General features: G+C 52.1%; 10 protein-coding genes, 3 long non-coding RNA genes and 1 other non-coding gene across 31 annotated transcripts in view; 8 read left to right on the top strand and 6 right to left on the bottom strand.

The window, feature by feature from the left end:
* LOC105417164 (uncharacterized) overlaps positions 1–905 on the bottom strand; it is a 1,711-nt gene extending 806 nt beyond the window's left edge. The window contains exons 1-2 of the long non-coding RNA XR_964945.2: positions 746–905; positions 173–356 (exon numbers count right to left, since the gene is read on the bottom strand). This is a non-coding gene — a long non-coding RNA (uncharacterized lncRNA). The remainder of the gene's footprint in view (positions 1–172; positions 357–745) is intronic.
* LOC115251879 (small nucleolar RNA SNORA16B/SNORA16A family) lies at positions 9–143 on the bottom strand. The gene has a single exon (XR_003890393.1). It is a non-coding gene; the product is annotated as a small nucleolar RNA SNORA16B/SNORA16A family (small nucleolar RNA).
* A 149-nt stretch (positions 906–1,054) lies between the features above and the next one.
* Positions 1,055–4,850, top strand: rab42a (RAB42, member RAS oncogene family a). The gene is made up of 2 exons (XM_003969106.3): positions 1,055–1,622; positions 2,326–4,850. Exons 1-2 carry the CDS (start codon positions 1,408–1,410, stop codon positions 2,765–2,767), a joined length of 657 nt encoding a protein of 218 aa, XP_003969155.1. The 5' UTR covers positions 1,055–1,407; the 3' UTR covers positions 2,768–4,850.
* A 679-nt stretch (positions 4,851–5,529) lies between these two features.
* On the top strand, positions 5,530–9,335 carry zdhhc18b (zDHHC palmitoyltransferase 18b). Of its 5 annotated transcripts, XM_029845376.1 has the most exons (9): positions 5,535–6,202; positions 6,384–6,544; positions 6,618–6,767; positions 6,844–6,981; positions 7,080–7,131; positions 7,237–7,339; positions 7,413–7,522; positions 7,585–7,663; positions 8,065–9,335. In XM_029845376.1, the coding sequence occupies exons 1-9, from the start codon at positions 5,967–5,969 to the stop codon at positions 8,131–8,133; spliced, it is 1,098 nt and encodes a 365-aa protein (XP_029701236.1). In that variant the 5' UTR covers positions 5,535–5,966; the 3' UTR covers positions 8,134–9,335. The 5 variants fall into 5 exon arrangements, with proteins under 5 accessions (XP_029701233.1, XP_029701232.1, XP_029701236.1 ...); XM_029845373.1 differs by having other exon boundaries at positions 5,530–6,202; positions 6,618–6,981; XM_029845375.1 differs by having other exon boundaries at positions 6,844–6,985; positions 7,585–9,335.
* Positions 9,336–17,872: 8,537 nt separating this feature from the next.
* Positions 17,873–22,778, top strand: tent5bb (terminal nucleotidyltransferase 5Bb). The gene is made up of 2 exons (XM_003969072.3): positions 17,873–18,301; positions 21,252–22,778. Exons 1-2 carry the CDS (start codon positions 18,146–18,148, stop codon positions 22,269–22,271), a joined length of 1,176 nt encoding a protein of 391 aa, XP_003969121.1. The 5' UTR covers positions 17,873–18,145; the 3' UTR covers positions 22,272–22,778.
* Positions 22,779–42,739: 19,961 nt separating this feature from the next.
* LOC115251782 (uncharacterized) lies at positions 42,740–43,593 on the top strand. The gene is made up of 3 exons (XR_003890313.1): positions 42,740–43,047; positions 43,152–43,264; positions 43,366–43,593. It is a non-coding gene; the product is annotated as an uncharacterized lncRNA (long non-coding RNA).
* A 5,607-nt stretch (positions 43,594–49,200) lies between these two features.
* On the top strand, positions 49,201–53,867 carry oprd1a (opioid receptor, delta 1a). Its single transcript, XM_003969108.3, has 4 exons — positions 49,201–49,276; positions 49,403–49,916; positions 51,484–51,839; positions 52,111–53,867. The coding sequence occupies exons 2-4, from the start codon at positions 49,648–49,650 to the stop codon at positions 52,638–52,640; spliced, it is 1,155 nt and encodes a 384-aa protein (XP_003969157.1). The 5' UTR covers positions 49,201–49,276; positions 49,403–49,647; the 3' UTR covers positions 52,641–53,867.
* Positions 53,868–59,749: 5,882 nt separating this feature from the next.
* Positions 59,750–72,956, bottom strand: phactr4a (phosphatase and actin regulator 4a). Of its 8 annotated transcripts, XM_029845370.1 has the most exons (17): positions 72,595–72,956; positions 71,950–72,425; positions 70,125–70,196; positions 69,386–69,430; positions 65,534–65,704; positions 65,378–65,458; positions 64,185–65,294; positions 63,647–63,985; positions 63,013–63,138; positions 61,976–62,528; positions 61,686–61,906; positions 61,446–61,608; positions 61,298–61,353; positions 60,958–61,019; positions 60,750–60,887; positions 60,537–60,613; positions 59,750–60,437 (listed from the first exon to the last, which is right to left on the bottom strand). In XM_029845370.1, the coding sequence occupies exons 4-17, from the start codon at positions 69,396–69,398 to the stop codon at positions 60,422–60,424; spliced, it is 3,126 nt and encodes a 1,041-aa protein (XP_029701230.1). In that variant the 5' UTR covers positions 69,399–69,430; positions 70,125–70,196; positions 71,950–72,425; positions 72,595–72,956; the 3' UTR covers positions 59,750–60,421. The 8 variants fall into 8 exon arrangements, with proteins under 8 accessions (XP_029701230.1, XP_029701228.1, XP_029701229.1 ...); XM_029845368.1 differs by lacking the exon at positions 69,386–69,430; XM_029845369.1 differs by lacking the exon at positions 71,950–72,425.
* A 7,327-nt stretch (positions 72,957–80,283) lies between these two features.
* edn2 (endothelin 2) lies at positions 80,284–82,296 on the bottom strand. The gene is made up of 5 exons (XM_003969110.3): positions 82,082–82,296; positions 81,788–81,941; positions 81,595–81,708; positions 81,182–81,250; positions 80,284–81,099 (listed from the first exon to the last, which is right to left on the bottom strand). The coding sequence occupies exons 1-5, from the start codon at positions 82,146–82,148 to the stop codon at positions 81,033–81,035; spliced, it is 471 nt and encodes a 156-aa protein (XP_003969159.2). The 5' UTR covers positions 82,149–82,296; the 3' UTR covers positions 80,284–81,032.
* Positions 82,297–85,636: 3,340 nt separating this feature from the next.
* hivep3a (HIVEP zinc finger 3a) lies at positions 85,637–103,277 on the bottom strand. 6 transcript variants are annotated; one of them, XM_029845202.1, is made up of 7 exons: positions 96,162–96,301; positions 90,616–93,859; positions 89,726–90,528; positions 89,272–89,405; positions 88,440–88,576; positions 87,554–88,035; positions 85,637–86,825 (listed from the first exon to the last, which is right to left on the bottom strand). In XM_029845202.1, exons 2-7 carry the CDS (start codon positions 93,515–93,517, stop codon positions 86,484–86,486), a joined length of 4,800 nt encoding a protein of 1,599 aa, XP_029701062.1. In that variant the 5' UTR covers positions 93,518–93,859; positions 96,162–96,301; the 3' UTR covers positions 85,637–86,483. The 6 variants fall into 6 exon arrangements, with proteins under 6 accessions (XP_029701062.1, XP_011607468.2, XP_011607469.2 ...); XM_011609166.2 differs by lacking the exon at positions 96,162–96,301 and adding an exon at positions 102,565–103,277 and having other exon boundaries at positions 89,726–93,859; XM_011609167.2 differs by lacking the exon at positions 96,162–96,301 and adding an exon at positions 102,658–103,277 and having other exon boundaries at positions 89,726–93,859.
* LOC115251748 (uncharacterized) lies at positions 96,331–99,862 on the top strand. The gene is made up of 3 exons (XR_003890270.1): positions 96,331–96,462; positions 98,876–99,040; positions 99,126–99,862. It is a non-coding gene; the product is annotated as an uncharacterized lncRNA (long non-coding RNA).
* Positions 103,278–104,072: 795 nt separating the features above from the next.
* Positions 104,073–107,499, bottom strand: serinc2 (serine incorporator 2). Its single transcript, XM_003969073.3, has 10 exons — positions 107,345–107,499; positions 106,322–106,483; positions 106,022–106,209; positions 105,857–105,936; positions 105,640–105,777; positions 105,396–105,565; positions 105,229–105,319; positions 104,995–105,154; positions 104,690–104,902; positions 104,073–104,608 (listed from the first exon to the last, which is right to left on the bottom strand). Exons 1-10 carry the CDS (start codon positions 107,381–107,383, stop codon positions 104,473–104,475), a joined length of 1,377 nt encoding a protein of 458 aa, XP_003969122.1. The 5' UTR covers positions 107,384–107,499; the 3' UTR covers positions 104,073–104,472.
* Positions 107,500–108,561: 1,062 nt separating this feature from the next.
* On the top strand, positions 108,562–116,437 carry pkib (protein kinase (cAMP-dependent, catalytic) inhibitor beta). Its single transcript, XM_011609170.2, has 3 exons — positions 108,562–108,804; positions 114,834–114,985; positions 115,169–116,437. Exons 2-3 carry the CDS (start codon positions 114,844–114,846, stop codon positions 115,249–115,251), a joined length of 225 nt encoding a protein of 74 aa, XP_011607472.1. The 5' UTR covers positions 108,562–108,804; positions 114,834–114,843; the 3' UTR covers positions 115,252–116,437.
* Positions 116,438–122,879: 6,442 nt separating this feature from the next.
* On the top strand, positions 122,880–125,397 carry LOC101071216 (stathmin-like). 2 transcript variants are annotated; one of them, XM_003969074.3, is made up of 5 exons: positions 122,880–122,969; positions 124,045–124,085; positions 124,160–124,326; positions 124,402–124,593; positions 124,666–125,397. In XM_003969074.3, the coding sequence occupies exons 2-5, from the start codon at positions 124,070–124,072 to the stop codon at positions 124,726–124,728; spliced, it is 438 nt and encodes a 145-aa protein (XP_003969123.1). In that variant the 5' UTR covers positions 122,880–122,969; positions 124,045–124,069; the 3' UTR covers positions 124,729–125,397. The 2 variants fall into 2 exon arrangements, with proteins under 2 accessions (XP_003969123.1, XP_011607473.1); XM_011609171.2 differs by having other exon boundaries at positions 122,893–123,017.
* Positions 125,398–135,544: the final 10,147 nt, after the last annotated feature.

The raw sequence follows: 135,544 nt of genomic DNA, 5'->3' as shown, positions 1-135,544 counted from the left end.
CCAAGAGCAGGTGTCCTTCCCCTAAATGTTGCTGGAGCAGTTACTTTAAACTGAACAGCGACCGTCGGTGAAAGGTTTCATCTCGGCTTCCGTTTGACCGCCCGCTGCTACAGAGTGCACGGGCGGCTTCGATAGGAGCCATCAGGGGCAGGCTCCCAGGGGAGGAGCTCACCTCTGGAGTGGTGGATGGAGCTCCTGCTCGCCCCAGTCAGCCATGATTCTGTCAGTAGGCCTCAACCTTCTGGGCTCATGTGATGATCCGCTCCCTGGTGGAGGGCCACAGCCGCCCATGAGGAGGAGCCCAATACGGCTTTCAGGCGCGTGGGCGTCTCGTTGGACATTTCGGTGACTTCCATCTGCGGGGAAGGAGACCGTACCTTTAGAAATGTTCACCCCATTACACTAATCTAGAAGAATCTGGAGTTGATGTTAAACGCCAAAGAATCTAAAGGCGTCGTGGGCCAACCACGTGGTTCATGAAAGCATTGAAAGCTCAGGTTTAAAAAGAAAAGCTGAAGGAGGTGGGAAACCATGTGACCAGAACACGAAAGTAGCAAAAGTTGCGGGTTTTTAAAAGCAAGACGACATGATGAAGTAAGACTTTTGGCCTACGTTCGCTACATGTGCTAAAGCTAACTATACAAACGTTTGATGTATCCAGTTCAAATAACTGGAATATGTGCAAGCAAATATTCTTAACAGATACTAATGTGGAAAAACTAATAACAGTAACTTTAAAACTCACCAAAGCACTAAGTTGCTCCTACATTTCACCCTCGTGGAGTTGTGGAAGAGAGGGCGGAAGAGCGTCGGTCTCGCGCTTTAATATGCGCTCTGCAGCGCCGCCCGCTGCTGATTGGTCTATCCGGCCCACGTGCCCCCCAGGTGCACGATGGGATATGAAGTTTCTAGCGTTTGAAACAAACGCTCCCACCGTTCGGTTTATTGTTACTTCAACTCACAAATACACGCGCCAAAAGCCGTTTTAACGTTTATTCGGCCACACATTTGTTTAAAAAAAAAAGTAATATCGCTTAATCACTGACGTCATTGGATATCGTGGCGGGTTGACGGACTTCAGAACCACGGACAGCAGCCAGACCTCCCCCCGCGAGCCCGTCCGTCTTTTATGTAACGCGGACGATTTATTTTTTTGAGGGGGTTTGGCTTTAACAGGTTCCGATCAAAGGCAGCTGCCCCGTGACTTCAAAACACAACCGTGTCTTTGAGTGCGGAGCAGAGGTGAAGCCGTCACATGACTGCGGTCTCTTCCTGAGCAGGAGCACCAGGAGCACCAGGAGCACCGGGAGCACCGGGTGCACCGGGAGGCGGCGGGACCGTAAACACGCCGCGCTCACGGCTTTGTTTCCCCACATTCGCCCCGCTGCCCCCCCCGAGAGTCATGCCATGGATATTTTGTGGCAATACCAGTTCCGAATCATTCTGCTCGGGGATTCGACGGTGGGCAAGTCGTCGCTGTTGAAGCGCTTCACGGACGGGATCTACAGCGACGTGGCGGACCCGACGGTCGGGGTGGATTTCTACGCCCGCTCGCTGGACATCGAGCCCGGCGTGAAGATCAAGCTGCAGCTGTGGGACACTGCGGGACAGGAGCGGTTCAGGTAGGGGAGCAGGGCTAAAGATGGCAGCGGGGCCCTCCCCGCTGTCTGGCCGGGCTTCACCCTTAAATCTCCAGGCCTCGGTTAGATGACGCGATTGGCTGCTATTATCGAATTAAACCCTTTAATTTCAATTAAAGGATTTTCCTCTTTGTTGCGACGTAATGAAGCGAGTGCGGACCGTCGCGGAGGGGGTCGGGGGAGGGTTCGAACCGTCCCCAGGAGGGTGCCGCCTTCACGGGTGATGGACAGCCTGCATATCCAGGCCTCTGCTCCGTCGCCTGGGCAACGGCCCGAACCCGGAGCCGCCTCCGCGTCATCCTGTTGCGTGTTCTGCTGAGCCCGTTTGAAGCGTCTGTTAGCGGAGCAGCAGCTCTCACATCTGCTTGTTCTTTTGAAGCTCATCCTTCCGACGGAGGTTTCCTCCACGCGCCGCCACACCGGCCCTTTAAAGAGTTTGAAGCCCCCCCCCCTCCTGAAATAACACGTTTACCTGCCTGTTGCAGTTTTGTTACCTGGAGGGGAACCTCGTGTTGCGTTCAGGAACCTCCGGAAGTATCTGCCTCACTTCCTGTTACCCGCTAATAGAATTCCTGTTTTAGCTGAATATGTTCAGACTTTTAGACATGAAACACGCTACGAATCAAAGCAGATCAAAGCAGTTTCGGGGGGTAAATCTGAACGCTCTCCCTCTTTCCACCTTTAGATCCATCACCACGTCGTACTACCGGAACTCTGTGGGCGGGCTTCTCGTCTTCGATCTGACCAACCGCAAGACCTTCGACCATGTGAGGGAGTGGCACAAGGAGGTGAGTGAGCACATCCTGCCTCACCACATGGTTTACATCCTCATCGGCCACAAGAGCGACCTCAACAAGGACCGCAAGGTGAGCAGGGACGAGGCGGAGCAGCTGGCGGCCGACCTGGGCGTCCGCTACGTGGAGACGTCGGCCAAGTGCAACAGCAACGTGGACCGGGCCTTCGAGCTGCTGACCAGAGACATCTACGAGCTGATGAAGATGGGGGAGATCGTGACGCGCGACGGCTGGGACGGGGTGAAGAGCGGCCTCACCGCCAAGGTCCTCTACCCGGCCGAGGACGAAGAGGAAGTCGCCATGGCGACGGCCGAGAAGGGCTGCCACTGCTGATCCCGGACCACGGTCCTGTCCCAGGATCCCACCTCCTCCCACACGTCCATCACTCAGGCTCACGCCATCCATCACTCCCTCACCTCGTGCTTCGTGGGGGGGGGGGGGGTCACCGCGTCTCCATGTGTACCCGGAGGGTCGTGTCCGTAAATGTCGTGTAGCATGAGCCAGCGCATCGCCGGGCCCGGAAGGCCGAAGGTGCCGACGAACCCGACGCCGGCGGTCCGACATCCGTCCTCCGTGTCTTCGCGTTTGCCCGCAGTCTCGTGTGAACTGTGATATTGTAAATATTAGCGAGATCTATAGGGACAAAAGCTAAAATGTCAATGGGAGCTGAATCAGATCGCTAGTATGACGTCATCGTGCTCTTCCTGCTACTGTTAGCCGTGTGCACACTCACGCTAAAACTGATTTAAGTCTTTCCTGTGAATAGTTATGTTTTTATAAAGAATTATATGTAGAGAGGGACTAACGGGACGCTAACGATAGCAGTTTGGGCGGATTCTGCTCAAATCAAGCTGGAGAGTGTGGAAACCTTCCTTCAGTGACGCTTGGCCCGTGTTAGCATTTAGGCTTCAGCTGGTAGGCCCTTACCGTGTAGCATGTTTCAGATTTAACCAATAGCTTCTTCCAACGAAGACCCGTAGAAGCTAAAATATCATGACGCTAAACTGCAAATGTCGCCGGTGATGGTGAACCCACGTTAGCGTGGCAGCAGACACAACAAACAGCAGAACGCAGCGTTCACGTTGGCTCGAGGTCTTTTGTCAGGCGACAGCTCGGCTGCTCCCTCAATTTTACTTCCCCTTTCTTTTTTCCAAAGAAAAAGGCTACAAAATTTGGGGAAGTGAGCCTCGTGCGCGGCCTTTCTGACAGTTTTCGTTCAGTAAACAACAAACCTGTGAGGAGACGCTAGCGTAGCAGCAGGAGCCCGGTTCCTTGTATAGACCTCAGCCAGTTTTACACAACCTGCTGGTTCCAAGAGGCGACTCTAATCTTGAAGCTAAACTAGCCTAGCACGGTCCTCTAATGCGCCGTTTCCAACTCTCCTCAGAGCTGCCGAAGGACTCATGAGTACCTGCGTGAAACATCTGCTTACAGACAGAACCACAGTTATATTTGTGTGGCTGGAGTTTGTACATAAAAGCATTTTTACATCCACATCGCGTTGACGTGACGCTAACGTTAGCGAGATGTACCGGAGCCACGTGCGCCATCAACAGCTGCTCATCACCTTCAACGCGCCAGTGAGAAGCTTCATCAGGGAGCGTTTAAAGTCTCCAGAGAGGTTTTAGCTGCAGACGGTATCGATCTGCTGTCCACAGGTCTGGAGCAGACAATAAAACCCCTTAGTCGGTCCCTGAGTCCTCACTTCCTCTCCTCCATCACTCACCAGCATCTCACCACAAAACCCCCTGATGTCTGTCCATCTCTCTCTCTCTCTCTCTCACACACACACACACACACACACACACACACACACACACACCAGTGTGTTCACATGACTCCACCAACAGCAGCAGGTTCTTCGATCAGGTGTTAGCATGTCGTGTTCTGAGGCAGACAAAGTCCCTCCTCGACCCCGTGGCCCGTCTGTGTCGCTGCTTTCCTCACAACCAGTCTTCGCCCCTCTCTGAACGTTTAAATGTCCCCATAAAATCTATGCTAACAAACATTACATGTTAACAAATGGTGCTGCTAGCAGCGTGTTCTCGGGTCCTGATGGACACATGATGGATGTTTTGGATGAAATCTGCTTATTTCCATATTTGCAACACTTCCCTTCATCTGCTGGTGTAAAATAGTTTCAGATTGCAGTCTCAAGTCACTTTGATGACTATATGACAAGCTTTAGCGCAAACAAGGAGAAATGACATCTAGATTTGATAGTAAAGTCAAATGGGAGCAACACTGAAGACTCCTCACTAGTTCCAGACCTCATCAGCCTCTTCTACAGCACAGATCCACGTGATTTCACAGCTTCAGTCAATAAATGTCTATTATTTTGTAAATGCTGTATTTCTTTCGATGTGATTTTATTGATTGGATTAAGAATAAAAATAAATAGATGTTCAGTCAATAATATGGAGTCCATTTTTCAACGAGCAATTTGGCGACATCTGCTGGCTGACGGGGAGAACTCACGATGACCCACATTTCTTCCTCTATAACACACGACAATTTCCAGTTTGTGCTATTTTGTTTCATTTTATTTTTACTAGATTATATTTTATAGAGGTATCATATTACATTAGATGTTTATCAGCTCTATATATACGTATATATATGCTTATTTTGTTGATTTCGGTTGGTGCGCGTGCGTACAAGAGCGGAACTATGAAAGAAAATCATATTTAAATGCGTCTTTTTTTAATTTCTCTTTTTTAATCATCAAGAAAATATCATACCAGATTTTTTTTTTGCGTGTTTTGGGGATTTTGACAACAACGCATTTAATTCAGCGCAATCTGTGAATAACATGAAAAGTGAAAATGGATATTTCGTAATGAAATAGATAAGAAAACATAGTTAAACATACTACAACATGCGAAACACACTATTTATATCGCATTAACTGTTTAATGTAGCGTCATATTACCGACAAACCGGAAGTTGAATATCTTGTTATTTGTGGTCAATTTTATCCATAATATTTGAATTGAACGTCACAGGGATAACATTTCGAAGTAAATTTGGTTTGTTTTGCGTTATTAAGATTTAATAATCGGCAATAGTTCCACATATTTCTTTTTAAACGACACTAATTTTGGCGGGATGCCACCGGAAACGCCTGTTTCTGCTGCGTCAGCTTGACGTCAACCAGTTTAACCGGCGGTCTGTTTTTTCAGCCCAGTCACGAACTGGTGGGAGAAGAACAGATAGATGAAATTAAGTTTCACTTCTCGCTCAATTAATGGGGGTTTCCGTAAAAACGTGCAAATGTTGCGTTAACAGGCTAGCAGCGGTGGTTTTTAGGCTCCCTGGACCGCTGGATGCTAACGGCTGCCGAGTCCTCACGGAACCAGGCGTGCGGAGGAACCGACAGATAATCTAGTTTCTGGAAGGGTTTATTTACATGTGGCCCCCCTCTGTCAAAAGGTTCTTTCGCGGGATGGCGACGGCGGCGCTGTGACGCGGGGGGGTGGGATGCTGGGCAGATGCCCCGGAGGTCCGAACCGGGACAGAGCCGAACTCCAGCATGGACAGCTGCGAGTATGAGCAGATCGAACCGCGGGCGCGACCCACGCCGGCGCCGACCCCCCCGACCCGGGACGGCAGAGAGGAGCGGAGGAGGCCGAGGAGACGGTGGGAAGTTTTCCCGGGGAAGAACCGCTTCTGCTGCGGCGGCCGGGTCATCATGGCCCGGCAGAGCGGGGTCTTCCCCCTCACCCTGGGGCTCATCCTGCTCACCTGCGGCCTCTTCTTTATATTCGAGTGAGTTGATATCGAACAGGAAGTTTGGGTTCTCTGCATTAGATACGTCTCCCAGGGTCACCCGGATGGCCCCGACCGGCCACGTGACCTTTGCAGCCCCTCACCAGAACCTTATAATCTATCAATAACCTGCTTATTACTCTCTGCTCAGTCATAATGTTCCTGCTTGCGTCTGTCCCAGCTGTCCCTTCCTGGTCCAACACCTGACCAGCTGCATACCCGCCATCGGGGGGGTCCTCTTCCTGTTTGTGCTGCTCACCCTGCTCCGGACCAGCTTCAGCGACCCGGGGATCCTGCCCCGAGCCACGCCGGACGAGGCCGCCGAGGTGGAGAAGCAGATCGGTGAGGTCCAGTGTGACGACGGGGTCTTTCCGAAGCGGGAGAGTCTGACATGGGGTGATCTCCTCCTCCACAGACGGCTCCGGGAACGCCAGCTACCGCCCGCCGCCACGAACCCTGGAGGTGGCCATCAACCAGCAGCCGGTGAAGCTCAAGTACTGCTTCACCTGCAGGATGTTCCGGCCCCCGCGGACCTCCCACTGCAGCCTGTGTGACAACTGCGTGGGTGAGCCGTGCACACACACACACACACACACACGCGTGCGTGCCGAGGCTCAGGTGGTTCTGGTTCTCTCTTCCAGAGCGCTTCGATCACCACTGCCCCTGGGTGGGCAACTGCGTGGGGAAGCGCAACTACCGTTTCTTCTACGCCTTCATCGTGTCGCTGTCCTTCCTGACGGCGTTCATCTTCGGCTGCGTCGCCACGCATCTGGCGCTGAGTAGGTCCGAGCGGCGTTCCGCCCGGAAGCGGCTCCATCTGCCGGAAGAGCCGGAACATCCGGAGCTCCGTGTCACTCTCCCTCTTCTCCTCTTTCAGGGGCCCAGGGGGGCCGAGGCCTGGTGTTCGCCCTGCAGGAGAGCCCTGGCAGATATCCTTGAGATTAAAATGTCGGAACCAAAACGGTGCGGACAAACCCGATCAGCCCGGCTGGTGGCCGTAGCGTCTCCCGCTTATGTTCCTTGACGCCGCCCACTGCCGTCGAGCTGGCGATCTGTTTCTTCTCAGTCTGGTCCATTCTGGGCCTGTCGGGCTTCCATACGTACCTGGTGGCCTCCAACGTGACCACCAACGAAGACGTGAGGGAACTTTTTCTGCTTTGGGTGAAAGGCGGCCGGATAACGAGACGCTTCTCCGTCCCCCCTGTGACAGATCAAAGGCTCGTGGTCGGGGAAGAGCGGGGAGGGCGTCGCCAACCCGTACAGCCACCGCAGCGCCGTCCTCAACTGCTGCGCCACCCTCTGCGGACCCATGCCCCCCAGGTGCGTCCCCGGCACATGTGGCTGACAGATGCAGAGTGATCAGCACTTTCTTCTCTGTCCAGTTTGATCGACAGACGAGGTTTCCTGCCCCAGGACGAGTCGGTCCAGGCCGGGGACACGCAGCCGCCCGCCGCCGCCCCTGTAAGTCAGATAAATGTGGTGGGAGGAGCTTCTCGGCCGACTCTCGCGTTGCAGGAACCCCTGAACTCTTCGTCTGCTGACGCCTCCTGATGCCGTCGGCGCTACGTTGTTCAGACGACCCCCCGGGGCTGTTAGCGGTCTGTCCCTGTAGCCATTAGCAGCAGTCAATTCGGGAGCTTCTGATTCCGTTCAGCGGCTTTGAGAACCAAAGATCTCGTCTTTCCTTTGAAGGCTGGAGACCGTCAGTTTTCCGGCCTCTTGCAGTCTGGACTCTCACCACTGGATGGCGCCAGAGCCGTCACGCTGGATCGGGAGTCCCTGTCTTTCATCTCCTTTCACCTTTTGAAACAAAACAAAGCATCCTTTTGTCCCTAACGTCTCCCATCTGTCCTGTCTTCCAGCCGTGTCCTGTGTCCTGTTGCAGGAGGACACATGTCTGGACTTTGCTGCGTCCTGCACCGGCTGATTAAACACAGGTGGTCCTCTGTTTGCGTGTCCTGCCGCGCGTCTTTAGCTCCTGCTGCCGCGTCGACGGTCACCTGTGCACGTGCACAGTTGATCAGCGCACGGGTCCTGAGTATAAACGACATGTTCACGTTCTTATGGGACCTGTTTGCGGCATAAATCAGCCCAGAAGATCAACCAGAACTGTCACAGCTCAAAACTCCAGTCTGAACAGGCTAACAGCTGTTAGCTGTTAGCTGCTGTTAGCAGCTGTTAGCTACCTGTTAGCAGCTGTTAGCTGTTAGCAGGTCTCCAGACGTGATTGGAGGGCTTTGATCCTTTCCACCGCCTGCTCAAACTCCCAGCTGCTGTCCATCATCTTGAGCGGGTGAAGTGATCTAATCCGCCCTTCAACCTCGCAGGCTGTTCTAATCAGTCCTTCTCATCTTCTCGTGGGGCCACGACGGACCCCGGGGGGACCCTCAGAACCCACCTGCCCCGGCAGGAGCAACACGGTGGCGCACAGTTCAGTGGAATGAAGCAACCTAAAGGTATCTCTTCACGTGACCCTCTTGACCCTCCCCACCCACGCGGTTGGAAGCGAGTCCCGGAGAGTGAGCTGACATCTGTCACACGGGGACCCTTAGCAGGTCAAAGGTCGACGCTCACTCATGATTCAACACAAACAAGCCCCACAGGGTGATGTCATCAGTGTTGGCTAGCATGACCTGGCATGTCTGAGGGACCTAGCCACAGGTTCCACCCTGCCACCTTCTGTCGCGGCGTCCGGCCAGACCCGCCACCGTCTGCCCACCAAAATATTCCCCCTCTAACTCTGAATTAGCATCACATTTGTGCGGACGTCGCTGTAAACTAGCCGTAGCTGCCTAAACACCAGTGGCTGTGGTGCATGACGGCGACGACAGACGCAGCTTATGATTCACTCTCCCCCCTCGCCCACCTTTACCGGACCTGCCCCCCTTCCTGTGGCCAGCCCAGAAGGTGTCCGTTAACGGTGGTTGTGTGTTCTATTCTCAGGCACTAACCTGGTCAATATGCAACGTCTGTGATGTAACTGAAGGATTCTCCACCAGAACATGTAAATAGTTGCACCAAAACGCACTCCTGCACAGGCATGCACACGCTGCACGTGGCAAGCGATGTATATTGCGCAACATGGAGGAAATTAAAAGTGAAGCGAAACCAAAAAGGCTCCGTTGTCTTCAGTTCCGCGGGCGACCGCCAGGTGGCGGTACGAAGCCGCGGGGAAGTCTCTCTTCTCCAGTTTGGGAATAAAACTCGCATCAACTCTTTGCTAAACTTCCTGACGCAGGTAAAAGGTGAGTTCAGAGCGCTGCTGGCTGCACTAACTACCCAGAGATTCTTAAATCGCCTCTTTTCTGTAACAACTTCCATCTCATGACGCAGCTCAGAATTCCTGCTTGGCAACTTTGCTCCTGAGACTCAGTGAACCCTGACGAATGCAGCGTGTTTGTGTTTCTTCATTGTCATAAAGTTTAACGTGGGTGAGTCACGACCTTCCAGGTTCGTCTGTGCTGCAGGGCGACAGCAGCGGTTCCAGTCCCCCCCCCCACCGTGAACCCTCCCCCCCCGGGCGGCGTGGCTGCAGTTGTGCGTTCCTGACGGCGCTTCCGAAGACCAACGCATTTGCTTTTATGATCCGAGGGCTTTTCCAGACCTTCGTGTGTTCGTCTTTGTTACACAGAATTACAAAAATGTCCTAGCGCCCGGGAAGGGGGGGGGCGAATAGTTGAGATCTGGTTGATAAAAGTGCTGAAAGAAACGTCGGTTACGTAAATAAACACCCTCCCGGTTTCCGTGATTCCACGTTGTAGCCGCCTCCGCCCCGTCACTCTTCCGTGGACACCAACACATCGTCTGCATCCCGATCCATCCCGCGTAAATCGTCCCCGTCCTCCGAGGCTGCGTGTTTGCCTTCACGCCACACGTCTGCGGGGGGGGGGGCCGAGACACCTTAACGAGCTCTCGTTTAGCTGACATGTGTGCAGCTTACGAGGGAAGCGGGGTTCCCCCTCTCGCCATATGCTCCGAGGAATGCCGGGACAAATTAGGCTGCTGTGGGCCACGAAAAGGTTTAACGAGTCCCTCGGAAGGACAAATAAATGTTTACGGAGAGCAGACGCTGGACTGCTGCCCCCTGCACTCGCGTCTCTGTGGACGCTCGGCTCCCGTTGCCGTGTTTAAATATTTGCCCCAGTTTAAAGTTGCCTCAAACCAAGTTTGGATCGTCTATAAACGAAGGGGACACAACCTTTCCAAACAATAAACCGTTTCATGCTTCGGAAGTTTGTGCCCGAGGCTTTAAGTCGGATTCCAGGATCCGCGTCCATCACATGCGCCACATGCGCTAATGCAACTATGCTAACTGTTGCCGTCTGTGCACGTCCACCTTTTCAACCCTCTGAAGGTCCCCTCACGTGCACGTTCCCGTTTTCTCTCTGCCCTGACATTTATTTTCGTTCCCCGTTTGGATATTTTCTTTCGTAATTTCTTTCGTGCTAAACGCTGCTGGGGAAAGGTTAAAGAAAGGTCTTTGGGAGGGGTCGCTAACCCCGGAGACCCCCCCACCTCTCAAATTTTGGGTCAGTGTTGACTTTTTCTGAGCCGAGCCTGCAGATGATCACTAACCAGAACCAAGTGGGGCTGATGTGACCCCTCTGTGACCCCCCCACCTCCACCATCAAACTCTAAAAACAAAGTATCTCAGACACATGCAGGCACCAGAGGCCGTGACTCCTGGGGGGGGAAGGTCCCCTAATGAAGAAGAGACGTCACCAGGATGATGATGAACACGTGGACGGGCTGAAGTGACAGAGGGAAGCAGAAATGGATCTGGACCAGGGGGTTCTCTGACCCGTCCATCAGGAGGGGAGGGGGCAGTCATCATGGTTCTGGGCTGGACTGCAGATGCAGTTTTGATCTGTCCACCGGAGGTTCTTGACCTCAGTGGGTCTCACGTTAAAAACGTTTTTGACGTAAACTCAGCTGAGAAGGTTTTTGGAATCTCTGTTTCCAGCACAGACTGAATCTTGTCGGCCCCCCAGCGGTGACAGAGCTGCCTGGAATCCCACAGATGGTTCCCCACCTCCACCTGAGCCTCTAGTCACATCAGGATGGACTAAAGCAAAGCCTGGAACCTGGAGGGCACACTTGGACTGCAGATCTGAGGCTGGTGAGGACTCTTTTCTCTGGTCTCTCAGATCCAGGTGCTTCTGCTCAACAGCCTCCCTTTCAGCCCCCCCCCCCCTCCTCCCACAAAAGAACAACAACAAAAAATCAAAGTCAGGTTTTTTGTGGTCTCATTAGCATAAAGTCCAGCGCCTCAGCCTCCATCTTAACCACCGAGCGCTCAGCCTCTGGCGCCGTGTGGGGTCCGCCAGCGGGAGAGCGAGCTGCCTGAATGTGCAGAGGGGGACCTTCTCGTCGTTAGCGGAGGCAGCGGCGTCATTAGACGTTAGCTTTACAGGCGAGATGTGGGCAATTGTGGAGTTTCCTGGAACCGCAAAAGCAAAGCTGCGCCGCGTCATCAACTTTGCTTCCTTAAAAACACCTCTGTTCAAATTAGGGGGCCACAGCACAGGAAGCCGTTAAAGGAATCGGGACTATTTTTATGGAAACGGCTGCTAATTTTATTAAGCTAAGTTGCGTTATCGTGCAAGTGCAATGAAGGCAAAAAGGGTTTGTAATTTAGGGTGTTTCAGGCAGATGGGAGGCAGCAACATGGCCGGGTGACTGCTAGCTAGACGGGCTAAAATGCTACATGGAACTAAGAACGAGAAGAACTGAAACGTTCCCGTGCGTCGTAGCACACAAAAAAAGCCCAAATTTCCATCCAATTAGAACTTTAAACCTTCATAATGAAGCGAGATGATGTGACTCGAGCTATTTTTCCCCAGGCAGAGGATGTTGGGAGGATTTCTGGCCATCAAAGGCTACAAAATTAAGTTCTGGCCGGCTGTGACAGCTAAGAGCCAGAAAATAAGGAGCCTGAAATAGAGCAAAGGACTGCAATTCTATCAATGAGCCGTGGTGGGAGGGTAAAAATAATCCAGTGGGAAAATAATGGCTCTCCTGCCCCTCCCCCGGTACTGTTTGGAAGGTCTGAAGAAAATCAGGTGAAGAGGTTTTAGCTCAGAAAAAGGCGAAACTGAAGAAATAAAACAGCTGAAACCAGCGTCTGATTAGCGAAACCAAAGCTTCGGCCGACAGCTCATTTCCAAACGAGCTGTCGAAAGAAATGCGACTTTTCTTTGCTTAAGAGACAATGTGAGAGTAAATACAGCAGAGAAATAGCAGGTCGGGAGTACAGTAAGGCTGTTGTGGTCCCGCGGTGGTCGCGTGGCCTTTAATTCAGGACAGAGAGCCCAGAACGCTCCGTGAGTCAACTTTTAACGTCTAGCTAAATCTATGGCCCCATAACCGAAGCCAGAAATGTTTCGGTTGCCTAAGCGTAACCATAGCCTCACCCAAGCCATAAATACAACCAGTGTGCTTGCCCAACCTTAACCCGAACGGTTGCACGAGCTCATTTACGTGTCTGCGCTGGAACTGGTCGACCAAGCTGGCGGTCCAGTTTGGACCATGTTGGAGGACTCTGGTTTCTTTGAAAAAAAAAAAAAAAAAAAAAAAAAAACTCTCCACCCAAAAAAGGCAACTGAACGTTAGTGAACCTGGATATTAAGGAACTACATTTCCCACAATGCACTGATTAGATCAGTAGATTAGTGCACATTTATCTTTACTGTAATATTTATACCAGCTTTTAGTCATTTTTGAAAATAATAGTTTCATGTAGTCCACCACCATATATCGCCATGGTTACGAGACGTCACCGTGCCAGATGGAACAGGAAGTACATAGTGTCTCAGCTCAGAATGGAACAAAAGGCGACCTGACACCAGATTATCGGTCTTTCCATCTTATGCAACAGAGCAGGGTCTGACGTGAGCGCCTCTGAAGGTGCAACACGCCCACGTAAACAACCGCCCGGCTCAGCACCAGGCCGAGGCTTTCCGATGACGCCTTCTGTTTTAGCCGGCGAGCAACCGTAAACGCGGTGCCGTGGTGCGTTTGTGCCCGGAGCTTTGACGGTGAGGACCACCCCCGGAGGACGCCGTAAAAATAAAAACTAGGAAACACCCCCGATGTTGCCTGCACACGATTCTCTAATCTGCTACAGGACGCTATCGCTAACGAGGCGAAGCGACAGAGACCTGATAAAGGTGGATCTGCCGTCTCTAAATACCCAGATTATCGGCGTGAGCCTCCAAAGGCCGGCGTGCTGTTGATCGGTGACGTGCGCCGCGCTCGGCTGACATCAAACGCGCTCTGCTGAATTTATGTGGCCGTAAAACCGTTTCTGGTGCAAGCATAAACAGCCTCACATCTGTGCCCAATCTCCAGCGCGGCGCGTTACGAGGATCACAGGGCCTTTGTTCTGGGGGCCCGGCAGAGACCCAGGTAGGGGGGCTGGAGGGGCAGGTAAGGCGGCTCGGACCGCAGCTGATGGAAAACACCAGGGGAGGATCAGCGTTCAGAATCTCCCGCAGGCCGGCTCCGTTCCAGTCGCTCCCGCTCTCACCTTTGACCTTTTCACGGCCGAAACTGCAGCGTGCTGCAAGGGGGAGGTCGGCAGGTCAGCCTGGGGTCCTCACATCCACCACAAACACACCTGAGGACACACTTTTGCATGCTGAAGACAACATATTTATAAAAACTGCCTTCCAGTCCTCTAAACTGGAAATACCAGTTTGATGGAGCACAACAACCCCGGGCTAAACTAGCTAGCGTCCGCGGCGGCTATAGCCACGTTGTGTGGGTGCATCTCTGTACGCTGGCAGCTCCGATAAAGTTGTGTATTGACGCGCACCTTTACGGGGTTTGCTATATTTTGCATTTGAAGCATTTTTAGCACCTACGCATTCCTGCACATCCTGAAATAACCCGTCTGTCCTCTGTCCACGCTCCTTAATAGCAACACTTGTTCAGCGTGCTAAAAATACCAGAGCGGGGTTTTATTTATCGGGGAACCGAGCTGGCAATAAAACGGATTGTGATTGTGGAGGCGCTGAATGCAGCCGCTCACGGCCGCGAGGCCCTTTAAAGCGGGGGGCGCTGCGCACGTGGGTGGCTGTCGGTTGGCGGTCTGGACGGCGGGAGACTCTGAATCAGCTCTGTGTCCGTGCGTCTTCTCCAAGGAATCACTGCTGGAGGCCAGAGGGAGCTGAATAGAGGCGGAGCTCCAGTCAGAGGGCTGCAGTCAAACAACAGCTTGGCTTAAGTCCAGGCGGAAGCGGCGTTCCAGAAGTTCGGTTTTCGCTTTTGTTTATTCTTTAATCTTCACAGAAACGAAACCTCAAGCTGGGAGGTTTGAGCTTCCAACCATGCTGGGATTCATCTCCACCATTAAAACAGACAAAAGTTTAGGTTTGTGGGGTTTTTGATGCGTTTTGTTCCTCGACCGTCACTCTGTAGCTGCACTGGGGTCAGTTTAGGGTCTGCAGGCCGCTATAGGTACCAGGCTGAGGCTGAGCCACAGACCAGCCACAGACCAGCCACAGACCAGCCACAGACCAGCCACGGGGCCTGCAGGCATCGACCTACTTCCTTATTCCCGCACTCGCTCAGGTTCCCGTAAATTGATGCGTCAGCAATGCAGAAAATCTCGTTAGCAACAAAGGTCAAAGCAGAGAAGCCCCCAAACGGGGTCCCGTTGGTCCGGTGAGCAGAACGGCGCCGGCTCGGTTGGCGGGGGGCCGATGGCCTGGTGCCGTCGCTCAGGGGGCTGATCTTCATTTTAGAATCGCTTTAACTTCTCAGGTGTGTTTTGACAACATGTTTCCAGTAAGAAGGTGGAGCCTGGGAGACTTTCGTTGACGGGAACTCATGAAAGGCTCCTTCTGTGGCTCTATTGACGACTTCCTCCTTGGCAGCGGGACAGACGCAGCCACGGGGGCTCGTGTGAGGAGCTCAGACATTGTTGTCGTGGAGACGTGTCACCTGCTGCACGGTAGAGGAACCAGTATTGTCCTGGGCTGGGTGTGCTGGGCGCCTCCGCGGCACCAGGGGTGAGAGCTGAACTCCCCCTGACAACAGCCCTGAATGGGGCAGTAATCTGAGAAGGTCCACAAGAGCGAGAACTCCTCAAAACTCACATGTTGACAGTTTCATCCCCTCCGGAAATCCCGAATTTGGGCAGCTACGCTACGTGAAACTGCAGCAGGCTAACGAACAGCTAGCAAAGTCGGCCTGCGTGGGACCGTTTCTTTATTTGGACGACGTGTTTGGACAACAGCGTTTTCCTTTTGTCTTCGTCCTTGATGTTTTTGCCGAAGTCACTGTGATGAAGACAATGAACTGACCCAGTTCGGAGTCTGAGCTGCTGATATTTTGCCTTTTATTTGCCACAAAAGGCAACTGGGGACGATTACGCGTTCAGAGACACCTGAGAAAATCGATATCCAGTTACAGCTAGCGTAAAATGCAACATTCAGAGGGAAGCATGACAAACACTCACTCGGGCACTTGGCAGCGCTTTATTTGGGACATTTGCTACAAAGACCTGGACCTGATCTTGTCCCATTTGAAAATGTCCCGGAAAAATAAATATTTTCATAAGTGCACAAACACCTGAGCGCTGGAAGGCCAAAACTCATTAAAAACAAAATGGCGGCTGGGCCATTTAAACACCGCCGTCCTCTGAGGCTCCGGCATCATCAACCTCGCCGGCGCTGTGAGGCGATGACACTGATCTACGGCCTCTGAGTGGGAGCTCGCAAATCAGGAAACCTCAGGGTGCTCCGGTAGTGGCGGTGAGGCGGCCCTATAGGTTCCACGTTGCCATGGAGACGCACATGAGTCTGTTACGCAACAGAGCCAGTGGATGGATAGCCAGCAGACGCAGGCTAGCTAGCAACAGATTCAATAGTCAGTCAATTAATCACACATTAGCTTGATAGATGGATTTCAGGCCGCTAACATCAATATCGGGAAGGAAATCCTTCCTGTCGGTGCAGGAATTGCTGTTATCCAGCGTGTGCGTTCGGCTCGCCGGAGTCTTTAACACATTCTTTCCCTTCAGCGTGGAGCGTCGCTCCGGGGGCAAGTGGAAAAGAGGCACCAAGGGCCCCTATGGAGTTACGTAAGCAGGAGGAGCCGCCACAAAAGAACAAATACCTGCCGATGGTATGCATTCAATTTCCTGCTTCCACTCTTGGATCGAAAACATCAGAACCTTTAAAATTCTCACCGCGGAAGGAGCGTAGTTTGCTGTGGCTGTTAGCATTTATGCACAAACACAGCATTATGCTAGCAGCATTTTAGCTGTTACAAAATGTTTCTCTTTTATTGTTGAGAGAGACGACTGCTATAAAAGGCCCCGCCCCTCGCGCTGGGCCCCCGTGGCCTGTAGGCCACAGGTGAGTCTTCACGTGTTTTCCGAGAACATCTACACGCACCTGCAGACTGCCGGCGAGCAACGAGGAACTCGCGATTAAGTGGAAAAACATCATTCCGTCTCGTCACGCTCGTGTTTTCTTCGAACCAAACCTGACGGTTAGCCTCACATTTCAGGATGAAAACGTCTCCTTTCTCAACCATTTCTGGTTAAATATAATGACAATTTTCCTTTTGTATCTTGTCAAAGAATTTATTACAACTGGAAAGATGCTAATTCTTGCTAATTCAACATTAAAATAACCTTCTGCCAGCACCATCTCTCCATGCCGCGGCACTTATTTTGCTAAATAACTGCTAACAGCTGAAAGTTTTGTTTGAAAAGTCAATCCTCCCCCAACTTTTGTCCAGTTTCACCTGCGAACTAGCTCAACAGCTGCTTTGTTCCCACTCTGATGGCTTCTGCAGATGGAAAACTATCATCTCCACCTTCATCAAACACTGAGTCTTCCAAATGACACGCCTTAGCCACAGCAGTGGCTAGCACACGTCTGCAAGCCAAGATGGCGCCGCCTTTATTGCTTTCGCTTTACCGTTTGTATTTGTTTCATCAAAATTCTTGTTGTGAGGGTGAAGTGCACCTCCTGTGTGAGCAAATCTCAATACCAAGTAAATATCACGTCTTGTTTGCATTGTTGGCTGATATTTTTTCCAGGGTTATGGGTTAAAGTGGTCATTTTTAGGCTAAATATGCAGGTTTAGTGGATGCGTTTCTGATATTTAGGGGCATTGTGTGTGTGTGTGTGTGTGTCCTAAAAACTGACCCTGACTCCAAAATTAGAAAAAAAAAAAAAAACCCAAAAACTAATAAAGTCTGTGTTGATAGAACAAATAACAGAAAAACGCGTCTGAGGATCAAAATGGCGCCACGCAAATTTTCACAATTAAAGATTTAATTTTGGTACCACAGCGTCACTGTCGTCATGGTAAATTTGGAAGAAAAAAAAAACCAAACTCTGTTTAAAGACTCAAAAATACCAGTAATCTGCTGACTTCCAGGTTTTATCACGTTTCAGTCCGACGGTAAATTGTTTCTTTATAGTTGTGCTAACATGCTAATGTCTGGCACGTTAGCAAAAACAGCCGAAGGTGTGAGGGCGGCAACGGTGTTCTGAGATTTCCCACAGTCTTTGAACCTGTCACGCATGGAAAGTAAGCGTAGCTCTGTGTGTGTATGTGTGTGTGTGTATGTGTGTGTGCGTGTGTGTGTGTGTGTGTGTGTGTGTGTGTGTGTGCGCGCGCGTGCCTGTCCAGCCAATCAGGAGGCTCCGGTTAATCCCTGCCGGGTAGAAAGCGGGTGTAGTCCAGCTGCAGCCCAGTTCTGGGTCCAGAGTGACGGAGGGAGGAACCGGAGCGCGGCTGGGAGTTTTTGCTCAGGACATGTCTGATATTCCTCACCGGGTCCCCGTCCTGTAGGAGCCTTCTCAAACTTTGTCCCAGCAGAGGACCGTCTCTCTCCGCCTCCTGCGCGCTTGTCCCGGAGGTCGTGTTGCGCCCCGCCGCTCTTCTCTGCGGACGCGTGTCCAGTCGGGTCCGCTCGTCATGTCCTCCGGAGATGCCCCGGACCACAGCCGGCGGGTCAGCGTGCTGTGTTGGGACCAAGTGCGGCGTTTAGACTCCATCCTGGGCGAGAGTGTCCCGATCCACGGCCGCGGAAACTTCCCCACACTGTCCGTGCAGCCCCGGCAGATCGTCCAGGTGAGACCCCCGAACCTCCCGGCCCAAAGGCGCCAAAACGGGTTCACACTAAAGGACTGAAATCTGTCCGTTTTCAACCTTTTAACGCTGCAAGTTTAATTTAACCAACCACAACTAAAAACCTCTGTGAGTTATTTGACGTTTTAACATAATCGAATCTAAAATATGCAAAAAAAAAAAAAAAAAAAAAGTGAATGAAAAAAGGAAATCCCGTGTTAATGACAGATGGGGGGGGGGGGGGGGGTAAAATCACCTGTAGGGAGTTGCGGATTAGCAGATTTAGTTCCATTTTTTTTGTTTTTCGTTTATGTCGAAATGAAACTGGGATTAGTTTCCCAGTTTTCCGACAGTTTAAATCCCGGTTCGGATTTCATGAGAGTGATTCGCATTTTCTGTGGTGAGCGAGCGCGTGCGGGGGGGGGGGGCCCTCAGATGGACACAGCATGCTAAAGGGTCCCTGTAAACTAGCCGCCCCGCCCCCCCGCCATACTTCACTTTCCTCTTCTGTCGGAAACTTTCCGAATATTTGCATGTGTGCTTTGTCAACAGCCCGGAGATTCTTTGCTCCCTATTTTTGTTTTATCAACTTAACATCAGAGTAAATATTCCATGTGCAAACACGGGAGGCCTCCGCTGGTTCAAAGGGTCCTCGCAGCCTCACGCCTGCGTTGGCTGATTTTCCAACCGTACGGATGCGAGCGGAAACTAGCGGCGGCCTGGAAGGAAGGAAAAACACTGGAAACCGCCGAGAGGTGTTTTGGAAAAGGAGTTGACAGTAATGTGAGGTGTCCGTGATTCATGGTTAACGGCCGACGGACATGTAAAAACCGCGGCGGTGCTGCTGACTGACGTTTATTTTTAGCCCACCTGAAGCTGGCGGATCCGTTTACCTGAGACGGCGGTAAATCCTGATGGCGCTTCGGCCAGGGCGACCCCGGGGATCGCGCTCGCGGCTCAATGGGGGGCTTTGTGCGAGCGCCGCATTCAAAAAACACACGTCTGCGGTCAGCTGCTACGTGAGCCGCGGGGCTAGTTAAATTTCACTGGTGCGGAGCCCCCCCCCCCCCCCCCGCCGTCTGTTCAACCTCATCCTGACAAACATCAGCCATCGCTCCCGTTACGGAAGCATCGGGTGACCACCATCGTCGGGATGTAAATAATTCCGCACTTAAAAACGCATCCGAAGTTTTGACGTAACTCCACTTTTCCAGATGTTGGAAGCGGAGAAAAGTCCCGGGTTAACGACGTAGACCTGAGGTGGATGAAGAGGAGTCACCTGACTCCACCGCCTAGCATGCAAACCAACTCCTCACCGGGTTATTTTCGAGAAACGGAGGAGGAGGAGGAGGTGTAGCGCTCAACTTCCTGTGTGGGCTAGAGTGCTAACAGGCCACATGGTCTCTCATGGTGATTTTGTTGGGATTAATAACCACAAACAACAGATGACTTCACCTTAGCCTTTAGCATTTTATGGGTTGTACAAAGAACTCGTGCGAATGAATAAATGCTATATTTGTATTGGAAAGCTGCCCCCTGGTGGTCGATTATGAAGGTTGAAACTCTTTAACAGGAGGTGAAGGTGCAACAACCACGTAGCGGACAGCTGTTCCTTCATCCTGAGCGCCCATCGGGGGGGGGGTAATAGCGTCGTGCAGGTGAACCGTCGGAAGTCTGGTCAAACCATCATCATCCTGTTTGCCTGCCAAGCTACTGTACGGAGCGCCAGCTGGGTTAGCTCAGAAGCTAACACGACAGTCAGGGACTCATAACTCTTCACTAGCGCGCCGCCACTGAGTAAAACAGCTACGCTGGAACGCTGCAGCCAGCCTGCAGAAGTGGAAACTGTGACGGGTCACCGGGGCGTCAACACAGACCGTCTGCTGCGTTTGTGGCTATTTTTACAAGGCTCATTAGCTCAGACGTTGGCGGAAGTGTCTCCCTTCAGCTCGGCTCTCCGGGTGCTTCTGCGTCATCGGGGAGGAAATTTTACGAGCGCAGAAGGACGGCGTGTCCGGGGGCGGCGGCCGGCGCTTCCTCACATACCTTCCGGGACCCTTAGATAAGGCAGATGATGATGGGTTAGCGATAACTCAGCTTGTGGGTTTCCCTGAAACACGGATTTCCTAGCTGTAGCGTTAGCATCAGGGTTCTCTAAGTGTGATGATCTGTGGTTGGAACGTCACGTGTTTGGTTCCTGTGTTCCATATTTGATCAGCACTTTTACTGTACTTTGTTTGCTCATTAGCACAACAGGTTAGCCGTCCATAGCAAAGTCGGACTTCAATATATGATATGATATTGACACACACTCATATCTTCGTCCACAGACATGATCAATTACACAGCTTAACCCTCAAACAGCCCTTTGAAGTAGTGGAGCCCAGAAAAATGGCCCCATTTTAGGGGGGTGGAGTGAGGATTTTGGTCCTCAGTATGTAGTGAATGTGAGCACACACACACACACACACACACACACACACACACACACACACACACACACAGTAACCTGCACCCAAAACCATGAAAGGAACAAGTAGCAGCAGATCTGGGGCAGAGTCGTACCTGCTACAAAAATGCGCACGAGGAGCCGCGTGTTTGTGTTATTTTGACCGAGAAAAAAAGCGACTAAATACCAGACTGATAAGCAAACGGTCCTGCCCAGTTTATCTCCTGGAAGAAACGGGAAGGAGGTTCGAATCAGATGCCTGAATATCTGATCCGTATCTGGAGGAAAAACCAAATGTCATTTTCTTGGATCCGCCGCTGAGATCTGGAACGAGCGCGGACACGTGCGCGGCAGCTTCAGCTGGAGAACAGGACGACCTGGACGCTAAAACCGTCTGATTACTCCAGGATCAATAAAGCCTCTGAGATGAGGAAATCGTGACTGGAGGAATTTTTTTCGCAAACGTCCATCGCTCAGTTTTTTTCCTATCTTTGTATGTTCCAGGTGGTCAGGGCACGACTGGAGGAGCGGGGCGTGGCGGTACGCGACGTCAAGCTGAACGGCTCGGCGGCCAGCCACGTGCTTCACCAGGACAACGGCCTCGGCTACAAAGACCTGGACCTGATCTTCGGCCTGAGTCTGACCGACGACAGGACCTTCCGCCTGGTGAAGGACGTGGTCCTGGACTGCCTGGTGGACTTCCTGCCCGACGGGGTGTGCAGGGAGCGCATCACCGCCCTCGCCCTGAAGGAGGCGTACGTGCAAAAGATGGTGAAGGTCTGCAACGAGACGGACCGCTGGAGCCTGATCTCGCTCTCCAACAACACCGGCAAGAACGTGGAGCTGAAGTTCGTGGACACGCTGAGGCGGCAGTTCGAGTTCAGCGTCGACTCCTTCCAGATCACCCTGGACTCGCTGCTGCTCTTCGACCGCTGCTCGGAGACGGCCATGTCCGAGGCCTTCCACCCCACGGTGCAGGGCGAGAGCATGTACGGGGACTTCCACGAGGCCCTGGGGCACCTGGTCTCCAGGACTATTGCCACCCGCAGCCCGGAGGAGATCCGCGGGGGCGGTTTGCTCAAGTACTGCCACCTGCTGGTGCGCGGCTTCCGGCCGTCCTCCGAGGCTCAGATGAAGCAGATGCAGCGCTACATGTGCTCGCGCTTCTTTATTGACTTCCCCGACATCGGCGAGCAGCAGAGGAAGCTGGAGGCGTACCTGCAGAACCACTTCGCCGGCATCGAGAACAAGCGCTACGAGTACCTGCTGACCCTGCGGCGGGTGGTGGACGAGAGCACCGTGTGCCTGATGGGACACGAGCGCAGGCAGACGCTGGCGCTCATCTCCACGCTGGCGCTGCGGGTCATGGCCGAGCAGAACGCCATCCCGGCGCTGGCCAACATCACCTGCTACTACCAGCCGGCGCCGTACGTGCGCGACGTCAACTTCAGCAACTACTACGTGGCGCAGGTCCAGTCGCACCTGTGCAGTAACTCTTACCAGACGTGGCTGCCCTGCAGCTGAGCGCCGCCGCTTCAGGTCCAGGGCCGAGCGTCGGTACCGGTTCTGGTTCTGGCGGGTCATTGTTAGTACGAAGACGGACAAAAAGCAACGAGTTTTGATTACCTTAAGTAAGAATGACTCCGCTAAGTTATATCCACCGATACTGCTGTAAAAAGTCGTTTGAGCCAATAAAGCTTTTTTTTTTTTTTTTTTTTTAATTCTCTATTATTTCGTCACCAAAATGACGCATTTGGAAAAAGAAGATTGGTGAGACGGCGGCGGAACGTCGCCAGGTCCGATCCACATCCCGGGGTTAGTCCGGGGCCGCTTGTTCCGTCTGTGGTTTTTCACCTGAGGGACCGGAGAAGGTCTCTGCTGCCCGTCGGTGGGTCCAAGTGCCTGAACCTTTGTACTCGCTCTGTAAAGAACTGCTTCTTGGGTCGTTTCATCCGGGTCACTGTGCATTTCTGTACGCAGGGTCGGGGTATTTGTCTTTAAAACGATTAAAAAAAAGTCCAAAAAACAGAACGCTGTGGTCTGCTGGTCTTTATTTTGCAGACTTTGTGGATCCGTGAGGAGAACAAGTGGCTTTAATCCGCCCCAGTTGAGCCGGTCCGGGGATGGGGGCCATGAAAGCCCTCCGTCTCCGTATCTGTTCCAGACTCTAAACATTTCCCTCTATCTTCCTCCATCACTCCCAAGTGTGTCGTCTACGTCTCTTCAGGCGGACCGACCCGACACAAACACTGGCTTGTTCTGGCTGCGTGCACCCGCAGCCATTTCCTGCCTCCGCGATCCGACAGCGGGTTTCCGCCGACAGCTGTTGCTCGTCCGGAGCTCCGAGAACGACGCTTACCTCACCTCCCAAAAACCAGCCCGGGTCACTCCGAAAGTTCCTCGTCGCACTTTATTACACGGACGAACGGCCTGTTGAGGCTAAACAGGGCGTTAAACCACAGGTAGCGACGTCGGAACGCACCTGCCTGCTGGGCTAAAGGTGTTCGGGACGGTGGAACCCTCGAGTGAATCACTCGGCGATGTTTTAATAAAAGCTCATCTTTAAGGGAGGCATCTGTCAGAGCGATTAAGGCGACGAGCTCCAAATTCCGCGGGGGAATTTCCTCCCCGGAGGGCTGCAAGCTGGCAGACGTCTGCAGAAAACAGCTCTGGAGAGTTCCACCGGAACAGAGGGATGAGACAGAGCTCATCTGGCCTTCAACACACCAGTGAAACGTTTCGAGAAAAAGGCATCGACCTAAACGCTCCAAAAGTGCTAACATTAGCATGCTAATGCTCGAACTAAAGGCTTTTGAGCCTGTGTCCAGGTTCAGACTAGCTAGCTCAGGAGAACAGAAGGTAAGCCCCCCCCCCCCCCCCCCCCGGGGTTAATGCCAGGTAGCCACGGGTCTGTTTTTGCTGGACAAATACCAGAGTTGAATCTGACCCGGGTAGAATCTGCGGTTGCACCGTCTCTCAGCAGCTTGGCCTCCTCAGCCCTCCCTCCTCTACGTGGGTGGTCGCCTCGCTCGGGTCCAGCTGCCACCGCGGCTTTTGGAGCTCAGAACAGTTCCTCTCCCTGTGCGTCGTCCTGCTAAAAAGCCTAATCTCAGCCTGGCTATCGCTTCGTCCGTTGGTGTAGCAAATTTCCTTCAATTAGCTTGTGGGACGCCGTGTTTAGCTGGAGATTGACACCACCGGGGGAACGTTGGGGCGGGTCAGGATGAGGGGCCCCAAAGAACGCCTCAAACGTAACTGAAGAGCCCGTTGGTGTCAGAGCTCAGCTCGCTATCTGGGTTTGTTGGCAGTCAGGGGGGACTGGATGAAGAAAAACAAGTTCATCCCCAAGAGAGCTGCTACATGTGCAGCTGCATCTTCTCAGAAGAGCGCGGTGAACTTTAAATAGCATGCTTTAGCAAAGACGCTATCTCGGGAGTTTAGAGAGAGATTAGAGGGAAAGTCAACAGGACGAAAGGCTCTTTCCCAGTGAAACCAAACTCTCCCAATAAGTCCTAAATGTAAAGAATTATTGGTGAAAATGGAGGCGAAACATTTTAGTTGGTAACAGAATCAGCCTGATGCTAATTTTGGTGTTTATAGTTAAAAATTGACGGAAGAGTCGCTGTACTTCTCCCTCATAAAGTTCTTTTAAGGGACTTGGTGGCACCGCTTCATCATTCCCCACGACTCAGAGGCGTTTATGTTTGTGGGACCTTTGGCTGTTCAGAACCACATCGCCATGGTGATGCTTATTTGTTTCTGCACTTCTGCACAAGAATTTTGACCTCTGAGCCTCACATGCAGTCCTGGTCCTGGCTGAGGTTTCTCCCTGTTCAAGGGAGGTTTTTCTTGCCAGTGCTGCTAGTTACAGTTTTAGGTTTTTGTCTTTATAAATGACAAAACCACAGAGGAACGATGAAAGAACTGTGATCAAAGAGTAGAATGACTTCCAAATCTGCTTTGCTCATCTTAGCATGACGTCTGCTACCATGACAGAGCAAAAAAGTCAGCGCCCAAATAAAATGTCGGAAAAACAACACAAAGACGCATTTTTGTCCTCCATTTCAACGTCAGAACATCCAAAAGGGATTAATAAAGTCGCCCATTTGTCCATCTATCAGTGTCCCTGAAGCTACTGTGTATTAGCCGCCAACCGCTAGCAGCTGTTCGAACACGGCGGTTCAGCAGATTTCCTAATTTCCAGTAAAGTTATGAGAGACATTTTATTGACTATAAATGTCAAACTTTACACGCACCGTAAACACCAACCATCCACTGCGCCTGAGGAGAGGTTGCAGGATGTCTCCGTGGAGACGTGGACCGTCCATGTGATCAGAGCAACACGTCCTGTTAGACAGCGAAGAGTTTGGGCAGAAGGAAAAGTCGGCTCGGTGCCGGATCCCCAAAGCTGAAGTAAGAGATAATTTTCCTGCTGTGCTGTCTGACCGTGTAATCAGGTCAGTGTCTAGGGCAGAAGGCAACTGTTCTCACCCCCCCACCGCCCTGTACGAACAAATTAGCTTGTAAGCAATTACTGGCGGACGACATCAGCGAGCAGAAGCCACCGTTTGTGTTTTCATTACAAAGGAGAGCTGAAAGGCAGCGGCCGAGCGCCGGTGCCGTTGAGTCACTCCCAGACTGAAAATAATGAAGCATATTTTTAAGAGCGTCCCAGACCTCTGTGGGCGCCGCTAGAAACAGAAAGGGACACTGTGTGTACGCACACACAGGTTTGGGGAAGCTTTGCTGAATGGAAATGTCACGTCTTGAGCTGGCAGTCGGCTGGCCCCCGAGGTTCAACTGGAGGTGAAAGTTAGCGCTACGATAGCGACATCGGCTCTAAACCAAACACCAGCGGCCCGGTGGAGGGTGGGAGGGTGTCCGACCGTCTTCCTGACCGTCCGGTGGAGGGTGGGAGGGTGTCCGACCGTCTTCCTGAGGGCCCGGTGGAGGGTGGGAGGGTGTCCGACCGTCTTCCTGAGGGCCCGGTGGAGGGTGGGAGGGTGTCCGACCGTCTTCCTGACGCCGCAGTAAACACTGGCCCCTCTGAAAGGTCACAGTGTTCGTCACCCCTCCGAGGAGTCTCTCGCTCATAAATATTAATGGCCGCTGAATGCTAACGGGTGGGTGTGGAGGTTGGGAAGGGAAGGATGGGTCCGAAGAGGGGCCCTCTATAGGAGACGGACTCCTATGGACCCTCTTATCCCTTCCCTCGCGCCTGCCAGGTGCTCACGTCAGCTTTGAAAGTGAAATCTGTGAGGCGGAGCTAAGATGACAGGGGGCAGGGCTTGTTTATAGGCAAGCCTAATTTAATGGATGTTAGCTGAAACGTCTGTCAGGTTGAAACGGTTCCCTTCTTTTGACTGAATATCCGTCAACTGGTTCAGGCGGCTGAGGTTTGACTTGCACAGGTGAGGACCTCCAGCCCCCCACCTGTCTCAACATGTGGTTTGTGGACCTGGTGGTCTGGCTCAATCAAAACTCTGTCCTCCTGCCACATAAGCTCCATTGTCAGTAGAATCAGCCGAGAAGTGACCCTAAATCAGTGCTGTGAACCTGGCTGACGTGGTCACCAGCACCGTGTCCACGCTAAAGGAGTTCTCACGGCAGACGTTCCCAGCAAAAAGGTTCCTGCGGATCATGAGCTGCGTTCCTACCACCAAGCTAACCCGGCTGCTGTCTCAGGGCGGGTGCTAACGGTCACAACTGGTGATGTAAATGTTCCACTCCCAACAGAATTAGGTTAATCAGCGGCTGCAGCTTTTATAGCCATTTTAACAGAATTATCCACCACCAAAGCTAATTAGCGAGCGGTGGATTTCATTTCATTTCACCTTAAAAAAGGTGACTTATTCTCCGTTGACTCGCTTCTCCCCCACAAACTCTGCACATTCGCCCTCTTTTTCCTTTTCTTAGATTCAAATATTTGCTCTTCTCGGGCTGGCCTGTTTATTTTCGGGAGTGATTTCAGTGCTGGTCGGGCTAGCGCGGCGGCTCAACAGTGCCGTCTCAGACTCGCCGGTGTTTAGCTTAGCGGCTGGGGACGGAGGTTCGGCCTCGTCCGGCTCTCGGAGTACGCCGGTAACTTTGGCTGGTCTCCCTCCGCTGGGCAAACTGGGCCCGTGAGCGTCGCACACTGCGGCCATTCACTCCCAGCACACACAGTACGGATTGTTCGGAAGCCAGTGGCGATGCCAGGAATGCTGAGCCCCAGTTCCTCTCTGGGAAAAAAAAAGAAGGCATTTCATTCCCCGTCACCGTTTTCCTCTCCCTCGCTTCCTTCCAAAAGTTTCAGATGAACCAGATCGCTCGTTGCGTTCGCCGGCCTGTTCCGTTTCCATCCTATTTTTTTTTCAGCAGATTCCAGTCTGACCAGTCAGAACAGGCCTCCCAGCCAGTGGAATCCTTAAGAGGGCTGCTGCCTTCCACGTCGGTATTTCCTGACCCAGACTCACATCCACGTGGCTCCTTTGATCCAGCCAAAGCAGAAAACCACATGTGTACCTCCGGTTTTTAGAGATGTCATCAGATCAAACTAGCTACACTTACTCTATGTTAAATCAGTGTGGAAAACAGAGGCTAGCTAAGAAAACAAGTCAAGCTAACGTTTGAGGGTAGATTATGCAGGTTGCCCCCTAGTGTCGGGCTGCTGTGTGACAAAAATAAGTTCCGCCTTTGAATGTCCGGAGCAGGACGTAACGACTTCGCAGGTCTGGTCATTGTTGCTACCCGCGTGCTAGCAGAAAAGGCTAGCTCACCAGCAGTGCTGTGCTGTAACAGCATATGTAAAGAGCGAACCTCAAAACCCGTAAAGATCTCCCAAATCAAAGCAAATCCGGGTCTTTTTTTCCTTAAAGGATAAATGATCTCTGTAAAAATACTCCTTCCCAAATAAACCTGTCCGCACGCCAACAGAGAGAGCGCCCAGAAGCAGGGAGAGAACAGGCGAGCCGGAGGGGGAACCTTGAACTTAACAGCGTGGAGTCTCTCACCGCCGTATAAAATCCACACGGTTCGTTCGGAAACGCCGTCATTAGACGGGAGACGGAGCGTTGGCTGACCTGGACGCCAGCAGAAGGAATGACACACCGCTCATGGAGTTACTGTACAAATACAGGCAGATCCCCACACACACACACACACACACACACACACACACACACACACCCCAGAATATTTTAGGCCATCAAAGGGAATCTGTGTATTATTCTTTGTGAATGAGCGTGTGTCCTGCTCTCCCTTATGAAAGGAAAGTCAAGATAAACAATCTTAACTCTGGGTTTTGGTTCAGCGCTACGTTTCATAACCCGTAGCATCTCACGTTTATGGTTATTCTGAGTATATTCGGAGTATAAACTTGGCCTGGCCTCCAGCGTGTCCAGGTCTCCTCTCACCGCCAACAACAACCGTCCCCCCGCCGGCAGGAATATTAAAGAAAAGCACCAGTTCACAGAATTCCAGGCAGCATTTTGAGGCCATTTCCTTCTTTCCCGTCTTCTTTTTACCACATTTCCTCCTGCGACATATTCCAACTATGACATTAATATATGATTATTAGTATTTCCTCTTGCACATCAGCTCCTTTTCAAAAACTGCCTTGAGCAAAAATCCAAACTTTCAAGGATAATAGGGGGGGAAAAAAAACAGGTTTTTCTCATTTAAAGCATCAACAATCATCTAAAAACAGACCAGCGAAAACGCAGCGTCTCTGAGTTTTGCGGTCACAGATTGGATCTAAAACTTGGTCGACCTCTTCGCTCTCACAGATGTTGGCTGAGAAAGCTGGCGAACATCTGGACGCCTTCTCTCCCGGGTAATAACAAAAGAAAGAGCCTGAAATGTGGACCGCAGCACCGTCGAGCCCTGATTGATGTCAGCTGAGATCAGAAACACGGACCATCAGTCACAATAAAGGCTCCTCCAGTGCTCTTATGATGAAACTCAGAGTCCGACAGCCTCGGTTCTACAGAACTGGGCCACGCTCCAGTGACCACGGGGTCATTTTTCTGACCAAAACAAATGATTTCTTCTGGAGCTCCTGATGCAAACCTGCAGCCTGTATCAGAATAAAGGCAGAGTTTTCGTAACGCTCGGCTCAGTGGCGCAAACGGCAGGTCCTTGGCAGGAAGTGGACCGGCGGGTTAAGTACGGGTGGCGGCTGGCGCTGCCGCCTGTTCAGCGGGTTTGGACGAAGACCGAGCGGCTTTTTATAGCGCAGCGGCCAGGCGGGGTCACCGAGTGTGTGGCGCTCGCTCAGATGCAGGCAAACACGGCGCTAACCTGCGCTAGCCGGAATCCCCGATGTTAGCGTCACCGCTAAAACACCGAGCTAATCGTCGACCATCAATGGCCATTTCCATCCAACCTGGTGGTTCCACTGCTGCTGAGTAGCGCCCCCTTCTGGTCGGGAGTGCTCGTCATAGCGTGCAGACAGTGTAGCGACATCCATCCAAAAAAGATCTTCTACAGGTGTAAAAACATCTTAAATCCAAAACTCAGACGTTCAGACAGTAAACAGCAAATATGGAACTATTTCTCTCATCAGAAAAGCATATTTAAGGGATATTCCATCCTTTTTCTCCGTCTTGTGCGGCTCTGTCAGGCTCTAACAATGTAGAAAGGAGACCGACTAATTACAGAAAGGATAGCGAGCGATAGCTGGAGCTATGTGCTACGCTAACAGGCAGAAACTGGCACAAGGTGCGCGTGGTTTTTCCATAAGTGAACGCTGGTTATCTTCACACAAGTGGGACCAGGTCGCCGGCGCTGGAGGAAAATCTGGTTGGCAGCGCTGCGAGATAATCCGTCCGTTTCCACGCCAACATAATTAATATCACAGATGACGGAGTGCTCGGAGGGACGGAGCGCCACACAAGTGCTCCTCTGCTCAGCAGATGCAGGACCAGAGCACCAAAGAGGCCCTGTCCTCCAGATGCCAGGGGACCTTCCAGACTGAAGGGAGGCTAACGTTAGCTTGCCTAATCAATGGCCCGGTGGCTACAGCGACCCAGCAGGGGGCATCTAGAGGGTCAAATAATCATCTGTACCTCAACTGTGGGGAATATGCAGCTTCTTGTCCTCTCCGTGGGACAGCCCGTCCACATTATAGGTTAGCGTAAAGACAAAAACACGCTAGTGACCAGGGGAGCAGCTCGCAGCTCTTGAGTTTCCACCAGCAGCCGCCTACTGGGTTTCAGTTCCCAGGCTTCTCCGTTGTCCCGCTCCAGAGCGGCGCGCAGTAACGAGCTCCTTTACGGCGCTGCGGCCCACAGGACACCATTAAAGACAACCTGACCCGCCCAGCGGATACAGTTACAAAACAAGATGTAGGACCACCTGAGAAACAAAGAGGTCGGCTACGTTAGCCGCGGGGGCGCTGGGCTCTGGTCCGGGGCCCAGACGGGCTGGGTTTGTTTGTGAATGGGCCATTTAGCTGGGCGCATTCCTCGGAAGCCTGCAGGGTCAGTCCAGCATTTAGGGACGTTAATCCAAGAGGTCACAGTTATCGTCTATAATCTGAAACGATCATCAATTATGAATGTGAACAGGTACAAACGGCTACGAACGCAGATTTAGCCACATTTTTACTGCAAATCTGAAGAGTAACTTTGAGAAAGTACCACATGCTAGCACCCATGGAGGGGGACCCGCCCCCATTTCTATATTAAAATTGTTGTGCTTTCTAAAAAAGTGTGTCTGAACATTTTAGTCACCAACTGTGTGAACTTTCAACAGTTCTTTGTTTTTAAAACTCTAAAAATCTGGATTTAGGACTTTTTTCTGTGTTTGTCTGGGATGAACTCGGCGGCACTGAAGTCATCACTTCTAAATCATTTTCCTCCCTCGTGTCGGCTTTTCTGTGGGAAAACTGAAGCGATTTCGCTGAGGGGAATCAGGGAACGTCAGCGTCAAAACAATGGACGAGAACACAGATCTAATCAGGTTTGGTTTCCCTGAAACAAACCTGAGGGATGAAGGGAGGCTTCAGCCGACAGCCAGGGAAAACAGGGATTTGAAGCAGCAATCAAGCAGCCGCATTTCCCATCATGCAACAGTAGCACAAGTCCGACATGTTCCCCTTCCTTCTCTCCCTGATGGGATTATCAGGCTAATTCAGCAGCTATGCTAAAGAACCTCGCGGTGGCTAATATGCTAGCTGTTGCTCTCTGGGACCAGGCGCACGTACGTCGATGTGGAAAGTTTGGATTCAGCCTGCAAACATTTCTTATTCCCGACCTTCCGTCAGACCTGGGATGGAAAAAGCAGGTGATTTCCGAACTCTGGCCAGAACAATGGAGCCTTTGTGACTACTTCCTGGTTTCTGTAACTTCACTCCCGACCGACCCCAAAAGTAAATAAAATGAAACTGGGACGACGATTCGCCGCCGCGGGGGCGAAAGTCGCTTCCCCGGCTTCATCCGATCCGAAGGTTGTTTGATCCAAACAGCTGAGGATGAGCTAGCCTTAAAGGTCGGAACCTTCCGAGCGACGCAGACGAAGACGTCCGGCTGACATCAGTTAGGAAAGATTTTCGGCGCAATTAAGGCTGCAGCTTTGGACTGTAATCTGATTACATTACGAGGGCTTAATGGTGGAAACATAAGATGGTTCCACTCTGGGAAACATCGGCAGGAGAATTTTGTCAACGTTCCTACGCCTCCCCGCTGGGCCGACGTTCCCGAGTTCTCAGCACTCACCGGGGGGGGTCGTAAAGCGGCCACATGGAACACTTTGATATATTCTTACACGTTGTTAAACGCCCCCCCCCAAGGCCAGGTAGCAAGAGCCGGGGGCCTCCTGGGGATCCGAGCGCCTCGAGCTCTGCCGGGGAAAGTGAACGTCCAGCTGTGGATCCAGCTGTGGATCATCGTTCCGTGTTGCTTTAATCTGTTTACAGAGCGAAGCGCCGAGAGCGGGACAAGATGTCGGAGGCCCGAGGGAGGAATTCAAACCAGTAATTAGCCAGGACCCTCAGGATCGGACTTCCGGCACCGGAGGCTCCGTTTAAACCTGGAGATAAAGTGGGAGATATAATCCCCGTCATTCCCGCCTCCTCCGTGTTTCTGCATCCAGTCGGCTCTTTAACGGACCACTGACGGCCGGATCGGGTCGTCATCGAGCCAGAACCCTCCACATTCCTTCTGCTGAGATTCCCAGGACTGTGGAGCAGCCCTCCGTGACTCCGCCTTATCGCCGGGCCTTCGGGGAGCTGATGTTTACGCTGGAAAACGGTTCCAGCTTTGAGCTCTTAACCCAACAAGTGGGTTTAATCCAGCTGTCGGAGCAAAACACGACACGCAGAGAAGCCTTTTGTTTGGACACGGCTGCCGCTGTCGGCCTTCGCCGACGTTCCGAAGAAGGAAAACCGCTGTGTTGACACGTGCTCCGCGGCCGATAATCCCGCATAAGTGAGGCGTGCCGTCACGTGGAAGCTCCACCGAGCTAGCAGCGCCGCGCCGTCAGGGCTCGCTCCACAAAATCCATCTCCTGATTCCCCCAAAGCTAATGAATTAGCATTTCTGGGTGACGTCCAGATCTACGGCCAAAAAGGAATCCAACACATGAGTGTTCACTAACGTTCGGGTTCCTCACGCACACGCCGAGCTACGCTAACTGGTCCTGGCGCAGCCCCCGCGCTTGACGTGAAGTCTCACACAAACTGTCAAGTTAACGTTGGGATAATCGTTTAATGCTAGCTGAGGTAACGCAGAGTGGCTCCGGGAGGAATGCTAAGCTACGCTACGCTTCAAAACATCTGTCTGAGGTTAGCGGGGTCTTCTGCTGTACTCTGAGGTAGGCCTGGACAAGTGAGCCAGTCCCCGTTACCACAGCAACCAAACGTGACAGGAGAATGCTAACACCGTTAGCTAACGGATGGTGGGCTGATTCAGCGTCCTGGAGTGAAAGTTTTCCAACATCTGAAGTGTTGTTGGATTCCTCTGAGAGCTGAGGATAAACGATCCGGGCTCATTTTTCTCCCGGGAAAAGCGTCGTAATTGTCTCGGGGTCGTTAGGTTGTTGACGGAGCGTTCGCCTCTTTCCAGCGGAGTCTTTATCTGTGAGTGATTAGCCGCCTTCATGTGCAGCGCAGGGACACGCTAAGTGCTCCCGGCTGTCAGGAAGCCTTCCTCTGGCGGACGATTTTCCACAATCGGAGGGGCTGCGGCATCGATCGGGGCCTCCCGGGAGCGTTAAATTGTGATGCGAGCCTGATTAGCTTCTGGATTTTCTCTCAGAAAGGAGAGCTCCGATGGATGTGGCACTATTTACAGGAGTCTGGGAGGACGGGGGAGATGGAATATTTCATAGAGGAGTCGGGACAGAGCGCTGGTGGGCGGCGGCGTGGATCAGGACTTCCTCCGACACACAAGAAAGAGCGGACCAGCGTTCGCGCCGATTTCTTTCCTAATTCTCGGAACGGCGGCGTCTTGCTCCCTGCTCCCGTCCCCTGACCTCTGACCTCTTGAGCCAAACGCAGCAACTGAGACGGAACCTTCCAGAGAGGAAAATCCTGGCGAGACGCCTTTAAATTCCAGCCTCCTGGGGGAAAGTTGTGCGTACGATCCCTTCGGGCTTCCGCCCCGCCCCTTTGGCACGTCGGCATTGTCTGTAATTTTTGCAGGCAGTATCACGTCTGCCTTCATCTACTTCTAGCAGCTAGCGGCGGCAAACACAAAAGTGCGTGTTTGTCACAAAAAATACGAAGAAATTTTGAGCTGATACAAAGAGCTAGCAAAAACCTCGTAGCTAGCATCCATGGCCGTGTCACAAACCAAAGAAATCCAGAGATTAGCCAGGTTAGTTAACGCATTTACACAGGAGTGTCCCAAGCGGTTAGCGCCTCATGTTAGCATAGCAGCACTTTATTCAGTGGAGCAGATTAGTGGCAGAAAAGGCTACAATGATCAGGAAGCATCCGCAGTCGTTTTTTACACTTTAACAGTGACAGATACAAAAAGGGAGGGGTAAAAAAAACAACCTAGCACGTTAGCATAGCAACAACCGGCTCATATCAGACCAATAGACATTATACGTGCAGATCAAAGATCCCTGGTCTGCGGCTGTCCCGTCATGTATGCACATGACGTTAGCGTCTCAGCGTTTCCATGGCTCCTGCCTCTGTTTGGCCGCCCTTTCATTAACATTCTTCGGATTTCTTGGCGCGAGCCGGCGTTGCCCGGGCAGACGGGAAAACACTCACACGGGCGGCGAAAGGAAAGCAGAAGAGAGGTGATTTCCTGAGGTGAAAACGGTCTCGCCACTCTTATGTCCGTCTCCACTCGCGCCTCCTCCACGCCGTCATGGAGGGGGCATAAAAACGGGCGGTGACTTTACGTGAAAACGTACGTTCAGAAGAAACTTGTAAAGATTTAAGGGCCTGAAACACTGACATGATTCATTACAGATGATGCGTGCAGCAGAACTATGAGGCCTATTTATCGCTCGCCTGTGCTGGCATGCTAGCTACTGCAGGGAGACGTGATTGACGGGCCTCGAAGGCGCACATTTTTACCTGACCTTGCAAATTTAGACGAGTGGAATTCAATAATTTTTCCCCTCAAGAAGAGAAAAGCTGCATTAGCGTCGATACAGGTAGCAGCTAAGCTTAACGCTAATCTGTAGTTACACCAGAATAGTGTAACGACGCAACTCTAAAGAAGAGTCGCAGCTTCAGCGATGGAGGAGTGAAGATGGCGGCTAATAGCTAATAGCTTTGAGACCTATAGGGTGTGTGAGCCCACATAGGGAGAACGTATAGATCGGCCCTCGTTGGCTGCCTTCACGTCAGGAGAACACGTGCAGCAGCAGCGAGCGTCTGGAACTCTCACGTGTGCACGTGTCAAAGGTGCACAGCTACCTGGCCAAGCATGCTAAAATACGGATAACGACCTAGCGGGGCCCGCGGGCCGATAGCGGCGCTCCGAGGCCTGGAACGCTGGTCACCAGAAGACGGAACAAACGCGTCGCAGGCGGAGGATGAATCTATTTATTCCGCTGTAGCTTTAACAGACTCTCCGCTACATGGAATCAGTCGCCATAAATCCCCACAAACAGCCCGGAGACGCCTGAGGACGTCATTTACGGCCCTGGCGCTGCCCGGCTGGGACGCGTCACCGTGGAAAGTCTCTGGTCCCAGTTTTCCGGAGTAAAACAAACCAAATATAAAGTCTCGGCATCCATTTGGCCGTTGAGGCCAAAATGAAAAATGGGTGGATGAGCGCCGCGATTATGCTAGTTAGCATAGCAACTGGCGAAGGTTAAACCGACATGTGACGCTATAAAGTGAACATGGAGATTGGAGGCGTGTCCACCCAACCTTCCCCGTGTGACCTTCTCCCCTCTTTCTCAATGGGTGAGGACGTCCTGCCTGGACGTCCTCCTGCCTGGACGTCCTCCTGCCTGGACGTCCTCCTGCCTGTCCTCTCCCCCTGAGGAGCTCCATCCAGATTCCTTCCCTCTCTAATCGGAGGGATCAGGCCTCTACGATTCCTTGAGCTTCCTCCAGCTCCGAACGTTCCTGCTTCCAAACATTTGCTCTAAATTAGGAGTTATTTGACACGAGCGTCTGGCTGACAGATCCCAGCAGGAGCGCACGTGGACGTCCCCACTGTTTCCACTGAATGATTGCTGGAATTCTGCTCCGATAGAATAATCTCCAAAGAATATCCCAAGAACTGAACATCTGTCTGGACGTCAACACTGGCACATGGACGCCATGATTGGGAGGACTCCCGGGGACTCCTGGTGCTCCGGTCGGTCCTCAGAGTGGCGGACAGTTGTTTCAAACCGCTCTCAGGTTCCAGCTGGTCCAGCCTGGGAGACACCTGCCAGAACTGGTCTGGAACTGGAAGACCCGGTCCCAAAATGGCGTAACACCAACCGGGTTTAACCTTTATTTCACAATGCATTATGGGATATAGGATGCGACCATCCTGAGAGCCCCCAAATGGCCTCTAGTTAGTGCACTATCTAGGGTGTAGGGGTTGGATCACAACCCGCGGCTAGCCCTTCGCTAGCATCCGGTTCCAAACGAAGATTCCAGCCACTTCCCGGAGCAGATCTGCCCGTTACCGAGGAAACGCCCCCTGAGGAACGTGCAGATGTTTACGTTGGCTCTGTTGTGTGTAACGGACGTCCAAACGGGCCGTCTGTCTAGTCTGGAACGCCGTGTGGACGTAGGGAAGGAGCATACGAGGAGCGGAGACACGGGGGTCTGAGGGGGCCTGTTGGGTCCCATCAAGGAGGCGTTTGTCGCCCCAGACGGGAAGCTCGGTTGTCCCAGCTGCCTGTGAACGCCCCACAGCTCCCAGCACGTGTGAGTGTGGAGCGGCCGGTGTGAGGAAAAGGCCCAGCGAAGGTCCAATGGGCGGTTTGGGAAGAACCGCAGAGTTGGTTCACAGAAAAGATTCCACATCAGCGACCGTATGTAATTAGCTCTTTTAGGTAGGTAGCAATAAAACTGCCTCCGTCCCGAATTCCTCCATCGCGCCGCGGAGACTCTGGTCTGTCACGCCGGAGCGGCCCTGCGGTCGCCGCCAGGAAGAGGAGAAGGTGGACGGGGACGAGGTGAAGAGTTCATGCCAGGGAGAAAGTGTGTGTAATTAAAGTTCCAGAGGGCAGAAACGCCGGCCGCAACAGGGGGGTAAACGGGAGCGCCGCCGTATGGAATGTTTACATCCGTGAGAAGGAACTGGATGGTGCGTGACGGTTTCCGGGAGGAGCCCGGGTTCCTCCAGGAGGCCGCGCTGCCCCGCTCTGTCATCGGCCGTCCGGGGAGACGCCGCCATCCGCTGGCGGCTGATGTCACCTCTGCCGCTCGCTGATTGCCCTGTAATCATCCCGGAGCCGCCCTGTGATCGGAGCGGCCGGTCCGGCCCGGGAACGAGGGAGCTGACAGACGAGGGACGACAGACGAGGCGTTCGCCATCTGTCAAAGGTCAGCCGCTCGTTTCTGTAAACAGATGACCTCACAAAGCTGCAGCGCTTCAGGAAATTTGGGGAATAAAACTCCTGTAACCGGGGGCGAAGCTGCACTTCCCATTTGGGAATCGGAATAAAGGAAAGTTGCCGTTTTGCATGGAACAACACGAGCAAACGGGCAAAAGGAACTCGATTAAACAAGAATGAAGCAGAACGTCTAAAATATACAAACGGCACCAATCAGGCTTCAGCGTGAGCAGGAAGTGGGCGGGGCCAAGGTGATTCAGGAAGAAACAGAGGAAGAAACAGGAAGTATAGCGCTAACAGGAAGTAGGCAGCTTTCTTTAGCATTTGTACGTTAAAGTGACCTGAAGAGTTTATTTACAACTTCAGCGTTGGTTTGACAACCTGCCACTGGAATATTCCCGTTTCTGTTCCCGAACAAGTCGCCTCACGCCGCCGCCACGCTGCGCGTTCAGCAGGGACGACGACCCCTCTTTCTCTGCTGGCTCCTGATTGGATGACACCAAACGACCAATCGGCTCCTCCAGAGATGCTGAAGCAGCTTCGGGTTGAATAGAACATTGTACTAGCGGACCGGACCTCCTTCAGAGAGGGTTAGCATGATTGCCTACAATTAGCCCCTCACATATATCCACGGGGGTGCTCAAATAAAACCCGACTCAACGCCATCATTAGGAGCCCTCGCCGGGAGGACGTCGACGCTTGGCAACAGAGACGAGAAGCATTTTGGTCTCGATCTGACCCCAGACCAGCCTGTCCGTTAGCCGTCAGAGCACCGCCGCCACCGCACGCCAGGCTGGGAAACTAAAGTTAATAAGAATGTTCTGCCACAGTTCCACGCTGCTTCCCCCCTCTGGGGCGAGGGGATCATGAAGCGGCGTCATAAATCGCTCCACAGGGAGATCACATGATTGAGGAGCGCCGGAGCCGCACAGATAAATCCCACATGGACGCCAGACGCCGGCGGTGGCGGCCACGGCGGGAGGAGGGGCCGCGATAGTGGGAGCTAACTCAGCTAGCTGAGCGCTAAACCTCCCGACTCTTACGGGAGTCGGCTGTACGCCGTCAGCTCGGACCTCAAACGCTGGGTCAGAAGAGGGAATTCAGCCTGGAGGAGACACAAATTCTCTTCTTCGTGCACTTTTCTAGGAAACAACCGTGTTGTTTGAGGAGGGAAATCTGCCCAGCGCCGCATCTTCACCTTCACTGGATGAAAAAAAAACCCTGCTATTTTCTCCTGCAAGAGCTGACAAGTGTAGCAGGAATGTGATTTTAACACACACTGCGTGACCTTTAACCTCTGGCTGCGCAACATGGTCGACGTGTGGCACTACCGCCCCCTGCTGGCCGTACTGGGTTAGCGTTTATATTTTCCGTTTTACTCCGCACTAAATGCCACAAAGCCTCCGGGACACGTTTAAAAACCAGCGTTCCTTCCTCGTGCGCGTTTTTAGCATGTAGCCGCTCAGCTGCAGCGCTAGATGGCAGCAGACCCGCATCCCTGGTCCTGGTCCGGCTCAGGTTCTGTCCACAAACAGCCCGTCCAGCCCTGATCTGAGACTTACAGGCAGAACATTGTGCTGACAGTGATGGATGAGAACGTGAGCGCGCCGCCTCGGCCGCCATCTCCAAGGCAAACACACTAAATTCCACCGTCAACAGCAGCCCCCAAGATGAAAGACCCCCCCCCACACACACACACACACACACACACACACAGGAAGGCGGCGTGTCGATATGACCTGATCCTTCAAAAACCTATTTGCTGTAATGGAAAAAATACAGATATGAGTGAGCGAAGTGTGCTGGACGGGTGGGAGACGGACTGAAACGTTCTGGGTTACCGTGGAAACGTGGAGGGGGACCTGCAGTGTTGCTTAAAGAAATATCCTCAGTAAACAAAAACAAGCTATCTTGGCCGGACCGCGTAAAAAGTGAACAATAATACATTCTGAAAGCACTAGCCTAGCACATTAGCGACAGCTCGTTACTGGCAGATATTTTATGTGACAAACGCTCAAGAGCTCGAAGCTAACAGAAATTAGCCGCGTGCGATCCGTCGTCCTACTGATGACAAGGAAAAGAAGCACAGCAACCAGGAACCATCCAGGAACCCTCCCTCCATGGACCCTCCAGGGACCCCCCCTCCATGGACCCTCCAGGGACCCCCCATCCATGGACCCTCCAGGGACCCCCCCTCCAGGAACCATCCAGGGACCCCCCCCCTCCAGGAACCCTCCAGGAACTCTCCCTCCAGGGACCCTCCAGGAACCATCCAGGAACCCTCCCTCCATGGACCCTCCAGGGACCCCCCCTCTTCAGGAACTCTCCCCCCAGGGACCCTCCAGGAACCATCCAGGGACCCCCCCCCCCCCTCCAGGAACCATCCAGGAACCCCCCCAACCCCAACTCAACCATCTAACCAGCATCCCGACTTTACCTTCTGCTCTTCTCATTTAAAGCCTCCGGTTTGTTTTTTGCTTCCTGCCTCATTACTGCCATCCCATACTGCCGTGGCAACGATCGCTATAACGACCGAGGCGGCCAATTAAATTTCACATGAAGTATCACCCTGTCTAGCCAGGAACTAGCATATTAACAGAGACTTTACACCTACACTTGCAGTTGCAAGTGGCTAAAAAGACCCAAAGAGATATTAGCAATTAGCTCGTTCTCCGAGACGTGAAACGCGGTTCCGACAGGATCTTTTCTTCTCAAATAGAGATAAATACATTTCCCAGAGCTGGAACGGGAACGCCGCCTCCACATCAGCGACCTCGACCTCCATTACTGGTGTCGGTTCAGACGGGTTCGGGTCATAAAAGCCCGACTGAGGACAGAACTCGTCCACGTGTCAACAGCTGTTCGGCTAACGTGCCGAGACCCACCCACAGGAGGTGGGCGGGGCCGGTTGGTGGTCCCAGCGTCCTCCTGCTGGACAGATGTCTTCTGCTGCTCTGGGAGAGCTGGACGGGATCTGGAAGATCTTCTGCCCCGGAGGAACTGAGCCAATTAGCCGGTTAGCCAGGCTCGCTGGGATCGGCTGGCTCTTCCCGGATCATCTGTCCCTTCACAGGGCTTGTCCCTCCAGATACCGGTGTCCTCAGGGACAGGCTGCCAGAGTCCGGACGAGTCCCCGTTGTCCAGCTGACGGTGTCCATCAGGCGTCTCTCGTCGCTGACACGCTGAGCTTTTGTTGAAGATTGGTCACAGATAACCAGACGCTGCCAAATCAGGTCGGGAGGACTCAGGAGGGGCGGAGCTTGGGGAGCTCATCGGGCCTCGGAATAACGCCGAAGATTTCCTTTGTTTTCCGCTTTTTCCTGGCATCAAAGAGGTTTTTGAGCCGTTTCCAACATCAACGTAAATGTCAAACACACAAACCGACTTTGAACCCTCTTTCAGTCCCTCTACACTGTAAGGAATTAGCATTTGCATGCTAGCTAGTCTGTGCGCTGAGCTTTAGCGTCATCCCGGGAGACGAAGTGCGTGAGAGGCAGCGGTACAAAGGGATCGATCCATCCTCATGGGGGGGGGGGTCTGGGTCTCAGCACCTCATTTTTACCTCAAAACGGATCAATAACGACCTCGAGTCTGATCAACCGATCACACCAGCCAATAGCTGCTGGTGCAGCATGAGGAAATAACCCCGGGGGGGGGGGGGGCGGTCCGAGGGGCCAAGACGACGTCAGGCCAGGTCAGAATGGGGGGGGGGGGGTTGCAGATGATAGAGGAGTGAAGCTAACGCTAGGTTAAACATCCGCAGACATGACATGTTCTGTTGATGTCCCCCATTAAAAGGTCACATGGTACAGGCCTGGCCTTTCAGAGGTCCCAATGCCCCCCCCCCCACACACACACACACAAAAGATCAGAATTGTCCCGGAATTGAAGAGTCAGAATTTAGTCTGATGGATTTCAGTCCAGCAGATACAAAAGCTCACAGCTCCGGATCCATGAATCCAGATCCAGATCCAGGATTACCCCCCCACCACCACCACCAGGGGGCGGCCAAGAGCTCCGCTGCTTCTTTACAACATACGTCAGGTTTTTTAATGGTGTCTTTTAATACAACTCAAGAAAAACTTCTAATCAAGGCCAAAAGAAGAGTCATACCAGCTAGCAGCTAGCCTAGCTGTGCTAACTAGATAATTACCCTCGTCTCCACAACAAAAACAAAAGTTAATCGTGCTGCCGGAGAGTTAACGAGCTCCATCATCAAAGAGCCTTTTGAGAAATTTTCCCGACTTCAGAAACTGGACTTTATGTTCCAGATCAAAGGCAGAAGCTTTAGAAATGCTAAGATGATGCGAACTGAGCGAAACCGCCGCCAAGATTAAATGTCAGAAATAATTAGGGTTTCCCCCCCCCCCCCTCTGAAAGGCAGCAGATGTTGGGGTTCGGGGGTGGACCTGCCTAATTTGAGAGGCTGCGGCTCATTCGTGAGGAAAAGGTCAGCGCTAGCCCGTGTTGACGGAAGGCGTGAATAATGTTAGCGCTTCTGAAGGCGCCGGGACACAAAATACCCCGAACCAAATGTCACCAGTGAAGAAGAGTGAGGAGGAGCGAGCTCGTTACTGACGAAGGGCCTCGCAAGTGTGGTAAACTGACATAAGAGTCGAGTTTGTTGTTCTTTTTAAAGTGAGCAGCTCAGCTAGCTGCTCACTGAGTGCTGTAGCGCGGCGCTAACCTACTGTCGAAGTGAACCAGAACTTTATAAATTGGGAAACTACATTATTTTAAAATAAATGGTTGAAGGGAAGCAGGAAAAGTGGGAGGAGGAAATGAAAGCGCCAAATATTTCGGCTCATGCTAGCAAAGGCCGGCGTCATTAGCTCACCTGAAGTAGGTGTAAAATCAGGATTCTTTCAAATGTTTGGTGGTTTTTGACTTAAAACAGATAATTTCTCGGAAGCTGGCAAACTAGAGGAATAATGTTTACTTTAGCGCTACGTTGCTACGTAGCTCCCCGGCGCCGTCGCCTACAGATTAATTGAAAATCTCTGTAAATTGCAGCACTTTAGGAAGAAATTCTGCAGCTTCAGACAACTCAAAGTTGCGCTCAGTAAATGCTAACACCGGAGGCGCCGCGGCTACGTATCTACAGCCGTCAGAGAGCAATTAATGAGGCGACAAATTCCATTTATGCAAACTCTCAGGGTGACGAGCGTTTTGCTGAGTCACCGCTGCTGCGGCGGAACAGACGACTCTTATTTCCTTAATCAGGAAACCATCTGGAGGCGTCACATGACCTCCCTAAAATGTGAAGGAAATCTCGGATAAGAAGCCGAGCGATAGTTTCATGCACCCAAAGTTCTATTGTACGGAGGATTATGATGTCACGACAGTGGCATTCCGATGTAGCATGCTAAGGAGGGATCGCTAAAGCTCAGGATGTGTGAACAGCATCAATATCTGTTCATTAGCTCGAGCTTTAGCTTTTGATGGATTGCTGCACCGAGACAGTTCAGGCTTTCGTTTCTTGCTAACAGCAGGCGCTCATGCTATCTAAAAGCCCCCCAAAATGCTACAAAGACCCCCTGAACTTCGGTGGCTGCGCGATCACAGAGATGCTAATCATTTATCCAGCCAATTACGAAGCCTACAGGGGCGAATCAGAGGCTCCGGTCAACCTGCAGGAAGTGCCGAAGGACATGAAAGTGACCGGACGAGCTAATCCTCGCGCTAATGGACCGGCACCTTCAACAGGCCGGTGCACTCGGCGTACGGGTGGACTGAAAGGAGGAAGTGTGCTTGAGGAACTGACTGACAGTTAGCAGATAGCACCGATGGGGCGACAACCGTTGGGCCGTTCAGGAGGAGACATGTGACTCCAGCATCAGCGTCGCACCAGGAGGCCTTTGAAGGTCCCCCCCCCCCCCCCCCCCGCTGGATGTTTGCTAGCGCGCGCGTCTCACGGTTGAGATCGCTCGTTCCATAAACGGGGCATTTCTGCCGCCGCAGCGGGCGCCACGGCTGAATATCACGTCCGGTTTGCCGACATGAATTGAAAATGACCTCTTTTCCTTCGGCGGCTCCTCGCAGACGCGGCGCTACTCACAGCTAATGAAGGGCCGACGGGCCGGGACCACGGCGAGGCGGCGCCGGAACGGTCGTGTTTAACGCTCCTGAAACTGGATGATTAATAGAAAAACAGAGGAGTTGTTGACATCAAAGAAACCAAAGCCCCAACATAACCTTTATATTTAGCATATTTACGATTAGCTTAATTCGACACCATTAGCGACACGACTGATCGTTCCCGCGTGGATGCGCAGGAAGAACCAACACTTGGAATTCTGAAGCCCCTGGACAGATGAAACCAGCAGGAACATGAAAGGGACTGTGGGAGAAGGTGTATAAATAATGCTATTCTTCAGAATTCAGACATCAAAGGCACCTTTTCAGGCAAAACTCCATATTTCTTTATTCCTCTTTTTTTTATGCTGTTTCCATCAGCGTCTGTTTTCCTTCCGTTCCCTCCTCACATGATCCTCAGCGGACCGCCGTCCAGCCTGAACATCAGAACCCCCCTCGCAGCGGCGGAGACGCCACATCCATCATCCCAACAGGTGGAACGGGAGACGGAAAACTGGGCTTTGGCTCAAGGGGACCTGAAGAAGGTAAATCATGTTCGCCTGAGCAAAAATCCTTATTTTGCTCCGTTATCCAGGCACAGAACTAGCCTCAAGCTAACGGAGCTGGCGCAGGTGACCCGTGTTCGGTGGCAGGGAGATGAAAAAAGAGGGACTATTGTCGGGCAGGATATTACACACATAAAGCAACGTTCCTGCCCCGGCGGACCAACATCGGCTCCGAATGGATCAATAAAGTCGCACCGGCGGGAGAGGAATGTCGGCGTTAGCGGAAAAGCATTCGTCACAATTAAAACCCGGCACACGCTGATGTGATATCACGTTTCTGTAATTATCGTTACTCCTCCGGAGGAGGTTTCCGATGAGCCGCCGTCCTCGGAGGAACGTTTAGTCGATGGGTGACAAAGCCGGAGTTAACGACCTGAAACCGAGTCGAGTGTTTCGACGATATCGTTGGTTCACATCGAGGCTCGAGGAGAACAAGCTAACAAGCTGGAACTGCGCCCACAACTGCCTCAACCGCCGTTCTGCTGCCTGTTTATCTGTCGTTCATGGAATCTGGGAAAGAAAACACTTTAATTTCAGAAAAACGGCCGCAGTTGCTTTGATGTTCCTGACAACTCCGTTTCCAGGAGAAATGCTGGAATTCGTCCTTTGATGCCCTTTGGTTGAAACATCAGAGACAGAAAAGTTCTGTTATATATTTTACCTCCATAGAACCTCCCTCTTCCTCTAAATCTGAACATTTGGGGTTTTTGAGGAGCCCTGCAGCCTGTTAGCCTGTTAGCGTTCCTTCCCGCTCCGTGTCCGTCTGCAGGCTGAGAACACTGAACTCCAGTTGCCATGGACGCAGAAATCGTTACTTAACCACGTTTGTGCTTGTTTGGAGGCTTTAGTGTCGACACCTGAGAGCTTTCAGCCAAGAATTTAATGTTCTGAAGATAATACGGCAGGAAGAGGGAGACCCTTAGCGTGTAGCAAACACAGAGATGTGTAGCTGAGGAAAACATGCTGCTCAATAAGATGAAGCTAACAGTGAGGCTCCCCAGGGTTCTGGACCGGGTCCTCGACACTACGTTCTACCAAACGTTGCAGATCATCGTTGGTTTATTTGAAGCCTTAATTGACAGAAATCAGCAGGTTCCAGACGGTCAGAAACAGCAAATCAAACCAAAATATATCTCACTTTTCTGTGTTTGACCAAACAAGGAAAACAGAGTAATTGATTCTCTGAAGGCTTCAGACAGCAGCTGAAATAAGCCGGATTCCTCCTGAAGCCCGACGCTGCCGCCAGGTTTGTTCTGCATTTGCTACGTCTGAACAGCCTCATACATATATCACCTCACTATAGGAGGGGAGATGCTGGCAGCTCTGGTCCTCTGAAGCCCCGGGGATGGAGCTCACCTCTCACCTCTCAGGAAATACTGGAAAATAGGAAATCATTTAAAAACTGCACGTTTTTAACAGGTAAACCGAAATGAATGAATTTAAACTCATTGTTTCTGCATCAAAAGGCCAGAATGGGCGAGAACCTTTAGACTTAAAAAGCTAAACTGGTTTCATTTAGTCAGATAAGTGCATAAAAAGGGTCAAAGGATATTTAAATTTCCCCAATTAAGGGTTAAAACAGGATGAATTAGATAAAGATAAAGTGGGCTGAACCGGCAGCCCTGTGGTGCTCCGTGAACGAATCAGGTCAGGTTGATGGACCGGAGCTGCAGACCTCCATCCAACCACGCGCCTCTATTAGCCTTCAGGCTATGCTAACGGCCTGTTAGCGCTGCAGCGGGCTTCGTTCAATCACGTAAAAAGTTATTACGATGCTGAGAAACCCAAGAAATGATCACGTTTATGATTTATTCATGAGCTATGATGACTGATGCTTCTGGAAGCAGCAGAGCCGGAAAAATAACCCTCATGGAGCCGTTTAGGAGGGAAAAAAATAGGGCGGATTAATCAGCAAACAGCAAAATTAAAACGCCAATTAACGTGATTAAAAAAGCCTTTCGACGTTGAAGAGGTTGCCTTGTTGCAACCACAGGTAGCGACGTTAGCATGGTGAGCAGAGACCTGGTCGGGTCCCGGGAATCCAACAGGCTGTCAGAGAGCAGCGGTTCATGTGGATGTCGCCGTGACGACCAGCGACCTTGTGGCTGATTGAATATCGAGTTTGTGCGTGAAGGCTGAATTCAACAGTAATAAGTGACGCTGATTTTTGCATAAACCCGTTTTAGACGGGTCCCATCTCAGACCAGAACCTGCTACATGTCCAGGACGCGGCGATCCGGATGAAAGCGGTTTGAGAGCTGAAACGGGCCGTGTTGCCGTGGTCACCATTGTTGCTCTCTGAGCCTGGATGGACGAAGATGCTAACGATTACGAATATGTGTCCGAAAGTCGACCCGAAACTGGTGAAACTGAGCGACTGATGGTGAAGAACCAGCGGCCGCGGCTTCTCCACCTGCTGAGATCTTCTCCCACGACAGCTTTTACCTGAGAGGTGGATGCGGAGGGTTAGCACGGAGGGCTAACGACGCGCGGCGTGTGTTGGAGCTCAGCCTCACAAGAGCAGCAGCGTGACCTTTACAAGGACTAAAAACACATCTGTGGGTTTTGCCCGACTCTAATCATCTCTTAAAAGGTCCACGCGGCTTCTCAAAGCTTCACATTTGAATAAAATATAATAACTGAAAGGCCGTTTTCTGCTCTTAATGTCAGCTGGGGGAGGATTTGAAGGCTAATGCAGCCGCCTCGGAGGACATAACAAATATTTCATGACCCCGCGCTCCAACCGCTCCCGTATTTATTGAGCCCCGGGATCAGCAGACGCTTTCAGCTGATTTGAAATTAATTTTCTCTTCCACTGGAGCGGCGACGCTAACCCGGGCGGCGTGCGATGAAGTAGCGCCTTCTCATCAATGCCGGGAACACTCGAGACCGCAGGAGCGAAGCCTCTCTGGACGATGCTGCTCTGGCGCTAACGGCGCCACGTGGGCCGGGTCGACGCAGGTCAGCGCTTCGGTTTGTCCGCAGCAGCCGAGACGTAAAAAAGAAGCGAGGAAGAGGAGGAGGAGGAAGAGGACGTCTGGGTGACTCCTGAAACAACACGTCCGACGTAGCGATGAACTAGCGGCGTGCTAGCATCCACGGAGGGGCACCGGCTCGTCTCCTGGAGCTCCCGACTTGATTACAAATCCCGTGAAGGTTCATTACGCTCACAGCTCGACCGTGGCCGCCGCCAGGGGCTCAACGCTCCTCTGATGGTCGCTCGTTAAAAGGCTGCAACCTGATCCAAGGCTCAGTCGGGTTTTTACGCGTCGGCACCATTTCCGCTCTCGATGTCAGAGGATCCGTTACTTTAGATTCTCTCCTTCGCAGTGATTGAACGGTGACGCAACGACACGTTTCGTGAAGGGGTCGGGCTCTCGGCCCTGATGGACGACCTCGGCGCCGGTTCCCTCTCAGCTGCTGCTTCAGAATCATAAACCAGCAGGTTACAGCGTAATAAACTCGCCCGACCCGACGTTAACTCGGAGGATCCGGGTACGTTAGCGTGATTTAACCCGCTGCTCCATCTGTGCTTTCCCGCCTGCCGAGTTGGACTCGATCCTGTTCCAGAACCCTCGTTCAAGGCTTCCCTCCATCCTGCTCCAACCGTTTGGCCTCTTCGTCCCGTTTCTCCTCTTTTCAAAGGCGTTCCTGATGGGGCCGAGAGGCGGATAACGCGCTGGCGGGGAGCGGCGCCAGCTCGGACGTGGAGCGCCCCCCCCACACCCCCGAGGTTCTGGCGAGGACCGCGACACTGCTGCTGTCTGAGGAAGATGAAACAGGCGGCAAGCGGGCGAGCCAGGAGGGTGTCCTGAGGAGTGGACACCCGGTCCAGACCGGGACAGAGTGGGTCAGTAGTCTTTAAAAACTCCGGGGCGGCTGTTTGCTCCGCAGGCGAGAAGCTTCTGTTTACGTCTCCGATCTGCTGCCGGACCAGAACAACCTGCCGAGGCTCGTTAAGGAAGATCGATCCTTCCCGCCTGTTTGTGAATCCAGGCTCCAGCCCACAACTCATCACAAACACGCTGCATCACGACCATCACGTCCCCAACAGGAAGTCCTCCCTTCAGGACGTCTAGCGTTAAAATTCTCCTGGATTCTTCGAACAAAAGGCAGAAACCAGCCGGATAAAAACAGTCGGAAAGAGAAATCGCCTCCTCTGCGCAGAAATTAGCAACTATTGGGAAAAACGTAGCATCCTAGCAACAAGAAAACCGAATCACACTGAAATGAAAACATAGAAGAGTGTTGTTTCGTGTTTTTAAGGACGTCTCAAAGACGTGGACAAACCCCAGGACATTGTTAGCATTAGCTTAGCTCAGCTCAGCTATACAGCCAAAAAGAGAGTAGACGTAGGGACGTCATAAACCATCTGAAGACCCTCAACTGAAGCTATCAGCTAATTGACCCACCCGGTGGTCCAGCGAGGCGATATTGACCGATGCTAACGTTTATACGCATTAAGTGTCGGGCTGGAAAATACTCGAACTGCCGCGAGTGTTTGCCGGCTGCCGTCACGTGGAGATTTATCTGGCCTCTCCGGCCTGAATGAGCTGGCCCACGCTATCGATCTTAGCATAATGAAGAGGAGCCGCGCCGAGCAAGCGTTTAGATGTTCCTTTCAAGAGATGTTGCCATCAATTCTGAGGCCTTTTCAACCATTCAGACCACCAAGAGGAGCCAAAAAACGCAGAAATGTCGGCGTTTAGCTGCTAAATGATGCTAAATTGTGCGTCATATTAAAGCAAAAGTGAGATTTAAAGGGGATGTTTGAGGCTGAGTTGCTTTTTAAGTGAATTATGTCACAGCTGCCCACGATTTTCACGTGTTTTAATCAGCTAATTTACGCGGAGATGAATAAACGACTGCTGGGTCGCGGTGGTCTCGATAAGTCTCCCTCAGAGTCTGCAACAGTTTTGAGCTGGAATGTGGAGGAGGCGTAATTAATCTGACGTTTCTGTGGGGTGATTAAGGACGGAGGTGTTGCTGAACTGGAAGGGAGCTAAACACGACGCTAATTAAATCCCGAAGAGGCTTGGCGGGGCAGGAACCGGTTCCGTTCCATCAGGAGAAGAACGCAGAGGCATCAACGGGTTTGAATAAAGACGGTGGAGCCGGACGGGGCGGAACCGTCCCCGTCAGCTGGTTGGTTAAAGTGAGTGATGGATGTGAAGGAGGCTAATGATCCGTCTAGCTGCCATGCGGGCTTTCATGTCCCAGCGGTGCCATCAGAACCACTGGTGATGGGGGGGGACTGGAACCCTCAACAGCAGCACCTCACCAGCATCTCCTCCGGGCCTAAATTCCCACCTTGTGAGTAACTTAGTGACACTATAAAAGAGGCTGGACTCACCCTGCTGCCTTCAGGCGACGCCACAGAAAACCCGTCCCTCCGGACCACGGCGTCCAGCCACCGTCGCCACCACCTGCGGCGCGGAAAGATGATGTTCCGAGATCGATCACCTCCGCAGCAGGTAAAGGGCAGATGTTTATTGGATGTGGGATTGGAATTGCAGATCACCCCCCCTGGGAACAGGAGGGCAGGGGGAGGTTGGATCACCGCTACGCCCGACATGCTAATGCTAATGAGTGTTTCGGGTTAATTAATCAGCCAGTGAGTGGCCCAGTCAGCAGGTTGGCTCCGTGTTTGACCATGAACCATCGGGAATTCCCAGCATTCATCGGGTGAGAGGCCAGAATACACCCTGGACCCTGGACCGGTCCCCGGTCCGTCACCCGGAACACTGAAGTCCTGCATCTCAGGTGAACATGGAACCCGCGCCCGCGTGTGACGTCAGATGGCCCACCTCCAGCCATCACCTGCAGCAACTTATCAATTAAGGCCAATTATTTGACTTTCCGACTCTTAATTGCCATGACGACCAGGACCAGGTCACGTGCCTTGCGTGAGCCGTTGAGAGCCACCGATCCGCCACGCAGGTAAATCACAATTACGGTTTTTTATTCCCGCCCAGGCAGCAGGTCGCGCGCGCAGCAGCGCCGGACCTCGCAAGGCTCGCGTGCCTGAGACGGTGCAACCCATGTTGCTCGATTCCCTCCTCACAGTGACGCGCCTCGTGCGCAGCCTTGACGTGGCCGCGGACACCCGAGCGCGCGCGGCTATAAGAGGCGGCGCGCCGCGAGGGCGCACAGCCAGACGCCGCTGACCGCCAGCCTCTCCTCCGCCCTCCGCCACCCTCCTCCACCGGGACCCGGACTTTCTCACAGTTCCAGCCGCCTTTTTATTTTTAACAACCCGCTTCACAAGTTCGTCCCGAGTCTCGCGCAGCAGCAGCAGCAGCAGCAGCATCATGGAGCCGGTCACGGTGTCCGGGGCGTCCGGGGCGTCCGGGGTGTCCGGGGCGCAGCTCTCCCTGTCCGACCTGTTCTCCGTCCTCCCCCTGAACGTCTCCCTCCCGGACGAAGCGGCGGCGGAGCGGCTGCAGAACTCCAGCCGCCAGGAGGTTCCGGGGCGCAGCGCCGCGGGGCTCATCATCGCCGTCTCCATCACGGCTCTGTACTCGCTGATCTGCGTGGTGGGACTGCTGGGCAACATCCTGGTCATGTACGGGGTGGTCAGGTAACCGAGCCTTAAACCTATGACTTAATCACTCTCATCCTTAATTCCACGGGGAAGTGTCCTTTAGAAGAACTGGAATCTGGTTGAGGTCCTCAGGGACCAGCACCTGCAGCCGCAGGGACATTAGTGTGGATCTGGGTGTAGTTTTAATCTGAGACTGCTCAGGATCCAGGGGATCCAGGGGATCCACTGGATCACTCCTGTCCCCGTTATTAGCAGCACGCCTCGTCCTCGCGTCTCCATCCCTTTAATTACTTTCTAATCTGTGGACGTGTCCCTCAAACGTCCCCTGAGCTGTTCACCATCCCAGCAGAGGGACCAGATTCACCATGAAAGAGCACCGATAAACCCAGTTGGACCAGTGGTGTGGAGACGTTCCCCCTCACGGTTCTGCTGGTTCTACTGGGATAAAAAGGGCTGGGCTGGTTCTACTGGGACAGAGCGGATCAATGGTTATCCTCTTTGGTCCAGTAGAAGCAGACTGGTCATACTGGGACAGAACCTGGGTCTGATTCTGTCAGTGCTCGCAGACGCCGGTGGGAACTGGGCCCCGACCCCCGTCAGCTGGGGGGCCCCCAGCCCTTATGAGAGCTGGACGTGTCCTCTGGAGACGTGTCCAAAGCAGCAGGACATTCTCACCTTCACCGTGGCCGAGTCCGAGGTTCTGAGGAGTGATCCAGAGTAAAATCTCACGTTGCAGCTGGGGCTCGTTTGTCGTCTAAACCTTTAAAATCGGACCCGGTCCGTTTCTCCAAATTTGTCGCTGCAGTTTACGATCATCTTGGCTCCGTATCGTCCCGAGTCATTAGCATTTAGTCATTAGCATTTAGTCATTAGCATTTAGATGAACAACAGCTCAAACATTAGCCTTAATCTCTGCAACGAGATGGGGGCCCGTCCCACAGGCTCCGCCCACTGGAACATAATCCTCGCAGCAGAACCAGTCGCCCCGTCTCCTTTAGCAGGACACCAGTTGGAATTCGTCACGTTTCGGGCGCCGGTGGCGGCGTCCAGGCGACCAGCTGGTTCTGTTTCTGGTCCCTGTAATCTCTGGGAACAGCAGATTATGGCGGGAGAATCCATCAGGACGTCCGGGGTGAGCGCTGCGCTACGCCTCGAGGTTAACGAATATTCTAACGAAAAGCCAAAGGGTGGTTCCCCCGTCGTTCCTCCCGCCCTCGGTGGTCAGCCCTCGCTCAGGCTGGAGCGTCGAGCGGGATTATTCAAACGTCGCCATACAAGCGGCTCATTTTGTGAGGATCCTGAGGAGGAAACAGCGTTTCCCCCGAGAGGGATCGTGACCCCAATAAGTCAATATCGCCATAAATAGCTCGGCGCTGAAGATAATGATTTTTTTCCCCCTTCATATTGTCGAGGGACACTGACTCCGTCTCCACGAGCGCCCAGCTCATACAATATATATGAAGACCGACTGCATGTATACTCACAGCTAGCGGGTTCTGCTAGCTCCTGATCAGAAGCTAGCATTACGACAGCCTCGCGAGGCTGTGGGGAAGGAGCTTCAAAGCGCGCTAGCCTCGGGTCTGAACTTCTCTTGTGACCGCAGATACACCAAGATGAAGACGGCCACCAACATCTACATCTTCAACCTGGCCCTGGCCGACGCCCTGGCCACCAGCACGCTGCCGTTCCAGAGCGCCAAGTACCTGATGAGCACGTGGCCCTTCGGCGAGGTGCTGTGCAAGCTCATCATCGCCATCGACTACTACAACATGTTCACCAGCATCTTCACCCTCACCATGATGAGCGTGGACCGCTACATCGCCGTGTGCCACCCGGTCCGGGCCCTCGGGTTCCGGACGCCGGTCAAGGCCAAGCTGATCAACGTCCTCATCTGGGTGGTGTCCTCTGCTATCGGGGTGCCCATCATCGTCATGGCTGTGACCAAAGTGGGGAACAACGGTGAGGATTGTGTTCCAGCTCTTGGGGTCTGGTGGTGGTAGAAATGTGGAGATACCCGCTCCCATGCTATGCTACGCTAAAGGTTTAGCATCTAGGCACTTTTGTGGTCCCTGGGTGCTCTGAAGGAACCCAAGTTTGACCCTCGAACCCACAACAGTGGCAGGAAAACCCAGTAACAGGCAGAAACCCTGAGCAGGACCAGCCTCGTCCGTGATAAGATGGTTTATATCATTCCAGACGTCATCATGTCAGAGTGTCTGTTGTGTTGCAGGAAAAATCATGTGCATGCTGAAGTTCCCGGACCCCGACTGGTACTGGGACACCGTGACGAAGATCTGCGTCTTCATCTTCGCCTTCGTGGTTCCGGTCCTGGTGATCACCATCTGCTACGGGCTGATGATCCTGCGCCTGAAGAGCGTCCGCCTGCTCTCCGGCTCCAAGGAGAAGGACCGGAACATGCGGCGCATCACCCGCATGGTCCTGGTGGTGGTGGCGGCCTTCATCGTCTGCTGGACCCCCATCCACATCTTCATCATCGTGAAGACCATGGTGGAGATCGACACCAGGAACCCGTTTGTGATCGCCAGCTGGCACCTGTGCATCGCTCTGGGCTACACCAACAGCAGCCTGAACCCCGTCCTCTACGCCTTCCTGGACGAGAACTTCAAGAGGTGCTTCAGGGACTTCTGCCTCCCCTGTCGCACCCGGATGGAGCAGAACCATCTGGCCCGCGGCCGCAACGCCGCCAGGGAGCCGGTGTCCGTCTGCTCCCCGACGGAAACGGGGAGGAAGCCGGCATGACTAGGCCTGGACCGGGTCCCCCCGGGCTCCCGCTCCGGGAGGATCCAGCAGGATCTGCAGTCGGAGGTCACTCAGATCTCCACAACAGAGTTTTAGTTCTTCAAGAGAGAAGAAGAGTTCCGCCCAATTGGACTGACAGGCTCAGAAAAGTAAAACCCAATAAACTCGTTTCCATCCCAGAATAAGAAGACGGTGAAAAGTAGGAAAAAAAACCATCTTTTATCCGAGCTTAAAGACTCAATTTAGTCTCCAGATTCCCAATTTAAAGTTTGGCGAGGCGGCGCCTTCAGACGGAGGTTTGGACTCTGCTGATTAGGGATTAAGCTGAAGGTCTGACAGTCGCAGGAGGAAAACGGTTCCGCCGCCGTCGTCCGGAATCCAAGAACCCGGTCGGGCTCAGTTCTAAAGGAAAAACGACGTCTCCGAACCCACAAGAAGAATTCCTTGTTTGAACTAAAGGAAAGAAAAACTGATGTCAACAGAACTATTGATCCGCCCGAATGAGGGAGGTGGGGCGGCCGTCCATCACCCGGGTTTAACCGACAGGACCAACAGAACCGGAGGTGTCATTTATCCGGACATCGACGTGGAGGCATCGACCAGCCGCTGGTGAAATTAGCAACTACATCAGCTTTGCTTCGTTAATGAGGCGGAGCCTCAGTGACCAATGTCACATTAGAGGCGTTCGTGCACGTGGGGGAACGTTGGTGCACGTTGGGGAACACCGACGCACGTTCCCAGTTCTGAAGAGGACCGGCTCCACCGGAACCTCAAGACCCAGAACCTGACTTTTGATTGTTGCGTCTTGTTTTGGAAACAGGGTGGCAGTAGCGTCCTGCTGGGGGGGGGGGGCGCGTCTCCCCCCGACCACGGAACTGAAGGACGCACGAGTGGATCCAGGGTACGTTCACGTGCACGAGGACGCTAAAATGCTACCGTCGTTGCACGTTGATCACGTTGTTTATTAAAGTCAAAGATAGTGGTCGTTACTCTGTTATTACACATCCTGCTGATGTAACTTTTTTTCATGTAACTTTTCTGTGTCGTTTCATTGGGTACAGGTGAACGGTTAGCACGCTTTTAGCTAATCCCCACCGCAGGTGTGTCACGAATTCATTGTGTTGCCAAACAAATAAAAAGAAGCTGAATAAACCAGAACGAGCTGGTGTTCCACCTGTCTGACGACGTCTCGCTGCTTCCAGCAGAGGCGCTCAGGTGACCCACGCGAGTCAGCACCTGACCGCATCATCTGACCGCAGCACCTGACCGCAGCACCTGAACGCAGCACCTGACCGCATCATCTGACCGCATCATCTGACCGCAGCACCTGACCGCATCATCTGACCGCAGCACCTGAACGCATCATCTGACCGCAGCACCTGACCGCATCATCTGACCGCAGCACCTGAACGCATCATCTGACCGCAGCACCGCGTCATCTCAAAATAGTTTAGGATCATCGGAGTCTGTGAAGGTGCTGCAGTTGCCCCCTCTGGCCGCTGGTTGGCGCTGTTCTGCGGCGCAGAGACACGTTTCAGGTGCAACAGGAATCTGCTGTTGAGCCTCGTGGGAGAATCCGAGCTTTTCCGTTATCAGCCAACCAGAAGAGGGCAGCAAGGAGACCAGCGTGATTGACCGGGGATGCTAATCAGTCGTGGCTAACGGAGCTGATTCCAGTAACTGGGAAATGATTTTTAAATGTTTTAATTCTTGTTGATTCTACGTTGGTGAAGACCAGAGTCTCCTCAGAAGGTCTTGGTTTATACGTTTGATCAGGATACTTATTTTATCCTGAGAATAACGAAGATCGTTAATGCCGGTTAGCATCCGACCCGCTATTGCTGGTTAGCATCCAACCCACTTCATGGTTCTAGGCTTTTCTCCTCTTTGTTTCTCATCTTCAGCCACGAGGATCAGAACCAACAACCACAACAACTCTTTCATCCCTTTGTTGCGCCACCGCCGATCAGCATTGGAGGGATTATTGAGCAGATTTAGGTGCTGAAATATGGTTGCCATGGATACGAGGACAGAAATAATAAATGAGAAGGCTCAGCTTTGTTTCCCGTTAACCAACGTTTGCACGTGCTTTGATCTTCATTAATCAGCGGGACCAAGACGTCATCAACACACGTTCACCTATTATTCGCTAGCCTAGGCTAGTGAGGGCTAGCTAGCTCCTAATAAAGATCAGATTGTGGCCTCAAATGTAGGAAAAGCTTAAGATTCTTTTTCCTTTTCTCATCTTATTGACCCTCAAAGATCTGTTCCCATAATTCATTGCAAGGTCTCAATTCAGCAGATGGATCCCATCACGGAGGAGGAACACAGAGAGGCGTTCAGGCGCCGCGGTGAAAATGACCGTCCGTCCTAAATTGTAGCTATGCTGCAAAGGATGATGGGAAGTGAGGCGCCGTTTGAGCCGTAACTGCCAGTTAAGCTGCTCTGAAACAGAAAAACTGGTTTGTTGGTTCCAGAGCGAGCCGCAGGTTGCCATGACAGCGGTGCCGGCCCGGGTCCAACAGAACCTGAAGAAACTCGCTACAGGAACCAGGGAGCATCCAGCTGCTCGCTAGCACCTAAAATGTTGACTTATTTCAACCAAATGTCCACCAGAAAAGAAAAGAAATCACTATTTTCTCCCCTTTGAGCTCACAAATATTTATTTATATATATTTTGACAAACAGAACTAGCCGAAGCTTCAATAGCATGTTGCTAAGGTTCCTGTCAGCGAGGTCACCCTGGCAACGACCAACGTTTAGCGGCCTTAACGCATGAAATTGTCCATCGAATTAATTTTAAAAGGGATAAAACATGAAGGTTCTGGCCTCTGGATGCTCCGACGACCATTTGTTAGCATCTAAATCGTTCCCTGGTATCTCTTCTAACCTTCAACCTTCTCTCGTTAGCACCATTTTATGCTAATGCCTACCGCTCTCTTTTCTAAGTATCGTCTGTTGAATGCCCTGATGTTTGGCAGTTAGCATCGCTTGCTTAATTCTGCTATATCGCTAGGTTAATCCGATCTAAACTTATTTGATTGTATAGTTAGCAGCTGTAGCATTAGCAAGGACAGCTCCCAAAATGCATCACTCCCTCTCTGTGGACAGGTGTTTACGTTCCTGTCAAATTTGTATCGTTTGTTCCAAAACACAGAAAATAAACTTTGGATAATGAATTATTTAGCTAATCAAACTCCTCGTCACTAGCAGATGATGCTAAGTTGCACATGATCGGCCTCAGGTCAACCTAGAGGTCGTTTTTCCTTCATTTCCTTAAACGTCTTGGATTATTGCTAGCACGGACACATCTCTTCAACTACACGAACAAAAAGCTAGCATGGTGCTCGTTTTGATTTGTTGTGCATCTAAATCCACAATAAATTGAATTGATCACATTAAACACCAGCCTGTGTTCATCTCCGCTAACGACAGGTGCAGCTGATATGCAACTATTAGCATAGCTGGTTTACGTAAACACAGCTGAACAATTAGCCGCTGACGGTTTTACCGTGACCCCTTTCAGACACGACAGCAGCTAATTACAGCTAATCACACCTGTCAGGACGTATGGATGTTTTTTCCCACCTCGTCACACACACACACACACACACACGCACACACGCACACACACACACACACACACACTAGCACTTGGCTCCATTAGCGGCGCCGGACTCATGGCGGGTTCATCCGTCAGATGTTCTCCAGCAGGTTCAGCAGGTTCGGAAAACTTGTAACCACTTGACAGCTGTGTTATCCTCCGCTGTTGAATCTCGGATGTATAGTTGTTGCTAATGTGCTAGCTATTTGGGCCCTTCCGAGTCTGGGATTTTTGGGGCATGCTAGCTAACATTAGCCTTAAACAAAAAGTGACAGAATGATACTTTATCACTACTCTTACGCCAGCGGAAAACTCCCGAGGTCGCCGCGTTGACCTTGTGCTAGCTTGAAGTCATTAGCCTTTGACCGATCCCGTAAATCTGCTGCGTGTTTGAGCTGTTGACAGCAATTGTTCACGTATTCACAACCGCTCTGGAACCGAGAGGGCGAGATGTAGCTTTGGTGCTAATTTAAGGCCGTGTGCTAATTTACGTGGAGGATGATGTCGAGATGGTTGCAGCTGTAGGTCAAAACCCAAGAAATATAGCATGATTAGCATGATAGCAGGGCGAGCAGAGTCACGAGAAGAGCGCGAACGATAAACCGGATCATCAACACATACAGACGAAAAAAAACCTGTTAGCAACATCGCAAACGATTTCAGTCCGTTCTGGGGGAACACGAACACGAGTTAGCTTCCAGGTTTAATCTTTGGGGATGTCAACAGCTGTTCCCGTGGCAACGGAGGCTGGGACACAGGGACCTGGAGGTAATTAGGTTCCCAGATAAGAGGAGGGGAACCGGAGCAGGAGCGCCGATACGCTTCTTCTGCTGGACACGCACGTCTGTGCAGCTTCGGATTTGTTTGCTTACGTAACAGCGGCCGCGATAACACGCGCTAACGGACGTGCGTGAATATTAATGTTCGCTAATCTCAACTGTTTTATTCTGATAAACCGATGGACTCGAGTGGATCTACAACAACAGGGACGTTATCTCGTCCCACCACCAGGGGGCGGAAGCACTGGCCTTTGTATGCAAATTTAAAACACAAAAAATACATCAACTGGCATCAAAAAGACATTTTTGCTTGATTTCGTTGCTAATGTTAGCATTGTAGGATGTTTAGAACTCAAATGTTTGCGCTACGTTCGAGCTATTAACCGTGCAACACATCTGTAATAGTCGTGGAAGCGAATTCTGTGCCGGGCGATAAAGGAACGTTTTTCCGCCGTGATTGAACATGTAAATTACGAGCCCATCAGCGGGATTAAGAGCCGCGGCGGCTAACGTTCAGGACGCCACCGAGGATTACGACTTTTCACTGAAGGAAGAAAATGAAAAGGAGAGAGTTTGAGCTTCGGAGCCGAACGAAACAGCACCAAGGCTTTAAATCACGCAGCTAGCCGCGGCGCTACGTCTCTGGGACTTAACGAGCAAATCTGAAAGTGGGATTGTTGATTAAAACACCTGTCACTGAACCATCGACTATTCTGGCCCAGGTGAAGTGCATTGTGGGATACAGTTCCATCTTCTGACAACTGCAGGTGCTGAACCACTTTAGACGGTAATTTCAGGTGATTACACGGCAGCTAAGAGGCGCCGCGGACACGGGGGGGGGGGGGACCAAGAGAGGATGAGGAAGGGACGAGTGGAAGGTCTTTATCTGCAGGCAGCAGCTGCTACCGCGAGTTCCTGCTGACCACTCGTGAGCGACTGCAGCGCGTGATAGCGGGGGATGCTAACCTCGCACCAACGCCGGGCTAAAGGGCGCCAGCAGACATGAACTTCCCGCGAGCAAAACTCAACCATTTGTCTTAAAACCCATAAATTATACATCGCTACGGCGAGAGTCTCATTAATTATGCATCCCTCGTTTGTTAGCATGTACGAATTTACTGCTGGTTCCTCTCACTCCTGAGTGGTGGACATGCTAATACCACGCTAGTCCCTGGAGCTGATCCAAGGATATGCAAACAAAGCCTTGTTGGAACTTCGCTGTTGAGCTAAATGCTAACAGCTACCGGTAGGGGGAAGCTTCGGTGTTTATTGGGAAAAGAAGCAAACTAAAGCTAAGGGTTTTATGCTAACCTGTGCATTTTTAACTAGCACCACAGGGCGTAGTCCTGGGGCATGACAGCAGCGCAAAGATTAGCAATCGCCTAAAGGTTCTGGGTTCAAGTTTGACTTTGTTCTTCATTAACAAGAAGACGAGGTTGACTAGAAGCTCCGCCTCGTCCTAAGCTTTCTTCCTCTGCTAATTTTCCTGTTTTCAGATGTGGTTATCCAACATTCTCCAGGAGAAACCTCAACAATAAACAACACTTATTTATCTGTTTAGCCTCAAAGAGTTTAGCGCTACTCGTTGTCCTCCAGGATGGGAAAGGCAGCGAAGCCCCGCTAATTAGCGTAGCTTGCCAGTCACTCCTCTGTTAACGCCACAGTTAGCATCATGCTCGACGGAGCGGCTCAGGCCCACATTAATTTGGAAAAGGCTCCTGGGTGCAGAGAAAAGGTAGCAAAAGAACTTCAAGAACGCTCCGTTAGCGTGGAACAGCTCAACGCTCCCACGCCAGCTCTTCATCTCCGGCGGCGTCGAGTGATGCTTGACCGTTCCTGTTCCCCTGCACAGCCGCCGCCGCTCTCGTAGCATTTCTCATAGCATTTGAACCTCTCGTGGTCGTATGAAGGCGTGAGGAGAGTCAGGCCGCCACAGGAGCCCCCAGCTAGCACAAAACTAATAAAATGGGTACAAAGTAGCTGTCCACTAACTCAGTCCACCTCCTCCAGTGGAAGTCACGTGGCATCAAATACCCTTTTCCCATAAAAATGACCATTTCTATTAGCTATGATGCTAACAGTTGCCATGAATGTAATGTACGCCAAAGAGTTTACCTGCGATAAAAGATCATATCCGGATGTGCCGCCAAAAACGAGAAGCTTGATGAGTTTAGGGACAAAACTCAGGAGCATTAGCCGATGTTAGCATTTAGGCTATTTCGAATTAACTTGTTTTCACAGCTTCCTCCAACTCTGGGTCGTCGTCATAGAAAAAAAGATCGCTATTTTGTTGTCCCTCACGCTTAAAACACGTAAACTCAATTTAGCTCATCGAAAGACGTCGACACCAAGTGGGAGTGGCCAGTGCGTGTCACCACGAATATGGGCGGGGCTACGGACAATGCAGTCCTCTGATTGGTCGACAGGGAACTTTTCATCCTTTTAAATATCGTCTCGTGTCCTCAGAATGTTTCCGTTTCTTCGGGATTTGCCGTCTGGACCTGTTGGACGGACCAGCGACCCGGCTCCAGGCTCAGACCCCGCCTCCACTCCGGTACCGAGCCGCCAGGAGTAAATCCAGTACCGGCCGGGGATCACGCGACACCGTGCGTGTTCCGGCGGGTCAGTGGGTTTGTTGCCGGGGAAACGCTGCCCCCTCCCGGCGGTTTGTGGCAGCGCAGCCAGAGACACGAAGGGCGAAAAAAACTTTTTTTTTTAAAAATAAATAAAAAATCACAGGATTTTTTTTTAATTTCTGAAGATTGTTCACATAAACAAGGTTTAACAAAAAAAAAAAAAAAAAACTTAATCTCTGTAATAAAAGTGTCATTACTACTAAATACTTTACAATTAAAAGCGTCGCTGTTGATGCACAGTATAAATCTACACGTCTAGTGTGCATATAGAAAGCACCAGGAAGGAAAATAAGTGTTAATTACAGTGTTTCAAATTTTCTACACACCTTGACGAGGAACCTTTCAAATGATCATCAAAAATACAGTAAAAATGCACTGAGGGTGTGCGTGGGGTTTAAATAGTCTAAAGGTTTAAATAAACCCCCCCGGTCACGTTCTGAAGTGCGTGGGGGGACTTAAGGCCGGCGCCGAAGGATGTGGCGCCCTGGTGGGAGTCCAGATTTACAGCAGTGTCAGCAGAACAAGTCCAGGCTGTGGTACCACCCCAGCAGGTGGTCCTTTCCGGTCCTCCTCCCCTCAGCTGGGGGGGGGGGGTTCTCTCTCTGTCCTGGATTCCACAGTCCAAAACCTGGAAAAGGCCCGAGGATCTCGAAGCTTCTGCCGCTTTGGTTCCAGTTTGCGGCGTGGAAGCGGGTCGGTCAGGAACGGGGGGGAGGGGGGTCTTCCTGTGGCTCCCAGTCCGATTCCTGGTCAGCAGCACAGCTAAGGCCGATGGAACCTGGAGGAAGGAGCAGAATTCCAGAATGCAAAGGTTTTTATTCCCACTGGGAGGAGAGCGGATCGAGCGAATGTGGCTGAATTCTCTGTGGGCTCTGACCGGGTGTAGATCCTGCTGTCCTCGTGGACCTCCATCTCTGAACTCTTGAATTCATTCAGCTCTTTGCGGATGGCAGCCTGCAAACACACCCACATGGTTACATCACCCCCCCCAAACTGGCTCCTAATCATTGTTTCCTCTGAAACCTCAAATCATTTATGGAACGGGTCGTCGGAAAGGGGGGGGGGGGCACCAGCACACAGGTGCTCTCACCTTGTCAGCGGGGGTGAGTTTGGTCCAGGGTTTGTCCGCCCTGCGGTCGTAGTCCTCGGCCTCGGTCGTCTCCACGTACTCGTGGAACCGGAGGATCTTCCTGGCCTGGAGCTCAGCCACCGTCGGCCTCTGTGACAGCTAAACCAGGAGGGGGGGGTTAGTGGATGGTTCACCAGCCGGGGGGGTGTTGTGGTGGCGGCGTGCTGACCTTTCTGGTGAGCCTGCGCTTGATCTCGTATCTCTCCAGTCGCCGGTCTGCTTCGTTCTTGGCTGCGGAGAGAAGAGACATTCCAGGAGTTAGCGCCGCGGTGGCTCCCCCCCCCCCAGGGCACCATCCTCATCACGAAGTGCTGACAGATACCAACACGTATGGCATCTAGATGAGGGGGGCTGATCAACGTCTAGCACGGCTAACGCTCCTTAGCTTTGCTAGCTAGGCAGCGTGTTTGCTGACGCAGCATTTCTGGGCCATACGAGCCCCCGAAGTTGGGAAATTTCCACCACTGGGCGATCCTGCTCGTGATTGCTGGGTAAAGAACGCCGCTCACCCTGGAGGATGTTCCTCTGCTTCAGCTCCTCTGCCGTCGGCCTCTGGCTCAGCCGCCTGAGGACACACAACACGGCTGATTGTAGCGGGAACGGCGTGACGAGGTCGGGCGATGGACGGCTCCATCGCGCCCTCCTCCGGTAGCGTACCTGGTCAGAGTGGTCCCGATCCTGTTCCTCATCTCCTCCCACTGCTCCCTGCTGCTCCAGCTCAGGCCGGCCTGGCTCTCCTCAGCTTCCCGCTCCTCCCTCTCCTGCCGCTCCAGCTTCATGGCCAACGTGTCCTTCCTCTTGACCCGGCTCGCCAGGCCGCCTGGAACGGGAGACGGACAGCGTCAGAGTGGAAACGCACAGCTTTGGAAAGCTCCAGACGTTTAAACTCCAGCTTACTCATCGGAACGTCTTCGTCGTCGTCGTCTCTGTACAGAATCGGCCCGTCGGAGTCGGACTCCTCGTCCTCGCTGTCCCCTCGGCCCTCGGGGATGACGCCGACTCTGGGGTCCCCCACCAGCCCCCTCCTGCTGCGAGGCTCCAGCTCGAGCTGGCGAGGAGGCCGGGGGGGGTGCAGCTTCTTCAGCTCCTCCTCCATGTCGAAGTCGTCGTCATCGGGTCTGTAAGAGAGTCCGGCTGTGAGATGACGGCAAAGTTCTGGAGGGAACCCGGAATCAAGTCCCACTTACAGCCTGATGGGCTCGATGGTGATGGGCAGCGAGTGCCTGCTGTTGCCCCCCCTCTCCACCAGAACTTCTGGGGGCATCTCGAACAGCAGCGAGTGAGCCCTCTGGGAGCTGTCCGGGTTGGGCTGGACGGGCCCGGGGCTCGCCAGCGCCCTCTGGATGAGGATGTGCAGAGGGATGGCAGGAGGCTGGCTGGGCGGCTCGGTGGTCGGGCTGGGGGGATCCGCCTGTACAGTCGGCACTGGACCCTGGGAGGGGTGGCTGGGCAGTTTTAGGGACTGGACCCTGGGAGGGGACGGAGGTATGTGGGAGGGGGGTGAAGGCAGGGGGTCAGCGAAGGCCGGAGGAACGCCAGCGTCGTCGCTGCCATCTCCTTTATGGACAGTAGAGGGCGCCGTCACGGGGGCAGTGGTGGGAGCCTCTGGCTGGCTGGGAGGGGACGGGTCCACGGAATGGCGCTTGGTGACCGGGGTCAACCTCTTCGGTGGCGCTGGCGGCGAGCGCTTGGCTGGTGCTGGCACGACCACGATGCTGCTGCCGGGCTGTGAGAGCTCCGCTGGTTAGAGAGGAATGCTACAATTAGTCATTATTAGGAGGGAGGGAGGGAGGAGGAAGGAAGTGAGGAGGGAGGATGTAAGGGAGTGAGGAGGGGAGTGAAGAGCGAGGGAGGGAGGGGCACAGCAGGTGAAGTTAGTCCAACAAAAAAAAATAAAATAAAAAATAAATAAAGAGGTTGTACGAGCTGTTCCTGTTACCATCAGGCTGGTTACTATCAGGCCGGTTACTATCAGGCCGGTTACCATCAGGCTGGTTACCATCAGGCCGGTTACCATCAGGCCGGTTACCATCAGGCCGGTTACCATCAGGCCGGTTACCGTGTCAGCACAGAGTGAAACAGCAACAGCAACAGTCGGTGGGGAACATCCAGACGTGTGTTTCATGCATGTTTAAGGCAGAACACGAGTGAGCCAACGTGCAACCGCACATGCGACACGGGCCCGGTGGAGGCCCGGGGGCCTCAGGGCCCGGGGGCTGACTACCTGAGCCGGTCCGGTGCCGCAGGTAGACGGGTAGAGAGAGGTAGAGGGCGAGCTGGCTCTGGCGCCTCCAGCTGGTCCAGTAACAGGGCTGCCCGACCCTACAGCCTCTGCTCAATGAGGAGACTGCTGGGAAAAATGAGCGGACGAGTCAGGGACGGAGCTGGGCGCGCGCTTCCATGCGGACGGTTTCGGACAAAACCTGTCCTGGGATTGAGCAACCTGGTGACTAACCCGGTTTCAGTGAAACACGACATCCTGGAGTTAATTACCCAGTTACGTAAAGCCCTGAACAGACGGCCGAGCTGGTTTCAGCCGTTTTCTAACAATCCAGTTGTTCTCACTCAGCCCTGGAATGGAGTCAAAGTCCAGCAGCAATGTAAATATTCCCTCTATAAAGCAAGTTACTGGGAGCAAACAAGGAAAAAGCCCTGCGGACTCAGTCCAAGAGCGTAAACGGACACGCAGCAGCATCGCTGGGCTCAGGGACTCTCCTGGGGAGGGACGAACGTGTCCATAAACACACGGAACCGTTCTGGAAGCCAGAGCGGCTGAAACCACAACTGGTTACCGTCGGATACCGGAAAGGTGGTGGATAATGTCGCCGGGGCGACAGGCGGACGGCCGATAGACTCACCGAACAGGGCTGGGTTGCTGTTGCGGTTGGTGGGTTTGGGAGGGGGGACGGGAGGCTGCTTGGCGTGGGGAGGCACAGGGGGCGGGGCCTCCTCAGCTATGGAAGGAGCGGCGGGGGGCTGCCGGGGGAGGTCGTCCATCAACAGGGAGACTGTCCGGGGCGGCTTGGCCACAGGGGGGGCAGCTGAGGAGGAGGACGAGGAGGAGGAAGAGGAGGACGAGGAGGAGGAGGACTGGGCGGTGCTCCTGGAGTCGGTGGGAAATTTCGGAGGGAGCAGAGGTTGTTTGAGCGGCGGCGGTTCCTGGGGAGGGTCTGGGATGAAGCGGACAGCAGCAACTTCTACACAGGTGACAAACACACACACGACAAACACGCGTCACAACGCCTGCACCGACGCCACACAGGAAGTAAACATTTGAGGAGCAGCCAGGTGTCACGTCGACGGCGTGAGAACCGTCCCTCACCAGCAGAACCTTTCAGGTCCGGGCTCCACTCTAACAACACAATGATGCTCCCGGATCAGGGGCGGCGCTCCTACCTGAGCGGTCTCCAAGCTCCGCAGGAGGGACGTATCTGGGGAGGGTGCTCCTCTTGTCGGCCTCGGAGGCTGGACGAACCCTCTTGTTGTCCTCCGAGGAGCTCTTCAGCAGAGGAGCTCGCAGGTCCATGTCGGAGGCGGGCCTGGCCAGGTCCCGGACGTCTCTCCTCTCCCTCTCTTCCCATCTGTCCCTGCTCTGTCTTCTATCGCCGTCGTCTCTTTCTCCGCGGACGTCTTTCCTTTCCCTGTCTTCACGCTCATCTTTTTTGTCATCTCTAACATCCTTCCTTTCAAACCGTCGATCTTCCACCCTGTCCCTCCGGTCCCGCTCATCCCGATCCCTCCTTTCCCTCTCCTCACGATCCCTCCGTTCTCGCTCATCCCGATCCCTCCTTTCCCTCTCCTCGCGTTCCCTCTTTTCCCGCTCACTCCTTTCCCTCTCATCCCGATCCCTCCTTTCCCTCTCCTCACGATCCCTCCTTTCTCTCTCATCCCGATCCCTGCGTTCCCGCTCATCCCGATCCCTGCGCTCCCGCTCATCCCGATCCCTCCGCTCCCGCTCGTCAGGGTCTCTGCGCTCCCGTTCGTTACGATCCCTCCTTTCATCGCGATCTCTTTTCTCCCTATCGTCTTCCCTCCGGTCACGCTCTCTCCTTTCCCTGTTTTCCCTCTCCGGCCTCTCGTCTTTCCGCTCCCTGTCCTCTCTCCAGTCCCTTCTCTCCACCTCTTCCCTGGTCTTCTTCCCTCTGTCCTCCCTCTCTTTGCCGTTCCTCCTCTCTTCTCTGCGATATCGGTCTTCCTGGGGAGGTCCTCGCTGCAAGGACCCGCCCCTGTTTTCCAGATCCGACGGCAGGCGTCCTCGTCTGTCCACGTCCACGGCGAGCCGTGCGTGCGAGTCCACGTCCAGGGGGGCGCGATTACTCCGTGAAGCATCGGACGCCGTCCTTGTCCTGCGCTCCTCCGCCTGGGGCGGCCTGACGGGATTACCCTTGATGTCGGACTCCCCTCGGGAAACCCTCGCCCCCATTTCAGACACCCTGTCCACGTCCATCGCCAGCAGGTGTCCATTTTTCACTGGTTGCCCTTTGTGTTGGTTCAGGTCATTGCTCTCTGCTCCAGGAGGACAAAAGGACAACAGTCAGGACAGACGGTCCCAACGTAAACTCTAAACTCTACAACAGAGCTGGACCGACCGTTCTCTGGGATGTCCTTGAGGACGCCCCTGTCAATCAGCTCCTGACGACTTTTTCTCACCGAAATTTTCCTTTCCAGTGCTGAAAAGAGGAAAATAAAGACTCCATGAGGCAGAGTCCCCCCCCACAAGTGGTGCAGACGAGCGGCCAACGCACCTATGGATGTTTCGGTGAACTTTTCACTGGGTTTCTTCTTCCTCCATTTCCAGGGCTTGAAAATCCGTCCCATCTTGGCGAACTTGCCTTTGCGTTTGGCCGGCGGCGTGCTGCCGCTGGAGTGTTCGTCCTCCCCCCGCGTGGCGCTCTGCTGCAGGTCGGCTTCATCGTCTGCGTCAGACAAAAAAAAAGGCTCAAATCAGGAGAATGATGGGGAACAACAGGCTCACCGTTGGAATACGGGCAAACCAGCTCAAACATTGGGACACGTGTGATGATTCAGAATTCCAAAATGAGCCTTTTAAGGCGAGCTGAAGACACCGGCGGCTGGGCGTGAAACCGCCATTAGAATTCTTAGGTGATGAGTCGCTGGCGGCTCCGACACATTGTTATTTACGACACTTCCGATGCCCTCCCGAGAACGTCTTTCAAACCGCTTTATTCCTGCTGCCGCCAAAGCTTCGGGATGTTTGCGTTGCAGCGATGAGGCGAAATTCAAGGAAATTCGACACACACGTGCAATAATATCGCAGCTATTTCCAACACGCAGTGGGGGAGCGCGACTGGGAGCTCTGGTGACTGGGAGGCTGGTTTTCTCCCCTCCAAAGGTCTGATTCCACCCACATCTCGTGGTCATGGCTCGGGTTCATGAATAAAAATGGAGAGAAAGCTGTGAGAGGAACGCTAACGGAGCTAAAGCTAACTTTACTGTCAGCTGAAGCAGAGCACACAATCCCAGTCCAACCAATCAGGCTGGTCGCTGGTATCATGTGTAAAGCTTTTGGTCACCATTTTATCCGACATATGGAACAGCTGTCAGGCTCGGGACAAAGACGGAATCCACCCTCTGCCCCCGTACAAAGGTCAAATTAGAGGACACTTGATCTATAGCACCTCCAACTTATGGACACGTCCGTCTTAAACACTTCAAATGGGACAAATATTAAAGTTCAGAAGTTGTAAACACCACTTTGACTGTAGTGTAATTAGCAAAAATGACAAGTAAAGACTCAAACGGGGAGTTTTTAAGACCATAAATAAAGTTAGAAGAGCGAAAATCAAATGTTTGCAGGCTGCCGACCGAGGTTACAGCATTAATACCGACTTTATGAGGCAACAACGGTTTTACAAGTCTAGACTTGAGCTTTTTAGGTGTATTTTAGAAAAGCTCCATCTATCGGCTCAACCCTGATCCCAGCAACAGAATGTTCCCCTTGAAATAACGCACACGGTTCTGGATAAGAGGCGTCGACCCATAAGAAACCAGGCAAAAGGAGGCAAAAACAACCTTTAAATGCTCAGACTACACAGTGACACCCACGCCTCAGGAGCTCCTCTGTTTGATTAAAACTCCCCCCCCCCCCCCCCTTCATTTTTTTTTTTCCCTGAAATCATCACCCACTCGGATGCACCGTGTACATAAAAGCATCCCGAAACTGCCACTCGGCACGCACGCCGACACTCAGGACGTCCATGTGAGTCACGCCAATCACATGACACCCTCGACACCACCCACACGCAGCAGCAAACCACAGGCAGAAATAACTTCTGCACGGTGAGCAAATATGTAAAGACAACGCAGCTAAAACACACAGGGGCCTCCACCAGCCAGCCCCTTCTAGACCTTTTTGTGGTGGAGAGTGGGGAAAAGCTCCAAAAACGAGCCTTTTAATCCACAAAGAGCCGATTGTTTCCCCTCGCTGCTCGTGACCTGCAGCTTAGTGCCGCTCTCGTTATGCAAAGAGAGCTCAACGTGCGGCAGAAATCACCCTCGGAAGCAAAGTTGTCGGGCCGGGAGAAAGAAAAACAGATCCAGATGGAGGAGGAGGGGGCGCTGCCGGTGTCAGCCGGTGCCTCGCACCCTGGCATCTTGTTTTTCCGAGACCTTTCCACGGAGAGATGGAGGAGCGCGCACACAGAGAGGCCTGTGTGGGTCGCACGTTTCGCAATCGCCACATTCCATCTTCATTCCTCCTCACCTGTCGGTGCCTGCTGCCTTCAGCTCCTCTCCCTGCCTCCACCTGTTCTAACAACCCCCCCCCCCCCCTCCGTCAGGTTCAGCACAGGCACAGACTCCAGACGCCCTTCATCAGGAATTAAAGCAGCCAACTCCGGCGCCTCGAGTCCAACTCACCAGTGTTGTGCTGCTCTGGTTGCTGGGCCACTGACTGGCTGCTGGAGTTGTGTCCCATGCTACGGCGCCCGTTCCCTCCGGTCTGCCTGGGCCTCCCTCTCCAGAGGCCCCAGGCAGCAGAGCAAAACCTAAAGCCACCTCAGTCTTCCTCCACCAAACACGGAGTCTGTGCAGCTCCCGAGCGTCCCGGCTGCTCTCGTGTCTGGCCTCCCCACTCCCCTCCCGCCGGTGCGACTGGGTCTCTCCCTCCGCGAGTCTTTGACTTTAAAACACAAACACACACTCGCTACGGTGCTGGTCCCTCCCTTCTTGGCGCTCTGACTTCATAAATAAGTAACGCCAATATGGTAATCCGGCAGTCTCGGATGCCTTTCATTCCTGAGTGCAGATTTTTCAGGGGCAAAGTTCACGCTGGCGAGCTTTGAGGTCTGACCAGTCGAGCCGTCAAACCTTGGTGGGGGGGGGGGAGGCGGTCCCAACGGTTCAGACCCACAACAGCTCTCTGAAGGGAGAGGGGCGGGCTGGGTGAGGTAACCTGAGACGTGGAAGGTGAGCCGGGGGAGGTGGCGGCTCAGAGGAGGAAGTGACAGCGCGTAGGTGTCCGATGGCGTTCCCGGGATCGTCCCTCTGAACGCAGCGCTGCGTGCGTGACCCGTTATTACACACGTCAGGCTGCGCCCTTCATCTCCCACTGCAAACGCTTTTATTAGCTCCTCACTGGTTCCAAATAAATTGTAGCCGCTTTAAACCACCAAACCGAACCCTCTGAGGGCAGCAGCTGCACGCTTCTTTGGGATTGGAGATGAAACCGAGCAAGCAGAATTTCAACTGGGAATCCATGTGGAGATAAAGACGCGTCACCAACTGGTTTGGTTTGTGGGTCTCCGATTTAAAAACTCGTTTTGCGTTAAATCCAACTGGAAGCGGTTGGGTAACTGAAGGCGTAAACTACCTCTGTGGCGCCATCAGCTGGCCAGTTCCAGCCACAGCAGGGGGAAATCTGACAGGAATGTGTGGAATGCTGGACTGGGATCGTGGGTTCTGACAGCGGTGGGAGCATCGCTGAGGCCGGCGGCCGCCTGGACCTCGTGACCCGTGACTCGCCGCAGCTCACAGGTCAGATTCACACAATCTATGAGGCCTTTCAACAAAGCTGGAGCTGGCCGTCACATCAGCCCGATAGCGCACAAAAACACGCCGTCCTCGGGACAAAGCCAACTCAAACAAAAGATACTGACACTCAGCGTCCAGCTCAACGAGGATTTAACCATTGCAGAGGACTTAAAACGGTTGAAACATTCCGGATTTCCCTCCTCAACAGCTGAAAGAGCGTTTACTCACGGTTATATTCCGCATGAACGGCCATCCTGATCCTGGAAAACACTCAGAAAGAAGCTACGTCCTGATCAAGGTCAGCGCTAAAACAGACACAAGGCCACCGGAGACAGCGAGACAAACTGGCTCTGCTCACCTGTGGGCGTGTCCTGGAGGTGTGGGCCAATCAGAGAGCCCGAAGCGTCACAGGTCCCCCCCCCCCCAGCATTTAGCCTCGTAACTTTACAAACATCACGCTGACTCACCGACCCGGCGATACTACAGCTCAGATAACAACAAAGCCCCACGGGGCACGTCCAAACCGCTGACGTGACAGCTTTTTAAGGCCCACGTCTAAATATAAAATATTAATCACAGCCCAGGATCAAAGGGTTCTTCCTTACCGGGGTTTTCCATCACGCCGGACAAAACTCAGCAGTCGGCAGGTGCTGAAACAAAGGATGGATCAGTTTTAATGAGTGAACCCAAATTAAACACCAAGAGTGGCACCTAGAAGCACCCGGGACGTCCGTCAGTAGTCGGTATCGATGTCTGTCGGGGAGACGAATAAAGGGGGCTTCAGAGCAGAGATTTAGCCTTAAGGTGCTGCAACGGGGCTAAAATCAGAGAAGTGACTTATGCTGAAAGGCAGCACAAGCGTCAGCGTAATGAGCTACAGCAGCTCCGGGGACGCCGGCGGGGGGGTGGGGGGGGTTGGTGTTGGCGTGATATCAGACTTGTCCCAGCATGCGTCGTCTCTCCAGCAGAGCTCGACACCAGCCATCCTGATGTTAGCCCGGCGGCTAATTGGTCAAAATGAAAGGGTGCGGTGACATGGGGGAGGGGGGGGGGGGGGGGGGGGGGGGTAATCAGCCAGGACTGTGGAATGTCCAAAGTCCAGCAGCCTGTGTACTGCAAGAGTGTACAGCTGGTGCAGGGGCAGTGTCAGGCTGAGCCGGTGGACGGGTCAGGTTCTGCTCTGATAGGAGCAGCTGGAACCGGGGACTGAGGGTCAGTTTGTTCTAAAAAGCCCTAAAAGAAGAAGCTCCGCTGGAAAAAAACTGCTGAAATTTAAGATTTTAGGCTGCGGCACTATCAGAAAAAGAGGAACTGAGGCAGGAAGTCCGTGTTTTGCCCACTTACTTGTGTTGGAGATCATGGATAAGGATCCTTCCCAGAGTTCCCGCCCTCGCCAGCCGGATCAGACCGGTTCCACTGTAAAACACAAAATGAAAAGATTTCAAAAAAAAAAAAAAAAAAAAAATCGCACATCGCCGGAAGTAGCGCTCAGCCTGCTGTTGGTTCAGTGAAGAGAACTTTAAGCGCCACTCGTTTTACACCTCATAAAAGGTCGGCACCGGTTCAGTCCGACTGGTTTGACGGGTCTCAGGCTGAACTGTACAAACAGCAAACGGCAGCAGCTGTGGCAGATGACGCCCCAGTTGTCCACAGGTCGGCACAAACACCCGACGCCAGCGGGCCAGCGGGACGCCGCGGGACGTCGGCTTGGACTGCAGCCTGCAGAACCAAAGTACCGCTGCCATCAGTGGGCCAGGACCGGGTCTTTCATTATTCATGGTTCCAAAGCTCCCGCAGAGACCGTGGAGCCTCTTGACTCACAAATAATTCACAGGATAAAGTTCAGGGTGGCGGCAGCTCGGTTCTGTTCTCAGATGTCCCGCAGGAGCCGGGCCGAGACCGACTGGTCCAGGTGCACCATCCAGGTAAAGACGGGGGCTGCAGCCCCCAGCCCCCCCCTTCCCCCAGCACACCCGACCCTGTCGGAGGAGACCGCCCGGGTGTCCGTGGCCGAGCACCGAGCAGAACTTAAAGAACTTTTGGAGGGGGAAGCAGCCAGATTTTCAGGTTTGTAACAGGATCCGAAGCGAACCTTTCACCACCGATGTTGCTAGCATCCACACAGAAGGAAGGCTTGTCCCGCCGCCTTCTAAAGGAACACGCCGTCTGAACGAACGAACGACGCCACGGACCCAGAACCAAACGCACGCTCCTCCATTTCTGATCACGAGCGGCTTCATGTATGATGCGTGTGTGGAACACCAGCGATTTCCTGCAGAGTCCCGCACGATTAAAAGGCAGCAGCGATAACCGGAGGGCAAGCTCCAGCGAGGGGAGGCGAGACGGGGCACGCCGCGGGGGTGGCACGCCGCGGAGAACTGTCACGATTAATTAATTCAGATGACAGAACTACGAGACGCTGACGCTAATTAAGCACCACTGTCAGAAGGAAGCGTCCTGGAAATGGGCCGATCAAAGACGGCCAGCGAGCAGCATTTTCTAATCATGGAAGCCGAGAGGGACGAGATGATGTTAGCGAGACGAGCCGCACGCGCGCCTTTGTTTTAATTAGGACAGGAGGCCAGTCTTTATTCTGCCTTCGGAAGGCTGTGATGATTCCTGGGATCTTCCCCGGATGCACGACGCTCTCGGGGAACGGGTGAGAGACTCCAACAGACGAGCATTTCTACGACAACCAGATTCTGAGCTTTAATTGTTCGGCCGGGGACGGAGGAGCCCTGTAAATGGAGATAAAAGCTGGGGCGTGGAAACGAGCTGCGTGGATCTGAACGAGCCGGGCCCAGAACCATGATTACGCAACCGTCACCCACGAGCCCAGAGTCCAACGTCAACACAGCCACCCTTTCTCCTCACTCCTGTAAGCGCATTAGCCGAATAAACCCACCTTTGTTCCAAACACGGAGGTTAACACATAGTTTCAGGACGATTACAGGAGTTTACCTCCTGCGCATGTGTCACATGACTACGTGTAAAAGTCATGGCAGGAGTCCAATTCCTCAGTGTTGGAATCCTCTAAAAATCAAGTTGCCCCCGCCCATCGTCTCCACCTGACCCCCCCCCCCCATCCTCCTCTGGTTAAATCCCTGCCAGTGTCCGATTCAACTATTTGCAACTCTCTGTACACACACGCACAATGGCCGCCACTGACCTGATTAAAGTGTCGTTTATCTAGAACACACACAATGAGCTGCAGCCCCCTTTGTCTCCGTCACACTGTCGTCGCGCGGCTCCTCTGCAGCTTCACGCGCCTCCAAACACACGGAATGCTTGTTGGAACAAGTGCTGTGGAATTCTGCAGCCACGGTCCCTGCAGCGTAACACAACACCGGGATCCTTCCTCCTGCAGGAACCTCGCGTTTTAAAGTGGCGGGGGCTGCGGGGCTGCGCTGTCCTGGTGTCAAACTGCGTGGCGGGGGCTGCGGGGCTGCGCTGTCCTGGTGTCAAACTGCGTGGCGGGGGCTGCGCTGTCCTGGTGTCAAACTGTAAATCTGGAGAAGCAGCCGCTCGGGTTCAAGGTGCAACCGGCAGCAGAGGTTAGCCACCGTGGCGGAGCCGCTCTGGGAAGCGGCTCTGCAAAGTTCGATTTTCCTTGCGGGGGGGTCCCACCAAACACAGGAGCCAGAGCTAAAGATAGAGACGCATTACGGGCATGACGCTAATCCCCAACTGAAGTTATAGTGAGCAACAGGTGGCTACTGTAGCATTAGCTTGGCTAGCGCACTCAAATTAGCAGCCACTTGTCGCTGTTGGATAAAAAGGAGACTTTGTTTAAGGCTGCAAAGTGGAAACTCACCTCCCGCGGTGCTCGGCTAACGAACCCGGACGTTTATCCAGCAGGTGGAAGAGGCCTTTATCCGGAACGTCCCCGGCCGCTGATTACTTTTGACACTTGTCGCCGCTGTTGATCACCGGGCGACAGCGAGGCGGAACTAGCTTGTCCGACTACCTTTCGACCCAATTAAGAGTCCGACAAAAGTCACTTTACAGGGCGCGCAAACAAAGCCGAGCGCGCGAACACTTGCTACATTCTACCCGAAAAGCGGCGAGGCCGGATAAATTGGGTTTCTTCTTCCCCGTCGACACTTTTAGCCGTGAAAAAGGTGTTTCGAGTAAACTCCGTGGGTGAGATTAAATACTGTTGCGCGTGCGCAGTTCACGGCAGGGCGGCGGTCCCCCCCACCTGGGAACAGGGGTCACGTGATCGAGCAGTGACGTAACCGCACCTACCCTTGAAAACATTGTTTTTGTCCTGATTCATAAAATTTTTAAATTAATTGTACGACTTTATTTGATGTTTGATAAAAATGTCAAAAGTGAACTTGAAATAAAGTGGATTGAGTCTTTACAGAATCATCTAAAACACACAGGTGATTCGCAAATTGACTTTTTGGCTACACCACAGCTTAAGACCCCCTCTGAGTGTTTGTTTATAGAGATATAAATGTAATAAAAAGGTTCACCGAGGTGCGCTGCTGCGTGGACGCGCGTCACGCTGCAGCCGCGGGAGGTTTATTGCGTGGGAACGTCTCAGTGCGGCCACCTTTTCCTGACACAATAAGGTGCGTTTATTGGTGGCCCCGCAGCCTAAATGACAAAGGTTTGTCCGCCCTCTTCTGGCCTGGTTGAAACGCTGCAGCCGCTCACTGATAGCAGCAGAGCTTGATTTTTAACCAGGCAAAGCCAAGCAGAAAGAAGGGGGAAGAGGAAACACGTTAGATTCCACACACGCTTCTAAAGTCCTCAACGATAGAAGTGATCAATCTGTCCATTTCATGATTAAAAACAAATGCATGTCCCTTTGTCTCCGATTAGGAAGCAAACACGGTGTTTAGCATGGCCCGCCTGAGAATGTGCACCGCCAGCATGGAAATGTTTGCATTTGATTGGAGGGGAAAAAAGGGCAAAAGTCACACAAAAACCAGCAGTGACCTTTAGGTGGAGCCTCTTCCAGCAGGGACTCTACTGGATCCTGCTGGTGGAGCGTCAGACCGCCAAGGTCAGACCGCCAAGGTCAGCGTGTCGCAACCAATCAAACCAAAGCAAATGAAACTAAACTTTAGTGTGGGAGATTTGGCGGCGCCTAGTGGTGATAATAAGCGCTACATGCATGTGCACTCATAAAGTTTCACCAACTATATCTGATAATTCTGGACGGTTTTTTTTTTTTGTTTTCGTTTCTGTGCTACCGTTAAAAACGTGGAGTGAGCTAGCACCACGGAGGGGGACCCGCATCAATATTTACATAAACATCTTACTGCTGTAGCGCGCTAATTAGCATGCTCATGTTGCTACGGCAGTACATTAGATTTCTGGTGATGGAACCTGGGGTCAACTCAGAACAATAAAAACAATAAAACATTTTTACGTCGCAGACGCAGTTTCTCCGTTTCCTCTCTCAAGAATCATTTGCCATCAACACTCTGATCTCTCCTGGCACTTATTCAAATTGAACTTAGAAACAGTGAACAAATAAAGGAAACCTGCGTCTCCAGGCTCGCTATAAATACTCAAATAGTTTCAACGTTTCAAGTTGAATAAAACCGGCACAATGTGCGTTTGATCGGCGCCGCCCGTCTGCAGACCTAAAGTTAGCTGCGTAGATTCTGTTGTGGCTCTATTTTTCAGACGCCGTCTTCCTGCTGCCGGGAGGGGGGGTGGGGGGGGGGGGTGTACATTATCACCATAACTGCCCATCAGATTAATAACTAATCAGGTTTATGCTTGCTTTAGATATAAAGTGGGCTCCGTTTGTGGAGGCCAAGGTGAGGTCAGAATCCTGATTTTGATGTAAAGGTTCGTTGCACATTTATGACTTTCAGATGTTGGAGGAGAGACTGTTGCCCTGATATGAAATTAGACATTAACGACTGTGACTGAAGAGACTGTTGCCCTGATATGAAATTAGACATTAACGACTGTGACTGAAGAGACTGTTGCCCTGATATGAAATTAGACATTAACGACTGTGACTGTCGCTCCAGCCAGCTGATCAGGCCCCGAAGTCTTGCTGTATTTTTAACCTTTTCCCTCCAAAATGTTTGCATTAGCCACGGTTGGAGCAGGTGTAGCCTGTTTTTAAAGACAAAAATTCAACCAAAAATATAAATAAAATACTTTCAATGAAGACACTTTTAATTAAATATGTGTTTACCACCAGTGGAAACATATGGGCGGGGCTAACAGGGCTATGCTAGGTAATTCCGAGCCAAGGGGGGGGGGCATCTTTGCACCCGATCATTAATTCTGTGACCTAAATAGTCAATAATAATAGTCAATAATAGTCTAAAACTGATCAGAGGTCATACACCCGATGGCTCCGCCCACTTCCTGTTAGCTGCAATTGCTTTTGTAAGTTCCATTTTAATATAAATCAGACGTGACGCTGGCAATAGCAGAAGATCATTATGGGCTATATTTGTGGGCAGATAACAGCTGCCGACGCGCGTCCAGCCTGCCGGCAGGAAACAGGCGGGAGGACAGTAAACTCATCACAGCGGACGCGGAGGGCGATTACAGGCCGCCCTATCGCTCCGTCACTCAAACATGAGATTAAACAACGCGTAGCTATGCTAAACCACTGATTACAGGTGACTCACGGCCGTTATCTCTGCTCTTTGTGACCTCCATAACTGGATTACTGACAGTTAACGCTGTTACTGGCGTGGAACGAGTGATGGCGTCTGTTTCCGTGGAGCGAACCCAGACGGCGTTCAGCACCAGGCCATCTGGGTCTGGACTGCTGCACTTGGTCACACGTCACGTTTTCACCAGGTGAGCTGGATTAGAAACTTTTAAAAGCATCATTCCCCCTTTTTAGGCAGTAATTCTGCTTAAATGCCCTCTAGTGGCGGAACGCGGGAACTGCAGCCCGTAAATGCTAATATGATCTATGGATGAGCTATAGGCGGGAACAACAACAACTTGAGCTTTTAATGGCATCGATTGGGAAATTCTACTAACACCCAGATGTGTTCCCGAGTGTTCCAAAATCACCGCTTTCGCAACACGCCTCCCTGTTTTCCAGATTTTGTAGCTCAAAGGGAAGGTGATGCGGAATTCCTCTGGAAAAGTACGAAAGTCTTCTCCGAGCCAGTGTGAGAAGTGTGTTGTGGATGACACACCGTCTGTTCACACAGCGGAGACACGCAAACGTCTGGGCAGGTGGATGGATGTGTACATTAGGGCGCCGGTCCCAGGTGATGGAATCGGCCTGGCGGAGCAGCTGGGAATCCTCGAGCAGACGTGGAAAATTTCACCCATTTATCGGCCGGGACGTTTGTCTTCTGCAGTTTTCAGTTAAAGCGGCACCAGCTGCCAATCAAAGGTTTGTTTTTCCCAATTCCGCCCACTTTCCTGAAGGTGTTCGTCCAGGGTGTCCCCGGTCCAGGGATAAGGGCCGGAGTTTCCATGATGCCCCAAAGGAAAACAAGATAAAAACCTGAGGAATCGCTGTTTTCAGAGGGTCCTTCCGACTATAATTAGTTACCCAAAGTTCTGCTCAGTGTCATTTATATTTGGACAGGAAAATAAAACAAAGATTCCTGAAGTTACGGAATTTCAGCGTAATTTGATAAGAGCGAAGAGTCCGAACCCGGAGTCTGCGGGACCTGATGTTTACAAGAGGATAAACATTCCCAATGAGGCGTCCCATCGGTTTTCACCACAATGTCTTAACGATGACATGTTTGGAGGGGAGAAGAATCTTTCCATCGGAATTTGCATTCCTGGGCACTTTAGGCCCTAATCTGGATTAATAACCCTTTGGAACAGGAAGTGATCCAGTAAGAGGGGAACAAAGAGGCCCGACGGTGCAACAAGCTCAGGAACGTCCCCACACTAAACAACAATCAAAAGTCCTGGGAGACAGGTTAGCTAGCTAACCTGTACGGTAGCTAACCTGTATGCTAGCTGATCTGTGTGCTAGCTAATCTGTGTGCTAGCATTTCCCCACAGAGCCCATCCAGACAGATGTGTAAACCAAACATCTGATTATCTGGACCATTCAGAGCAGATTAAGACTCCTCGTCACAGTCAACAGTGACAACGATGACATGTAATCTGATTACTTCTGTCATCTGATTACACCAGGTGACGTGACTCACAGCTACATGCTAACTGGACCTGTTGCCAGCCGGCCGATCAGGCGCTGACTTGGTGATGTCGTTTTTTGACGGCTCCAGGAGTTTAGGGGTCAGGAACGTCCAAACGAAATCTTGACTAAACTCTCGTTCTTTTCCCGTCTGTCCTCTCTTTCTTTTATCCCCCCGACGCTCCGTTTGACCTCTTTTCTCGGAACCAGCAGGAATCTGCACCTCCTCTGCAAACAAACACGTGCTCTGGCAGATGAGGTGTGAGCTACAGCAGGTCCCATCCAGCGCCGCCGCCGGGGGGGCGGAGCCTGGAGATTGATGGTCGAAGCGCAACGGTGGAAGATGGAATTAATAAACAACGGGAAGACCCCACGTGGAGGCGGTGGGGGGGCGGTGGGGGGGCTTCTGACAGCTGACAGCTGCTAATGTTTCCTTCCTATTTTGGAGATGCGATTAAACGTTCCTGCTGAATTGTTGCTGTTCTCATCCTGAACTGGGAACCAGTTTGTTCCCCTTTAATCAGGACACGATGAAACTTACCTTTGTTGTGTGAGAACACAGAGAACTGGGGGGGGGGGGGGGGCGACCTTGTTGTTCCTGGAAAGAGGAAAGCGTCCTGACCAGCTTACAGAGTCAGGGCAACAGTCTCTGGACTGGTTATACTGGGACAGAGAGGCTAAAAGCACTGGTCATTACGATCCGCCTCCGTAAGCCCCGCCCCTGGCTGACACTCACCTGTCACAGGTATCCAGGTGAGCGTGCAGCTACCTGAGCGTCCATCTTGGGGCGACCTCAGATCCAGATCTGCGGCCCGGCGGTTGTTTACAGAGACGCTAACGCTGTTTACATTGTAGCGACAGCAGACACGACATCGAGGCGAGCGTCTATCGCTGCATCGGGCGTACGTGGGTTAGCACACAGAGCGCCGCGCGATGCTAATCTGCGCCATAATGCAAAGAATGCCGACATGCGGGGACGAGCGAGGCGACCGTTGAAAGCAGCAGAAAGGAATGTCTGCTTGTCTGGGTCAGTCCGCTCAATAAAGTTTTAGACACATCATTTCTCGGCGTAAACACGGAGCGCACGTCGCCGCTAATACACAGACAGCGTGTTCTTAAACACTTCTGGCTTTGAACAATGACGCCGCCGCCGCCGCCGCTTGATGAGCTTCACCTTTGAACCCCGTGACAAAGCATCCAGGAATGCGTGCTATTCAAAACAGCGGCGCAAGTGTTTATCCGCAGGAGCGCGAGACGTTCCGGTTCTGGAGCGGCTGGAAAGTTACTCCGTCCATCTCTCTCTCTCGCCTTCCTTCCTTCCTCCCGCTCCTGGAGAGTCGGCCGTGGAGAGGCCGCTTGTTTTGGTCTCCGCAGGCGTGTTTGGACTGCCAGTGCTGATAGGCCGGCCTGTCCCCGAGTCGCTCCGGTCCCGGCAAACAAAACCAGGAAGAGGAGGAATGTTCTGACGGCGGTGCGGGCATCCAACAACAGCAAGTGGACGAGCGAAAATAGCCGATTCGTCACCATTTTTAACTGCTCTTTTTTAACGGTAATTTTCAGCGTAAAAAGAGCGGCACGCTCACGATGTGTCGGAACTGTCTTTGGGCCGTTGGCAGGATTCTCTTAAAAGGACTTTAAACTTCCGAGTCGTGATGTTTTTGACGGCAAACGAAAGAAAAGGGCGGCTGAAAAACCCTCCTCAGCTGAGGTGATTCGCGCTAAATCAGCCTGTTTTAGCCAAATCCATATTTGTTAGCTTGCTAACGGCTAATGGCTAAACTTCCCTTTGAGACCCTTTGATCTAACACACTTTTGGACCAAACGCCCGATCGTGGAGAAAATGAACGACAACAAACGTGGCCAATGCAGCTGTTGTCGTAGCAACGGTGCAACGCTCCCCCCAGCTCGTATCAGCTTTTGTCAAGCAGCCGAGGTCTTTCTGTTTTTCCTCTGTTTTCTTTCCTCTCTCCTTCTCTCCGGTGTGAAAGGAATTCGGGAGGAACGCAACAAAAGCATCCTGTTTTCTTCCTGCGCTCTTAGTCAGCTCGTCACGCGGCGATACGCACAGAGCGTCCGACAATTCTCGCTGACGTCATGGTAAATGACCAGGAAGTGGCCGCGCAGGTGCACGGCCCAGTGTCTCCACACCTGGTCCTGCTAACACAAGTCCATCCCAGTCTCCCCCCATTAAAGGAGCAGACAAACAAAAACATGCTATCAGCACGTCGCTAATTGTGCTAACGACGCCGCAATATCTGCCTTTCTTCACACACTTGACCTGCGGCCGAGGACATCCTGAAGATCGGGAAGCAGAAGTCTCCGACATCCTCCGTGGTAAACACGCCGGTCCAGGAGCGCCTATCTAAAGTAAACATCGGAGCGATGAGGGACCCTCCGCCAACAGATAGCAGATTAAGCTAACAGAAGAAGAAATCATGTCCAGGACACAAAGTTCTCTGGTCTGACTGTCAGTCGCGGACGTTTCGGGGCTCGATTCAACCACTGGTCAGATCATCTTTGATCTTACATGAAAGCAATTAGCGAAAGATCAAAGCCAACATGAATTAGCGGATACTTAAAGCAGAATTTTAAATCTAATTTCAGATTTAGAGCCAGAAATGCAAGACGCCGGTGTTCCTATTACCCAGAATTCAACAGTCACTCCATAAATTAAGGTTTAATTTTAATTTTAAAGTTTAACATCGCTAAAACTTAGAAAATTGATGAAAGTACTTAAATGATGGTGTCAGAATCAGAATCAGAATCAGAAGCAGATTTATTGCCATTGTTCATGTAATACACAGTATTACACAAACTAGGAATTTGTCATGGTGTGACGCTGCGACATTCAACATAAAGAAGACCACACTAGAATAAGATAAATAAAATAAGATAAAATAAGACATATATACAGTGTATATACATAAATAGTAAGTGGTAAGAGGTAAGTGGTAAGAAATAGTGCAGGTCCATGCAGGAGTAATGTGATGTATTGTTCGTGAGTCCGACTGGCTGCTGTTCATGGTGCTTAAGTGATCAGTCACTTGGTATTGAGCAGCCTGATGGCAGAGGGGAAGAAGCTGTTCGTGTAGCGGGAGGTTTTGGTCCGAATGGACCGTAGTCTCCTGCCTGAGGGGAGGGGGGAAAACAGTCCGTGACCAGGGTGGGAAGGGTCGGCCGTGATCCGACCTGCACACCTCCGGGTCCTGGAGATATACAGGTCCTGGATGGATGGAAGCCTGCAGCCGATCACCTTCTCGGCAGCGCGCACGACGCGCTGCAGCCTCAGTCTGTCCCTGACAGTGGCACCAGCGAACCACACGGTGATGCTGATTTATGAGTGCGAAATTAAAACATTAGTGTAGTAAAATATAAAAATGAGACAGACATTAACGGTAATTCCTTCAAAACATTTAATGCACTTTTGATACAAATATAAAAACATTTTTCAATAAATTACAGAATAAATAACGCTGCCTTCGGGCTTGTAAACATGAGGCGCTGGGAGACGTTTAAAGTTAAAACCAGATGAAATCAAAGGTGCAGGTGGCTCGTTCACGGCCTCTGGGGGAGCGTGCACGAGGACTCCCCCGCAGAGATGGAGGAAGTGTCGGAGAGGGAAAACAGTTGGTTTTATCGGTGATCTTTGGCTCATGAAACGGGATTAAACATCATAAACACATCGCGGAGCGTGACGCGCTGCCGTTGCTACGCTAGCGCCCACGAGCTCTCGCATAAACACTCATGTTGCTTTGATGATCCCCGAACCTTCATTGCACAATGAGGCGTTGTTAGCATTGTTAGCACTGCTAGGCTAACAGCTAAAAAGCGCTTTGAAACAGGCCGTTCCAGCTCTGATGCAGAGGAAAATAAACCAACGTTGGGAAACATTTCCGAGGAAAACGTTCCCTGAATACAGAGTCTGACAATCTTGCGTCTCCTGCGGCTGAGCTGCAGTGTCCGTGGTAACTGATCCTTCCTGGAACTGTCCGGAACCAGTTCCTGGTTCCACGCCCTCTTCAGCTCTTCTGTTTTCCGCGTGAACAGAGTTGGGAAGAGTCTCCACGCTCTTCCGCGGAGCGTCCGGTGCAGGAAGTTTGGACCCCTGACGGCAGAATCCCTTCTGAGGTCCACCTGCACCTCTATCTGATGGTTCTGCTCCGGAGACGCTTCTTGCTGGCGACAAACATGTTGGATTTGACCACAGTCCTGTTGGGAAAAACCAAACAGCTCAGAGACGCGCGTCCCGGACACCTGGAAAACCGGATGGATCCAAATGGATTTCACGTACCTGAAGGTTGCCAGCAGGTTCTTGCTCAAGGTTCCTGCAGTTCTGAGGGCAGATTTTGGATGTTCTGATCTGTAGAGAGAGAAAAATAGGGAATTCAGGTTCAGAATCAAAACTGAAATTTAGAATTCCTAATGGACGCATCTGTGGAATGCAGGTCACACCTACAGGATGAAGATACCATCTGGAGCAGGTGACTCCGAGACCAAACAAACATTCCACCGAGAACACTCAGAACTTTAATCCCTCCCGTAACAGAAACACCACTAATACACCTGCCATTCGCCTTCAAGGCCGTTTTCCAGGAGACGGTTCCTGCCCCAGTGCTGCCAGAACCTTATCAGAGCCCCAATCATCATCTAGAACCTCCCCTGGTGCCACAGTACCGCTGTGGGGGGGGGCAGGTCTGGGCTCACCTTGGGCTGCAGAAGCCAGAGCAGGAGGCGTCAGCCGGGTCGAGGCACCGGCAGCGCTCGGCGGAGCGGCGGCGGCGGGACGGCGGACCTCCGAGACCAAAGGGAAGGACCTTACTGCGGAGGACAGGGCAGGCTTTAGGGTCCAGCTCCTGAGCTGAGCCGAAGGGGTCTCGGTTCTGTTCCTTGGACTCACCTCGGCGTGTTGACCCAGATGATGTCCAGGTGGCAGAAGTAGATGCACTCCTTGTCCTCCCAGTTGCTGCAGGAGCAGCGTTTGGTTCTGATGTGGCGAGGGCGCTCCTCCGGGGCCGGCAGCGCCGCCTGGTCCGACAAGGGGAGCCCGCAACCTGAAGAGCACAAAGGACCCGACGTTGAGGGCAGGGACCAGCGAGTCCAGAACACACCCTCCCCTTTGGACCCCTTACAGGCGCCTTCAGGACCTCAGATGCTGCACCCGGATCTAAAACCAAGAGTCTAAGTCTCTTACCCTCCTGCAGGGCAAAGCTGGTGAAGAACAGAGTCAGGAGCGTGCACGTGAAGGGAGCCATCCTCATGCTCTGATGCTCGGCGCTGTGAAGGCGGCGGCGGCGGCGGTTCAACAGGTGCCTTCTGTTGCTGCTCCTGACAGCTTATACTCCCCCTGCTGCTCAGGCCCCGCCCCCGGTCTGAGGAGAACAATGTTGTTATACAACCACACACACACGCTCACACACACTCCGACCTGCCTTCCTCACATTCCAGCAGTGACCTTAGTGCCGCCAGCGCCCCCTGCAGGGCTACCGGAGGCAGATAAAAGGAGAGATCGCATGAGCCGCGAGACTGATACGAGGACCAGGAGCGATGTCAGCACCCCACGCCAGGAAGCTGAGGTCATGGTACAAGTGAGACACACACACACACACACACACACACACATCCTTTTACCCCTGTTCAAACACACACAGTCGTGTGTCCAGAGTGATAATTTGACCCAATACACACGATGACAACTGTTATTTACAAATAGGTTGTGGAGCCAAAATTAAAACACCGACGGAACAACGTGATGTTCAGATCACGAGTTCCTGTCGTTCACAAAACGTTAATTCATTTAAACATTTGCAAATAAAAACCTAAATTAGTCCATGAGTGGCGATAGTGGAAGTATCAGTATTGCACACACACACACACACACACACACACACACACACACACACACACACCAGTGACAACGTGGTTTGACCACATTGTGTAAACTTGAACAATAATATCTGATAAACTATCTCGGAAGCTAAAAATAACGAACAAAGATCGGATTTTCTTTGATCTTTTGGTCTGAATTTTCAACAGATAGAGCTCGACATTGAACGAACACTTATAACTTCTCCAACTATTCCAAGTGCAGTTCGGTTTCCTGGGAGGAAACTAGGAACTTTGATAACTGCATAAAAAAAAAAAACGCTAGTTAATCATTGAGCCCAATTAACCTGACTAGTAAGTGAAATTTGTGTCATTTATCAGCTGTTGGACCGTCATAAAACAGCCCAAACAGCCTCACGGGGGATTGTTCCGATCAGGGAAAAGCATCAGTGCGGAAAGTTCACAAAAGGAGATTCTTCGGAATTAAGGTCTCCAACAGGTTAAGGAATTAGAGAAATATCTGTCCCCCGATGTGTCTCTGGCCTCCTCCCGTCTCTCTCTGTTCCCAGACGCAGCGGAGCAGCGATGCGCCATGACAGAAAAATGTGCCCTTATTTGTTTCCCGCTTCCTGAAACCGCCGGGGCTGACGGAGGAATGCGGGACGGCACCGTGACAAACACGCCGCGATCGCAGGCTCCTTCGGAATTCCTCAGGGGTGGGAGCCAAGCGTGCGGGCCCTGACACAACAACCGCGCGTCCTCCGCGATAAAGCTGAGGCGGTGTCGTCAGAGGTGGCGGAATGATTAACCAGGGAGCAACAACAAGGGGAGCTGCAGGGCGAGGCCACCCGCACCAGCTTTAGGGTGTCTTCAGGTGTTGGGGCCCGGCCTGGCTACGGATAAATAACTGAGACTACAGTCATAGCATAACCCCCCCCCCCCCCCAGGACAGCACCTTCATGTGCAGCAGGTGACGTTAGCATTGATTGCTATTTTCAGGCTGTGGTTCCTTCCCAGTTTTCCTCCCAAACGATGCCAAATGAAGCTGAAACTTGGGACTCCATCGACAGAATGTTGGACAAAAAAGTCCTGCAGGGGACAGTTGGGGGGACCTGAGGGGTCCCCCCTAACTGTCCTCCCCTCCCCTCTGTACGAGAGCTCTCCCAGGGAGACCTGAACATTGTCATGGATTCTTCTCGCCCTCTCCACAAGTTCCTCACTCTGGGAGCCCTATTTGTGATTGATTTGAAGGATTTACGTCATGTCCATAAAAGGTCGGGCTCAATTTGTATGGACCGAATCATTACCAGGGTCTGGAATGTGACACCAGAGGGTTTGCGCTAACAAACAGGAAGCAAGCTTCACAAATGATGGTGGAGATTAATGTAAGAGGGTAGAAGAGTGACTCACACTCTCCCTCTCTCTCACACACACACACACACACGCACGCACACACACACACACACACACACACACACACACACACACACACCAAACCCTCCATGAAAAGATGAAACATCGATAGCATCATCTGAGATCATCATCTCTGAGGTTCAATGGAAACTCTGACTCATTTTTTTCTTCAAATCACCAAATGTGTAACATCACACACGATCTTTGCAGCCACTTCAAAGCCATTCTTCATATAAGATCACACATTCCTAGAGTGCACAGTAACCTCAGAATCATAATCGTTCTGTTTTTGTAGGACATTTTCATAAACACTGATGTGGGTCCCCCCGTAGGTGTTAGCATTTTGCTCCTATGTGTTTCTACAGTAGCTCAGAATGGACAAGGTTAAATATAGTTTTTTTTTTTCAATGTTTCACAGCAGTTATAATCCATCAACTTTGGAGCAAGAGGTTAAAAGTTTAGCTGAAAGTTCCTCAACTTTATCCATGATAAAAGATTTAAATCTCATCATAAACTAGTTTATGTCAACTTTCATTTAAGATCACTGAAATCCCCTAAAGACCCCACAAAGATAGCAGGACAAACTTGTGTATAACTACAAGAAAGTAAACACCGATACCTTCGCCTTATGACGTCATCCCTCCTGAAGGCGGCTCTCTCCCGCCACCCAGCGGCCGCCTACGAAACAACCGCGGTGCCTTCATGAACAGAGGACAAAGAAGTTATGTGTTCTGTGCAATAATTAAATATCTGCGCTGTTGTTGAGAGAAGAGAGTGAAAAGTTTAGATGGATATTGGACGAAAAACAAAAATGAAAAATGATGTTTTGAGGTTGTTGGCGGTTAAACGTCGTGTTCTCACACAACCACCGGGTGGCGCCACAGTCCGCAGATTTCAGGTTTTCGTCGAAGTGCCTTGAATTTATGAATGAAATCAACGTGGGTAAAAAATAAAGTGCTGGAAAACAAGAGACATAATACCGAAAAAGAGATGCGGTTGGTGTTGTTCACTGAGCTGCTATTAAAGGTTAAAAAACAACAACAAATCTGATACTAACTTCAGCCGATAAGGACGTCTCTGCTCCTAAACTGGGATTTAAACTCCATAGTTACTCTTTCGGGGTAATAAAATTGCGAGCATTTCCTAACTGGTTTGATTACATTATCTTGCTTCGGTTATAATTGAATTTTATCATGTAAATTCCAGGTTAAAAATTTTCAAAATTCCCTCTAACAACGGAACATTTTTAAAAAGTCGTCTATTGGAGAGTTGCGATTAATTTATTCACTCAAAAAAAAATATTGAGCCCAACAAATGTCCATTTTGGGCTACCATAGCAACAGTAGCAGCACCAACGGAGGGGGACCGGGCTCAAAATGCACGTAAATATTACCCACCTGAATAATAACACAGTAATAAGAATCCGCGGGTCGTATTTGACGTTAAACTACTAAACAGATTTTACACGATGAACCATCGAAAACAAGGTTTCAATAAGCAAGTGACACAGTTTTAATATAAATCTGTAAAAATGAGCGTTTTAATGGTAAACATGAAAATGACAGTGATTGTATCAGTTAGAAAAAACAACACAAAAATACACGTATCTGTGAAAAAAAGGTAGCTACCGTACATGAAACAGGTTTCCTCTGAATATCAAATAGTCAGTGCACTGGAAAGGTCCGTCTGGAGCTCCTCTTCCCCGGTTTATTCCAAAACAAAAACAAACGGAGGATGATTGTTACCCTGCTTTTTTTTTTGCTTTTTTCCCCCCCCCAAGAAACACAAACGGAGACGAGGACGGAACGAAACCCACAAATAATAACAGCATCGGTAATAATCACAGCCTTCGAAAAAAAAGGACGCTTCCCATCACAATCTTGACGTAAAATTGCACTTCAAAATACTGGTGGGGGTGAATAAATATTTTTCCTACAGTACATGAACGCAGCGGTTCGGACTCCAGCCGTCCAGCCAGGGAAGGAACGGGGAAACGCCTTGAAACCTTGTTTTCATTCCAGTTGCTTTTGCATATAGTACAGAATTTGCATAATAGCACATAAATATATTGACACCGATGACATCAAACGAGAGGGTAAAAAAAGATTTACAAAACGTACTGCATATCTAACGTCTGTATATATTACTCTTGCGTAACAGCGTCATCCAGAAGCCGCGTCCAAGTGCTGTTGTTGCCCTCCGTCTCCGGACCAGCGGCTGGTTCCGAGGCCGGTTTGCACTGTCCCGTAGACTCTTCCTCCTCTCTGGGTCGGTTCCGGGAGCGAGGAGTCTATTTTTTGGCTTTGGGGTGGGAGTTGGGGGGGTTGGGGTGGAACGCAGGTCCGTGTGACCAGTGTTTACTTCCCTGGGCTGGGTTCTGCATGGTCCGGGGAAGCGGCCCGGCTCCCGGGCGAGGCGGCTCTGAGCGAATCCTGGCGCTGCAGCCGCAGAGGAGACCTGCGTTTGGGGGCGTCGCTGAATCTCCAGGAGGTGGCGGGGGGGTTAACCGACGGGCTGCTCACCAGGGTGTAGAGGGGCAGCAGCGAGCTGGGCTGGATCATGTGAATCCCCCCGATGGGAATGAGGACGCTGGGGGCCCTGCTGGGCCGCTGGGAGTGCAGGGGCAGGTGACGGAGGAGGTTGTCTGGCCCCCGCGTGCGCTGAGGGCCTATGTGGGCGGGGCCAACTTCATTTGCGCACTAAAACAACAAAGGAAATGGAGCTTTGGTGTTTGCTTCACTACATCTCACCATGTGAGTTAGCCTTCCCTGCTAATGAGCTACACATACATGCTGGGGGGGGAGGGGGGGGGGGGGGGGGGGGGGGGGGGGCATGAGTAGAAACATGGTGGTATGTGGACTCAACAGTGCCGTGGCGACAGGTATGAAAAGGTCGAGGGGGAGGAAGCAGTGAGGTTAAAGCCCTACGCAGCCATGACCTCGGCGCCCAGATGTTTACATCTGATTCTGGGATTGACCACATTGTTCACGCTGGTCTCCGCTGGTCGGCGGGCCGGGCAAAAGGCGCCGCGCGTGTTTGTCAGCTGCGGTCTATTATTTTAAGGTGCGGAGCCTCAGGACTGGTCTGACTGGGAGAAAACAAGAGCGCAGCCTTTCCCAATCATCGTGCACCTTCTAAAATAACCCGATGCATTCGGCTCTATCTGTATTTGTTCAACATGTTGACTTGCTGGGACCCGAGCGAGCCACACAGGATCGGCTCTGTGAGGCCCGGGTGGGTCTATTTAAGCCTGCGGGGGTAAACCCCCCCGAGCCATCGGGTCACAGGTGAGCGAAGGCTGCGGCTTTTGACCGACGGTAATTATACACGCGGCGTCGTGACGGACGGGCTGAAATGAAAACAATGGCGGGAGTCGGCAGGTAAAAAAGACTCGACACAGTTTAAGTCAGGCGCTGAAGGGACTCACCAGCCGAGTCGATGCCGCTCCGGCGCCGTGCAAACGGGCGCCACCTCTGGAGGCAGCGTCCCCCGGGGGGCCTGGAGGCACGGGCGGCTCCGGCATAAGGGCCGGGACGATGGGAGAAAGACCTGGAAATGGAGAAACTGGCCTGGACGTGGACGAGGAGAGAGGTGAGGGGGGCGTGGAGGTCCGGAGCGGCCCGGGAGATGGGCTACGAGGGGGTTTTTGAATGGTGGCGGGTGCGGTGCTCGGAGACGGGGAGCCTCCGGGGGACGATGAGGCATCCAGGCGTCTGCGGGCGAACAGGGCCCTCCTGACACTGGCCGAGCTCTTCTGGGCGGCGCCCCCTGCAGGCTGCGGGGCGCAGCGGTCCGGGCCAGGACGCCCGAGCTGTGAGGACCCGTGGGGACCTTCAGACGTGTTTTCACCGTCCACGCCATCACTTTTCTTCTGTTCCACGCCGCCTTCTGAAGGCCTTTCGCACATGCCTACACACAAGAATTTAAATATGTGCTTAGCCGACACGTTCTGCAGATCTTCTGCACTAGAATCCCCCCAAGAACCACAGCCCAGGCAGCACCGGACCCCCCCCCCCATCTGCTGTGTTAGCTTAGGTGTAAAAAAATGTGCTTATAATTAGCTTTAGGAGGAGCCCAGAGAGTATTAAGTATGAGGAAACTGTCGCATCCTGCCATTTTTGCACACAACTAACAAGAATATCCAGCAGGGCTCTCCTTACGATTGGGGGGGGGGGGGGGGGGGGGGGGGGGGGGGGGGGGGGGCTGTGGAAGGACCCATATGGCCAGTCAGCCTCTCAGCTGTCATTTGTGATGACAAAATATTCCCTTCGTCATAATAAATATGGTCATAGTGACGTGACAGAAGTCTCTACCTGGATTTGTCCCACCTGGGGGGGCTTCGTTCCCAGACACCTTCAGCCTCAGGTGTTCGGCAGCGCTTCCTATTGGGACTGTGGTGCTGACGCACCGAGAGGCGCCGGCTCCGGCCGCCGAGGGGTCCGGGTTTGATCTGCAGGTGTGTAGAGAGCAGAGAAGCTTGTTTAATGGTCCCAGCAACCATCAATACGGGCGTAGCCTGATACACAGGCGGTCGTCATCCAGCAGAGCTCCAGGTTTCTGCTACAGTGAGGACACGCTGGGCCCCGGGGCCCCCCATGCCTCAGAGCTGCCCACCCCCCATCCCAGTCCCCACCCCCATCCCAAAAAGACCAGAGGCTGAGTGAGAACAGTGTTAGAACCTTTGTGATATGCACCCTCGGCAGCTTGGAACCTTGGTCCTTCTACTCCTTCTGCTCCAGACAGACTGAGCAGAAGGTCAGAGGATGCGTCACCGGAAGGCGGCGGCGAGCATCAAACGTGAGTCACAACAGTGTTCAGATCGCTCCCAGACCCCCAACCGATCCAGAACCACCTGCACAATAGACACAATGCCTGGAAAAATGTTCCCCTGAACCGACCCCCAGCACAGAGCCGTCCTCCTGGTGGTGCTGATGGACTCTCTGCAGGTGCACAGGAAGCGAGACGGTTTCCTGGCTCCGGCGCCTCAACAGACGGTCTCAGCCAGGGTCTGAGCTGTCCAACATGGTGGACAGATTAACAGTTTCCACAGCGAAACGCAGTAGGCGAGGAGGGACATCGCGTTCGTTCTGTAAATAGTCGTTACGTCACCGGTTTGTGTTCCACGCCGAGCTGGATGGTACTCACCTCGTCTCAGAGATCAGCTGGATCTCCTCCTTGTCCTCCTCCTTCTGCTGGTTTGCTCTGCCCTGTCCTCCCACGGCTCCCAGCCCCTCCCTGGTTGCGTCCTGGGCTCTGCTGTAGGACTGGCTGGTGTAGACCTACACTCAAAAGAGACACGGGCAAATTCACCAACTCTGCTGCAGCAGAGGGACAAAGATCAGGAAGACTCGTTCAAATCGCCGCATAAACACAAACTTGGCACTGAAAAACTCAGTGGCTCCTCCTGGAGGTCAGGGCAGGAACTTTAAAGGTCTAATCTTGGAACGATCACACATTTTTCCTGCATTGTTTTCCTACTGAAGGTGACACCTGTGTGTAGCTTCCCTTCTCCAGGTGTAGAGCTGCAGCCACCACGCAGATATTCACAGATGTAAAGTTCATTTCTAGACCTGCAGACTGTTGTGAGTGTTGCAATTACCTCCCTCCTTTTGTCCTCCTGCTCCACGGACTCAGTGGTGCTGGCAGACATGGGGGACGTGGTGTAGATGGAGGTGCTGAGTCTCTGCTTGCAGTTCAGCAGTGCCAGGGCCGTTTTGCTGGAGAGGCCAGGCGGGTTGGGGTCATAGCCGGCTGTGGACCAGGACGAATAAACTGAAGGCTTCTGTTTATCCAGGGCGGAGGGGTTTGGTTTGGTGTAGTTCAAATAGCACCAGCTATTACATGTGCTGGGCAGCAGGCTGGGGAACGATGGGGCAACACCTGGGAGAGAAGGACAACTGCTGGCCAGACGGGACTGGATCTGCCCCTTCACTTCCTGATTGACTGTCTCCACAGAGGCATTGTCAAAACACCCCTCCCTCCGCTCGTCTTCGCCTTCTTTTACCCTTTTTTGCTGCTGCTGGGACTCAGAGTGGATTTCGATACTGCTTGAAGGGGAAAGCATGCGCTTGTTGCTCCCTGACCCAGATGTCCTCTGGTCAACAGACCTGCATTGTAGATCTGAGTCTAGGTCTTTGTAGTCTGGGGCTGGGAGAGCGGTACGTGGCAGGAGATCATCGCCCTTCTCTCGGGGCCTGGGGGCGGCCTGTGACAGTGTGGTGTAGATGGCACATGCTAAGGTGAGGGTGTCTGTTTGTAGCCGCACCGCTACTGCTGGAGACACAACTGGGTGAAGTAACTCCTGACTGGAGGTGATGCGAGGAGCCGACGGAGAAACGCTGGAGTCACACCCACGGACCTCTGAATAATCATCGCGGGGTAAAGGAATCTCCAGCTTCAACCCTGTAGACATGGGGAGATAATGAGCCCTGGCTGCCCCCGAGGATCCATGTGAGGAATGAGGCTGTGGTGTCTGAGGAGGGGCCTGACCTTTATGGATGTGCGACGCCTGTTCTTGCACAGGTTCCACGGATTTAAGGGACAGATGAGCACTGCCTGTCGAATGCAGCCCGAGTTCCCACTGAGAGGGGATCTCGTTGCTTTGTGATCCTCCTGTACTGGGCAGGAGGGGCTCACTGGTCACGGAAGCAGCAGGGGGTGGACTGCAGCGCAGTTCTGAAAACGGGCCTGTTGGCAAGGGTAAGCTTGGACTAACCCGTTCGGGGCTTCGATGGTTTGGTGCACGACCGCGCTCTTCCTCTTCGTCGTCAGGATCCATGACTGCAGTGTGGCGTATGAGAAGACATTTTCTTCTTTCCTTCCACCCAACTGCAGATCGTTCAGGGGACAAGCAACTGTAGTCAAAGGACTTGCTGCGGGTTTCGGTCAGGATGGTGCTCGATTGTGGGTCATGAGGGGCCTGTTCTGATGCCGAGCGCCTCATCTCTTTATACTGATGTACTCCAGGGACTGTCAGCATGTTCGGAGCTCTTGATTTCCTCACTGACGGGGATGTTGTGATCTCCATGTCGGGTCTGTTTGACTCTTCAAAGGATGTGGACCGACTGGACGCATAAGATGCGCTACTGTCCTGACTAGGGCTCCTGGGCAGGGACACGGAGTCAAAGCTGGACTCCCCAGAGGACTGAGCAACCTCAGCCAGACGTAAGCGCTTCTTCTTTGGAGGAAGTTTCTCAATAGGCAACTGGGACAGTGAAGGGCTCCTCTGTGGCCACTGAAACTCATCTGGTTTCTCTGACTGTTTCACTGTAGAAGGGGCTTCTATTGAAGAACCTGCGCTCATGCCGCAATCTTCTGTGACAAAGATTTCCGGAACCTGGACGCTGTGTTGACGGACTAACCTTCGGGTTGTTTTTGACGACTCCTGCTGAGGTGGTTTTTGATGGAGCAGGGGGGTTTCCTCGTGAGGTGGAGAACTTCTGCTCGCCTCAGTTGCTTGATTGTCACTGGACAAGGACTCTTGTTTCTCAAAGGAACTGGTGTGTTGAATAACTGAGCAGGTGTGAGGCGTTTGTCTTCTTGGGGCCCCATAGGCCACATCGTTTTCATCCGTGTGGTGTCCTGAAAAGACACCAGGAGAAGATGGGTCGTCAGATTCAAAACTCTCCTCTTTCCTCCTCTTGCGCAAGGCTGAAGCTCCTGCTCTGGCTGACTGGTTCGTTAACTGCGAGCACTTCATTTGACTAATGACCACCTCATTTCTGGGCTGAGGCACCTGACACAGGTTCTGCCTGTGCCTCTGAAAACCTTCCCAGTCTTTGCACCCAGTTCCGCAGGTTTCACACTCGTACAGACGTTCCCGCCCTTCCTTGTGATCGGGCACCCTGGTTGGACAGTCGGGATGAAACGGATGAGAACCTTCAGGGTCAAGTTCAGCACTGAGAGGGATTTCAATAGCCGGCTGTCGCTTCAGCATTCCATAACGGCGAGACGACAACCTTTCAGATGTTTGCTTTTCGTCGAAGGACTGGCTGGAGCGGAATTTACCGGAGCCACAACTGGAGGAGTCCAGCGAACTCTGGGCAGAGGGCATGGAATGACTTCTCACCAGAGGGGAGGGCGTTTTGTCGGCTGGTTTCTCCACGTTTAGAGATGAATGATGAAACTTTTCACAGGGGACTCCCATAGTGATGGATCCGCTGGTTTTAAATCCAAGATCCACAGCTTTGGGGGCCTGAATAAGTGTCCCTTTCATAGACAAAGACTTCAGAGACTCAGAACTATTCTTCTTGGACAGTGAGAACCGCCTGGGTTTTACCCGATCGATTTTACTGGTGTCTACCACGGCCTCATTGATGGTGATGAGTTTGGTGATATGGTCAATGACCTGCTTCTTGGGGACCGTGAAGGGGACGACCTTGTCCTCCTGGCCCTGGTGCTGCTGGTTCTGTTGCCGAGGCATTCTCTGTAGGTGTCCCAGACGTCCATACTTGCCAAGGATTATCTCTGCATAGCTTTTGACGCTCGTGTTTGCGGGGCTTTCCTGTGCCTGCTCTGTACTTTCTGAGCGAGAGAAGTATCCCGATTCGGTGCTGCCTTTACTCCCAGACGTTAGCAATGAGGCCTTTTCATCAGGCGAGTCTTGCAGGCCATGTTTCCCTCTGCTCAGACGCAGGGCCAGTCTTTTTTTCACAGCGCAGGAGTCTCCATTTCCACCGGTCCAGTTTTTGGAGCAGTCTATTTCCTGACTCTTGAGCGACGCCACGCCTTGTTTTTCTGTGTTGGTCAATGCTGACGACAACTGCTGGGTTTCATCTTCTGACTCCGTTGCCTGTTCCTCTAAAGATCTTGGCTCCCCTACGGCCAGACCTGCCTTTACCCTGTGTGTGTGGGATTTGCGATGCTTGTACAGGTTGCTCTTGGTCTTAAAGGAGAATCCACAGGGGCCACATGGGTAAGGTCTTTCACCCGTGTGTGAACGTATGTGTTTTTGTAGGACACTGGGCTTCGCACATGCACGGCCACAGTAAGTGCAGACATATTTGCCTGGCCGTTGAGGCTTGCGCTCCCGTTTCTGTTTCGGGGTCCCTTCCTGGGTAGTCTGGGTGGGACCCCCTGCTGAGGAAGGTGGGCCTTCTGGTGAAAAACCTGACGGTTCTGTTGCATTTGTTGCTTCATCTTTGTGTTCCGCCAAAGAGTCGGACTCGATACTCTGCCGCTGGTGCCTGAGACGTTTGCGCTCGGGATGCTGCCGCCGTGAATGTTTGGGCTGCTGGAGGGTGCCATGGGGTTTGGAGGAGCCGGCTTGCTGTTGCTGATGTGGTGGTGGGGGGGGAGGCTTTGACTGGCCTCTGGGATGAGACTCTGACGGGCAACGGCCTTGCCCTCCGGACTGCTCCCCTGTCGTCAGGCAACCTTGCGGGGCCTCCATAAAATGAAGATGCAGCCTCAGGTAGACCAGTGGGATGTGTCTGCCTGTATCAGGCTACAGAGTTCACACCAAATCATTAACCGGTAATGACTTTATAAGCAACTTATTCCCTCACAGCCGTCATAACCTCTTCTTAGGTTGCGCAAGTATTATTATTGATGGTCGTCGCCATCAGATGCAGAAAGAGGGTGTCAGGTGATAAAACCGGAACATGTCAGGCACCGCGGAGGAGGTCCTCTTCTCTGCTGACCTTGAGCCTCCCATCACGGAGCCCTCAGGAAGTGTGAGGAGCAGCTGACTCTGTTAAATGGCGTCCACTGTTTCTTCTTTCTTCAGGAAAATCTGCAAAAACAAGCAACTCTTGAAAGGCTCCTGCAAACAATTCACCACTGAGGCCGCAGACAACCCTCCAACCCTCCCCAAATATGGAATACTTCACGTTACATAATAACTGTATGTGTCATAACAAGCCGCTTTGACCTTCCCTGGCAGCTGAGCACCATGATCTGAATGGTTTATGTAATATTTAGGTATAAAAATATATCAGAATCAGCCGGAAACTGGATTCAGTTTAGTTCAGAAACCTTCTAATAACTGTAACTTGCAGAAATTAACTTATTAAATTTAAATTTAGGCATTTAAATGAGTCACATAAGGGACGCTGTGGTGACTCGGTGGAGATGCTGGAGAGACTTTTTCTGTGCCATCGTACTGAAACAGTAAACAAGGCATCCCACGCGCTGGCCAGCTGGTTTTGACACCCACGTTCTGGTGGAAGTCGGCAAAGCTGCTGGATCGTGTCCAAATTACAGACGAGGGTTTGATAAGCGTCTCCGGTCGTGGGAGGAAAAATACACCAGCAGTCGAAGCGTAGCTGTCCTCCAAAACCCAAAACCCGTGCCGGCACGCACCGCGGGTCTGAAGTGAATGTAGGTCGGACGGTCGTGCACAAGCAGGAAGAAGTTTTGGAGAAGAGCAAAAGATTTAAATCTTTTTTAAATCAAGCGACACGTCTGCTCGTTCACACTTGGTGGAATTTTCTTTTGCACCTCAGACAGTGTCAACGAAGCTAGCAGGATGACGTGTTGCTCATCTCCCTGGATGTGTGTTCTGGCTCTTGGGTGACTGTTGCGTGAGGTGTGAACCCTCCACCAGGTGGTCGAACTCCCCCTGTGAGGCATCTCCACCAGCCGGCTGTGAAACCCCGCAGGGGTGAGCTTAGGGAATGCAGGAGCTCAAACCTTTGGTGGCTCTCAGAAAGTGATTGGATGCTGCTTGAGACCTGGCCAGAATGTCAGCGGTGCCAGCGGTATCAACGGGTCACGTCACATCGTGCAAAATAAGGTTTCTCAAACGCTCACAAGGTGAGAGGACGGCGTATTAAACGGCTTTTCAAAAACCTCCTCAATTTCCTCTCCTCACACCAATGGGCACCCAGTGGTAGTTCCTATGGTAACGGCCCTAAACCATGCGGTAGCAGATGGAAGGAGAGCTGGAGGGCTAAATTTATCTTCCAGCATCCTCACCGGCAGGGGAGAGAGGGAGGCATGTAAAGGTGCCGTACTCCCAGAAGCTACAGCATTTTCAGGAGGAGGACGGTGCCCATCTCTGAAGAAAATCAATAATGTGAGAGCGATGAGCGCGTAACGCGTCGACGCTGTTGTTTCAGAGAAAACCGGGAGGAAAATGCACTGCAGCGTGCAAAAGGAAGGCAAAGGTTCTGTCCAATTTCTGAACAAGAAGCTCAGCAGACAGCAGGAAGGAAGCACCTGACCCAAACCCCTCAAAATCTCCAAAAACTGGCTTTTTTTTCTTTTACCACACATTCGCCACGTTCAATTCACAAATAAGCGCAGGGATCTAAAATGTTCCATTTATACAGCAAAAATGACAGATTCCAGCCCAAAACTGTCCGGCCCACGTTTGGGCTCATTAGCATCGACCGAATCACATGACCAAACGATGGTTAACGCACCACATTAGCATACACCAGGAAAACTACGACAGGAGCAGCTGAGGAGAGCAGATCAGACCAAAGTTCTGATTTAAAAACTTCAGAAGTGACGTCAGTGAGAGCGCTGGCAAACAAACAAACAAACAAACGCACCTTCATCAGAATCCTGAGTGTGGCGCTCCCGGGAGACAGAGGAGAACCTCTGGGAACCAGAGCATACGTAGCCAGTGTGTGTGTGTGTGTGTGTGTGTGTGTGTGTGTGTCCGCTACCCTGTCGACAGGAGCAAATGCCAAACAGGAGGTGGATGTACAGCACAGGGAGCTCATTCAGTCCCAGCCTGAGCTGCCATACGTACACGTCCCACGGACTCCCTCACTGTACGCACTCTCTTATTCATTCACACACTCTTGCTCTCTCACTCTCACACACACTCTCTCTCTCTCACACACACACACACACAGCCAGCCTCGCCGCACCGTCTTCACTGCAACAACAAACCTCCTCTCCTCTCTGCACAGGTCTCCACAGATGAATCCTGCATCTTCTCCGTCCTCCACTGATGGAGCAGCAATAACAAAGACCTGAATGAAAATCCCTCCATCCCTCCCTCCATCCCAAAATCCTCCCATCACCTCGCCCACGATGCACCGACGAGCATCGGCATCTCTTTCCCCTGGTTTGGTCTTTACCTGGTAGCAGGTGCTGGCGTCCTCCGCTGGTGAATGAGTGGAGAGAGAGAGAGAGAAAAGATGAATGAGAGTGACGGAGGGGCGATCGAGCCGCCGCTCTACGTGCACTGGGCTGAGAGCATGAGGAGTATGAATGAGGAGGAGGGACCTTCCCGGGGGTTATCTCCACCTCCTCCATCCACACATACTCCCACCCGCTCGGCCCTCCTCTGGGCCAGAATGGAGCGGCGGTTCCTTGTTCGGAAGTTGACGTAAGCCTGTTCCTTTTGGAGGCGGACTGCGCAGCTGGAAAAGCTAAGAGGTACGAGGGCACGGGGCGTATTTGGCATTTTAATCTGACTGGAGGCAGCGGGGGTGGGGGGGTGGAGGTTACTTCATATTTTAAAAAGACAGCTTCCCCATTCAGTTTTCATTTTCCAGAGCAGAGGGAGAGGAAAAATCCTGGAAAATCTGAGCCCCTCGTGGAACGAGAGCCCAGGCAGCTCGGACATCACCACCCCCCCCTTCCCAACACACACACACACACGCACACGCACACACACACTTTTTTCAGCACCACCAAAGCTTGTGGCCATGCGGAGCTCTGAGGGAATAGATGGTGGAGGGAGTCGGCCACTCATCTGGCCGGGTATCAAAGGGAGGGGGGGGGTGGAGGGTCCATCCTAGAGCCAGCAGGGTAACTCTGACTGGGGGTCCTGAGGTTTGGGAAGAGCTAAACAAACCATAAATAGTCTCCGCTGCAGCCATGATTCTGGGGCCAGTTGCTCTTCTAAAGACCCTTGTGGTGGAGGATCAAGGCTCTTCCAGAGAAGAAGAATAATGTCCTCTGAAATTGTTTTGATTTCCACAATGACGTCACAGGCTGCCAAAGGACCGCCTGTGACCGTTGGAGGATTTGATCTGAGCCTTTCTGGTTGTGCGTCACCCGTCTCATCATTTGGGAAATCGCCAGCGGTAATCTGCATCAGGGAGGACTTTAAAGGGACGGAGGCGGGGACCAGTGACCCCCCCCCCCCCCAGGTGCAACGCTGCAGACGCAAGGTCGAGGAAGAACCACCTGAGGGGGTTGATTGATCCAGGCCCAGTAGTGTGGCAGGAAAGAACCCGGACAGAAAAATAAACAGTCTCTCCGACCGGTTCTGCAGAATAGTCCGAATGGCTTGTCCAAGTCAGTTGGCGCTGTCTCTAGGGTCCAGGGGTATGCTACCCTCCTGGTTGTCCATCAGGCTGATGGACAGGACATTTAAAGACATCCTCTGCAGGTTGAAGACTTGCTAATACGCTAAGTGCTAAAATTTGAGCCCAGAATCAAAGGATCCAATGACATGAAAGATCTCCACCACAAACCGGGCCTTTCTGTCATTCCTCCGGCTAAAGAAATTAGCTGGGAATTTTTAGATCCTGATGGCTTTTAAAGATCTAAAGAGGGGACTTGTGGAGTTGAGATGATTCTGTTTACTATGGCTATTGCTGATACACCGGATAAACAAGTTATTTGTTATTTAGACTGTGCCACAACGCACTCTCAGAGGGGTAATCGCTGGTAAAAATAGTCCTGGTGGGTATTTAAGAGCAGAGGTCCGCTAACAAAAGGTCCATTTAGCTACACGCTGAAATCATATTTAGGACGGCGTCAAACTATAAGAGGAACAAGGAAATAAAGTACAAAGAGGCTTTTGTGCCAGCAAAGAGAAAACAGGATGAAAATAGAAGAAAGGCTAAATATGGGGGGGGGTGTGGCTATATTTGTCCCCACATCTTAATTTGGTTGTTTCTGTCAGTGTTTGTGGTTTCAGGGTGAGGCCGACCGACTGGAACTGGGATTCTGTTTGCAGAAACCGGCTCCCGTCAGGTGGACCTGCTGGGGAGGCGACGTTTGGATCTGTGCCGGCTGATACTCGCCCACACGGGGGGAGGGGGGGGCGCTGGCCAAGGAGAGGGACCAGGACAGGAGGGAACTGAATCTGTTACGTCAGCGATTATCAGATGCTTGCTGCAGCCTCGCTAGAGTGACATGGGTGGTTCAGTCCAAGAAATGTGCTTACTTGCTAGATTAGCACGAGTGGCTCCGCCCTCTGTCTTTGTTGACATTAGTCAGAAGGGCGTCCTCCTTATCGACGCCGGCTCTGTGGTCACCCTCAACCAGTTGTGGAAAATTCCACACGTAATACTGGTCCAGTGGGTAAATAAGCTGAAGGGGCAGAAAGAACTCAGTCTGGGCGTGGAGCCGGGCCGGCTCTGCCCTGATGCGGGTCGATGCTAACGCCGCGCGGCGCTCAATGATGCGTTCAATGCTAAACGGGCGACGGAGAGGAGTTTTGCTTTAATTGGTCCACAAAGACTCAGGGAGCGGCTCTTTCCATGGAAAACCTGGCTCCGATTTTCACCAGTGTGAAAGCAAACCTGCTCAGACCTGGAGGGGAGGTGACGCCGCCCCCCCCCCCCATGTTCCCGTCTCACCGTCAGACCGCCACGACTCCAAGAGTCTCCCCTACAGGGACCAAAAACGGGGATTCCATTCCAGAGTCAGCTGGAATGTTCTACCACGTAAAGCAGCGCGTCATTGTCTGACCCCCCCCTCAGTCATTGTCTGACCCCCCCCCCTCAGTCATTGTCTGACCCCCCCCCCCGTGACGGTGGCTGGCTGTGAGGTTTAGAGCGTGCAGTGAGTCAATGATCTGTTTTACGACCTGCCGGGTTTTCTGTGCTTACAGGAAGTGAGAAACGCCTTCGCCGCCATGGAAACTCCATCACGCAGGGACACAGCTGACGTTACATAAGAGGGTGACCTGAGGGCCCGCAGAGAACAGGTCCAGGACCGGTCCAGGAACAGGTCCAGGACCGGACTGCAGAGCAGTGTTTGTTGCTCTGCCCCTGTGGTGCGTTCGAGCGTCGCCTCCTTTCATCTGCTCCAGAGGTGAATGATGCAGCAGAAAGATAAAATCCACCTTTTCCCGTCCTCAGAAACGTCCCCAGGTTTGGTTCCGAGGCGACCGCGGCATCTTTTTAATGGCGGTTTGACCTCCTCCTCTGTGGGTCTCACAGAAACCTGGTCTCCACGGTGTGCGCTGGTGCGTAAAACCCCCCCGGTGGGCTGGTAAAAAGGTCAAAGAAGAGCCGTTGCATTTGCAGGATGGTTGACTGTTGCGTCTCTGGGGCCTCTGCTACCAACACACCTCCCCAGGAGCCGCCTGTTAGCAGCGATGCTAACAGTGGGGGGGGGCAGCTGAGGAGCCTTCTGCCCCCACAGCCTGGTCTCTCCACAGGCACCTCCGAGACCAGAGGCCCTTCCACCCACCGCCTCTAGGGGCACCAGCGCCATCCAACCCCTTCCAGGGGGCGAGTGGGGTGGGGGGGGGGGGGTGTCTGATGTTGCACACGTTGAAACAAGCGCTTGTTTTAATCCCCCAACACTTGACACCAAATCACTGAGCTCAGGAAACGGCACACACACACACACACACACACACACACACACACACACACACACACACACACACAGGCGACAGAGTCGAGTGTCTCCTCTTGTTAACAAGAGTCGCTCGCCGACAGAGAGAAAATCTGTTTGCTTACGGCAGTTTTGACATTAAAGCCGAGTCTCTGCAGTTGAGGGAAGTCCTGAAGATTAATGACCGGGGCCGCTGCGGGGTCCCCTACTGCCTGAATATCTGCGTGTGTGTGTGTGTGTGTGTGTGTGTGTGTGTGTGTGTGTGTGTGTGTGTGTGAGCGCGCACCCGCGAGCGACACGTCCTTAATCACCCCCGGGTTTTGCAGCAGGAAGCGGTGATTTATGACCTCTGTAGTCACTCACAGGGAAACAAACGCTGGTCTGCAGGTTGGGAGGCGAGAACGTGCACGTGGACGAGACCCGGTCCAACCGGAGAAGAACAAGTCCAGCATCACGCTCGGTAACCACGGCGAGCGCCGGTTTCCTGCCCCCGCGGAGATGGTCCGTGTGGTTCCACGAGACCCAGAGGAGAGCAGAGAGACCCGTTCTCCACGGCTGGACCTGGACATGGACCTGGACCTGGACCTGGACCTGAGCTGAGGAACCCCAGACAGCCTGTGTGACGTGTCCCCAGCCACACGTCATCAGCGAGACGTGCGCGTCCTCACATTTCACCTGCTACCAAGGACGATGTGACGAGCGGCGTGTGAGCGATGAGGCCCCGCCGGCACCTCCGTGAGGACGGAATGCATGAATGTCAATGTTGTCCGCTGCCCTTGGACGGACAGAGGAACCTTTGACGGGGCAAACGCCGAGCCCGCGTGCTGTGACGGAGCTAACCTGGGGTCCTGCCCACAGACCTCTGGTCCAAACCGGAGAACGCCAGAGAAAACCAGTCAAACCACGGTCAGACCGGAGACTAAACCCCGATGACATCAACGGGAGGATCATCAGCCTCCAGAGGACGTCGTGAACCCGCCTCCTTCCTCTGTCGTCCCTTTAAATGTCCCCACCGTGGGCCGCAGAGATGCATGAGGTCCGTTTTTCCTCCGCCGCCTCCAGAGTGATTGGTGGAGGCTGGTGGCGCCGGAAGCTGATTGGTGGGACACGGAGTGGCGGGCCGGTCCGTGTCCTGCGGATCCTCCCCGAAGGTGAAGGACAATGCTGGGAGGAGGAAGATGACAACAACCAAGACCGCCAGACCGTTCCTCAAGGCCCCAGGAGGAGGACACGTCCTCTGGAGGACAAATAATACTGCGACAAACATGGCGAAGGTTCCGGCCCAAAGGCCGCTAATGCTCCCTGTTGTGTTAGCATCGGTGTCGCTACATGCGGCAAATAAAGCCCAGCGGTCACCGTCAACACGTTAAGGAAAAACGTTAAAAGCGACATCTGGAAGTGGGCGTGGCTTATCCGGTGGCTACCAGTAGAGGGCGACAGACAACACAAGAGGCGACAGGAAATATTAAAGTTTCCAGGCCAATTCCTTGATTAAATGGCGTTATTTCACACCCAGAGGATCATTTTTGGTGGCCCAAAAGGCGCCGGGAGCTTTCGGGGAATCAGCTTATGGTAAATCTCTTAATAGAGCCTATTTGTCGGGAGGATGACGGGGAGCTCCCCCTGCTGTGGTGCTGCAGCAGCCGCCACATCTGTCCTCAGATGCCCTCTAATCCAGCAGGAGAGCCTCCACGCGCGGATCCCCCCCCCCCCCTTCATTAACGCGCTCGGAGTCCAACCTGCAGTCAGAACCGTCTGCCAAAACCCACCCCGACACGGGACGTTCCAGATTATCCCGAATCATTTAAGCCCTGTTGAGATTACGTAACGTTATCGGCGGTTTGATCCGCGCGCATCAGAGCAGAAACGCATGAAAGCGGGTCGACGCGTGGAGAAACGCTCCGGTTCTCAGGTGACGTCATGCGGGAACGTCCGAGCGCCTGATCCCGAACCAAATCCCATTCAGAAATTCACAAATTCGACCAGAAAACGCATGGAAGCGAGCTTTCTGTGGCAATTCCTGTTTGGAGCGGTTTCACGCGTCTAATAAAGGAATTCGTCTTTCCTAAATGGACTTAATCTGGCAAATGTGGACCGGTGGTTCTGAAATTGGTGCTTCGCGGAGCTTTGAGGCGATAACTGGGGAATAAAAGAGGCGGCACTTTGTGGACGATGGTTTCAAAAATCAGACGAGAATTACTTTATGTCATCCGTAAGAAATTGAAATAGTTTGCTCATGAATGGAGTTCGGTTCGATAAAAACCCAAATGCCGATGAAAACACCTGTGCACCACAGCGTCAGAGGGACCGTGTGAGGGGCCGCGGTCAGCGGGGGAAACGCAACGGCGACCCGGGCAACATTCCCAGCGAACAGGCGTCAGACTCCGGTGTTCCGAGGCAGCGCCACGAACCGAACCATGCAGTTCTGCCACTACCGAGGGCGTCAAGCTAACAGGAACAGCATAGCCGCCGAGCGAAGCCACTTCAAAATAAAAGCTGCCACGGATCAGGCGGCTGTTTTTTCGTAACATTCCTTCTACACCGTAGCTGTTTTTCATTTTAAAAGACGCACGTCGCCATCGCGCAGCTGTGACACGCGGCTAACGTGCACGTGTGGCCGCTTTTATCAGGCGAGGCCGAACGTCAGGCGCTTATTTTGAAAGCGGCATCGCTCCACTTCCTGTCTCATTGCGTCCGATCGCGCCTGGCTTGCCGCAGCCCGCCACATCCTCCTTCCCCTCACAGACAATGAATGGAGCCAGTTTAAGGAGCGGACGAGCCCAGGACCACTTCAGGTAGCCTAACGCCCTTCCGTCATGTCCGCCAACATCACTGCAGACGCCAGACAGACCCGCATCCTTAGAAATGCTAACGCTAGGCATCCCAACGCTAGCCACATTTACCACATCATCCCCAGCCCAAAGCGGGCAGGAATAAAAACATAAATAACAGTACCTGTCCGAGCGCACCTGGGTGGAATAGAGCAGCGGGCCGCGTGCTGATATTTCCCAGAAGAAGCCGCTGACACTGAGAACGAGCTTTAATTACCTGCAGGATGCTCAACTTCACTTCTCTGCGGTGCGGCCACCGCTTCTCCAGCTGCGTCAAGTGGTGCGACACCACAAAACAGGAAGTGTTCGCTGGCGCCTTTCAAAATAAAAGCTGGAAATGTCCCATCTTTGCTGGGGGAGGAAAAAGCAAAGTGCGAACGAATGCGGGCGATGCGTGTTCCGATGAGCGGGTGGAATAACTCGGTACCAACGCAGATTCAACGGGTTTCGGTCCGAGTACAGAGTTCTGATACCCAGGCATTAGACCGGAAATAGGCTGTTTTGTCGTGTTGAATCTGGAAATTGATGCACCACCTCACATAACCCACCACAGATGACCACATTTAGCCTAATTTACCTCAACACCTGATTCATCAAGTCTCTTGTCGCAGGTTTATGTTCACCATCACACCTTTCTCCGTGATGGTGAACTCACCCTCCTCCCTAATTCTTGCTTTGTCAACTAAAGCTGGACCGCAGCGTCCAGTAGCCACATCGGAGGCTCTCAAACCGCATTAGAAATCATTCTGATTCGTTGTCAGAACGCACAAACAGTTTTCCAGGGGACCCATCAGGAACCCTCAGGGATCCTCTTAGCTTGTTTGTGTGTGGTTGCCAGGTCCCCCCCCCCCCCCCCCCCCCCCAAACTCCCAGAGGAGGGTGATTACTGCTGCCGATGATGAAGGTTGCCCCTGGGGAAAAACCCCGGAATACCAATCAACAGCAGTCAGAGGAGAGCTCCCGACCAGCGCTTGATCCCGTAACTGGCTTATGCAACCAATCAGAGCTCCACTCTGGATTATGTAAGAGCATTAGGTGGCCCGCTGCTCACAGCTGGCCCAGGGACCAAGGTCGGCGTCACAACGGTCCCGCTCAAACGGCCACTTGGTGCACGCCGCCGCCGTCTGCAGAGGCGTGGGGCAGCGGGCCCAGGTCCCCGTCTGCTGCTGTCCCCGAGCGGCGTCTCCTCCCGAGCCGTCTTTGTCCCGTTGACCAAAAAACTGCCTCACTTCCATGGTCAAGGCTGCTGTCAATCATTGAGAGGACACGCCCCCTTCGCGCTGACCCGGAGGGGAAGAATCTGTGGAATCTGCATCCAGGTTAAAGTGGAAACTCTGGTTCTTCCACAGCGTGAATGTTGGGAGACAAAACTCAGTGATCTCATGATGATCATGTGAGGGGAACATTCCCTCTGCGTGGCTTCAGTGTGTGTGGATCCTCTACAGAAGAAACTCACGTTACCAGGGTCATCTGATGAACGGGGGGAGTCTAGAACTCCCTACTGATGTCAACACATCGCCCAGAACAAGACTGAGGCCAAACCTCCCAAAAAAAGCAACGTTTTTATACCTTAAAGAGATGTCGTGGTTAAGGCAAACTGGCCCGACAGCACCACCTGCTGGGGAAACGCTGCACTCATGAACAGACTTTTATTGATGAATAAACAAAAGGCAGCATCTTCTCACTGAAGTGCACAGTTGCATTAAAATGAGCCAGAGTAGAAAGTGTGCAAAATATAAAGACACCTTATAAAACTGGAATAAAGCCGTGCACCAAAAACAGACAGGAAGTACAAACATCAGTCCAAAAACTCTCTGAGATCAAATTAAAAGGTGAAAGTCAGGAAACAAAGTGGAACAGCGGTCGACGGCCACCAGGACCCATCTGTTAGTGTCGTCACGGCGTCCGCAGCTCCTGATTATCTTATTTATAACTAGACACACGATTACCTGAGCTGGAAAAACGGTTACAGGCTCCTAAAAGGCCGGGAGAACCCGTCCTGATGGACCGGGCCAAGCTTAAAGAGTTCTGCTCAGCTGAAGTCTCTGTTGGGCAGCACCAGCGGTGCCACCAGGGTCCAGGTGTAGAGGGCCAACCCGATCCAGCTGGAGCTGATCTTCACCCACACGGCCGGCATGGAGCTCACGCTCTGGTAGTCCGAGTCGGGCCTGCGGAGGAGAGACGGACGTCAGAGGGAATTCTGGGAGGAACCAGCTGAGACGGGGCAGAGAGGTTCGGAGCGGACGTACTTGTACCAGTTGGTGAGCGTCATCATGATGTAGAGGGAGGCCAGGAAGAGGCAGAAGTGGAAGAAGGAGTAGCTGTAGGTGACGCCCTCCTCCTCGTTGTCCACGGCCCGCCGGACCCCGTCCTCGCCCACCGTGGCCTCGGACACGGTCAGAACCTGGCCCTCCTCGGTCCGCATCAGCCTGTTCACCTGGGCGTTGGTGGAGGAGCGGATGCTGTGGAGGAGCGGAGCAGCAGACGCCATCAACGGGCCTCCGGAACCACCCGGGCCCAGAACCTTGCCCGCCTCATCTAGATATCTACGTACCTGGCGTAAAGCGTGCAGAACAGGAAGATGAGCAGTCCCACGATGCTCTGGGCGTCCCACCACTGCACACTCGGAGCCGGAGTGGGGGGAACCAGCCCTGGAGCCGGCGTTGCGGCGCCCGGCTGGACCAAGCTCAGCAGACTGGGGTTACACTTCCTGTCTGCGCTCGGGAACACAGAAAGCTCAACGTTCTGTCCTGGGGGGGTTCTGAGCGGGACAGCTGACTGGACTTACTGGGGTTGTTGGTCATGGCCGACCAGGTCACGTACATGACATAGAGGGAGATGATGGAGGCCTGGAGGAGACCGGAGCTGGGCTGGGCCTCCTGGGGGGGGTCAAAGCCGCGACGCTCGTCACGCATCGTCACGGGACAACAGAACAGGAAGTGACGTCACGCTCACCTGCACTTTGGGCAGGACGGCGATGACGGACACGGCGATGCAGAATATCAGGTTGAGGCTGATGAAGACCTTGTGCTCGGCGCAGTCGTCGGGTTGGGTGTAAAACACGTAGAAGAGCACGACGGCGGTGAAGGCCAGGATGTAGTTGAGCACGGTGACGGTGAGCAGAGCTGCGCAGGAAGCAGGAGTTTCAAACAGACGCCCTTGAGGAGCCTTTTATTCTGCACAATCTTTGCCTGCTCACCGCCCAACCAGCACTTCCTGTTTCCATCGTCGGCGTTCTGCAGCCAGGCCAGGTTCCAGGAATGGGCAAAGTCCACCAGCAGGATGAGCTGGATGATGATGAAGATGAAGGAGCCCACCACGCCAAAGTAATACCAGACTGGGGGCAGAGAGTCGGAGTCGCCCGTTACCGACCGGCAGAGGCGCTCGGGTCCAGAACGGGCTCGGCTCTCCCTTACCTGCGTTAAAGTCGCCGTCTGGGATGAAGAACGCTCCCACCGTGATGCCGACCAGCACCAGGAACTTGAAGAACCAGAAACTGAGACACATGAAAAGGGAGAGTGAGGGTGCAGTGCGCGAGGGTGTCCAGCAGGGGGCAGAAGACGTTCACGGCAGACACGAACCCGTTCTGGACCGCGGCCCTGGGGTCTTTGCTGCTGCGCACTCGGATCATGATGAGGGAGAAGAGGAAGAAGAAGCAGGCCATGGCGAAGCACATGCGGTACACCGACTTGTAGCCCACGATGATGTCACAGTTCACCTTGTTCTCTATCCCTGGTACACTGGTCCCTCCCACACAGAAGCCTGGAATCTAGAACCAGGGAACCACAGCCCGTGTTTACCCTTAGCTCGCGACTCAACCCAGACATGTGCGTCCGGCACCTCTGCTGGGGTCAAAGGTCGACCCCCCCCTCCCTCCTCACCTTCCTCAGATGCTCCTCCATGCCCGGGAGGATCATGATGACCGAAACCATTGTTCCCAGCAGCAGCAGGAAGGAGAAGGCCAGCCGGCTGACGGTGGAGTTGTACGCCGACGGGCAGCACGACGACAGGAGGCAGGAGGCCGAGCCGCACAAGCAGGAGGCCTGGAGAGGAAGACGAAGAGGAAGAGGAGCAAAGAGATTCTTATATGATAAAAGCCAGGCGGGAGCTCGGAGCTGGGGTTCTCATGCAACACTGTAAACAAGACAACACAGGATCTGTGTGTGTGTGTGTGTGTGTGTGGCAGATCCAATCAGCCATCCACAACTCTGCTGGGACGGATCCACATTCCCAGTTCAGACTGGCTGCAGCTGAGGATGTCATGTGTGTGTGTCCCAATATTCCCAGTTGACCCAGTAAGGATCTGGGACGCGCCTCCCTGAACCCGGAAGTGTGCGTGTTTTTAAAGAATAGAACTGCCAGCTGTTCCTATTCGGGTTAAAGTCTTCGTTAGAAGAGTTCTTCGACTGTAAGAACTCAAAGATGAAAACAGGAAAAAAAAAACTTCGTGAGGCTGAAACAATGTTTCATTTTACGCCAAATCCTGCTCGGAGAACTGGCGATTGTGTCCTTTCTTCCATATTTCACCGCATGAGATAAAACTTAAACTGAGTTTAAATGTCAGTTTATAGAACAAATACAGTTAAAGTTTAAAAAAAATAAATAAAACCGTTTAGAGCCAAGAATGACGTTTCCTACTGCCGACACATTAACAAACAGAAAGTCTTTGAAAAATAACCACTTTCTCATTTCTTTTAGTTATACTTCTATAATAAAATACACAACTTTGTTTATTTCGACTTCAGAAACTAGACTAAGTTAACGTGACTAAGTTAAGTTGGTATTCACGTGACGTCATGTCGACATCTTAAAGCCTAAACGTCGTTAAAATCAGAGAGGAAATAACAGGAAGTAAAAGCTGATAAACGGTGAGAGGACGGTGAATCCGGGGGATAAAGACTCACACAGCTGGCCAGAGAGCCGAGGGCCAAACAGGCGCCCATGTTTCTTCTGCTCAGCAAAATCCGACAAAAAGTCTCGAAAGCTGAAGAAGTTCTGCTGGAAAATGAGTCAAAATGGCGACGTCAAGGAAGTTTATTACTGCGGCCCTACTTCCTGCTGTCACCTTCAAAATAAAAGATGTGCGTCAGCTTCAACCTCGCATCCGTCATTTTTATGGGACAATCGTTAAAAAAAAACCCAAACGACCGACACAGTACGAATACTGTTTGAAATGCAAAAACGTTTGTTTTGACCTTCACGTTGTTGATACTCAGCGAAGCGCAAGTTTTTTATTTTAGTGACCAATTAATAATATAGTTCCGGTAAAGTGTAAGTAGCTGTACGCGACTCTCTGTCGACGCCCATTGATCATAGTGATCAAACCATATAGTCATTCATTTTATGTATATTAATTTTAGAAAGGTGTTTCATGATTTTAAAAAAAATCAATGCACATTTTGACGAATATATATAAAAGCAAGAGATCAACAATAAAACAACAGATTTATTTCTTCTAGAGTTTAATCCTGTCTGTCTGTGGGGAAGTGTTTTCACCTTTTTCTACCATTGCTGAAAATTCATAGAAATTTGCTTTTCCAATAATCAGAAAAAATAAAATGATTTTAAACAGTGATTCTGTAAACAGACCGTAGAAAAGAAGATACCAAGAAAACATGACTGTGAAGATCGCAGCACCCCCGTATTTATCAGATAATGGTACAAACCTACGAGCGGCGGCAAAGTAGCGCAGAGTTACACCGGAAGTGGAACTGAAACGTCTTCAAATTAAAAATTACAGCTGTTGCAACATCAAACAATCAGAGGAAAACTGAAAATACAACTCCATTGATTGAAAAAAAAATGTTCTAAAATAGTAACGCAATCTAACATCTGTCTTGTACACATGATTTCCTATCTCATTTTGAATGTATTGATTAAATGAATACTAGTAGATGTGGGAAGGAGTCATCGTGCCTAACAAAACATGTCCACAACGTACATTTGTTTTAAAAAAAAGATGATTTCATTCTCCAATCCCTGCCTTTCCATAGTCCTGTCGCCAGCTGCTCTTTTACTTTGAAAGCCGATTTCGGTCCGTTTCCGGTACACTCCGCACGCGCACGAACAGCTTGCCGCTCCTTCCCCGTCGCCGCTCGCTCCGCCGCCCCTGCGCGCCCTCAGCAGCCCAGTATGCCGCGGCTCCGGCGCCGTCAGCTGGAACTAAGCGCTGTGACGCGCCGCAGCGGGTGGAACCCCTGAAGACGCGCCGAACCTCCCCGCTGAACCTCCCCGCGGAAGATGGTGGCTGGTGGCTAGTAACAACTCGGGGAGCTCCTTTCCTCGGCGAAGCGCGCTGAAGTCAGTCGGAGAGCGTCTGGTCGTTGCGCACATTCTGCCCGGTGTCACCTGTGCAGCTCCACAGGTAGGACATCAGCCGCTGCTGCTGCCGCTGCTGCTGAGCCCATAACAGCCCGAGGGACGATACACGCTGTGTGTTCATGTACAGGAGAACCAGGTCCACCTAACAGAGACGGGAAAATTAAAGACACGGGGAGCAGGAACAACCTGTGACGCGCCGACACCTGTCAGCGGTCACACCAGCAGATTGAACACGAGCATCATGTTTAAAATGAAGCCTGGACGAGCTTCAGGCTCCATATGGATGCACAGCTTTTGTGTGCATCAAGTGTTCGGGCAGAAATGTCATCTGAGAGCTCTGCTGCACCTGGATTATGAGCTTTGCTGCACCCAAAGGTGCGCAAACGCTGACCTTCCAGTGATGCACATGATGGAAATTAGACTGAAACCTCGTAGGTCTGGAGGACCGAGCTTTGGTAACAACAATGCACCTTCTTCTAGGTTATTTCCATCTTGTATCTGTAGATCCAACGGTGGTTCCTCTTAGTGGGAGATGATCCTCAAAGAGCAACGCATTTATGTAAACATTGAAGCGGGGCCCCCTCCACGTGTGCTAGCATGTCGCTCTGTCATCAAACTGCTCGCGTTTGTTTGGCAGAATTGACGGTTCGTTTTGTCCAGCGGGGGGCAGCATAACCGGGGAACAGGACTGTTGGATGGGGTTGTTTCCCAGCGACGCCGGCCTAATTTGAGCCTAAGAACGGCAACAGTCTGATCACTTCTGATCACTTCTCTTTTACTGGCAGCCGACTCGTTCGGCTCCGTCAGCACCTCATGAATCATCTGACTTCCTGTCGGCTCTCCTCCTTCCTCTTCTTCTTTCTGGGAGCTCTGAGTCGCCGTGTTTTCCGCAACAATGGCGGCCAGATGATGACGTGGCACTGGCGATGCTGGAGGCCTGCTGAGCGGGCGGCTCGCTCCCATATGGGCCTGGACCGGGAGGACAAACCCCGGCTTCTCTTTGTCTTTCCAAACAAACAAAAGCTTCCTCTGCTATCGCTAACCTGACGACCGCCTTACCGGAACAATCTGATTAACTTGTTTACCGCCGTCACCTCGCCAGCTCGTTAACTAGAGTTGGGCTAATTAGCGTGTTTGTGTGGTTCAGATCTCCCAGAGTGATCACATGTGTCCAGGTCTAAGGTGACGGACCTTCAGGCTGCCCCTCCCCCAGGTGAGGGTCCACATCCGGACAGCTGGGCTCGCCACTCCGAGGGTGAAGAAGGTCAATGCTAATACTAAATTTGATCCCCATCATTATTCCCCTGCGCTGATCGGTGACCTTTAAGGATTCAGATGGGGCTGGTTGACCTTTATGTTGACCTGCGGCCACCGTCAGGAGGCGGAGTTTGTCTGACACCAGACCTCGTCGGAGGATCTGCTCGCCACCTGCGTCTAGAGGACGCGATGGAGAGGACGCGGAGGACGGGAACGGGTTTGGAATAAGATGAGTTAGCGATGACCTCCACCTCCGCCCGTCTCGGCAGCAGTCTGGAGCCGCAGCTGCCCCTCCCCCCCGTCAGCACGTGGCGGCTCGGAAAACCGGGCCGCCAGAGTCCCCTGCCTGTCTCTCCGATCGGAACGGTAGGTGAGACGGGACAACGCAGACAAAGGCGAGATTGTCATTCCCGAGGCACGGAACCACAACCGCCCAAACTGTGGAATCAGCTGCTCTGTTCTTCCTCCCGCAATTAGCACGTGGAATTCCACCTGCCCCAGAAACAGGCACACTTCCTCCCCGGGCGGGGGGGGGGGGCATCTTTTCCATTATCTGAATTAACTCTTCCACTTCGGAGCCATTTAGAGCCTCCATCAATTGAACGGCCGTGTGGGAGAGACGGGAACGCTGGAATTCCAGGAATGCCTTTTCTATCACTGATCAGCAGCGTCGCAGTTTAAAAGTGTGTCGGGCCGTCTAACGTCGTCCCGGATCTGCAGGTCCACACCGGGAATTTCCTGATGTCAAAAATATGGAAAATTTGAGAGGAAAGTGCAGATGACAAATTTAGATTCACTCAGGGATAAGTGTGTGTGTGTGTGTGTGTGTGTGTGTGTGTGTGTGTGTGTGTGTGTGTGTGTGTGTCAGGCCTGTTGGCAGACGTCCACGGGTGGTAGTCGACAAGCAGGAGAGCGCCGGAGGTCGAGGACGGCCTGGGTTACGCTCTTACAACAGGCGCTGCTGAAATATTGATGTGGCTCCGCACACGCCGTCCTCCTCGCTCACACGTGTGAACGGATTCCTCCGTTTGTCCTCGCCGCCGGCGCTGCAAACCGCCAATAGTGACGTATTGATTCTTTATAACCACCCGCCCGACTGGAAAACGGTTGCGTTCCAATTGATTTGAAGCGTTAGAGCTTTGATTCCATATTGCTTGTGCTTTGATCTCGTATCGGACGTGCTTTGATCGTTCAAAGGAATCGTGGCAAACGGGACTCGTCCCCTTTAAGAGACACGCGTGTCTCGTTTTTGGAGCTCTGGATCCTTGGATCGCTCCCTGACACGTAAAACCATCGGAGACGTGGCTGAACGGAACACAGACGCGCTTTAACCCCGCAGCCCATAATGAGCCATAGACTGGTTCAGGAAGAGTAACAGTCCCTCTCCAGAACCGTCTGTTTATTCTGCTCGTTCTCACCACCCAGCGTCTCTGTCGAGTGCGCTAATTGCCGTTAATAGCCGCCTCTGTTGTGATTGACCCTCATCAAGGGCCGCTCAGACCGCCATATTTGGCAACGCGGAGGTCCATTTGGATAATGGCATGTTGTCGGTACCACTTGACAGAGGAGAGGCCCGGCTTTTATGTCCTCTGGACGCGTGAACCGGCATCGAATGATTCCAGCCCGTGTTCACCTTCCAAAAGTTGCGTAACCTGATAAAAAACATGACCCGGCTGTTCAGTTTTAGTAGAATTGGTTAATAACGGGAAGTCGCGGCTCAGCCGGGTCGTTTGTGGTTCCCCAGGAAGCTTCTCTTTGATGTTCTGGTACCTGTAGCTCGAGCCCAGGACTGCGGCTCGGCCGAGGAGACGTGGCTGCGGTGCGAGTGCGATGGCTCCGTCTCGTTAGATCACCCCGAGCGCCTCTCTGCCGCTGCCGTCGGCGCCAAAAACACGTCATTTTCCCAGTAAAACACGCCACCGTGTGACGTCCTTCACACCTGTTGGCGTCAATATAATGAGTCTTCTTCAAATATCAGCAAATTAACATTTGCCGTTGTCTTTATTTAGCTTTGATAGCGGCCTTTATTGGCTGCTGTGTTAGCGTGTTAGCACTGCCCAAACATTAAAGCTTTCTCCCGTCACCTGAAAAACAACCCACCAGGAAATGTAAAGGCAGACGCCGCTGCCTCCCCTCCTCCACTTTATAGCTGCTTTTATAACAATGGTGCGGTTTCCATGGCAGCCACAGCGTGTTAAGCTTCAGGACAGCAGTGAAAAAAGTGGGGAGCAGGACAGGGAATAATCACAGGGCCTGCCGGGCTAAAAATAGCCCGGAACTTAATCCCGGGCATGATTTATTCATCTGGAACTTCTTGGGTCGGCGGCAGGCGTGTAAACAACGTTCCTTGCGCTCATCCCCGACCCGGAGCCGCGAAGCGTTAGCGACCCTCTGACATCACGCCGGACTCAACGCGGAGGTCGCGGCGGTTTGACAGAAGTGTCCCCAGATGACCGCGGGAAAGCTGGTCTCACTTCTTCGCCGCGGTTGGCGAATGATGGGATTTGCATGGACGAGCGGAAGATTTGTCGCCAGTTGGGGGCGGGGGGCGTCATGAGGCCGCGACACTGCTTCATGGCGAGGAGCAGAGCGGAGGTCAGCCTCAGGCAGACGGCGGCTACGGTGACAGACACAATCACGCTCCGCTGCTTTGATGCGTCTGGTCTTTTATGATGGCGACACTGTTAAGCGCTGCTCTAGTTGGTTCCCGAGCCGTTGGAACAAAGAGATGAGCTGGTTCTGGACACTCCCATTGCAGTTAAAAAAGCCTGTTTTATATAAAACCAATCGATGTGTTTGATTAATCAGACGTAGAGTCATCGGCCCCAAGCTAGCTGAGAGCTACGGCTAAACAGATGGACTAAACATCTGAGCTTTGAGGTGAGGGAGAACCTCTTTCATAGCTTCCTGTGTAAAGGCATTTACAAGCTTACTGGACCTGTAATGTCGTCATCCTTGGGCTAGCACCAGTAGCTAGCACCGGTACTACGGCCGTCCAACAGCTTCTAGAAGCTGGTTCTGGACCCGGCTGGAGACCAGGCGCCTCTCCCGCTCTGTCCGTGGTGCTGGAAGCCTCCAGCCTCCTCATGAGTGATGAAACTCAGCTGTTTTAATCTCACGTCCACCTGAGACAGGACGCAAAGACATTTTTAGCTGGAAAGGTTCCTGATGTGGCAGCAAATGGACCAATACGTGACACTTTTGCTGGTAATTTTTTTTAAAAATGGCTAAATTCTCAGATTTTAACCCACTTTTCAAGTTAAATATCTTGGCTCCAAACACTTCGGCTGCTCTCGGTCCTATTTTTGGCGCCGTCTCCACAAGCGGGGGGCCGACCTCTGATGGAGCGACTGTCAGCAAGGTTTTTACCGACCCTCTTCATTACGCAACATACCTGCGTCGTGTTGGGAGCTAGCGCGGCCTTCACAGCATGTAGGTCAAGTTAGCTGACAGGCTAATCCCATCTGAACTGTTGCTGGATTACCAGATAAAACAAGTGTCCTCAGATGGGTCTGGCTTTGTTTAGTATTTAATCCAGCAGATTAATGAAAGTTACCGAGCAGATGTTGTCATTTGGGACAGATGCTGGCGCTGCTGAGTCCTCAGATTACGCAGATGTTCGGTTATTCATATTTATCACACATGAATAATATCTGCAGGTCTCGGGCTTCCTGCTGGGACGTCCTGGAACACGTCCTGTGTCGATCCTGTGATTCGGAATGTCGGTAGGACAAAGGAAGTAGCGCGGGGTTTTAAAGACCAACCCCGGCATTACCTCGGCCAAGTATCCAGCAAGATTTCAATTATCCAGATTAACACACTAATAGTCGATTTGACAGGCCTGCCAGAGAGGGAGGCAGGAAAGAGAGGCGTTATCCGGCTGCTTAGCCCCGATTAGGTGCCTATTGTTGGAGTTTTAGTTCAACTACGGCGAGTAACCCAGGACAAGAGCCTGGAAAAGTGTTCCAGGATGCCCGAAATTCCCCGCTTAGATCTGTAAGAGTTCATTTTTTATCAGAAGCTTCGTCAGCTGTTCGTCAGGGCTCCACAAACAAAATCTGTCCAGACGTTGGTAACCGTGGTGGATGGCAGCACGCCGCTGTGTCACGCCGAATGGCGAGGCTACAGAAGCGCCTGCGGCTAACAGATGGCTAACACGTGGCCCTTATCTCGCGTTACGCGTCATTTCTTTGTTGAGAAGGAGTGGGGAGTTTTCTTCCTCTAATATAAGGGAAGGATTTGACTGGTGTTTACCTGCCAGGGGTGCTTTTTCCTGCGCCGTTACCATGGCAACACTGTCACCGTGTGTGTGTGTGTGGCGGAGGATGTAATTCTGCCTGTCACCAGAGTGGCCCACAGCTCCATCCCCAGCTGCTGGTTGCCAGGAGACCAGACAGACACATCCGCCGCTCCATGAGTCTTCACTGCACTTCAGTCGCTTCCGAGATCCTAAAATCCACTTTAGTCGGAAAAAGAGGAACGAAACAAGGAAGTTTGTCCAGGCTTTTAGACACAAAAGAAGATTAAAATGTGCGAACAACAGTGTTTTAACTATTGCAGCTTCAACATGGACCTTCTCTGAAGACAGGTTTAGCTATTAGCATTGTAGCCTGCTAGGAAGGAAAAGAACCAGAAATGTTTCCATAGATTTAAGGGATAAAAGCAGAAGAAGAAATTTGCTACGCTAGCAAAAAGCTAGAGCTGACTCAGCTCATAGCTTAAATCCAAAATTGTGCAAGTGGGTAAAAAGCTGATTCCCCAAAGCGTTCGATTTTAGCTTTAACTAAAGATCGGGGCTTCTTTTTTGTCTTCCAGGGTTCCGGAGATGACAGAGGTGGAGCCTGTGTTGGACTTTGCCTCCTCTGGGCGCTCTGGAAGACGAAACGCCCTGCCCGACATCCTGGGCTCCCCGGCGGGGGTCAACCCAGGAGACCTGCCTCTCAAACTGGCTGAACTGAACCTCAAAGGTGGAGTAGCTGTAGCTTGTTTGCTAACCAGCCCCCGTCCCTGTTTGCACCACGTCCGATCCACCCGTGAGGCTCAGAGAAGGCGAAGAACTCCCCCAGAACCTGACGGCTGGTTCTTGTCTTGTCTTGTTTATCAGTAAAGTTCAATGAACCTGTTTTTTTCCCTCCTGGTTCTGTGCACAGATGGTCCGGGAGGGGCCCAGTCTCCCTCGGCGGAGGATCCTCCGGCGCCACCGGAGAGCTCGGAGGGGAAAGAGGGCTCGTAGGGACTCGCCTGGTCGCCTCCAAAGGAACCTGCAAACATGAGCTGAGAGACTGAAGCAGAGCTGGAGGACGTGGGGGGGGGGGGGCAGAAGCTGATCAGTGATCAGCTGACCTGAGGGGGGGGGACGTGACGGAGCGACTCCAGACGGAGACGCACCTCTTTGGACGGTTCAGGGCCTCGAGAATGACTGAAATGAGTCAGACATCACTTAGTAATGAACAATGATTGTGTGTGTGTGTGTGTGTGTGTGAATCTAAAGATTGTTTACTGTAAACTACTATTTTTGTATGGTTTATTTAAAAGGATGCGACAGTGGGCGGAGACTCTGGGAACCTGGGTGGTCTCTGCTGTCCTCTTACCCTACATGTTTAGCTTGTGTCTGGAGCTGAGGCTAATCAAGGCTAACGTGGAGCTCTGCAGTGTAACTGTACAGTTTCTACCCACCCCTCCCCTCCGGGGGGGGGGGGGGGGGGGGAGTGTTTCCTGACTGTTTTCCAAGCGCTCGAGACATTCCGGTTGGAGACACTGTCCCACTGCCGGCGGGGTCAACGCTGCTCCATCACGACGCGCTGACCTCCAGACGCCGCTAACCTTTGCTAGCGCTTGCTAGGTTTCCCTCTTTTTTCCCGTTTTTTTCCCGGCACGCCCTTCCCTGCTGTAGCATATGGACCTGCCAAGAGGCGCCGCCGCCGCCGCAGCCTGTTTCTGAAGTGCTGAAACTTGCGGCGTGCTCACGGAGATGGCGAGGAAAATCTGTTCGCGCTCATCAACACATGAGCAGAGCTGTGAACGAGGGGGAAGCGGTGGGGGCCCGCGTTCGTCAACGCCCCCCCCCCGATGCTGTATATATGCTGTGCTGTACTGTAAAATATGCCGTATCGTCCTCCACGCCGTCTGTGGGCAGAGCATACGTGCGCCCTCCACCGTCCAGCTGTGGTTTAGCATCCTTCTCTCTGTGGCGAGTATATTTGACGTAGCTGGACCGATTCCCGTGTGTCCATTCTCTCCTGCGGTGGAAACATTAAAACCCATGAGCTTCACTTCTACATATCTGTGTCCAGCGGCGTTGTTTCTGAGCTGGTAGGACCCCCCCGTGTTAGCGTTAAGCTACAAGAGGGGGAAAACCAGAAGATTAGCATGCTGTTGTGGAGCGTGTGTGAACAAATTAATAAAAATCCAATTAAAAATTGACATGGCGGAAGAATAAGGTCACTCCAATCATTAGCACAAACACGTGCACACTCCCTAACTGGCGCCCCGAGGTAGCAGCAGCAGACTTGCTAGCAGTGAATGCTAAAGGTTTCCTACCCTAGAGGATGTAGGCTAAGATACTGGTCGTAAATGTGTGTGAGTACATCGCTGGGAGATTTGCGACAAACATTTACTTTAATAAAAAGCCCGATGAGACAGACGGTGTCGTTTCCAGTCCGATTTATGAGCTGCAGTGGCGGAGAGCGCCCCCTGCTGGCGGCTCTATGTCCAGTTTTGTTGTCTTATGTAGCTGCATCCGTCCTACAAAAAAATATATATGAAAGCTGTTTAAATCACTCAAAAAAGGGCGCCACACATTGTTGACATCTGACGTGCACGTCTGCTGTTGCACGGCGCAGCAGTTGCCGCGCGCGTGCAGCAGATGGAGACATTCGCCGGCTCGTGATGGTTCAGCGGCGTCACGTTTCCCCCCCATGGGGGCATTTCTTTGTTGTGTCTGCCACAAAGAGCTCGTCCAAGGCTGCAGCAGCGCCGGGACGCTCCAGGTTCGGGCTCATGCACGTTTTCTGTTCCTGCTGGGAGCGGACGAGACCGTCCGTGCACCCGAAGGCTCCGCGTGGCCGCGCACACGCCGCCACAGCGAACTGTGTCATTATATAACCGGGACATGATTTATTTAATCCAGAGCAGAGCTCCTTCAACGAGAGTCCAGCCAGTCTCCAGCCCGGCCCGGTACCCTCCCCTCCCCGGAGGGGACGGCTGCCTTTGTCCAGACAGGCTTCGACGTAACTTGTTGCCAGGGTAACCAAGCCTTGAGGAAAGCTGGGACTCTTTTCTCAGAGGAGGGGAGGAACTGGTTGGTGGAAGAGACCATTTTATCCAAATGTTCGAGGAAAGATCTGCTTCCCTACATAATGAAAGGGGTGAGCGGTTCGCCGCTGGTGTCCTGGAGGAAGTGGTCTCAGAGGAGCTCTGGTTTCTGTCGGAGGCGGGTCGGGTCCAGATGCTGTTAGCGGCTGAACAAATGAAGGACGCCGCTCTCTCTCTTCCTCTTGCTCAGGCTGGTATCTCCTGAGCCAGGGTGGAGAGCAGGCGAGATGATGGAGACGGGGAGGGGGGGGGGGTAAAAGGGAGGAGTGGGGGTGGGGGGAGACGCCCGAGGTGGGTCACACAGAGGGTGCCAGCCTGGCGAGGAGCAAAGCCATCACGTGGACGCTAACGTGCCCCTTCCAACATGCAGGGGCCTGGAGAGGAGGGACGTCGACGAGACGCAGGACATGGGAGACAAGAATGAAAGGGGGGTGGTGGTGAGGACGTGGGGGGGGGCTGATTCTGTCAGTTATTTCAGCATCTGACGACCCTCATCTGCAGCTGGCGCTCGTCCCCTCATGTCAGGGACGTTTTTAACCTTCACACAGACCTTGTTGGCTCAAACTGTAACCATAGCAACCACCGTCCTGTAGCCTCCTTCGGCTAAATGAGCCCCAACGATGGAGCTCCGATCTTCTGTCCAGCTCACAGCTGTAAACAGTGCAGCCTCCCTCACCTCCACCAGGCTACGCCAGTGACCCTCCTTTCATGTGCCCTATTTAGTAAGAAGAGGTGGTTTTTGGTCTCCCTCCTTCGGTGGCGACGGAGGCTGTAAACATGACATCATTCCAGCGATGGGCAGGGCGGACTGACAGCGTAAGCGCGCCATCGTATTCTCCTCCTCCATAAGCTCCCTGTCAGACAGCTCAGCTTGGCATCACCCTCACTCCGGCCTGACCCCGTTCTCACTTTGAGCTAATGACACGCCGCGCTAGCTCATAGCGGCCTGGGAGGGCTGGCGGGTCCACTCCCCCCGTCCTCCTCCTCCTCGGGCTAAAATCAGCTCTGGTCCACTCTGACCTCTGTTCCGTCTCATCAACAACCTCTCTGTGCTAACGTCTGCTGCGCTAAGCTAATAAACGTCACTGTTTGTAAGTCTGCCGTCCAGAATGAGCACAAAAACTCTTTTACTGGCTTTGTTTCCATGGCGCTTTTTTAGCTAGTTCATGGAAGAAGGTCCGTTTTTGCTCAGTTCATCTGGGGCATCCTTGAGGTTGGAGGATACCCGATTGCTCTGCTATCGTTCCCTCTCAGGCGCAACTGCAAACTTTATTTAAACAGCGTCTGTTACCTTATTTAAACAGCGTCTGTTACACTCCAGATCCCTCTGAGTGTTTTAGTCCAGCCTGACCCCCAAACAAGGTGGGAAAACCTCCATTTTAACAGGAAGAAACCCTGAGCAGGACTTGACTGGTGGGGGGGAGAGGATGGGAATCCTCTGGTGGTGGTTTCTTATTGCTAAAACTGTTCAAAACCAGCCCAACAATGATGTTTCAAAGCAACAAACGGCTCCCTCCCACTGAAATTCCTGGATCTGCCGCTCGAGCAAGATCCTTCCTTGAACAGACCGGCCTACAGACGGGCGGCAAACATGACCTGACTGCTCATTGGGGGGGGCTCAGCCCACCTCCCAAAGCTTCTCTTCACTCTGGATCTAATTGGAAGCGTCGTTTTCTTTCAGACCTCGAGTACAACTGGCGCTCTGACCGGGCTAAAGCCATCAGAGGCACATCTATGATCTGATGGTCGGGACAACTGGAGCGCTCGATCAGACAGATAATGCTCAGAAATTAACTGGGATGAGCCGGCCGCACACACACACACACACACACTCACACATCTGGCTCGGATAACATCAGGATTACACTTATGGTCCAGATTGGGATTATGATTATCACGGTCTCAGCTCACGACTACCCCGAGCATGTCCGCTTCAGCAAGTTTGAATGGAAATCAAGTGGGGTTGTACTGAGACACGTGCACAACAAAGGGGTCAGTTTTCAGTGTCCTGCTCTGACCACGCCCTCGGAGGCCACACCCACCCAGAGGCCCCGCCCATCGCCATAATGTCCACATCTGTTTATGAGACTAATTCAATCAGGGGAACGAAAAACCTGATTTGTTGCAGTGTAAAATGTCAGCTGTCACCCCAGCAGCCATCTGCAGATCATCTCCGCAGGTCTTCTTTGTCGCCCCCCCCCAGCAACTCCCCTCCACCTCCCTCCGGTCCATCTCAGCCCTTTGTTTGCCTGCTCCTTGTGTCCCGGGGCTGACACCTCAGTCCCAAAGGAGTCCTGCAACAGAACTAAACCCTGACTCACCACAACAACTACCCCCCAACCACACTGCCCCTCCCTACAACAGCCCCACCCCTCCCACTGTAACCAGGAGGGGTGTTTTTAAAGTGCACAGGAGCCGTCCCAAGTGTGCAGACTGTGTGCAGTCTCAGCCCTGGGACTATTATCAGGGAGCATCAAGGCGATGCTGAAATATTGAAATATTAATCCAAAATATGAATATGGAGGAGAACATCAAAGTTTCAGGTTTTACATTTCACCTTCTTTTCCAGGCGGTTTGTCTCACAGACGGGTCTGAGTGTTGCTGCTGCAGGGAGATTCAGCGAAGTGGTCGCCTGGATTAAAGTTTTAAAAAGGCCGCTAAAGTGAAAGCAGCCCTGACAGGAGGAAAGGCCCGCTGCTAACACTGTCTCGGGCTAGCTAACAAAGCTCTGAGCTGCCCATCTGTCAGAGGGTGGAAACCCAAAACATGTTCCTTGTGCCGGCTGGGGTGAAAGGACGGCGGGGGGTCATGTTTGGGGCTAAAGGATTAGCTAATGGGACAGTGAGGGCCGGACTGCTGGCTTTGGCCTCAGTGGTGAGCAGGTGCAAGAATCTATTTAAACACTCAACATGCACTTCTCTTTTTGATATTTTGCTACTCCAGCAAGAGAAAACTCAAAAATCAGGATTCCTTTTCCAGATGGTTCAACCTGTTGCTGACAAACCTGTCATCCGATGCTAATACAAGCGTGCTAAAGCAGCTGGCAGAACCTCACTGAACAAAGACTGAAACCAGGTGGTTTGTAGAAACCCTGTGACCTGTGCTGACCTGTTAGCAAAGACACTTCCAGGATCATGGATATGGAAACGCTCACTTAGGAGGAGAGTAATTATATAAACGCTGTTGCGGGTCCCCCTCCGTGGGTGCTAGCTTGTTGGACTACCAAAACGGACCATGACCCTGACCAACACTCCTGAGAGGCAGCAGGACAGCAGCGTCTTGCTGTGCTTATTCTCACCACTAGATGCTGCCAAATCTTGCACACTGGACCTTTACGGGTCTCAAGAACAACCGAAGCATCGCAGCATCTCTCCACGCTACGCCGCTGCACACGCTGGAACACACGTGCCAGCGTACATATGCGGAGTAAAGGGGGGGGTGGGGACCACGTCTCCACAGCCTCCCAGGGAAGAGAGCAGCTGACTTGGTGATTACGTAACCCGCAGTTACATAAAAAGTTCTCACTTCTCTTAAACGTGATTGCTCTACATATTTAAATATTCACGCACCACAGCGGGGTTGCTCTCCACTCCATCGTTGGGTCCTGCTCAACACAGTGGGGGGGTGAACAGAAGTGGGTCAGGCTCCAGCTCCAGCCACAGCAGCGTGGCCGAGCCCCTCTGGAGGGACGGTCCCGCTCCTCAGCCGTCACAGTGGGAGACCTTCCTGTGGCGCAGCACAGTGGTGGCTCTGGTTAACATCCCCCCCCCCCCCCACTTCCCATCATCCGACCGCTCGATTCTTTGTTCATCACAAAGCTGCACCTGTCGGGGTGAAGCTCCCTCAGCGGGGACGTTAGCAAGTGAAGGCTACGGTTGTGAGCACACCTGAGGGACCATTTGCATCCTGATGTTTGAGCCACTTGTGGGAGATCACAGAATTCTGTGACCCTTTCATTTACCAAACAGGTTTGAATCATACAGGTGATAATTAGCAAGGCAAGCACACCTCCCCAGACCTCAGACACACATCTGCAGGGTTGGACTGTCCTGACAGACAGACCCTCCGCTCTCTACCTCATCTTTGTCCCTATCCTGTCTCTTGTAGAGGAGGGGGGGTGCTGATACTGGCAGGCTGTGAATACCATCTGTTCCTCCTCAATGAGATGAAGCAGATCATCCAGGCTGGACTCAGAAGGACCGGAACCACCCGGATCAACTTCATTTGGTGCTGAGTTTTGGTTTTTAGCCTGATTTCCTGTTTCAGGCTGAACAAAAACACACCACGGCAACATTTTAGCGCCCATGTAGGGGACTGGAGTCAAACACACCCGTTAGCATGCTAACATATAATCTGCATTTTAGCGCTAGTCACATGCTACTGAGAGCATGTGATGCGTAACTATTCTAACGCGCACTTCCAGTGACTGGAAACATTGTGGCCTTTATCAGGGTGGGATCTGTCACTGACCCACTCAAACTCTGGGAGTGTGACCGGTGCCCTTTACGAAAGAAGCCCCGCTGGTCACCTGTGACACCAGAGTGACCAGTGCAGCTTCACTGGTCTGACAGAGGTGTGCAGGGTTCTCATGCCTCCATCCAGCAGCACGTCGCCTCTGCAACCCTGCCTTCAACAAAGTAAAAACAAGCGAGGTGAAGTGACATCCACATGCCTGCAGTAAAAATAGATCTGTTGGCAGCATCAGAGCTGATCTGCTTCCCTCTTCAATAATGTGGAACTAAAAATAGTCCGAAACTAAATAGCTGGAGTTCGATCGGTTGAAGCTGAATTTGGTCGTCAGAATTCACACAGAAAATGTTTTATTTAGGATCTGCATGAAAGAAGAGCTTCAGTGATACTGATTAACTCTGGGCTTGAGCTGCATGCCAGTGAATTAGGAAAAAGCAGCAAAATGAGAGGACATAACTTCAGGGAAACATGAACACAAACAGCTTTGATCATTAATAGGATTAATGGAGTTGTTTTTCTGTGGCAACTGAAGCCAAACAGCCCGTTGCTTTTCTCACACATTCCATCCCTCCAATATTAAGCACAAAAACTGGATTATATAATCTATCCTGCTCAGACTTTCTCCAAATGCAGGAAAGGACAGATCTTGAATAGCCGCTAATGCTAATTCAGCACTGTCATCCTTTGTTATATCATTGCAACATGCCCAGATCAGACCGTACACACTAGACATATTTTCCCACCTCTGTGAGGACCCAGAGTGAATCATCACTGATATCCAGATTATGCCTGATGCCTTTATCAAATGTGATTCAAATCCCAGTGTCACATTTGAACTCATCTTGCACTACAAAAGTTTTATTTTGTATTTTTCTTTCTTCATATAATGTTTTAAAATCCGAAACAAATGTATCTACATTGTCCTTAAAACTACATTCGGGTTCATCGGGATTCTGCGGCCCCAGAAACGCTGATTATTTTCCCCGTTGATCGAGAGAAAACAAAAACTACAATTCCCAACAGCACCAGAGAGCGACGTGACAGCCAATCACAGAGAGCGATTGATGTCACGGCACGCCCCCCTGGCCCATTTATGTGCGCGCTCGAGGCGCTCGCGCGCAGCGCAGACGGCGACCGCGGCGCAACAGCATCCAGAGCTCGCGGGAGGTGGGTGTGACACGCAGCATCTCGTGAACAACTCGCGTTTTCCCGCCCGTAAGTACGAATTTTGACGGAATCGAAGCTGCGGCGACAAATTTGATGGTTTTCTTCTTTTGATTGTGTCGATCGCTGATTCGCTGGCACGTGAGTGAAGGAACGCGGCAGGCTGTTGGTGATGGAGCGCGTTTTTGTCTGGTTCTGGTTCTGTTTGAATTCGGAGCCGTTGGCCCAGACGAGGGGGGAAAGGGGTCCGGCCGGGGGACCTCCGGTGCTGCGGGCTGTCGGGGCGGTTTGAGCCATTGTTTGGCGGGCGGTGCGTGTTGAGGCTCCGCCGTCTTTTGTTTGCGCCTCCTGTCAAAAGCGCCTTTGTTTTAGCCGCTAATGACACAGAATCCAATTAAAGACGTTACTCCTCGTCGTGGTCCTCATTTTTCTTCTTTTAGTCTAGTTTTTTTTAACATTTCAGCCCAAATATCAAATGTGGGCGTGATTGGTGAGGTGGGGAGCGTGAGGCCACCGTTCCAATTAAGCAAATTATTGAATACGTTTTCAATATTTAGTTTTCCATTTGGGAACCCGGTCGACGACAGCGGCCGTTCTCCTTAAATTAGATTTTAAATATTTGTGGAGCCACCCTGATGCACTTGTGCATGCCAGCCCCCCCCCCCCTGCAGGAACACATGCTGCACCGAACAGGTGCTCCCTGATGGGCTCCTTTTTGTGCCACCCCTCCCTGATCCGAGGCCGTTGTTCGGCTCCGGGCCTGTCTGCCCCTGGCACTGCCAGCCTTGCCCACCCTGATCACTGCCCTTTTGTTCGCCGTGTGGCGGATTATCGGCTAATTTGGCGGTTCTGAAGCGCTCCCCCCCTCTGCATTTGGTCACTCTGGGCGTGACGGTTGCCAAAAGTTTGGACACAATGGACCGTGCTCGATGTTCTTGTTTCTGTTGTGTCTGATGGGCGGTGGTTTGCTGAAGTACCGAGGGTGGCCACGGGGTGTCGCCGTTCCCCGGTTTTTAGCTGAATTGTTACAGATGCCCGCTAGAGGTCACTAACGAGCCCCTTAATTGTCCTCTCGCAGGTAATTGACGTGCAGCACCCTGAAGATGGCCGCCTCCGAAGGTGATTGGTTTCTCTTCTGGTTTTAAACCAAAAAGTCTTTATTCACTCTGCTTTAATTAGACTTTTCATTTCAGACATCAAAGTTAAAGAGCTCGACAAGAGGGCCTCTGGTCAGGCCTTCGAGGTCATCCTGGCTACTCCAGACCCCAAGGGTGACTTCCCCCTGTCCCCTCCCAAGAAGAAAGATGTCTCGCTGGAGGAAATTCAGCGGAAACTGGACGCCGCGGAGGAGAGACGCAAGGTGGCCTTTCATCTTTGGTAATTGTTTCGGATGTCCAAAGATGTCTGTGGGGTGATGGGATGTTTGCTGTTCCAGAACCACGAAGCGGAGGTCCTGAAGCACCTGGCTGAAAAGCGCGAGCACGAAAAGGAGGTGCTGCAGAAGGCCATGGAAGAGAACAACAACTTCAGCAAGATGGCGGAGGAGAAGCTCAACCAAAAGATGGAGGCCAACAAGGAGAACCGCACTGCCCTGAAGGCAGCCATGGATGAGAAGTTCAAAGAGAAGGTGGGAGCTCCCGGAAGGACTCGGAATGACCTGTGGCTTGCTGGGGATGTTGACGTTTGTCTCTTTCAACAGGACAAGAAGTTGGAAGAAGTCCGGAAGAACAAGGAAACCAAAGAGGGGACTTCGGAGGACTGAGCGAGGGGGCGGGGCTTGTACAGGGTTTTTTACGTATCCAAAGATTGCTTTATTTTGTCCGGCCAGTATTTCTGTTGCGTTCATCATCCACCTTTTTGAAATAAAACATACCAGTTTGTGAATTTTTCAGCTCTCCCGCTTTAAGTGTACTGGCGCTGGTTTTGCGTGTGGACCCGCCCCCGCCGCACCCCCGTGTTCAGTCCAGTCCATTCGATGTGTTAGCTTGTCGGTGCAGCTTCTGCTCTTTTTGAAAATTAGCAGTGTTACCTGTTCGAGGAAGCATGTTTCTATGCATAGGTCTTTTATCCCTATTTCATAGTTTTGCAAACGATCCTGTGAATCACCTGTACTCGGCACTTAACTGTATTTTAAAAAAAAAAAAAAAAAGAGTAGCACAAGGTTTGATTACGGTGTTGGTGCAGCTTCGCTACCATATGCTAGTTTTTCCCCTCCCTTCTGCAAATGTTTTGTGCCACTGATTCTCTGCTTTTGTATAAAAAGTCTTCAAAAGCACACGACCTCTTGTTCTGTAGCTGTAAACGAATGGATGCCATCGCGAAGATCACCTGACGTGGGCCTGCACGTGGAATGAGCAATACACTTGGGCGTTTGCATAGATACAGTGGCTAGTTGACTTGAACTGTTGTACTAAAACAAATAAAAAAAAAATTCAAATGCAACGTGTGTGATGGTGGTTTATGGTTTAAACATCCGTGTGACGTCAACTACAGGAGTTTCTGGGGTGTGACGTCATCTCTGGGCCTGTGTCGCCCCCCCTGCTGGTGGTTTTAGGTGCTGCACACGGTTCTGACGTGTTTGGAAACGAGAATTGCTTTACAAACTGGATTGGATGAGATTTGGAGATTCAAAATGGGGAAAGATTGGTTTTGTGGAGGAGTTGCATATTCTAGAATAAAAGATTATATAAAATATTCTAAAGCTAAAATAAGATGCTTCGCACCGACAAATCCGAAAGGAGGCAGGTGGAATACGTTGCTTTTATGTGGATTTAAGTGCCTAAAATCACCCTGCAATAGACGTTTTTAAATTGATCGCATGGAATCGCCGCTAGAGGGCAGTGTCCCCCGCGTCATTATTTATTATTCAAACGAAATGGGAAGCTGCAGTTTTATCTACGGTACTAAGATCATAATCTCTAATCTCAAATGTAATATAACATCAGCAGACATGGCTTTCCACGGAACAGCTGCCTTAGAATCATACATAAGAAGAAATGTAATGTTCATCATTACTGTTAGCGTTAAATATGATGAGCAAACACAAAGACACACAGAAACGCTTCAAAATTAACTATTGATTTGGCTCCCACACAAAGTTTGTTGTGTGCGTCTATAGAATGCGTCCGTGCGGAAACGAGGGCTAGGTGGAACTAATATTCTGCATTTGGGATTATTATGCCCCAGCCGCACGCGTGGTCGGTGGGATGGCCGAAGCTCCGCCCCTGGAAACAAGCGCCGACGTCATCAATCAATCTTCGTTTGGTTTAAAGTTATCAAAGCTTCCAAGTAACGTTGTAAAGGACATCGTGTGTGTGTGTGTGTGTGTGTGTGTGTATAAACGCTAGTTTATTTTCTTGTATGGATTTGAACGTTGTAGTTGCCTAGTTTGACCACCAGATGGGGTCGTTCCAACACCGCTCACTTCAGTCAGTCCTCACCTGCCCTTAAAGCTGTCAACCGACAGCTTCTTTCCGACCGAAAGAAAAGCCATGAGTGGCGTCGTGTTAGTGCTGCCCTTAACCAGAATCAAAACCACCCAACCACGTCTAGATTACTGCAACTGTTTAAATCATTCCTGCCCCCTCTCCGGATGCACCCCAGTGATTTAATGCTAACACTTTCTCACGGTTTCAAAGGTTAGCCTTTAAGCAGAGCTTGTTTGTGTTAAGATGCTTAAGTTAATGTGACTGAGTTCAGATTAATGGGTTAACTTTCAGGAAATCCTGCAGTGATCTCTGCCTAGTCTCTCCTCTACCTGTCCTCCCCCTTCTCCCCCTCTCTTTCCAGCCCCCCCATCAGCAGGAGGGTCCCCTTACATGAGCCTGGTCCTGCTCAAGGTTTCCTCCTGTTAAAGGGGAGTTTTTCCTTGCCACTGTCTCTTGTTGGGGGTCAGTCCCTGGGATTCTGGAAAGTGCGTAGAAACAATTTTGATTGTAACAGACACTACATAAATTAAGATTGACTGATTGATTGATTGATTGATCGATCGATTGATTGATTGATTGATTGATTGATTGATTGATTGAAACATTAGCACATAACTGCATTAAATACAATTTTTGACTTAGCATTTAGCTAACCTTGCCATGTATGACGCGTCACTCCATCACATCTGTACGTACGATGTCCCTGGCTAAGCTTTGGTGAAAAGATTCCGACCTTAACTCATTTAAACTATTCCTGCTGTTTACTTTACTGGAGTTGTGGATGAAACCAGACTGTACTTTTCCAAAAACATATCTCTCTACAACTTTAAAATTCTTGGATGTCTGGTGAGAAAAGCAAATGACAGAACCAAAAAATATTGCTGGAAGACGACGTGATATCTTATTTCAGTAGAATTGTACTTTAATTTGTTAAAAATGGTAAATAGTGGTTCAGCAACCACTGGTGTGTGGGCCACAACTGGCGCGCTGCCCCAAGATAATGGGCCGCCAACCAACAAACAACCTGCAAATATATCAGGCGTTCAGAGCCTGAAAGTAAAAGATGTATAGCTTAGCCTCACATTGTGAGACCTTTTTAAAAAGTTCTGTTGTGATGAGCTATAAAGCCTCAACGTTCACAGTCCAGTTAGCTGCAGGCATATCAGCGGAGAAAACATCAATACATTATATAAAAATATCAGCCAGACTTGTTTTAGCAGCTCCAAATCCGAAATGTACACAAATGCTAAATAAGTGATGGAGAGTAGGAGGATGTTCGAGAGTCACGTCTCTGAAAGCAGCACTTGTTGTGTAGGTGTCAGCAAGTCAACGGGCTCTTTACTCCAAATACACACATCGATCGAAAACTCTGCGTGTTTGTGTGCGTGTTTAAACCGCAGTGTAGGAGTAGCTAATCCATCTGCCTCGCCATTTACCACAGATGACCCATAGTTAAGTCTCGGTTAAGATGGTTGTTGTGTTGCTTTTTGGCAACTGTTGTGAGGCATTACAACAGAACGGGGGTGGGGGTGGGGGGGCTTTTACGTGGCACCCTGCAATCTCGGAGGTCGCTTGTAATGGCGGGTAGATGAACAGAACGGGACATGAAATGCAGGAAGCGGCGTGCTCGGCGTTGGCATCACTTGATGAAACTGGAAGGAAGCCTAATTACACAAAGCGCGGCGCGCTATGGCGAGTTTACGTGTCCAAATACGCAGAGGCAACATCTGCAAGTTCTAGATAAAGATTTATCTGAGGAAATATGAAAGGAGAAAGTGACTCCAAACACCATCTGGAGGTGAGATCCTCATTTCCAGTCTGCTGTTGTTTTGTTTATTGGACGCCGTCCTTGAGACGCGCGGCTAGCGGTGGTGCCGCAGACGACGCTTCATTTCATAAATGTTACAGATGGAAAGTGTCTGTTTTGTATTCAGCCGACAGTTTTTGGCCTGAGAGACGAATGGCTCGACTCAAATGAAGCAGAAACGCGGCAGGTAAGGTCTCTGCACGGCCTTTTCAAACACTTTGATGAGTCTCTCGCAGACGCAAGCTAGCGTTTAAAAAAACAACAATACAGAGAATTTAATTAACCACACCAGACTTTCCAAAAAAGAGTCTCAATAACAGTTTTTTAATCTTTTTCAGACAATTTCTGCAACTTGACTAACTCCTCAGATGATAGCATTAGCATTAGCTAAAACTCTTTAATGGGCACATTGGGTTTGAGTATCCAGTCGCTGACTGTGAATATTGACTCTGAATATTTAGGGATGCAGAACACAACATGTGCTGATATAGTTGAATGATTTTAGTTGGTGCTAAAGAACAATGCTGTCTGGGGACAGACGTCAACTTTTCTGACTGACACTCTAACAGCAAAGTTTTGTGCTATGTTTGACATGATGTGTTAGCACTCAGACCTCCGAAGCTACCTAAGATAAAATGAGGCAGAAAAAGTTTTTTTTTTTAACAGGATATAATCGGCCGTGGTTCACTTCAGAGGTTTCCTGATGTTGCGTTCATGAAGTCATCACTCACGCTGACGCGTCCAGATGTTTAATCAGCCTGGTGCCACGCACAGCAACAAGATATCCATTCTACAACCTCTGCGTTAAGCTAACGAACGCTGAGAAACATATGGTTCGCTATGCTCCCGGCACCCCTCCCCTTTAAATCACCCAGCAGCCCCCCCCTTCCCCCACCGCATGTTGCAACGGAATATTTTTGGGTTGCAACAAATTGCCGGAGTTGCAGCAAAAGGCTTTTCCCGGTGCGCTAAGTTACGGCCCGGTGAAGGCTTTAGAACAATACGCCATTAGCACACTTCTGCCTCCATCCATCAGAAGGCAGTGCCACCTGCCGGCGGTCATCCATCACACCAGCGAGCACGGCGGGCCGGCGTAGAGACTAATACGGCCCTGCTCCAACCGCCACCAGAAAGATGAATCTGTTAAGAGTAAACAGTGACAACATGACTGATCGTTTTAATAGAGGCGGCGAATCAGAGCGCTGCGTTCAGGTTATCTGGCTGCGTATGTTTACATGAACCGTGACTGTAATAAGAGGAGCCGCTAAAAGCAACAGGCCCCCCCCCCAAAGGGGGTAAAGTCTTTGGAGGCTCATTGGGCAGCGCTCAGAATCACAGCTCGCTGGAGTTACAGACTCGTAGCTTCTGTCCATTAAGGTCGCCCCCGAGAGACCCGGAATGAACCTTAATGGACGAGCTTCCCTCTGAATACCAACCAGGGGGCTCTTAGCTGAGCACCGCGCCGCTGCCAGAACATTTGTTTACCTCGCTGCGGAGCTGCTAATGTTTCAGGGCTGACTGACAGCCTCTCCTCGCCACCCCGTCCTCCTGCTGAGCGGCCCTCCATGAACGCCAATCAGCAGAAGTTTAAAGCCAATTAGTGCCGCGTTATTCTCGGCAATCGCATTATTAAAAGCCGCGTACATCTCCTGCGCGATGGCGCCGCGCCTGCGCCAGACCCATCAATCTGCCGCCCGGGACGGCGGCCGCTTCGCTGCCCTCGGCCCCGCAAATCGGACCATAACGACATTTGTGCGAGGCAACGAGCGGTGACGAGACGTACTTCCCGTGGCCGCCGCCACCTTTTGCCCATATCACTGGGGGGGTTGGGGGGGGGGTTATGACTCCTGGGTATAATATTTCCCTCATTTCCATAACGACATCCCAGCGTGTTATAAACCTGGGCATCCATCTCACTAAGGCCCATTGAACAAGCAGCAGATTTGTACAAAATTAGAATGCAAATGGAAGGTAATACTGGCGGGGACGGGCCAATAAACAGCCCCCCCCAGCACAGCACGTTCCTCAGCACCCAGAAGCAATGGGCACCTACGCAACCCTTTAAAACAACAAATATATCATCAATCACCCTTCAAACCAATAAAGGCTTCAGCCGATGCTGTAAACAGTCGCTGTTAAAAATGGTCGACGGCGGTCAGAATGGGGGCGGGGGGTGGTGGGGGGGGGGGGGGTTCACAAACATCAAACCGAAGCCAAGACTTCCACTACAGCACGGATGATAAAGTGCAGAAAACTCTTTAAAATGTCCCCCGGATGCTTTTACAGACGGCAGAGTGATGAAGTGCATTCTGGGAAAAAGGATGAGGCGTCCTCTCAGGTGTTTCCAGTGGAGGGATGCAATGAAGTGCCCTCCTAGTAGGCGATAAAGTGCCCTCCTAGTAGGCGATAAAGTGCCCTCCTAGTAGGCGATAAAGTGCCCTCCTAGTAGGCAATAAAGTGCCCTCCTAGTACACGATAAAGTGCCCTCCTAGTAGGCGATAAAGTACCCTCCTAGTACATGATAAAGTGCCCTCCTAGTACATGATAAAGTGCCCTCCTAGTAGGCGATAAAGTGTCCTCCTAGTACACAATAAAGTGCCCTCCTAGTAGGCGATAAAATGCCCTCCTAGTACATGATAAAGTGTCCTCCTAGTACACAATAAAGTGCCCTCCTAGTAGGCGATAAAGTGCCCTCCTAGTACATGATAAAGTGTCCTCCTAGTACACAATAAAGTGCCCTCCTAGTAGGCGATAAAATGCCCTCCTAGTACATGATAAAGTGTCCTCCTAGTACACAATAAAGTGCCCTCCTAGTAGGCGATAAAGTGCCCTCCTAGTACATGATAAAGTGCCCTCCTAGTAGGCGGTAAAGTGTCCTTATCCGTACCTGAGCGGGGGAGCTCGAGCTGAGCTCGACGCTGCTGCGCCTCAGCTGGACGGACTGGAGCTAAAACTGGGATAACGAGAGTCAGAGCTGACGTAATTAGCCGTGAACGTTTGCATCATTATGGTCTGGCTGTTGCCCTGAGTTACAAGGCTCTGTGGTCATTTCTGTGGCTGTGAACTGTTGTTGGTAATGGTGAAGTGTTGAAGCGAGTTTCACATGACTAAGAGGTGGGGGCGGAGTTTAACAGCTTCCAGCGAAGAGTGGGCGGGACTTGGGTGGGCGTGGCCTGGGGTGGGCGGGGTGGATCCAGAGTATGAGTCTTTAGGCCAGCGCCCTTGCAGTGTCCTCAAGCGTCTGATTTTTACCTTCATCAGTGGACAAAACTTGCTAACGAGAGGGCGGTGGGGCGGTGGGCAATGACCTCACTGCTGCCGCGGCTCAGCTGGTTTATTCCTGGAACATTATTCCAAAAGGCAGCAGTAATATATTCACACAGTAATTAAGATGCATGCTGGAGTGGAATCCTTCTCCATGTGGCAGCGACAGTTTTAGGAACGCTTTGTCACGACTCGGCTGCAAAAATCATAAAAAAAAAACCCTTTTTATTCTGCAAAGAAGGAGCTCCTCATGAAATATTAATGCGTGTTCCGTCTTCATCCCCTTAACCGCGCCTGAATATCAACTCTCTGGCACTCCGGCTGGGCGGCGTGTGCCAGAGGGCCCAATCTCTCCATCCCACCACATTCAGATTAGATTAGCGGCCGAGATAAATCGAACCGCCACAAAATGCGGCGTGACAAATGCTGAGTCAGGTGGCCGCAAGCAAATCTAGATGGAAAAAAGATCCCCGGAAAATCAAATCTGGTGTTTTTACTTATTTATTTGTTTCTCGGGAGAGATGAAAATGAAGCATTTGGATTGAATTGAGCCTTCAGCGTTGATTGAAAACCCTCCCAGGACTCAGAGGAGGCAGCTCCAGAAACCCCCCAAAGGCCTCAGCAGTCTCCTGATGTGGAGCCACAGCAACTTCAGGACTCGCGGCCTGTGAAAGATCTGCCAAGCCGAGCAAAAATCATCTGTTGGTAATTGTTAAACAAGGTGTGAAGAGGCGGAGGAGCCGCGGGAGGAGGTGTCAGCACACCGCAGCACCGATTTAGCCGCTGTACTAATTTTTCGAGCAGTCTGGAAAGTGTAAACGCGTGACTGTCTCCATGGCGCAGCTTAGCAGTCGGAATAATGACTTGTTCCGAACCTGCAGCTGACTGTTGCCCTTGGTTACGAGGACCTGCGGTCATCTTTTCTCCAAATTTATAGGTTGTGAGCTTTTGGGTTCAGTGCTGGAGCAAATTCCACAAGGTGAAGTGCAAAGGAGGCGGGGCTTATCAGCGATCCGCGTGTGGTGGGCGGGGTCAGAGGCTGGGCGTGGCTGAACTGGACCTTCAGCAAGGGTATTCTTAAAATAGATGTTGTCGGGCTGCTATTTGTTCTAATGTTTTTTTTGGGGGGGGGGGGGGGGGGGGGGGGGGGGGGGTTATGTTGGGTGAACATGTGTGCACGTTTGTGTTTGAACACTTTCCTGCAACAATCAAAGCAACCTAATTTTTTTTACTGCTGATGAACGTTGAAGCCAGTGTTTGCACTTTCTTCCTAAATAATTAGCTAAAAAAGCTATGACCCAAGCGACCAACTTCTCAGGGAACCTGCGTGGACTTCCTGTTGGTGGCAGCAGGGGGCAGTAGATGGACGTGGACGGAGGCCTCTTCAGCTGCGGCAGAGGCGAGATGAGACCCCAGGATTCATTCCAGATTAATATCCAGTGAGGAACAGAGTTTGTTCCTGGTTTACTTGCTCCACGTCTCAGCCTCGCTAAGCTCGCCCCCCCCATCGCTGACTGACGCCGCCGCCGAACAGACATCCGTATAAGACGATTTGGTGTGTGACTGATTTATTTAGCCTTTTATAGGATTGTAGAGCTGCTGAGTGATGCTAACGATGACAATGACTGTGATCAGCCTTTCTTCCTGATTATGGATCAGTTTTAATCAATTAAATAACATTCTTGGTGGGGGTGGGGGGGGGCTCACTTCAGACCTCTCCAGAGCTGAAAGAAACAGTGATTCAGTGATGAGACCATTCATGTGAGTGTTCAGCGAACAAAGAAGCTGAAATAATCCGATCCTTCACACGTCGGTATCCACCGGTGACCAGCCGCAGGTGGAACACATCACGGGGGGGGGGGGGCAGTCTGGCATATCACCTTTTTAAGCCTCCTTTTGTGCACCAGCAGTCATTGAAGTTGTCACAGGTTTGTTTGGGGGGGGGCTTGTGCCGCCTTTCGGTCCTTTAATCCTGTGGTGGGGGGTAAACAGACGTGTGTTTTAAGGGTCTGTTTCCAGTGTGCTGTGCAGCTACGCCGCCCTGCCTGCTCAGCTGGAACTGCAGCTCGGGGGAGCTCATCCTATCAGTCATTCTGCAGTCAGCGGCCCACCATCACCATCGCCATCCCATCATGACACCCTCTCCTCCGCTTCATGCTCCGCGCCCCCGTCAACGCAGAGCTGTGCAGGTAGAAAAGTCCCCTGATGGAGGGCGACTCCTGATTTATTACCCTTCCCTCTGCTGTCAGGTAACACTCTTTGACTCCTCCTTCACTACACTTCCTTCCTCGCCTCCTCTTTTGTGTCCTCACACTCTCATCTGCCTGATTAGGGAATCGGATCCCTGCAGACTTCCCAGTCCGAACCCAGAGGGAAGGTCTGCACTTGGCCTTGTAATTATGCGTGGACAGTAATAATTCATTCTGTGGGGGGGGGGTCACTGAACCGGGGCCGTCATTACACTGAGATTAATGCAGCGCACTCTTCTGTTTCACACTCATCCTTCAGGCTTGTGCTCTTATTTTGAAATCTGGCTTCTGACACTTGTTCCCCCATGAAACGCTCCTTTAGACTGTTAAACAAAACATGGAATGGTTGAATGTAATTTGACACCTTTGGCCAACGAGGCCGTAGCTCCACCCCTGCTCTACCCTGGTTTTAGAGCGTGACCTCCTTTTTCGGGGTCTGAATACGGGTTTACTTTGCTTCGCAGCTTTAAAATGACGGCCTCCGAATCTTGTAAATAGAAACAGAAATCGGTGGATATGGAGGTGGGACAGGATGAAGGAGACAAACCCAACAAAAAGCCTGAGTCAGATGAACACTGCAAACAAACCACTGAACAGTTTTCCTGGATAAGGAGAAGGTTTGTTTCAGCTCGAGCCCACACGATGTGCTTTAAATGCATATTCGAAACTCTGCTTGTTGGATAAGATAAACAGTGTTTGTATATTCCAGCCAGTCATAAGAAATTAAATAACGTCCTTTTTTAAAAATTATTTAGCTAGTTTCAAGCAAAAGTGGGACCCTGACACGGGAGGTAAAGCTCCAGTCCCGGGCCTAAGGTGGGACTCGAGTACTGAGGAAGATATTTTTACGATAACAAACTAGATCTTTTTGTAATTTTGTTGTTTTGACACATTTTCCGAGCTCTGGAATGTGCCCCCGTTTTCTTTTGTACAGTTGAGTAAATCTGCTCCCCAAACAAATCAATACAGGATGTGAGTCTGGGTGAGGGCGAGACAATAAAGCAGCCTCGCTTTTATTGTGAAGTTCCTCCTCTGTGAATTGGAAAACTGTGACACAGAGTCTCACAGAGAAACACCTGAATCCAAGCTCAATTTCAGATGTTCTGCCCGACTCCCGCTGCGCAACCGAGAAATTATTCTCTTAAAAAACAGCCCAAACAATGTCGGCGCAACAATGACAAAGACGTCTTAAAATCACTGTTTTCAGTGCATGAAATAAAAAACGATTTTTCTGTCAATCTCCTGACAACAATCAGGTGAATCGGCGTGATTTAAAATCCATCTGGGAATCAAAAAACTTGCAACAAAATCAACTGAAAACAGGCAGCAGGGAACGCCACAGTATACCACACATGCTAGCATTAGCGATGGCTAAGATTTACAATAACAGCGAGCCGTCTTTTGTGTCCAGAGTGGACTTTAATTAGAGCCGCAAAGTTTTATAAGCCGTCAATAACAAAAACAGCCTGGATGGAGAAAATTGAATTAGGTGGAAAAACGGCGGCGATATCGGACGATTCTCATAAAAACGGGCAGCCGCGTCGTTAAAAAGAAAAAAAGACACACAAAGTGGTTTTAGTAGAACGCCTTATGACAGCTGAGGACACTAATGGATCTGTCTCTTTTATTTATTTGGTAGCGTAAAAATGGCTGAATTGTGGCGCTAATGCGTGGTTGCTAATCCGTGGCCATTAATAACGAAGCGCACGAGCGCCGTCGATGCCACTCGCACTTTATATGTGAATAAGTTAGCATGAGATGTCCGGATAAGTTGCAGCTACTCGAGCAGCGGTCGGATAATTTTAGCCAGAACAACCTTTTCCACCCAGA

The sequence above is a fragment of the Takifugu rubripes genome, chromosome 12, assembly GCF_901000725.2.
Source record: "Takifugu rubripes chromosome 12, fTakRub1.2, whole genome shotgun sequence".
NCBI lineage: Eukaryota > Metazoa > Chordata > Actinopteri > Tetraodontiformes > Tetraodontidae > Takifugu > Takifugu rubripes.
Note: the sequence above shows the minus strand (reverse complement) of the source record. Positions and strands in the feature narration are given on the sequence as shown.

Coding starts and splice junctions, on each gene's coding strand:
- pkib (XM_011609170.2), top strand. CDS start 114,844: ATGACAGAGGTGGAGCCTGTGTTGGACTTTGCCTCCTCTGGGCGCTCT. Junction 114,986..115,168: donor GGCTGAACTGAACCTCAAAG/GTGGAGTAGCTG, acceptor TTCTGTGCACAG/ATGGTCCGGGAGGGGCCCAG.
- oprd1a (XM_003969108.3), top strand. CDS start 49,648: ATGGAGCCGGTCACGGTGTCCGGGGCGTCCGGGGCGTCCGGGGTGTCC. Junction 49,917..51,483: donor GTCATGTACGGGGTGGTCAG/GTAACCGAGCCT, acceptor TTGTGACCGCAG/ATACACCAAGATGAAGACGG. Junction 51,840..52,110: donor GACCAAAGTGGGGAACAACG/GTGAGGATTGTG, acceptor GTTGTGTTGCAG/GAAAAATCATGTGCATGCTG.
- edn2 (XM_003969110.3), bottom strand. CDS start 82,148: ATGAGGATGGCTCCCTTCACGTGCACGCTCCTGACTCTGTTCTTCACC. Junction 81,942..82,081: donor CAGCTTTGCCCTGCAGGAGG/GTAAGAGACTTA, acceptor TGTGCTCTTCAG/GTTGCGGGCTCCCCTTGTCG. Junction 81,100..81,181: donor AACCTGCTGGCAACCTTCAG/GTACGTGAAATC, acceptor TTTTCCCAACAG/GACTGTGGTCAAATCCAACA.
- tent5bb (XM_003969072.3), top strand. CDS start 18,146: ATGTCCTCCGGAGATGCCCCGGACCACAGCCGGCGGGTCAGCGTGCTG. Junction 18,302..21,251: donor AGCCCCGGCAGATCGTCCAG/GTGAGACCCCCG, acceptor TGTATGTTCCAG/GTGGTCAGGGCACGACTGGA.
- zdhhc18b (XM_029845372.1), top strand. CDS start 5,967: ATGGACAGCTGCGAGTATGAGCAGATCGAACCGCGGGCGCGACCCACG. Junction 6,545..6,617: donor CGAGGTGGAGAAGCAGATCG/GTGAGGTCCAGT, acceptor CCTCCTCCACAG/ACGGCTCCGGGAACGCCAGC. Junction 6,982..7,079: donor CGCCACGCATCTGGCGCTGA/GTAGGTCCGAGC, acceptor CTCCTCTTTCAG/GGGCCCAGGGGGGCCGAGGC.
- hivep3a (XM_011609166.2), bottom strand. CDS start 93,517: ATGGAGGCCCCGCAAGGTTGCCTGACGACAGGGGAGCAGTCCGGAGGG. Junction 89,406..89,725: donor AGGAGGACAAAAGGAGGGAG/GTAATTGCAACA, acceptor TTTTGAGTGTAG/GTCTACACCAGCCAGTCCTA. Junction 88,577..89,271: donor CAGCTGATCTCTGAGACGAG/GTGAGTACCATC, acceptor ACACACCTGCAG/ATCAAACCCGGACCCCTCGG.
- serinc2 (XM_003969073.3), bottom strand. CDS start 107,383: ATGGGCGCCTGTTTGGCCCTCGGCTCTCTGGCCAGCTGT. Junction 105,937..106,021: donor AGGGCCGCGGTCCAGAACGG/GTTCGTGTCTGC, acceptor CATGTGTCTCAG/TTTCTGGTTCTTCAAGTTCC. Junction 105,155..105,228: donor GGCCATGACCAACAACCCCA/GTAAGTCCAGTC, acceptor TCCCGAGCGCAG/ACAGGAAGTGTAACCCCAGT.
- phactr4a (XM_029845365.1), bottom strand. CDS start 67,725: ATGGGACACAACTCCAGCAGCCAGTCAGTGGCCCAGCAACCAGAGCAG. Junction 63,139..63,646: donor CAGCAACCCAGCCCTGTTCG/GTGAGTCTATCG, acceptor CATTTTTCCCAG/CAGTCTCCTCATTGAGCAGA. Junction 61,907..61,975: donor ACCATCGAGCCCATCAGGCT/GTAAGTGGGACT, acceptor ACTCTCTTACAG/ACCCGATGACGACGACTTCG.
- LOC101071216 (XM_003969074.3), top strand. Junction 124,327..124,401: donor CCGCGGAGGAGAGACGCAAG/GTGGCCTTTCAT, acceptor TTGCTGTTCCAG/AACCACGAAGCGGAGGTCCT. Junction 124,594..124,665: donor ATGAGAAGTTCAAAGAGAAG/GTGGGAGCTCCC, acceptor CTCTTTCAACAG/GACAAGAAGTTGGAAGAAGT.
- rab42a (XM_003969106.3), top strand. CDS start 1,408: ATGGATATTTTGTGGCAATACCAGTTCCGAATCATTCTGCTCGGGGAT. Junction 1,623..2,325: donor GCGGGACAGGAGCGGTTCAG/GTAGGGGAGCAG, acceptor TTCCACCTTTAG/ATCCATCACCACGTCGTACT.